This window comes from Megalobrama amblycephala, linkage group LG1 (assembly GCF_018812025.1).
Source record: "Megalobrama amblycephala isolate DHTTF-2021 linkage group LG1, ASM1881202v1, whole genome shotgun sequence".
Classification (NCBI taxonomy): domain Eukaryota; kingdom Metazoa; phylum Chordata; class Actinopteri; order Cypriniformes; family Xenocyprididae; genus Megalobrama; species Megalobrama amblycephala.
In genome coordinates, this window is record NC_063044.1 from 60,255,792 (window position 1) to 60,399,970 (window position 144,179).

The 144,179-nt window shown below is 37.8% G+C and overlaps 11 protein-coding genes and 1 long non-coding RNA gene across 23 annotated transcripts in view; 4 read left to right on the plus strand and 8 right to left on the minus strand.

Moving 5' to 3' along the window:
• The first annotated feature begins 6,561 nt into the window (after positions 1-6,561).
• On the plus strand, positions 6,562-7,392 carry hspb9 (heat shock protein, alpha-crystallin-related, 9). Its single transcript, XM_048206524.1, has one exon. It carries the CDS (start codon positions 6,630-6,632, stop codon positions 7,269-7,271), a length of 642 nt encoding a protein of 213 aa, XP_048062481.1. The 5' UTR covers positions 6,562-6,629; the 3' UTR covers positions 7,272-7,392.
• Positions 7,393-8,869: 1,477 nt separating this feature from the next.
• On the plus strand, positions 8,870-37,060 carry pyya (peptide YYa). Of its 3 annotated transcripts, XM_048206544.1 has the most exons (6): positions 32,600-32,801; positions 33,133-33,288; positions 33,798-33,960; positions 34,623-34,810; positions 36,119-36,199; positions 36,724-37,060. In XM_048206544.1, the coding sequence occupies exons 4-6, from the start codon at positions 34,623-34,625 to the stop codon at positions 36,746-36,748; spliced, it is 294 nt and encodes a 97-aa protein (XP_048062501.1). In that variant the 5' UTR covers positions 32,600-32,801; positions 33,133-33,288; positions 33,798-33,960; the 3' UTR covers positions 36,749-37,060. The 3 variants fall into 3 exon arrangements, with proteins under 3 accessions (XP_048062509.1, XP_048062501.1, XP_048062493.1); XM_048206536.1 differs by lacking the exon at positions 33,133-33,288; XM_048206552.1 differs by lacking the exons at positions 32,600-32,801; positions 33,133-33,288; positions 33,798-33,960 and adding an exon at positions 8,870-9,006.
• Positions 37,061-37,653: 593 nt separating this feature from the next.
• On the plus strand, positions 37,654-52,385 carry mpp2a (MAGUK p55 scaffold protein 2a). 2 transcript variants are annotated; one of them, XM_048206568.1, is made up of 13 exons: positions 37,654-37,753; positions 43,026-43,074; positions 44,325-44,425; positions 45,317-45,469; positions 45,562-45,717; positions 46,206-46,433; positions 47,740-47,871; positions 48,119-48,221; positions 48,934-49,002; positions 49,112-49,273; positions 50,937-51,139; positions 51,466-51,594; positions 51,677-52,385. In XM_048206568.1, exons 2-13 carry the CDS (start codon positions 43,044-43,046, stop codon positions 51,851-51,853), a joined length of 1,644 nt encoding a protein of 547 aa, XP_048062525.1. In that variant the 5' UTR covers positions 37,654-37,753; positions 43,026-43,043; the 3' UTR covers positions 51,854-52,385. The 2 variants fall into 2 exon arrangements, with proteins under 2 accessions (XP_048062525.1, XP_048062533.1); XM_048206576.1 differs by having other exon boundaries at positions 37,663-37,753; positions 44,328-44,425.
• A 3,873-nt stretch (positions 52,386-56,258) lies between these two features.
• LOC125277952 lies at positions 56,259-60,912 on the minus strand. Its single transcript, XR_007187019.1, has 4 exons — positions 59,443-60,912; positions 58,302-58,366; positions 56,886-57,117; positions 56,259-56,767 (listed from the first exon to the last, which is right to left on the minus strand). It is a non-coding gene; the product is annotated as an uncharacterized LOC125277952 (long non-coding RNA).
• A 13,416-nt stretch (positions 60,913-74,328) lies between these two features.
• si:dkey-283b1.6 lies at positions 74,329-75,683 on the minus strand. Its single transcript, XM_048206651.1, has 3 exons — positions 75,607-75,683; positions 74,582-74,813; positions 74,329-74,463 (listed from the first exon to the last, which is right to left on the minus strand). Exons 1-3 carry the CDS (start codon positions 75,636-75,638, stop codon positions 74,383-74,385), a joined length of 345 nt encoding a protein of 114 aa, XP_048062608.1. The 5' UTR covers positions 75,639-75,683; the 3' UTR covers positions 74,329-74,382.
• Positions 75,684-76,388: 705 nt separating this feature from the next.
• Positions 76,389-83,390, minus strand: LOC125277988 (abl interactor 2-like). The gene is made up of 2 exons (XM_048206662.1): positions 83,174-83,390; positions 76,389-77,348 (listed from the first exon to the last, which is right to left on the minus strand). The coding sequence occupies exons 1-2, from the start codon at positions 83,235-83,237 to the stop codon at positions 77,185-77,187; spliced, it is 228 nt and encodes a 75-aa protein (XP_048062619.1). The 5' UTR covers positions 83,238-83,390; the 3' UTR covers positions 76,389-77,184.
• Positions 83,391-98,023: 14,633 nt separating this feature from the next.
• abi3a (ABI family, member 3a) lies at positions 98,024-117,651 on the minus strand. Of its 6 annotated transcripts, XM_048206608.1 has the most exons (15): positions 117,279-117,640; positions 116,124-116,294; positions 113,570-113,749; positions 111,089-111,147; positions 109,582-109,677; positions 109,180-109,487; positions 107,347-107,466; positions 107,007-107,138; positions 106,676-106,771; positions 103,737-103,862; positions 100,781-102,209; positions 99,673-99,737; positions 99,467-99,554; positions 98,677-98,884; positions 98,024-98,558 (listed from the first exon to the last, which is right to left on the minus strand). In XM_048206608.1, exons 1-11 carry the CDS (start codon positions 117,408-117,410, stop codon positions 102,046-102,048), a joined length of 1,584 nt encoding a protein of 527 aa, XP_048062565.1. In that variant the 5' UTR covers positions 117,411-117,640; the 3' UTR covers positions 98,024-98,558; positions 98,677-98,884; positions 99,467-99,554; positions 99,673-99,737; positions 100,781-102,045. The 6 variants fall into 6 exon arrangements, with proteins under 6 accessions (XP_048062565.1, XP_048062555.1, XP_048062574.1 ...); XM_048206598.1 differs by lacking the exon at positions 99,467-99,554; XM_048206617.1 differs by lacking the exons at positions 99,467-99,554; positions 107,007-107,138 and having other exon boundaries at positions 117,279-117,628.
• Positions 117,652-118,929: 1,278 nt separating this feature from the next.
• Positions 118,930-120,742, minus strand: LOC125277995 (Ig-like V-type domain-containing protein FAM187A). The gene is given in 2 exon segments (XM_048206674.1): positions 118,930-120,556; positions 120,559-120,742. Coding segments are annotated over 2 exon segments (1,260 nt in total). The 3' UTR covers positions 118,930-119,480.
• Positions 120,743-120,811: 69 nt separating this feature from the next.
• On the minus strand, positions 120,812-123,031 carry ccdc103 (coiled-coil domain containing 103). The gene is made up of 3 exons (XM_048206699.1): positions 121,663-123,031; positions 121,404-121,533; positions 120,812-121,285 (listed from the first exon to the last, which is right to left on the minus strand). The coding sequence occupies exons 1-3, from the start codon at positions 121,818-121,820 to the stop codon at positions 120,812-120,814; spliced, it is 762 nt and encodes a 253-aa protein (XP_048062656.1). The 5' UTR covers positions 121,821-123,031.
• Positions 123,032-123,170: 139 nt separating this feature from the next.
• Positions 123,171-126,404, minus strand: rpl23 (ribosomal protein L23). Its single transcript, XM_048206713.1, has 5 exons — positions 126,255-126,404; positions 125,137-125,220; positions 123,753-123,881; positions 123,560-123,673; positions 123,171-123,295 (listed from the first exon to the last, which is right to left on the minus strand). Exons 1-5 carry the CDS (start codon positions 126,265-126,267, stop codon positions 123,213-123,215), a joined length of 423 nt encoding a protein of 140 aa, XP_048062670.1. The 5' UTR covers positions 126,268-126,404; the 3' UTR covers positions 123,171-123,212.
• Positions 126,405-126,994: 590 nt separating this feature from the next.
• Positions 126,995-132,272, minus strand: si:dkey-283b1.7 (von Willebrand factor C domain-containing protein 2-like). The gene is made up of 4 exons (XM_048206687.1): positions 131,988-132,272; positions 131,295-131,609; positions 130,828-130,957; positions 126,995-128,225 (listed from the first exon to the last, which is right to left on the minus strand). Exons 1-4 carry the CDS (start codon positions 132,141-132,143, stop codon positions 127,981-127,983), a joined length of 846 nt encoding a protein of 281 aa, XP_048062644.1. The 5' UTR covers positions 132,144-132,272; the 3' UTR covers positions 126,995-127,980.
• A 3,132-nt stretch (positions 132,273-135,404) lies between these two features.
• Positions 135,405-144,179, plus strand: part of gtpbp1 (GTP binding protein 1) — an 11,982-nt gene continuing 3,207 nt past the window's right edge. For 2 of the 4 annotated variants that reach the window (XM_048206727.1, XM_048206754.1), the window contains exons 1-8: positions 135,406-135,899; positions 137,803-137,914; positions 137,998-138,178; positions 139,982-140,330; positions 141,440-141,563; positions 141,669-141,783; positions 141,885-142,029; positions 142,106-142,288. In XM_048206727.1, coding sequence (XP_048062684.1) covers positions 135,711-135,899; positions 137,803-137,914; positions 137,998-138,178; positions 139,982-140,330; positions 141,440-141,563; positions 141,669-141,783; positions 141,885-142,029; positions 142,106-142,288 — 1,398 coding nt within the window. In that variant the 5' untranslated portion in view covers positions 135,406-135,710. Of the gene's footprint in view, positions 135,900-137,802; positions 137,915-137,997; positions 138,179-139,981; positions 140,331-141,439; positions 141,564-141,668; positions 141,784-141,884; positions 142,030-142,105; positions 142,289-144,179 lie in introns of all 4 variants that reach the window. The other 2 variants (XM_048206746.1, XM_048206738.1) reach the window with 2 other exon arrangements.

A 144,179-nucleotide genomic window follows, 5' to 3' on the forward strand; every position in this document is an offset into this window, starting at 1 on the left:
TGTGCCACCCACTTAGGTGTGGTAACTCAGGGTCATGATGTGAAAATACAGGATGTAGGTACTGAGACAGGAAGTGGCAGGCATCGAAGTTTCAGTCTTTGATGAGAACGTCAGTATACTCAAGGTCATGAGAAATTGTTGGTATGAATACACCTCTGAACTCTGACTGGCTTTAAGAATGGGATATGGAAAATGCAACCTAGTGGAGCGAAATACCTTGACAAAGGCTACTAGCCGAAACGTTGGTGAATAAATACTAAGCCTATGCTTCAGTGAGTGTGCAGTTGTTTCACTTTTACTATACGGAAAATACAAACAGGCTCATTTCACAATAACCTTCCCTTGTCAATATAAAGTTACTTTGTACAAACTGTAAAAAAACTAAACAAATTTACACAGTAAAATACCGTTTTCCATTGAAACAGTAATATACCATAAAAACAATGCATTCTGGGTAATGTAATTTGTCATTTTCGAGAAAGTAGCCTATAGGCCTATTTTCACGAAAACGACTAATAATATTACCCAGAATGCATTGTGATACACAGAAGTAATATACTGTAAAAACAATGCATTCTGGGTAATATTTGTCATTTTCGAGAAATTATCCTACAGGTTACTTTCTTGAAAACGACAAATAATATTACCAAGAATGCATTTTTAATGTTTTTACGGTATATTACTGTTTCAATGGAAAACGGTAGTTTACTGTGTAAAGTTTTTTTACAGTTATTTTTTAGAGTGTATTTAATTTTTTTTAAAGCAATTTGTTCTTCCTTGTAATGTAACAGTGGAATTGTGTACAAATCAAATTGGCAATTATATACTTGCTTGATTATAACATTTACATATACATTTTTGCTATCTGTTTTATTATAGACCAAGTGATGAGAAGTAACTAGACTACCTAAAATAGTGGGAAAGCAGCGATTTTAATTCCAGTTGGTGTAGTGTAATCAAACACACTCACCTAAACACTCCTCTTTCACACTCATGTAACAGTCTGATTCATTCTAGTCATTCAGTTTGTTCTTTTTTGTAGCTTGACTGTAGCCTAGTTTAACTGCTTAAATGAAAGTAGCTTTTAGCTTGGCAAGCTTTCAAAGTAGCTTCCCCAACACTGCTAATGACCATAAAAATCTCTTTTCACTCGCCCGTTTGACTTTGAGACTCCCAGAACTGCTCTTCTCCTCTATTCGTCTCTAAATCTCTTTCTTTTTTCTTTTCTGGTCTCTTGACTCTTTCAATATCTGCATTTACATGCACACAATTGTTTAGGGATCTGGGGTGTGTCTCGGCTGGTGCGTTGAATGCCTTCTATTTTTCTAACCGTGTAAGACGTACAGGATCTGTGTTAGACAGCAGCTGTTCTCAGGTCAAGGCAGGAATTCTTGAAATCTTGAGATCTGAGCAACTGTTCGTTTATTGGATACCACTCAGCTAATGGGCCTGTATCTGCAGCCACCAGACCAGATGTTACTCTGTATGTGTGTGTGTTTGTGTGTATAGGTAGTTTGAGGCCAGAACTATGAGAAATAGAAATAGTCTTCTTTGGAGATAAAACATAAATAAAATAAATAGTAGTAAATAATAGTTTTTTATTCAAAAATGTCAAAGTTTTGTTTTGCAGGTCAGGATTTTAACTCCAATACCCTTGCTCTCTAGTACAAAAACATAATAATTTTGTTGTCATTTTTTATTCAATTATATTTACACAATTGTATAGTACTACGAAAAAGATGTCGTTTTTTTTTTTTTGTTGCACCCCCACCAGTACCAGTATGCATTGCATAACATGCCCGATTATGAGTCAGAATTAAGAAAGACCAAAAAAAAAAAAAGCAGAAAAATGAAAACATGCTGTGAAATGATAAGAAAAAAAAAGAAATGTAAACCAAAAGGTTTGAGTACAGATAAAGGATGAATTACATGCAGCTCTTTCTGATCAGATACCTGGTTTACACAACATACGGCTGAACTTCAAAGCCTAGTGAAAAACTGAGAAGGTCTTCATGAAAAAGAGCTGACTGTCTTATCTCATGAGCCGAGAGTGAGGTTTGCGTGACAAGGCTGGCCACGAGAGGAAGTGAAATGTGTGAGAATGGCAGGCACCGCAGTCTCATCTCAGAACGCTCACCACCAGTTCATGCCTGCCCTCACTCTCAAACCTATTGCTCCTGCCTTCACCCCTTTCGCTTCCTGTCTCGTTTATAACACGTCTCTGACTGTTTTTTGTGCCACTTAAAACTTCAAAACACGGGTTACAAAAAAAGATGCTGTTGTTGAAATAAGCAACAATCTGCCCCTCTTTTAACTGCATTTTTGCATTTCATTAAAACATGATTTATGTTTACTAAGTCATTTTACTCATATGTTGTCTGATTTCAGACAAAACCTGCACACAGACATTTGATCAAAATGGGATTCTGTTGTTGAATTCTGTTGTCATGAAGCTTCGAAGCTTTACGAATCTTTTGTTTCGAATCAGTGGTTCAGAGCGTGTATCAAACTGCCAAAACCACATGATTTCAGTAAACGAGGCTTTGTTACGTCATAAGTGTTTCGAAATTATAATAGTTCACGTGACTTTGGCAGTTTGATACACGCTCCGAACCACTGATTCGAAACAAAAGATTCGTAAAGCTTTGAAGCTTCATGAAGCTGTGTTTTGAAATCGCCCATCACTAGATATTGTTGAATAAAGTGTTTATTTTTGTTTTTTTTGGCGCACAAAAAGTATTCTCGTCACTTCATGACATTAAGGTTGAACCACTGTAGTCACATGAACTGTTTTGAATATGTCTTTAGTAGCTTTCTGGGCATCTGAAAGTGTTAATTATCTTGCTGTCAATGCAGGCTCTCACCGAGCCATCGAATTTTATCAAAAATATCTTAATTTGTGTTCTGAAGATGAACGAAGGTCTTATGGGTGTAAAACGACATGAGGGTGAGTAATTAATGACATAATTTTTATTTTTGAGTGTATAGTTTTATGAAGAACCTTTAACATCCTCTAAAGGTTTTTTCTTTTAGTATTATTATAATTATTTATAGTTGAACAAGGTTCTTCCTGATTAGTAAAATGTCACACTAAGGAAAAATGGTTCTTTTAAAACTGTTCACTGAAAAGTTCTTTGGGGATCTTCTATGGCATTATTTTTGGAACATTTAAAAGAGTGTAGGTCCCATTTCCCTCTCATCCCAACATTCCTTTCTACACTCCAGCTGCTCGAAATGAGCGTGACGTCTCAGTTCATAATCATCCTGCATTCCCATCATATTGTGGTGTATTTTTGACAGAGTGTGTTGTTGCTACCTGCTTTGTATGCTAGTACTAACAGCGCAGTGTGACATATGACTTATGTGTACGTAGAGACAGCGTTACTGCCTCAGTCATATTTCATCTAGTGCTGCAAATGACAAAAAATCTCTCTCACTTTCTTCCCTCTCAGTCTCCCTCCCTTGTCTCTTTCTGCTCTCTTAGTATCAGTAAGCCCTTGCTCGTAGGCCTTGAAGGTTAAGCGCTAACTCCCCACAGTTCTGACCTTGCCTTACAATGAGCAGCATTAGTTCATTGCGCCGTCTCAGCACCATTACAGTGAGTGACTGTCAAGATGGAACACTTGCTGTCTTGTTTTAGTTTGGTGTCTAATCTGAACATGTTCAGGGAAAAAAAGCTAATTCAAAAGCTAATCTTCAAAGCTAATTGCAGCCTAATTCACCCCTCCACTCACTGCCACTTCCGCTTCGGTCTATCTCTCTCTTTTTCTCTGCCCATCACTACACTTGCTCCTCCCGCACGCCGTCAGTTAGAAGGTCTCAGGGGAGAAGCTGCGGCCAGGCTTTTTGGGGGAGCTGTCAGACTAATAGATTTCCTCTCTCGCTCTGATGTGAACAGAGGGAAAAACCTTCCCTGCTGGGACATACTAAAAGCAAAGTTTTTACAGGGCCGGTGGAAGACCCATATGATCTTTGTCTGATAGGTCTGAATGTTTTGAGTTTTAAGCTCTGATATTTACAGTATGCTTTTTAATGTGTTTGATTGGATGTAATGGTTTGCTTCTGTGTTTTGTGTTTATTCAGCTAAATTCTGTATATCATACAAAAGTTTATGTGAGCACTTCATGATTCATTTTACTCAAACATGTATATGATCATGAATCTGTCAATGACAGCATGTTCGTTTTTTTTTAAAGAATATATTAGGTGATTTCTAGTTTGGATGCAAGAAATACAGCAAGACAATCCTCAAACGCCCACTACAGGCCGACAGCTGCACAGCAGGCTTGAAGCGTGGTAATGCTTACATACTAAGCTAACAGCGCCACCTAATGTTTGTTTTTGCAATAGTTTTACAATGTGGGTACGTCCTGTGTTTTCACAATAGACATTTAATATACACATCTAAACATAAAATAACAAAATATTAAGCATACATGTTTGTGCAGGACAATTTTAGGGTTTTTTAAAAATTTTACATTAAAAATATATGGAATTTAAAAAGAATACTAGTGAACTAGTGTTAGGCCTACTAGTGAATTTTTCCACCTCAAAACTAGACCGTAACCAGCATGAACCGTGCACCATGACGAATGCATCATCACAATATTCACATTAATGGCCAACAAATATGAGTTTTCAGTAGTTCATTTTTGAATGATTATTCCTCCAACTATATACGTGGTTACAGCCTAGCAAACTGAAAAAGAAAAAATAATAAGCCATGACATTTTATGTTTTAAAACATTTTTGTGCCAGTCCTTTTACATTCAAAATGCTTCAGGTTTGAATATTTTTGGGTTGTTAATACCAAAACTAGCAAATATTGTACCATATTATTCACAGTCAATGTTTTTGTACTTTGTGATAAGAGAATAAAAATGAAACAGGAAAATACTGGGATTTTTTTTTTCCCATGAAGTTGAAACATTGAGATTGAAAGTGGTACTTTTAGTGTAACTACAAAGAATTAATGATAGAGACAAGAGAAAACAATGTGGTCAAATTCAGTATCCTGTTAATTATGTCAGTAGAAAGTCATGGGGACTCAAACGAGAGAAAAAAAAATCAGTCTATATGGTCCAGATTATATTATATTTAACTGTTGATGTTTATTTTGTTTTAATTTTTTGCTTCAAACTGATATGATCATTTCAATTTCAGGGTTAAAGGCTATTTTTGTAGCCTGTGGTTTCAAATAAATGTGTCATAAGTCTGAACTGTGTCATAGGGAGCATAAATATAACCCTGTGTTAAATATAGATTTGTGGTCATGGCTTCTCTTCCTTCTGGATGTTTAAGAAGCTTCTGTCCTGTGCTCAGCTGAATACTTTTTGTATTAGCTCACAGGGTAACTCCTCATTCGTGGGGAATGTGAGGGGGACACTTGACTCATATATGGAGAAGACAAACAAGGGCCATTATTTTTGTAATTGTGTCATATACTATTTGACACTTTAGTATTAGACAAAATTATTATTTTTAGAGGAACCAAAAAACATGTCAACTTTACTACATTCCTTTTCAAATACCATTACTGATACTGAGAAGAAAATAAAAACTTGTGGCCAAGATTATTATAAGATCATTAAATTTCTATATTTCTTAATTTTAAAAATATTAATGAAGAGGCCTAAAACATACAGGATATGATCTTTTCACCCAGCAAGTATGGTCATATTTTGTGTTTATGAAAAAAGTAATAGTTTTTCATATTCTTTCTTATATTATGTTCTTGTATTTTCCTTCATATAAATTTCTTGTAATGCTTATGCTTTTAATATGTATATATATATATATGTATTTATTTATTATACAGTCAAACCAAAGACATTTTTGGTATATTTTTACTAGTGGGTGCAGGACACTATAGTTCATTTATGTAAGTGAGGATAGCAAAATAAAGTAAACTGTGACATATTATACCCAAAAATTCTTCATACAGTGGACTACCAGTAAAACTGATAAAGATTTGGGACCAAAAATTATTCAGACACTTTAACCTGATCATGTTTTGCTCAAGTGTTATCTGACATAATTAAGATTAATATTTTCTGACACAGTTTAACTCTGACATCTTGTCATATTGTATTACCATTTTTTAAACTATAGTGAATAAACTGTATTAATGAATGAAATGTTCAAGGTGTCTGAATAAATTTTGGTTTGACTGAATATAAATATAAATATAAATTTGTTTAGGAAATGACATCATGACTGCACAGTTCTTGCATACGGTAAGCAGCTTCTGTTGAAGGTAAGGAGAGAACACACACACACACATAGGGTGTAAAATTAGCATGTGACTTCACTCTCTGTTCATGACTAAGGAGTCATTGGGCAATCCTAACTTGGGCAGCAGGACCATTGAAGGCTGTGGGACATTAAAAGTGACACCAACCCATTAATCAAATTACAACTGTAAACTTATTATAGCCTTCTGAACATCCTGAATGTTCTGTTTACTTGTAGCTTTGAATTCTTATTCATGACCTCAGTGGTGTAAAAAGACCAGTGGTGGGAGGTTCTAGACGCCTGTTGGAGAAATATATAAACTGAAGTGACCTGAAGCAGGCAGATCATTCTGAGAGGAATCAAGACAACACCTTCCAGACAAACAGGCGAGAGAAATGTCTTCTGCCGAGAGCCTCTTCATGGACGACCCTTTCTTTGCGAACTCCCACTTTTTGTGGCCCAGGCGCAGTATGGTTCTTTCCAGCTTCAGAGAGGATTTCCTCCAGCGAAGGGCCCAAATAATGCAGAACCTGAGGAACGAGATCAGAGACAGCTTGCTGAGTGAACTCAGTGAAGAGTTCTTCCAGAGTTTAAACGGTCAGAGGTCCCCTGTCTTCTCCAGGCTCTTCAGTACCAGCACAGATGAGAACAAGCGGCGAGACGTGTCTCTCACACTGGACACTCAAGGCTTCTCTCCAGAAGACGTCACTGTGACAGTATCTGGGAGGAGGCTGGAGGTGCTGGCCAGCAAGAAGGCAGAGAAAGACGCTTCCTCATCGTCTACCAGCACTGCTCATGTCGCAGAAGCCCAGCCACAAGGATTTGTTCAAGCTGTGCAGCTTCCTGATCACCTGGATCCAACCTCCTTGACCTGTTCACTTGGAGAAGATGGACTTCTGCATATTGAGTCACCAGATTCCAAAGATGAGTCCTCAGAGGAGCGTGTCATTCCCATCCGCTTCAGAACATCCCTGAATATCCCCATCAACAAGGACAGCACAAACAAAATGGAGGATGGGGCTGAGAAATCAAACTAGAACACAGACTGATGGCATACTATGCATTGTACAATTGTTTTCATGAATCCAGAGATGTGCTTCCTGTAACTGTCATTTTTTTCTAAAAAGGTTTTAATAAAGATGTTAATTGGTGACTTCATGCACAAACTGCTTCATGTCTTCTTCAGATATGCTATGAATGATTAAGGTTTTGAAATGCCTTTTACGATCATATACGTTAATATTATTGTCAATCTGGTAGAGGTAATTCACTAATTTTCCATTTTATAATAGTGTTTTCATTGATGTTTTTGATGATCACTTCAAAACCTGATGTGCAGAGCTGTTGTTATAATAGGTCTCCATTTTAAAACGTTTTGGCCATGTGGTTTGTGGGATTATGTAGATCATTTTAGTAAATCTGAGACTTCTGTATCACACTTATCACCGACATGCATAAAGTGAGAAAATAAAGCAACTTCCATAAAGGTGCAATCAAGATCCATCATGCAATTCCCGAAAGCATTTAATCTAATCAGATTTAAAGTTACTTAAATTTAATTTTAAAAGAAATATGTTTGTGAAGCAGAATGTAATGCAAGTATAAAATAACTTTCATTACAGTATAACGTGGGTTTTACAATTAGCCTTCCAATACAAATGATGGCGCTATAGACACATGATTGAAACTTCTTCTTCTTTTTTTTTATTGACACATATAAAAGCAAATGTTACAACTCAAAGAATTTAACAACAATGCTAGAATTATAAACAATACACAAAAAGCCAGTAAAGAAAATAAAAAAAAATAAAAATAAAAAAAACAATGATCCAGAGGTAACATATTACTTAATGTAAATTAAATTTGAAAGAAATAGAGAAAGGTCCCTTTTTCTTTTTTTTTTTTTTTCATCATAAAAAGGCATAAATGTTATACTTTGTGCACAACAAAAAGGACTTTAGAGCTTTGACATTGCTGGAAGAAGAGATAGTGCCCAATTAACATTTCAAGTGTTGACAAAAAACAATAAAAAGAGGTTTAACAGACAAAAAATTGTATTTATGTATTAAAAACCTTGGCCAGAAAAAAAAATAGATTTATAAGAAAATATTTGTCTTTTAGATTTTTATCAAAGTTATATAAACCAAATAAGACAGCCTTAATGCAGTATATTCAGACCAAACTCATCCACTCCATTTCTGCTTTGAAGCCCTAACTTTGGGGCGCAGTCTGCGTATACTGCTGACTAAAAAGAACCTATAAAAGATCATTTGTACCATTGGCAGTGATGGTTTTAAACCAGTTTTTTAATTGAGGTGTCATGAGGTATCTGTCTGGGTAGATGTGTGTGTACACATGTGTATGCATATGTGTGGGCATATATATTGTGACGAGCAGAGCAGTCTGGATGGAGGTACGCAATGGTTTCGCTCATTAAACTCATTATTGCTTTTTTTTGTTGTTGTTAAATTTGTTTTATCATTTATGTATGGTGATATATTAGAAGGTTATCATTGGTGGCTGGTGGTTAACGTAATCCACCAGCCATTATGGCGGTCAAACGTAACCTAATCACACCATAACATGACATTGCAATTATAGTTTGTAATTTATTCCTTCTCATTATACCTGACACAGGACTATTTTCTTTGAAACGAAGAATGGGGGGCATCCAAGATCTATTGACCATTCCAAAATCCTGTCGAGACGCCGGAGAGCAAAAGTTCAAGAGATGAAAAGCTTCCGGATGAAACAGTCAGCTGGCTATAAAAGGTATTCTTGAAATGGACAGCAGGGGAATTTGACACCAGAAAATCATGAGATGAAGAGGCCAAATGCTGCCATTACATTCAGTTCCCAGGAGGAGCTAAATAAGAGCCTGTAAAGGTTTCTCTGACATTTTCAGCCTGAGGGACACCATTTGTTGTGGCTTCAGTGCAAGTACAAAACACAGCAGTTAATATTTGATGTGTGCAACCTGAGGCAACAAGATGGAGGAAACGCACAAGGGAAACCACAAATGTCTCCTGACTAATTTAAATGTCAGCAGCATAGAGATTTTTGATCTGGTTCCCATTAATGAGAAATACTGTCTGACTGAGAGAGAAAGACAGTTACAAAATAAAGGCAATTGCTCAAGTCCTTTCTCAACACCTGCCATTACCTGAGAATGATCGCTGCTTTTACCAGATTTTGGCAAGAGTGTAAAATAGCCCAAAATTGTCTTCGAGCGGGCAAAACTGATATTGAGGTGAAGTGGAAATGGATTTTCCATCTTCACTAACAAGTTTGTCTGGCTCACAAAAAAAGTGAATAGAAACTGATTGCGTCATGAAAGTTTGTCGCAGTTTATACGTTTGGAAAATCTGTATATATAATCTTTTATATTGAAAAATTTTTTAAATATAAATGATTAAATATAATCAAATATCTCTAATATTTAACCTGTTATTTAAATCTACGTAACCATAAAAAATTTGTTACCAAATATGGTGTTTATGATGTTTCTGATATCATTGATAGGGGGTGTCTACATTCACCTCACACTTAAATAAAACTTTTTAATGGGTGCTTTCAGCGGGCGCACATCTCTGTCCAGTCCTCTTCACAAACATTAATGGTCTTGTTTGGCTTCCAGCACAATAGATGACTCAAACAGTGACAAACAATCCTTGTGGGCAATCACTTGGATAAGGAGACAGCCTGTGTAGACCCACACCAGCGGGTAAATATTGATCCCATTTCTACCCAGCGCTAATGATAGTCCACTGTCTTGTCGGGCAATTCAATGCCACTGGGAGAGAAGACCTGTTCCCTAGGCAGCCGGCGTCATCTGCACCACTGCACCAACAGAGCTGCTCCCCTGTGCCTTGGCATCAATCTTTTTCAAAACATGCTTTCTTTCCCTCTCTCAGTCATTTCTTCTTGATGGTGTGAAAAATCTGACATTTCAGCCCAGACTGTTTAACCTCTGTGAGCATTGGTACACCAGCTGTTGAAACCGGGTTCCTGTGATCCATGGCTAACGCTTTGAAGGGAAAAATTAGTTGCTCAGTAGCTCAGTGAAAATAGAGTGAGGTGATTTGTGATTTGAGTCTTTTGTTCCTAGACCACCTGTGAGCAAACAGCCAGCTATATTGGAATATGCGACTACACAAGATTGCAAATACATATACTACTACACCCATATCCAAATTAGTGTGTTTGCAACCTATTAAAATGAGTTATTTTTGATCATTTTGTTACAAAATATTAATCATTTTTCATTTTGACATTAAAGAGATAGTTTACCCCAAAATGAAAATTTAATCAACCTCATTTCAAAAGATGTTATTTTAGATCCCATTGACTTGTTGATATTGTGCAGACAAAAACAATTGAAAGATTCTTCAAATTATCTTTTTTGTTGTTATTGTTGTTAATCTGCAGAAGAAAGAAAGTCATACAGTTTTGGAATGACATGAGGGTAAGTACATTTTCATTTTTTAATGAAAACTATCCTGTTAAATTGGAGCACAGTTTGAGGGTGTTATTTGCTATCTGTCCTATGTGGCAGTTTGCAATTTTTGTGATGCTCTCAGTTAAGTTGTACTATATGGGCCAGACCGGAGGCTCTGCCATTGAAGGTGTTCAGCAAGAGAATTTGAGGCAGGCAGGTTAATTTGCCCCCATTGTACTGTCATCTTTAGAAAGCGTCTTTATTCTTTTAGGATAACTGTCTTTTCTGATTTCCTCAGGTAGACTGAACCTTCCTTATATTGAATGCAGCATGCTTTTACCAAGCAATCTTGGCTGGCAGAAGTAATATAGAAAGTTTTCAGTGTTCTAATTCTCCTAAACAATCTATATACTTCTTTAAAAAACACATGATTTCTGGGATTATGGGTCGTACTGTAATACGTTTTTTTTTTTTTTTTCAACCTTCTGAACCGAAATGTATATACCTCAAAGGCTTGTTTTCATTCAAATGAATGTCTTTTACCATAAGGTCCAAACCAGGTCTGTCACTGGGAATGTTATTGAAGTTTCAAAACACATATGACGTAACGGAGCCTTGTTTACTGAAATCCTGTGATTTTGGCGCACCGAACCACTGATTCAAAACAAATGATTCGTAAAGCTTCATGAAGCATCGTTTTGAAATCGCCCATCACTAGATATTGTGGAATAAAGTCGCTATTTTGTTATTTTTGGCACACAAAAAGTATTCTCATTGCTTTATAATATTAAGGTTAAACCACTGTAGTCACATGAACTGTTTTAAATATGTTTTTAGTAGCTTTCTGGGCATTGTTATTCCTGTCAATGGAGGCCTCACTGAGCCATCGGATTTCACCATGAAATCAAAAATATTACAGTGTTTATTATAAATGATTTATCTGTGCACATCAATACTTGTGCTTGCATAAGTTTAATTGAAAACATTAACTTCCCCACCCTCTCCCAGCGTCATCTCCTCTCTGATGACATGTGGGTTAGACAGTAATACATCCCCTCCAGCAACCTCTCAATCACATGACATCGAAATAATTCGAAAAAAGACAACGATCCAATTTATTACTGATGGACAATCAATTGTTGATAGACCCTACATTTTCTCTCATTTGACAAGCCGTTTCGCTTGGATATACATCACAAGAAAACACTAACACAATTTCATGCCGACTTTGTCACAGTAGCTTACTAACTGAAGAAAGGGAGTGACCAATTTTAGCTATATGATCTCATATGTAACGTGAAAAGACTACAAAATCACTACTGAAATTAACATGTTTTCATAATTAAGACTAAATACATGGTAAAGCAACACATTTTTAAGCTAGTTGGTTTGAGATTGTCCAGCTAAAAAGTGTAATGTTCAGTACAATGGACAGTTGGCTTATTTTAGTTGGACAGCAACAGAAACACATAATCTTAAAATGGTTTAAGTCATTAAAGGATCAAAGGTCATAGGCCCATTACTATATTCATGACTCTAAACATATTGGATTTTACAACAGTCACTAGCATGGACAGCTAAGAAGATGAAGCTAAGAAAATTGTTCTTTTGATTTATGGTTGACGCAAACGTCAAAAAATAATGGCGACATCAGTTGCAGGTTAGTAAATTGTTCCGATCCCCCCTGGAGTGTTTCACATTTTGGAAGGGGAAACAACATAATTGGGGCAATCAGCTGTGGTGAAGAGTCGTGTAGGTTTGAATTAGATCATTTTGCAGTTTAGTTTTTATGAGGGTCCGTGACAGTCTGAAGCAGTAGGTGTCACGGGGCGACAGTATAAAATGTGGTCCACAGCATCCAAACCCGAAAGGTCTCCACAGCGACAGATATGAACTAGTAATAAAGATGTATTCCCCTGGCAGTGGGTGCACTGATTTGATTTGTCCAGCGGATCAGTGAAGCGTTTGCCCAAGTCTTGACTCTACCTGCCCCTCACGGCACATCTGTGATGATTGTGATATCTCAGCGCAAGGATGCCTACTGCTCTGAGCGTCCACATTACCCTGCTTCAGTGTACTTCTGATGAATAGCAAACATTTGCTTCAGCCGGATGATATTGTGCTCTGGTATTACCTTATAGATGCCTCTTAATACGCCACCTTGAGTTATATTAACTTAGATTAGATGTCAGATGTCCAAACTGAAATGACAAACAGAATGAAGCAAAAAAATGTTTGGCATTTGCTTCACATCTCCCACGACATAAAATAAGATGTTTTTTGTTTGTTTTCTCAAATTATTACTCAGTCAAGTTCTGTGACTAACTTAAAAGTGTGATCATTATGTGTTTTACATTGAGAGCCTTATAAGGAGACAAGGACTAGTTTTTACTCCAGTGACTAATTCATTTTGTGACAGTATGACTCAATAACATTTTCTTACACTATAAGAATATAGTGTATTATTAATTAATTATTTTTTTTCTTAGGTTCCATTGGAATAAGTGAACCTCAGAAAAAAGCAGTAAATTGTTTTACTGTTACCGTTTCAATCTTTCTACTTCAAAATTTCATGTTTAATTAATTGGTACTTTTTGAAATACTAGCAATTTCTGAGTGAAAATTGTTTCAAAGTAAATCCTGCACCAATTTTTTTTCATCATACCTTTCAAAATATTGGAGTCAGTGAGATTTAAAAAAAAAAAAAAAAAAAAAAAATGTTATTGAAAGAAGTATCTTATGTTCACTGGTTATGGGTGGTTAGATACAAGTTGCAAAGACGAAGGGATCAGGAAACAGTCTTTAATATAACAACTCATGGAACAGGCAGGGAAAACACAGGGAAACAGATAACACACCTTAACATTAACATAGACTGGACCAAGACTGCAGGAACACAAGGAGTATAAATACTAATTAAACTAACCGAGGAACTACAGTAATGAGTTAATTAATAAACAAGAGGTGAACTGAATATAACAAATCAAACACGATGGGAAACTGGGTCACAGTGACACAGAAAACAGAACATAACCCTGACATCACCAAGGCTGTATTTATTTAATGGTGCCCTAGAATTAAAAATTGAATTTATCTTGGCATAGTTAAATAACAAGAGTTCAGTACATGGAAATTACATACAGTGAGTGTCAAACACCATTGTTTCCTCCTCCTTGTGTAAATCTCATTTGTTTAAAAGACCTCCGAAGAACAGGCGAATCTCAACATAACACAGACTGTTACGTAACAGTCAGGATCATTAATATGTATGACCCCAATATTTGCATATGCCAGCTCATGTTCAAGGCATTAGATAAGGGCAGAATGTCTGGATCTGTACACAGCTGAATCATCAGACTAGGTAAGCAAGAACAACAGCGAAAATGGCAGATGGAGCAATAATAACTGACATGATTCATGATAACATGATATTTTTAGTGATATTTGTAAATTGTCTTTCTAAATGTTTTGTTAGCATGTTGCTAATGTACTGTTAAATGTGGTTAAAGTTACCATTGTTTATTACTGTATTCACGGAGACAAGACTGTCATTATTTTCATTTTTAAACACTTGCAGTCTGTATAATTCATAAACACAACTTCATTCTTTATAAATCTCTCCAACAGTGTGTAATGTTAGCTTTAGCTACGGAGCACTATCAAACTCATTCAGAATCAAATGTAAACATCCAAATAAACACTGTACTCACATGATCCGATCCATGTATCCATGCATCTGATCTTGTAAAGATCCATTTTGAAGATTTATATTAAAAAACTGTTTATTTATATTTAAAAAAAACTGTTTTATATTTTAATATACTTTAAAATGTAATTTATTCCTGTGATGTCAAAGCTGTATTTTCAGCATCGTTACTCCAGTCTGTGTCACATGATCCTTCAGAAATCATTCTAACATGATGATTTGCTGCTCAAGAAACATTATCAAAGTTGAAAACAGTTGTGCTGCTTAATATTTTTGTGGGAACAAAAAAAAAAAGTTTTTTTAATGCATTTTTTTGATAGTGTATTATATAATCTATTCTAAAAAATAATAAGGAAATATTGTCCTTTTTATTTTGATGAATTTTTGAATGAATTTTCAAAACTGAAATAAGCATTTGGAATCAACTAGAGAAAATAAGCACTTGTTTAATTGGACTTTGGACTCAAAACTTTGACTCAAAAGTTACTGACATATGTGCCTGGTCTTTCACATATAACTACTGTGAGCTTTCATAATCAAACCACTATGTTTTCAAAAGCTTTTCATTGCACCTACCTATTCAACAATATTAATATAAAAAGAGATAGTGGTGAAATTGGAGTTGATCTCATTGGAGATCAACACACCACAGCTGACTTAGTAAATGTTTTATCCATTATTTATTTTATTTATTAGTAAACTTGATTGGTGTTCCTTGGCAGTGTTGAGTGCAATCAAGAGCACTGGAAAAACACCCAAAAATAAAAACATTGTGCACTCTAAAGCCTCAAAATAGGGCAATCAAACAGCAAACAACCTAATGTGAGAAGAACAAGAGAAAAATATATAATAGGATGTCCGCCCATTTGGAGGTTAAGAGGGACATAGACCACTGCAATCCTAGTTCGTCAGGCCTACAAAAGGGTAATTGTGATGCTTAAAGCTAATTTTATAAAATAAGATACTTGCCCTGATTACTAGTGCATCACAAATATATCTACATCCTCTTTCTGGTTCTTTGATGGTCACCAAACCCTGTAAAAGACTAAATTAATTCACAGAAAACATGTCGAAGACGCATAAAAAGCCTTTAAAAGAAACAGTCTCAGAGGACCAAAACATCAAACCTTAATCTGGATCTGGATGAGGGCTCCAGAGAACTAGAACAACAGCAGTCCAGATTTATCTATGTTGCATCACATTTGATCAGAATCCGGAGGGAGGATAATAAATTAACTCAACAGTAATGGTAGATGACATGGAATTTGAGGCAGGTGGTAGATGATTTGTAACTAGATAACCATGGTTGACGTGCAGCATCACACTTTCACTAAGTATGTCAAAACAAGCAGTTCTTTAAGTGGCAAGCTGTTACGTCTGTTCTTTTCGTTTTTGCGGCTGAAGAAAATATTTTCCTCTAAGAACGTCTCTGTCTCTTTTAAAGCATTGTGTAGCTGATCAATTTAATATCCCTGGACTGAATAATGCTTTTACAAAGCTTACACAAAGTAATGTGTTTTGTTTAACTTAAGGCCTGGCCTTGTCATCTTGCCAAGATAAATAGCTGTAATTAAAATGTTGCTGTAGGCCTGTTTATGCTGGAGGCAGGATAGTTTTGGCTCAATAGAAGTTAAATGTAAGTTGTTGTTGCAGGTGTCATCATTTACTCTCCCCTACAGGGAATAGTGTGCAATTGTATCAATATATCAAAAAAGAGCAAAAACTCCTATTGATATTAGACTAGAGCAGTACTATTTTACTATTAAGCACCCACACTGCCTTGTAAGAATATATTGAAAAGATTTGTAATTTAAAGCACAGTGTCATGTTGTGTTTAAATGACACATACAGCAGCATTTTAACACCGTATAACAGCTTGAGTAAACTGTGCAATCAGTCTCTAAAGATGCCAAAGGACATGTTTTTACGACTATGTGATAACATGTATTGAATAATAAGAGATAAAAATAATCTCTCATACACAAGTTGGCCAGAAAGGATTGGCCAGAATTTCACTATATCAAAGCTTGTGAGCATAATTTCAGTTCATTTAGTATTTATGTGTACAATTGTTTGTATAATTTTATGTATAACAAAGAACCACTGTCCCCAAAACCTTTGTCTATTAAGATGTCAAGGCATCAATAGAGCCCTTTAATTTAAGAATCACCCATTAAAGGGTTAGTTCACCCCAAAATGAAATTCTGTCAATTACTCACCCTCATGTCGTTCCACACCACAAGACTTTCGTTCATCTTCAGAACACAAGATCTTTTCGCCGATCAGTGTTTACATGCGAGTAAAAGCCTAAACGAAATCTGTTCATCATAACAAGCGATCGATTTTCTTCAGAAAATTTGGACTAAACCGCTCAGTTCATATGGATTAGTTTTCTGATCTCTTTATGAAGTTTTTGAAGCATCAAAGTGGTAGTTACAAAGGCAGTCAATGGAAGGAAATCTGACAGCATTCTGTCATCAAAAATATCTTACTTTGTTTTGTGAAGATGAACGAAGGTCTTACGGGTGTGGAACGACATGAGGGTGAGTAATTAATGACTGAATTTTCATTTTTGGGTGAACTAACCCTTTGACCTTCTTTACATTACCAATCCTTGAATAACATCTTACCTCCATCTGTATCAACTATTTTTAGTTGACATAATCTGCTTGTCTGAAATGTTGGCCGAGGTCAATAGTTCGCGATTTATTGGCAGACCAGGCAGGAATCCTTTCAAAATGGCCTCTAATATGGAAACCGTCTAACTCCATCTCACCTGAACAACAAACAAGGCAATAAAAATCGACAGTCTAGTATCAAGAGAGTTTAATGTTTGGCCTGGCTGTGGCGAACTCCTCAATTCTGTATCTCTGTAATGCTGACGAAGCCCTTTAAACCCCGTTCAAACATGTCTCATGGGACTCAAATGAGTCTCTTGTCCTTGGAAAAGCACCATTTGACTATTAAACCAAGTGCTGCAATTTGATCTAAATTCAGTCACACTAAAAAGACATTTCAAAGACACAAAGGTCCTCATGTTGCATATTGTACTTATTATTAGATTTTATATAACACTAGAACTCTTGTATACACCTTTGTGTAAAGATGAATGTCTGAAAGTTTTTTTTTTTTTTTTTTTCTATTGGGTATAGGACCAAACTTTCATATCTTAGTTGTAGACTTTGGCTGCAATGGTACATTATAAAAGTAGCCCCAATAAAACAAGTGTGGGATCTGCAGGTTGGAGTAATGGGGGTGACGAAATGTAGGGGCATGCCGAAAGGTCTTTACAATTGGTTGTGAATGCTGCTCATTGGGGTGTGTGGTGGAGTTAGGAGTTAGTTTCTGTTGTAGCAGTAGATTTTCAAAATCTAATTATGTGGGACAACTGCAACACTGGAAATGCTGCCTGTAGAACATGCAGCGACAAGTGGAGTGATGCACTCTCAGAAAAAGAAAATGGTACAAAACCAAGACGGTACTTTTTTAAAAGGTCCTAATATGTACCATTTAGGTACTAATATGTATGTACCTTTGAGGCACTAGTATGCACATGTTAGGTATAAACATACCTTTTGAAGGGGTACTGCCCCAGTTACAGCTTTTGTACCTTTTTTTCTGAGAGTGTACAAAATAGTCCCAGTGCTGATACTGGTGAAATATCAGCAATGCTGGAAGGCCTCTCATCCAATCAGATTCAAGGATGGAGCGAACTCTTGTAAAACATTAGCATTTATATATTTAGTGTTTCTTGCGTAAAGAATATCCTGTACTTATTCAGAACCAGTTTTTTGCCCTTACATTGCAAACAATCAGAGACTGTCCAAACTGCATGTGGCACTTCATTAACGATAGATATGAGTTATGAGGAGTTATGAGGATTTACAGACAGTTTGAGGATCCACTGGAGTTACAAAGTTTAGTCACAAGCTCTTCATTAGTTAAATATTTGCAAAACACACAGATGTAAAGGGTGACCAGTAGTGATTTTTGAAAAAAAAAAGAAAAAAAGGTGTGGCTCTGATGGACAGCTGTCCGCCTGTCAGCAACAATATTGTGTGTGTGTGTGTGTGTGTGTGTGTGTGTGTGTTTGTGTGTGCGTGTGTTTGTGACATATCAGGACACAAATTTGTATGGTTATAATTAGTATGACATGGGTATGTCATAGGTATTACAAGGAGAGGATGACTTATGAGGACTTATATGTCCCCATTTTTCAAAAGGCTTATAAATCATACAGAATGAGTTTTTTTGTTTTGTTTTTTTGTTTGTTTTTTTGAGAAAGTAAAAATGTGCCGTTTCCTGTGATGGGTAGGTTTAGGTGTAGGGTTGGTGTAGGGCCATAGAATATACTGTTTGAACAGTATAAAAACCATTACGCCTATGGAATGCCCCCACAATTCACAAAAACAAACGTGTGTGTGTGTGTGTAAATAAAATTCACATTTAGTTATTTAATGTGTTACTTGCCGTTTCTTTGTAATTATTTTTGAAGTGTACTTTGCAATTTCGGAGTGAACATTGTTTCAAAGTAAATCCTACACCAATTTTTTTAATGTAGGCCTATACATGGACTCAGTTTGGAATCTTATGATCACCAAGGCTGCGTTTATTTATTAAAAAATACAGTAAAAACAGTAATAATGTGAATTATTACGTTTTTAAAAAAATATATATTATAAAATACAATTGTATGTGATGGCTGTCGTGGAAAAACTCAATATAATCTGACTTCACCAACGACAATTCAAACTTTCAGTTGTCTATATAATATAATACAATAGAATACCTTCAGGGTAATTCCTGTCCTGAATATAATACAATATAATACTACAGGTACTGTAATTCCCTTCTCGAATACTTCTAATACAATTCAATACTTGGAAGTAATTCCACTGCCAAAGTATGGTGAAGGCATCCTGTCAAGAAGCTACTAACACTACCTCAAACCACACAGGTCTGAGCAGGATCATTAATGCTAACTGCCAGAATTACAGCCTCACCCAGAGGGCGGATCTAAAGTCTTCCAACACTATCACTCTCCCTGCTGTGGTCCTTTGAGCGTTGAATCTTTAGTACTTCTATCATTTCACTTACATTTCTATTTCACTTACATTTATATACACGTTTGTGTAAAGATAAGTGTCTGAATGTTCTTATAATCTTTTTTTTCCTGTTGGATATAGGGCCAAGCTTTCATATTTTGGCAGTAGACTCAAGCCATATGTTTTCTTCCATGGACAGATACAACAGCTGTGTAGTAGGCCTGGAAGCTCATCATCCATCAAATCTAGTGCTGGTTTGAGTCTTCTCTTGTGTTTTGCCAATTTATGGTGACAAGAACCTGATTTCATTGCAGTCTCTGTAGGTTTTTACACAAATGTAAAATTTGATTTCTAATAGTAATATTAATTTTGTGGTTTTATCTATCCCAATTATAACCATAAATATTTTACAATATGACAGACATTTTTTTTTCAAATGCCTTTTTGCCAATTATTGTGGAACAAAGATCTTCTGCAAAGTACAAAGTTAAGAGTTAAAAAACTTTTTTTTATTCTTTCATTTCTTAATGTACTTTTGTGAATCCTTGTGCTCAACAGATGTTTGTTAATTATGCGTGAAATTAAGGCTCCTGAATTTCATTTGTGTTTTCACCCAGCTTTATATTCAGAGTTGATCATGATTTATATTTTTTTATCACATTTGTATCTTCAGAACACATGGCTTGACAAACATTTCCATATGCTTATCTTCTCCTACTCATCAGAGATAACAGATTGTAAAATTAAGATGTGACAGATATTTAATTTATCCCCATATGCAGGAAAGATCACTGTCAATCTTCTGTGTTAACCTTTTCCCCTTGCATATATCAAAGGCACTCTACAACAATGAACAATGAGTCTGATTTCCTCCGTCATGATTTGCCGTTGATGTAAGATTTGCTACTGCTGTGATGGCAAGGAGAGATGCAGAAAAGATGATTACGTTATAAAAGCATTTGGCTTAAGTTTATTTAATCAACCCCAGCCATATAAAATGGGTTCAGCTTTTCTGCCCTTTTTTTCTCATCATCCTCTCATTATATTCCCAATAATTTCTGCTTCTACAGTGGCCTTAACCATAATCCCTCTTTAGCAATGACAAACTAACAGATCAGGTCTGCTTCACTGCTCTTATGCTGATTTTGCTTTTGAGCAGTTGTTTCTTGTATACATTGTACGTACTGGTGCGTCCACAGGGAGCTCCTTAAGCGTCACTAGTTTCACATGGCGTCAAAAATGGCATATGGCCTCACTTTACAGCTCAACATGTCCTCATATGATCTTGTGCTGTGTTCAGAAAGACAGATAGGTACTAATCAGGGTTGCTACAGAGTTAACTGAAGTGTGGAACTGGGAATAGTTGATGTATTTTTTTAAGTTGAATATTTGCATCCATTTTTTTTTCATAGTTTGTGTTTTTGGATGTTTTTGGACATTTAAGTCACTCTTAATGTGTAAATCTACAAACCAGTGATGCTAGAGAGTGCTAGAGATTTTCTCACAACTATTAATGCTACTACTGCTACTACTAATGTTACTACTAATGCTACTACTGCCAGCAGAGGTGCTAGTGAGGCCAGCAGGGGGTCTCACCCTGGGGTCTGTGTGGGTCCTAGCCCCGCAGTATAGTGATGGGGACACTATACTGTCAAAAAGCACCATCCTTCGATTGAGACGTTAAACCAAGGTCCTGACTCTCTCTGTGGTCATAAAAAATCCTAGGATGTCCTTCAAAAAGATAAAGAGTGTAACTCCGGCATTCTGGCGAAACTTGCCCATTGGCCTCTGTCCATCATCATGGCCTCCTAATCATCCCCATATATCATATTTGGCTTCATCACTCTTTGCCCTCTCCACCAATAATGTGGTGTGTGATGGGCGTTCTGGCGGACTATGGCTGCTGTTGCATCATCCAGGTGGATGCTCTGCGTTCAGCACTTCCAGGATCTATGTCAGAATGCCGACTCATTATTGGCTGGCTCCTGTCTCAGCATCACACGCATTTGTCGCGCTGCTCACGTGAACAGCGTTGGTCAATCTTGAGTTGGCGTTTTCTACCTTTCTGGGCCTTGAAAGTTTCACTGATGTTGCTGTCTATTTGTGGTTCAGATACCTCTGGGATTTCATCAAAAATATCTTAATTTGTGTTCTGAAGATAAACGAAGGTCTTACAAGTTTGGAACGACATGAGGGTGAGTAATTAACAACAGAAATTTCATTTTTGGGTGAACTAACCCTTTAAAGTGTGTTTTTTTTTTCAAATAAATGCCACTTGGTTTGATATTTTGTTACATAATACAAAGACTTTTTTTTGTCCAAATGGGGTCACAATAGATTTTCATCGTTTGCTTTATTTGTGCACTTGATATGTTTTTCAGGTTTAAAAAAGGTTTTCTTTTTCTGAAGCTATATTTAGATATTCTGGAACTCATTGACATACATAAAATCTCAGTAGTGTCGTAGTGGCCAGTGAGTGAAGTGTTGACCTTGCGTTCATGGTTCAGTGCATTGTTTGCTGGGATGGTTCTTTGAGGCTGGGGGATGGTTATGAACTCATGAGTGTGCTATTGAACAGGCCACAGGTGTTAAGGTTGCATGAGGCCTCCAGGGCTTCGGTTGGAGCTGTCAGCTTCGATCAGGTTCTCTATTTGAGATATAATGTTACAACCCCTGCACCAGAGGGCTGGAATTAAAACTGGAGTTGCCTCAGTTGTGGTCACCTCAACAGAGAGTTCAGAAGCAAACGTATCCTTACGGCCTTAAGTTTACTGAGCTGCTTTTTCTTCATAAACCCAATATAGCATGGTTAAGGCCCCAAAATACTTAAAGCAAAATAGAAGAATGAACTGGTGTAAGGTCATTTTGAACAAAATCACTCCAAAACAAAGCTTGTTTGGAGTTCATTTTAGGAGCTCTTAACAGCTTGCCAAAGAGAACTCTCTGGAAAAGTTGGCTGGTAAACACCCTAGAACTACCATTTGTCCGTGGCTGTTATGTAATAGGTGGGTGTGGCTCTGGGGCTCCGCCTTCTTTGACATGGTAATCTTCTCTGGTTCATTTTTTCTTTTCAGTTCATCTCTGAGGTCAGATGTGAGTAAAAAGATGAACACGCTGGAGAGATGCTTTATAGTAGAAATTAAAGTTGGCACTGGCACTGTTTTTCATGTTTAAAGGGGACCTATTATGCAAAATTCACTTTTACATGGTGTTTGAACATAAATGTGTGTTGGCAGTGTGTGTACACAATCACCCTATAATGATAAAAATCTACCCACTCCTTTTTTTAATCCCCATAAATCATAAGCAGTGTCTCAGAACAAGCCATTTTCATTTTCTGAGCTGTATGTCATACTACTCAGGCCCCGCCCACGACTGCTGACGGACTCTGCTGTAGTTTCCGCCATATAAGCCTATAAGGCTGAACACCGCTACTGACAGTTTCAGAGATTTTCAGTGCATGAGATTGTCCTGTTTTGTTGTTGCATGAGCACCTAACTCTGCCCTCTTCTTGAAAGGGGGCGGGAGCATCAGCTTATTTGCATTCAAAGGGACACACACAAAAATGTCGAGTTTTTGCACACACCCAAAAAGTGGCAATTTTAACATGAAATAAAAATGATCTGTGGGTTTTTTAAGCTAAATCTTCACAGACGCACTCTAGGGACATCAGAGACTTTTTTAATTTTACATCTTGTAAAAAGGGGCATAATAGTTCCCCTTTAACCCTTAAATGCATACCGTCATTCACTACCCTCCTCCTCATTCATTTTTTAAAGTTAGACATCAGCCTTCTTGGTATTCCTCAATCAATTCATTATAAAGAATATAACAAGAAAAAAATCATAAAATTATAAAAGAATGCCTATTTTTGTATTCATTTTTTGTAAAAATTGTATAGGGTCGCAAACGACCCGAGGTGTGTATGAGTGTACATATATTTATTCCACAAGGTGGCAATGTCTGATACACAATGCTGAAGTGACGACTCATTCAGACAGAAAACGAAATAATAAGAGAAACATGAAATGGCTCAGCGATTTACTGCAGAGCAAGTACTAAACGCAATCAAATATGACTCTAACTGTTACTGGATGAATCTGGTGAAGCTGTTAGCGATCAAAATATTGATTTTGAAGATGTTGAAAATTATATAGTTCTGAGAAAATGTTTGAGATCGCGAATAGGCTCATATTCGTGACCTCAAACATAAAACTAGCCCATTATTTGCTGAATTTACTGGGAAATGAGCTCTGACGAGGACTGTGATGATGGCATAAAACATCTGCTCAAACGGAGCCCTTTCAAGCTCCAAAAGGTAACAAAATACGATTTATTTTATTCTTCTGTAATTGTTACTCTAATATCAGAGGAGTTTTATATTATCACGACAGGTAGAGATCCTTCCGTGTTAGATATAGATCCGGGTCGATAAAGACCCGAATATGTAATAATGATTGGCGAAACAGTCATGCATTTAAGGGTTAATACTGTAAAGCTGCTTGTCTATATCTCTATATATATTGTATAGAGTTCTATATGAATGAATATGATGTGACTTAAGTGGAGCGGCGAATTGCAGAGCTGGTGCAAACATTTCAATGTCGCTATGATCGAATGCTTTCTTAACAGCTGTTTTCTCACAGCTGTCATTTTTGTAGTGTGTTTATTTTGTTTTTGAAAGGAAAGCATGCAGCACATTTTACATATCCGTCTAAATGCCGCTCTCAGCAGCGTCAGGATGTTTGCTAACAGTATAGCAGCAAAGGTATTTTAAACTTCTTTTTACCTGAGCAAAGAATGAAAAAGAACTTCGCCATGAGTATATTGGGGCCTTAAAGGTTGATTTTTATCAATCATTGGTCAGTGTTGCCAGAGTTTGTCAAGTGGCTGCAAGAGCAGCAATACCAGTACAACAATACCTCCTACTTCTTATTACCTTTGCGATACAATTTCCAGCCTAACGTAATAAAGCAACCCCAAGGAAAACTGCCACGAATCAAACCACATGATATGGACATTATGTGCTTTGTATCTACTGAGCCAGTTCCATATTATCATATCGCTGAGCTGCAGGTGAATGATGACGAATCGCTGTTAATATGGGGTCAGTCAATGTTATTGAGGTCTCACTTCCTCTTCATAACATGTTCTGCCATCGGCGCTTGGAGTGACTGTTCACTCATCCTGCCATTGCTCAGATTTCACCGGTGGTCCGCTGCCAGATAATTGTTCTCATAAAAACACACTTATGCCAGTTGCTATTGCAGTAAAGTGCAAACATTCAACAACACAAACTCCTCGTCATTGCCACGTTTGGTCATACGGATTGCATAATGATGCCACTTCTCTGTCCACTTCCTGCCACATGACAAATTTTATCAGAAGAAAGAATGAAAATAAGAGACTTCACAGATTCAAACTGTCAATGAGTCAATGAGCTGAATGAGGACCAGAACAGCAAGTAATGCAGGAGACACAAACACGTCCATTTCCTGTAAAAGTATCACAGTTCACAGGCTATTTCAATGGCTCAGAATTTGCATTCTTTTCTTAACCTTTTTGTACCACCACTTCAACAGATTAGATTAGAATTGATTATTCTTTCCTTTCAACCAGATGTTTATGCCATTTTTTGTTCACCTGAGATCTTTGCAGGAAATCTACAGTTGCCAAGACAGAAGGCTGTGTGACTGACAGTGTGCGTCTGCAGGGTGTGTTATGACGCAGAGTCTGCAAACCCCCTACACATGTTCTCCTACTCCCTCAACCGCAGGTGTAATGGCTGGATCCAGCACAGAAAAGTTCTTCTCCTTTTCCCCTTCAAAGAGGCTCCACTGCTACATTTATTTTCATTGTGTTCAGCTGCTTGATTTCTGTATAATTTTAAAGAAAACCTTTTATGATTTTTTTACATTTTCAACCTTCTTTAGTTGCTGTTTGAGCATGAAAAATGTCTGCAAAGTTACAAAGCACAAAGGGAGTTATTCTCTATATCAATAAGCACTGTTTCTGAACTCCCTCAGACGGCTTGATTGTAGTGTTGAGTTTTCTTCCGGGAATATACACATCAAAATATCTCTCATTTAAATAATTACCACCAAAGGTATTTGCAAAAAAGGGGCAAGGCCTGGCTGCCTTGCATAAGTAGTGTTGAAGCTTGTGGTTATGGTAAGAGGCGTGACATTTTTGAAACATGCTTGAAGCAGTTGACTAATCACAACACTGATCCAGCCAACCAATCAGAGCACAGTGTGTTTGTTAGTAGGAGGGGCTTCATAGAGACAGGGACTAAACAGAGTGTTACTGACAGACTGGGAAGAGAGGTGCTGCAATAATGTCAGTTTTTTGAAAATGAAGTTTTTATTGGTTTTCTTTATAACAAAACATACCAGTACAAAATTAAATAAATAAATACACTGTATACAAAATCAAACAAACAAAAGTAATTATAATAAATAATAATAATATTTATAGAAATGACACTTAAATGCAGAACAGGGTAAGCATGTCACTTCAAAAGAATTACTGATACTAGATCCATGCCTGAATTGACAATCTGAATAAACTTCTCCCACATGTCAACATCCATGTGATTTCCATTCACTTTAGCTAACATTTTTTCATATGATACATCCTCTATCATAGATTCAATCCACATTTTAAGTGAAGGACATTGAATATCTTTCCAAAGTCTAAGTTTCAGTCGTACTGTTGTGATTACACCCACAGTAACAAAGGGAAAACTCATTATTTTTAATCTGAGGAATCTCAGATTTATCTCCTAAGAGACAGATCCTTGATGAAAATGGAAGGTCAAATCCCAAACATCTTTCAAGAATTTTCAACACATTTTCCCAAGAGGGTTGAATCTTTGAACATTGCCAGAGAGCATGAATGTATGTGCCAAAATAATGTGTTTTTGAACATTCTTGCATGGAAACCTATTCTAGTAGACCCAAAAAAACTTTATTACTCCTGTTGAGAAATAAAAGAACAAATTGAACTTGTCATAATCTGTCTGAGAGGGTTCCTACCTGCGTAATAGGTGTTTGAATCCTATAAAATTCCCCAATAAATCAAAAGGACATTTGGGATTTGTGTAAATGGCAAGCAGACAGTTTTTGTTGCGCTAATAAAAGGCTAGTCGATTATGTGACACAGCCCTGAGAGGCGGACAGTGAAATAAACACTCAGTATTCCAACAGGCACAGACTGAGTCACAGTAGTTCATTCTGTAACACTTTTGTCACTTCAACATACAATGATATTTGTATGTGGTATTAAGTCAGAGCACTGATTTAATTTTGTATTATGAACTGATGAGTCTTAATCAGAGAGGGAAATCACACTTCTTTTTAAAGTTGTAATGTCTGTGTCCAGGAAATTGTATAAGCCACAGCTTGATGCTAAAACTTTGCAGATGATACAGTACAGTAATCCATGATGCATAGATGGGATGTCATGGTGCCCATTTCTTTTGTATTTGGCAAATGAGTGTACTGAAGAACAAATGTATTTAACCATATATGCTCATATCTATCATCTATGACCATGGGTCATGACTTACTGTCAGAACATGCAAATCTATAGTGAGGTGTATAACAATTGCTGTTATATTTCCTCCACCTTTAATGCTGTTATAATATTTCCAATGTCATACAATGGAAAATAGATCATACATCAAGTGTAGAGTGATTTTTTTCTTTTAGACAGATGAGCCATGGGTTTATCTAAGTCTGTCTCTCAGCCTGTTAGCTTTAACCTTATATTACCATGTCAAAGGAATTTATGACCTGTGGTTGTGTGTATTTTTCCAAATAGTCTTTTCCAAGAAATTTCCAAAATGTTATTTCTTTTTAAACCCACTCACACTGTAAAAAGTGGAAGCCTTCAACTGTTACCAGTTAAGGAGCTCTTTCTATACCTGATTTAATCTTACGTAGTTTTACTGGTGTAACCTAATGTATTTGGTTTGATTCAACGATGCTAAAAAAATTGAATAAAATAAATGAATATACAAACCCGATTCCAAAAAAGTTGGGACACTGTACAAATTGTGAATAAAAACAGAATGCAATAATGTGGAAGTTTCAAATTTCAATATTTTATGCAGAATACAACATAGATGACATATCAAATGCTTAAACTGAGAAAATTTATCATTTTAAGGGAAAAATAAGTTGATTTCAAATTTCATGGCATCAACACATCTCAAAAAAGTTGGGACAAGGCCATGTTTACCACTGTGTGGCATCCCCTCTTCTTTTATAACAGTCTGCAAACGTTGCTCAAGTTTAGGAATAGGAATGTTGTCCCATTCTTGTCTAATACAGGCTTCTAGTTGCTCAACTGTCTTAGGTCTTTGTCGCATCTTCCTCTTTATGATGCGCCAAATGTTTTCCAAGTTTTCCAAAAAGAACTTCAAATTTTGATTCGCCTGACCACAGAACAGTTTTCCACTTTGCCACAGTCCATTTTAAATGAGCCTTGGCCCAGAGAAAACACCTGCGCTTCTGGATCATGTTTAGATATGGCTTCTTTTTTGACCATCTTGACTTCTGAGAGACACTGCCACTCTGAGAGGCTCTTTTTATACCCAATCATGTTGCCAATTGACCTAATAAACTGCAAATTGGTCCTCCAGCTGTTCCTTATATGTACATTTAACTTTTCCGGCCTCTTATTGCTACCTGTCCCATCTTTTTTGGAATGTGTAGCTCTCATGAAATCCAAAATGAGCCAATATTTGGCATGACATTTCAAAATATCTCACTTTCAACATTTAATATGTTATCTATATTCTGTTGTGAATAAAATATAAGTTTATGAGATTTGTAAATTATTGCATTCCTTTTTTATTCACAATTTGTACAGTGTCCCAACTTTTTTGGAATCGGGTTGAAGAGACACCAAAAGAAGCTTTTCTACTTCATAGGAGTGTCATCAACCCTGGCTATAATGCTATTAACTTATCCCAAAATTATTCTCATTCTATTATTTGCTGTTGCCATATGAATTAATTAGCATTAATTAATGCAGATCGTGATATTTCACTCTAGTGAATCCTCTAGTGAAAACACTAAAAATAAAGTTTTATATTGAAGTGAATAAATTGTATTTCACTTTCAAGCCTTAAAGGATTAGTTCACTTTCAAATGAAAATTAGCCCAAGCTTTACTCACCCGCGAGTTATCCTAGGTTTATATGACTTTTTTCTTTCTGATGAACACAATCTGAGATATTTTAATAAATATCCTGACACGCAGCCGAGCTTTATGGCAGTGAACAGGGGTCATGAGTATGAGCTGAAGAAAGTGTCTCCATCCACATCCATCCATCATAAACATACTCCACATGCCTTCTGAAGTGAAGCGATATGTTTGTGTAAAAAAATATCCATATTTAACAAGTTATGAAGTAAAATATCTAGCTTCTGCCTGACCGTCTTCCATATTCAAGTTACAAAGAAAGTGTAAACTGGCGTCACGTCAGTTACACTTTTTCCGTAAGTTGAATAGGGAAGGCGTAGGACGTAGCGTAAGTGTTTTTAGCCGCAAGAGGTTTACACTTTCTTCATACATTGAATACAGAAGGCGGTCTGGCGGAAGCTAGATATTTTACTTCATAACTTGTTAAATATGTTTTTTTTTTTTTTTTTTACACAAACACATCGCTTCACTTCAGAAGGCCTTTATTAACCCCCACTCACTGTCATTATAAAGCTCTGGCAGCGTCAGGATATTTATTAAAATATCTAAGATTATGTTCATCAGAAAGAAGAAAGTCATATACACCTAGGATGGCTTGAGGGTGAGTAAAGCTTGGGCTAATTTTCATTTGAAAGTGAACTAATCCTTTAACTCTTAATAAAATAACTGGATTACTAAAATAGACTTAACCCTTTTTATCACTGACTATACTGAATATATATAATGAATATAAACCACCCAGCTTTGACATACTGTATAACTAATTCAAAGCCAGATGGGATATGTGACATCCTGTCATCACAACATGCAAATGCATTTAAATACAATTTGTACCTGGATGTTTAGTCAGATTGTTTGATGGTTCTTTGGCACTATATATCTTTTGATTAACTACAGGTTTCAAATGCTGAAAGATGACATTTTTCTCCTCACAAGGCAAGAAATAGGTTCAATTCGATTGTCACTGGCAAATTTAATAATGTCACTTACATTCATTAAAATCCTGTGTGACATTTTAAAATGTTAGACTGTTAAGATACTGAAGCTGAATTTTTAAAGGTAATGCTTTGACGTCTGGCCACACCTGTTAATTTTATCTCTGAAAACTTTATAGTTATTTGTTTGTTTTATAATGTTTTTTTTTTATGAGACTAAAAATCATAAAAAGGATGTATTTTTCATTTTATTTTTCCTGTTGTTTCTTATTTTGTTATTTATCTTATTACAGGAAAACAGTGAACACAGGAAATGATGGGAAAGATGATCAGGAAATTGCTTTTGAGTAATAACGTACATTTTATTATGAAATATCATTATTGAGGGCCTCTCTGCAGCAAATCCATCCATAATCTGTATTAGAAATGCTAAGACTATACAGAAACAAACAAGAAGTTGTCCTCATGACACACAACCTTTGCTAATCAGCTTTCGTGTGGGTGACTCCTCTTGAGTCAGTTTTTTTTGGGGGGGGGGTCTCAGAGTTGGTGCATCAGTTCGAGTGACTAGATCGCACCTCAAGGGGGTTGAACAAGCCTCCAAACTGTGATGTGGAGCTTATGAACAACAGCACCTATAAGTGAGGAGGAGCAGTTAGCATGAGCAAGCCCGATTGACGTCTCCTGCGCTGTGATAGGACGATTAGGATTCTTAAGGGTGGGGGCCTCCCTGTGAGGGCTCGTGTACAAGAGAGCAGCCCACGTCAGCCGCCCCGAGACTAAATTCAGTATGATGACGTAGTGCACATGAGCCAACAACAACTTGAAAGGACTGGAAGAAGTCATCACTGCCTGTTGTCACAATGAGTCAGATATTAGTTGACCTTTTTGATATTGCACGGCAATGAAGTTAATGACACATGTAGAGTTGAACTATTTGGATCATGACATTAGGTTTATTGTGTGGCACAAATGGATTAATACTGATGGAGGAAAGCTAAAATTTGACATTGCACGTGAATTCCAGCACATTTCACTAGTTCTAAATGAAGAATATATGTTAAAATTTGTAGCAGTTAGTTTATATTTGATTTAGCCAACTAGTAAGGAGCACTACAAAATATATTCACTATTGGCAAATATTAAACTTTACAAGTGTTATTCTTTAAAGCACACATTTATTGTTACTTAATGCACTTAAAGGGTTAGTTCACCCAAAAATGAAAATTCTGTCTTTAATTACTCACCCTCATGTTGTTCCTCTTCAGAACACAAATTAAGATATTTTTGATAAAATCTGATAAAAAGCCTCTATTGACAGCAAGATAATTAACACTTTCAATGCCCAGAAAGCTAAAAAAAATCAAAAAAAAATCATGTGACTACAGTGCTTCACATTTAACAACTATCTAAAACATTCTAAGACTGTGCTCAACATACAGCGATTGTTTCCTGCGACTGAAGCAGATTTATATACTCACACACGGAATTTGAACACCGACTGTAATCGCAGACTGAACGCAACTGGCTCTGACTGGACGCGTTTGAGCGCGATCAGTCATAAGTATCAATTTACATTCATAATCAGCCTTACAATCGTTAAGTGTGTGCGCGACTTTACTGAAATCACTCGACTTTGCCAGTTTGATACACACTCCGAATCACTGATTCGATACAAAAGATTCATAAAGCTTCGAAGCTTCATGAAGCAGTGTTTTGAAATCGCCCATCATATTGTTGAATAAAGTCGTTATTTAATTTTTTGGCGCACAAAAACTATTCTTGTCGCTTCATAACATTAAGGTTGAACCACTGTAGTCACATGAACTGTTTTAAATACGCCTTTAGTAGCTTTCTGGGCATTTGAAAGTGTTAATTATCTTGCTGTCAATGCAGGCCTCACTGAGCAATCGGATTTGATCAAAAATATCTTAATTTGTGTTCTGAAGATGAACGAAGGTCTTACGGGTGTGGAACAACATGAGGGTGAATAATTAATGACAGAATTTTCATTTTTGGGTGAACTAACCCTTTAAAATTAGCTATTAGTTTTATAATTGCTGCAATAAATTAAGAGACACTTTATAATGAGTTAATCAGAAATTATCAATGAAATTGCTTTAAAAGTTTTACCCAAGATTTTTACTGATTACAATTTCATGAGTGCAGTTTATAATCAATACCAGATTACACAGTAATCTACACGACACTGCCCACAACCATATGAGCCTTTCTGCATATCTTAAAGTAATTTAAAAGTCATTTGAGTCTCATTTTATTAATCATGACTTTTTTTTAATATTATTCTTTTGCCACGTAATGTAACTAAACTACAAGTAAAGACATAATTGAATTATCACAAAGCTCTCCGTGGGAGTATTAACTACCTGCAACATAATCTGTCTGTTGGGAACAAGTTTTATTATTTATGCCTCTAGGGATCTTGCAAATACACAGAAATCAGATGCAGCAGCCTATTAGCCTACCGAACTAGAGCGCATTCATTTCTTTTTACCCATATATCCTCTTACTGATTTAATTTCGACCTTATGCAAATGTGTCACTGCATCTTCTGTAAAAATCACAGATTCTTCATTTCCTATTTAAGAGCGATATCCACACAGACACGTTCATCTTTATTACTCCTGCGTGGAAATTAAGACTCAGATAGATGCAAATATGACTCAAAGTGACCTACTATTCCGCAAAATCATATTTCTTTAAAATCGGTTTCCATTTAGTTATCCAAGCTTCCAACCCCTACAAATAATCTTGTATACTATAAAATTGATATCTTTTTCTTTCTTTCTTTTTTATTTATTTATTTATTTATTTTTACAAAATAGACTTGAAACTCCTAAATGAGTGAACACACCCAGGTGTTTCAGTACAAAAAAAGTTATTTTTATATAGCCTAAATATATAGTTTCAACATGTTTTCGTCACTTTTTGGCTAAATAGACGCGAACAAACAGAGGTGGATTTCGTCAGAGGTGGTAACCATAGCAACAGTGTGTAGCTCGAGAGAGTTTCACTGCTGTCCGATAGGGATGATAGCCTGCTATTGTTATGTTTCATTTTGTTTTATATGTATAAAAAACGTTTATATTTTGTTTTAAAAGTCTTGATAAGTTTTAGCTTAGTCACGCCAAATGACAAACTGCGCTGCACGAGAAGAACCTCTACAGATTGCGCCACGGAAATTGCATTTACATTTAGGCCTGCTTTAAAGTAGGTAGCCATTTGCCCTCGGTTTCACAGACAAGGCTTAAGCTAGTCCTAGACCCTATACTAAACTGTATGTTTGAGCTGTTTTAACTAAATGCAGCTTGTACTGACACATCTTAAAACAGCCCTTTTTTTTTTCTAGCGAACATTTATACAAGCTACTTAAATGCTCCAATTGAACCAAGGCCTGGTCCTGGTTTAGGCTAAACCCTGTCTGTGAAACCGGACTTTATTTATTTTTTTTTTTAAATAAACCGAAATCCTTTTTAAATAGGCAATTAATTGAAAATCATTGTATAATTCCCACACTGAGTTCAATCTACTAATATCTTAGATTGACTACTAGACAATTAATAGCTATACAAAGCGAGCCATGAGAGTGAGACAGTCCAGTCTAGAAGATAATCTGAGTTGTTAACTTGATGAGAAGAGACGCACTGATTGCTCGATTGGTCGTGTTTGAGTTTTGATTGGCCGGTGCAATCAAAAGGTACGTCAATCTTTCATAGAGCGTCATCTGCTGTTTTTGTTGTATATTCAAGGCCACTCGAACTTGATTCCTTTCATCAGAAACTTCCTTCTGACGCAAAACACTCCGATTAACTTGATTAAAGTTCCTCTTGACAGACACTTGTTGCTATCTGTTCACAAAGAATAGGGTAACCTATATTTAATAAACTTTAATGAAAAAGCATGTAGGATATATATATATATATATATATATATATATATATATATATATATATATATATATATATATATATATATATATATGTATGTATGTATGTATGTATGTATGTAAATGTATAATTTGAAGTGTCATATTCATTAAAATTGATCTGCAACTGAACATCAACAATGATCTTAATGAAAATGTCTCGTGAGATGTGTTACAAATGTGTTTATGATTGACGTATGATGTAGAGTTGGGGGGGCAGAACTACTGTCATGTCCACCGCCCGTCTCGTGTTTACGCAAGACTCTGCTCTGTATATAAAGCACTTGAGATGCGGGCAGGACAGAACAGTTCCGTGAGTGGACAACTTCTTATTTCTGAAAGACCTCACAAAGATTCGGAAGACGCGAAAAGAACAGTGGAACAAGAAACTTCAGGCTTCCAGTCCAGAGAAATAACTGCACCTAAACTCTTTAACTGCTGAACGTAAGTTTTTATTGTGATTATCATTCTGCATGTGGAGGTGTCAAATCAGAATGCTAAATTTGCCTCGAAGTGCGGTGGGAAATCTAGGCATTATTGTTTTCATTATTGTTAAATTCTTTCTGAGTTTATTATTATTGTATTCCGGATACAAAAGATGTTTTCGGTAGGCTATATGCTATTTTGTCCGTACGAGCGCATTCAGCACCATGGACAGCAATCACAAACAATTAGCCGAAATTCATCTAGATTAACAGATTATTCATAATTATTCTAACGTTTCACAAAAAGTTTTAGCATGCTTTTAAACACCTACGCAAACTAGTGTTTCGTTGCTTTACGCAGTTCAAACCGTCTTGATCTCAGATGTTTTAGTCTGATTTTCGATTGATTCAGATGATAGTTCTGACAATTACTTATGAATTTCAGAGATATTTTGTAAGTTTTTGTTCACTGCAGTGTAACATGCACAGCTACTATCATGCAAAACTATTACAAAACTGTATTTTAAACAACTACTACATGCATATCAAAAACTGATTTACGCTTTCCCACCTGTTGTCGCTCGCTCCCTTTCCCGATCTATTCAGACGTTTTACAGAACGCAGTCCACGCTCGTGCATTAGTTTATGCAAATAAATAAAAACGCGAGTTTTATTTTCCAGATGGCTGTCATGCTGAAACCCTGGACCGTCATCGCTACTCTCCTCTTCTGCGTGCTCCTGTGTCTCGGGACCTTTGTGGACGCGTATCCGCCTAAACCAGAGAATCCTGGAGATGACGCTCCTCCGGAGGAACTCGCCAAATATTACACCGCGCTGAGACACTACATCAACCTCATCACGAGACAACGGTGAGAAAGACACGCTGTGTATCAGACAAACTATTCATGTTTGCTTAAAATGTTCTTATTATCAATATTCGACCAGGTGACCATGATAAAAATCATTTCCCGTTGGTGTCAGTGCACCGGCTCCCATTAATATATCAGGAAAAATGACCAAGTTCTGCAATAGGGTTCTGAAATTGCATTACGGTCCACTTTTCAGTGGCCAAAGGCTCTTCATATAACAAATCTGAGTGATAAAATCCAACAGATGCACCTCAGAGAAGCCTCCAGGATTGAATAGGCTACTCATCTGTCATAGATTGATGTTTCGCTCAGTCCTGCGCTATAGAGGACTACATTTATTTACATATTTATAGTCTCCTAACAGGCCTTTGACATTTAGGGCTCAGACAATGATCAACACATTCCAATAAAAACATTTACAGTAAATCATTTTTTTTTTTCTCCCTACAATACACCTTCATTCCAGGGCCTCTCTCCTATACCCTGTTAGTTTGCCAAATAACCTAAAGTCTTGCCTTTAAGAGGTCAAAATTAACATCTGTGATGAATTTCTGAGATAAAACAAACAGACGTGATGGTTCAAGCAGCTAAACTGTGTGTATGTCACAGCCGTGAATATGTTAAATGAATGTTGGCCACTTCACAAAGTATTCCGGACGTCGGTAATAGGGAGCAGGTGAGATTCTGCAGAGCCCGTTTCAGAAACAACTAAAACATTAGTTTAGTCTCAGGCTCATTGATGTTGCTCATAGGCATCTATTGAGGAAGAATCTGAGCATGAAATTGCTTTTTTATTCAAGTGCCAGACCACTGCCCTTTAGCTTGTTTTCAGTGTATGCCTATTCATCTTAAAGATGCTGTTCTGAGAGAAAGTAATACTCAGGTATGATTGTCTCAGGTCCATATCCAGACTCTTTTCTCCATTTCCACTAAATGTTCTCTAAAACTGACAATCGTGTTTTTTATAAAGATATAGAGCTTCATACATATCATCTGTGAGATAAAAGTCTTCTAGGTGACATGTCTCAAGCACATTCAGCTGTCAAGCAGTCAAAAAACATTTAACTGCTAAATTGGATTCATAACGTCTGGGGTGAAAAGACAGTTTGTATTTATATCGGTGATTGGTGTCTGACAGATAAAGTGGGCTGACTAGTTCTTTTCACTTTCTGACACTTTCACACACCACAATGAGCTCACTGTGTGAGCAATTTGAGATCATTATTTCAGTACTGAAATGTTCCCAACTAAGCTACATGGCTGGAATGAAGTAATGAGGGAATAAATTGTCATATTTCTTATATGCAGGTATGGAAAAAGGTCCACTTCGGAAGATGTGATGGCAGAGCTGCTGTTCGGAGACGATACAGAGCACAAACAGAGATCAAGGTGGGAGTCTTTTTTTACTTTAGCTGCAATTAATAGACTCATTAGTCTACTTTCAACAATAAAGCAGGAAAAAAGTAAGTTTCCTGATTTATATGGAATTCTAAAGGTATTTGAGGTAGTTTTTTAAATCCTCGAGGAACTCACTCAAAAAGATAGGTGTTAATGGGAAGGAGGAACAACTCATGAATTTTTCACACCTGTTGAGGAATCAGGGGACAGATGGGATCCCTGGCTTCTTTTCTCTCTGTCCTTCAGGAAGGGAGTGGGTTAGGGAACATGACGCACACTGAATATTTGAGAGGCCTTGACATTTAGCAGCCCTTATTAGGCCTAAAAAAAAAAAAAAAATCTCACTGTGCTTGCTAATTGAAAACTGTAACAAACTGAGTGAAATTGTAATATTAATGAGAAGATGGAAAGATTTAAAGGTGACAAAAAACATAATGAATAGAGAATTTGCTATATTGATGCCAGTAAAAAAAAATGTTAATTGTTTATTAATTCATGACATGCGTCTCTTTCAGATATGATGACTCTTTTATGTGGTGAAGTTCAGTGACCCCCGTGTTGCCTGTCCTGAGCTAAGATCACCTGTGCCTCCCACAGAAAACCTCCAGACAATTAAATGAGAACCAGTCAACATCAGACAACCTCATCCACCTCTTTATTATAAACATCATCTCTTTTTATTTTTGTGCGCACAGAACAAATCTCATTAACAACTGTACATAATATATTATAATAGGAACTATCAATGGAAGTGTAGCTATATGTGTATACTTCATTGTGTCATATGGAAATTATGCTTTTTTGTTTGTACCATGTAAATTATTCTATGTGATTAAAAGTTTATTGAATGAATCTGGCTATTTATTTTGCTCTGGTGCATTTTGACAAGGCTGTACCATACTGACAAATGACAAGTCAGTTTCTTTAACCATTATTTGTTAATATAATATAGTCTGATCGATTGTAGTACATTTTCAATATACTTGGTTGTTCTCTTTAAAAGGTTATTTCTAAATGACCAGCAGATGTCCCTCCTGTAACATAAAATAAATCTCTTTTAGATCACACACGACAATAACATTTAGGCAAAATACCTCAGTTTTATTAATTTCTTTGACTAGCCTACAGTCATTGCTAACATCTCATTCTACAAAACCAACTTCTCAAAAATGTTTGAACAGCAAAACATATATGATTAAAGATAACACTTAGCCTCACTATATTGCTAACTATTATTTATTTAATGATGTTACGGTCTTTTATTTACACATTTTTAACACATTAAGAAGATTAAATGCTGCAAATGCAAGCTACTGAACTGATTGGCACTGTTATGTAAATGAGTGGAGAACATTTAAAGCGGGCTGTCGAGAACATTCTATTGTTAAGACGGCCCTAAACATCAGCTGGTGGGTCCCACCTTCTGAGACGTTTGAGCGTTGCCCCTTTATGTCTACGCAATGGCTAGACTCTGATTTGATGCTTTGTAGCGGTTCAGACACCTCTCACATAATCAAAACAACGTAACGCAGCTATACGGGAAAGGTTAGTATCTTTTTTATGATACTTATTTTCAGAATTACGTATTTTGTGTGTTGTCGTAGCCCTCTAAACGTAAATATAGTATATATTCCATTCAGGGACGCAAACCCTAAAATCGTTTCATCTACTGTATAGTAGGCTATAGTGTTGTCGTCTTATTGTTGTTATACGGTTTGGAAATTATTAATTCATCTGTTGTTTAACGCGTCGGGGGTCATTGTTGTTCTCCATTGGCATGATATTCTTTTATTCATCAAGATGTGAATGCTAATTAGTGTAATTTGGGACTGCATCAGGTATTTGATGGTATCGTTCCGTCCATATTGTTGGCGGTGAGTGAAATTCTTGAATTCTTCTCTTTTTTTCGTTATCATCAGCACTTATTATTACAGTTTTCAGCCCATAACTGCAAGAGAACATGTGATCAGAATGTAGAAATACACTGTACCTTTTCTATATGAATTGAGCTATACTTTATTAAGGATGTAACAAATGCAATGTTATTATGAGAGCTCTAAAGTAGTATATGAGACATTATTATACATACATTAGTTCTGGTCCTCTTATGTGATTGGTCGAATTCAATGAAGTCGCATATTAATGTGTGTGTGTGTGTGTGTGTATATATATATATATATATATATATATATATATATATTATATATATGTATAAATGTTATATATATATATATATATATATATATATATATATATATATATATATATATACATTATAATGTATAGACTATATATATTAATATATGTATAATATATGTGTTTTGTGTCTGAAAACTTATTCATGATACTATTACAGCAGCAGATTTAAAGCGTCAATAACCTATTATTTATGTGCTGTCAAAACCAGGTGATTAAATGCAGGGAATATTCTGGCATAGTCTCAGCTTCTTGTTATGGTTCCTTAAACGGGACGCAGACCTATCTGTGTGTGTTGGAGACAGATGGGCCATGCCTTTTTCTGGCTCGAGGGAGCAGATGGAGAGCATGGTTGCTTGTGATGTGGGCTGGGCCAGACCAGGGTGTCATTAGCATGGGGGGCTCAGCGGGGTCTGCAGGAAGGATGGCAATGGAAGGAGGTGGGGGCCTCAGGAGTTGCTAATACATAATAAATTCACCATCGCTCCCTTTTATAACGGGCTAGAGGAAGACCCCCTTGTGCCTTCTCTCAGGAGATCTCACTCAGATGCTGAGTTTGCATTCACTCCTGGCCAAAACGCAGTGGAGCAGTCTGTTTGGTAATGAGATTGAACAGACTATATATCTATCAAAATCCTTCCCAGCTACCAGGAGCCACATCCCCCGAGACCCAAATACAGAACGGGAAATGTTCATACTTTCTTTTGAGCATATCCCATGTCTGGCTTTGGCTGACAGCTCTCCATGTCAGTTGACATCAAACATTAGTAGACCCTTCATCTAAAGCCAGTCTGAGAGAGTTTCGGCCAGCTGACAGAACTTTTTTATTTTATTTATTGCTGTTTTTTGCACAATTTCTGGATATTATTGCAAATATAATTAAATAATATTTTGGTGATTTTTGATTATTTTAAAATATATTTTAAATACTAAATACAGCATGTGGGGGGGAACATTTTTTATCCCTGTAGTTTGCTTTGTTTTTGAGGTGTGCTGTTTTTTAAATATTAATTTTAATCAATACATACACTAAATATAGTGGCCCCAAAAATTATTTGGGCCAGAGTTATTATAGTTAACTACAACTAAAACCTTAAACCTTTTTGTTACTTAAAATGAAAGAAAGGTTAACTGATATACAATAAAATATTTAAAAAAATGTTTTAAACAATTATTGAAATTATTTAAACAATTTTCATGTTTATTTAGTTTAACTTGATGTATTAAAATAACTAAAACTAAAACCGAAATTTAAAAAAAAGACATTTTTTAAACAACAACAACAACAAATTGACAACAAAATTACTAAAACTTTAATTAAAATAAAAATGAAAACAGAAAATATAAAAATAAAAAAATGATCCCAAATATTAGTAAAAACTATAATCTCAGTGATACTAAAATAACACTGATTTGGACACTTGAAAAGAACTAGCATCAATTGCATATTATTCAGACATTTTAAGTGATTTATGGGTTCAAATATTGGGGCTCTGTGTATTTTTTATTTTATTTATTTATAGGTTCTGACACAATTTGCTTTACTTAGTTTTTTTCTGAAACATTTTTGATAATATTTTGCTAACTGTGGTGTTCAATATTTAAAGTTTTAGAGGTGCAATTTATGTCCTGTTATGTTCAAGCTGTGTGCCTGTAGGTTAACAATAAATCTGTTTGTTTTGTGGGTTAATAAAAGCAAAGAAGATGGTGCCCTGAGGTGCCTTGTGATTAAAAATGCTGGAATAACTAGTGGACAATCAGACATCAGAGGTGCTTTAGGCGTTCACAACACCTATATATTCAAAGAAAGTACAGCCAACACCCATTTATAACGATCTGTTTTTAACACAAGAAAGGAATTGCTGGAAATGAGCTGAGTGAGGCACTGGACTCCATTTAAATGAATGTCTGTGTTTGCCTGAACTGAACCGAACTGAACTGAACTGAACTGAACTGACACTTCATCCCAGTATAGCAGCATCTCTCTGAGCCTTGTCATGCTTGTGAATAAACTAGAGTGTGAGAATGAAACTGAGGTGTGTGCGAAGTCTGACCTCTCCATCCCGCCGGGACTGATCTCAGCTACATAAACAACAGATTCACACTGGCATCACAAGACCACATGATCAAAGATCACATGTTTTATGTCTGTCTTATTCATTATTAAAATAATTATCATTAAAATAAATTAAAATATTTATTAAAATAATTAGACCATGCATACAGTTATATTTATGCAATAAATATATATATATTTATTGCATAAATATTGTTTATATATATATATATATATATATATATATATATATATATATATATATATATATATATATATATATATATATATATATATATATATATATATATATATATATATATATATATATATATATATATATATATATATATATATATATAAACAACTTGTAAGCAATTTAAAATAAGCAATTTGTCCTAGAGACAGCAACATTAATAGTGTGCAATGTCAGGTTTATTAGAAAGCTAGACTAGAGACAAACTATAGAGGTGAAATGCAAAGAAGAAGAGAATTTAACATCTTTTTTTTTCTTTTACATTTTTTTTTAATCCTAAACGCAGAGTATCAAAAGCAGGCTTTTTTGACCTTGTTTACCCTCTACCTCATTTAAACTGAGTACTGACTCAGCTAAACCGTCTAAAGTGATTTCAGGACTGTTCTGGTGTTTTTAAACTGTCATGTCATGTTCAAAGTATTCAAACTCTGTCCTCATTTTACTCGACCTCATGTCGTTCCAAACCTTTATGACAGTCTTTCTTCTTTGGAACACAAAAGGAATATTTTGAAGAATGTTGATATCCAAACAGTTTTGGTGCCAATTGACCTCCATTGTATAAGAAAAAAGAAAAAAAGAAACACTGAGACATTTCTCAAAATATCTTCTTTTTAAAAAAGAAAGAAAGTCTTACAGTTTTGGAATGGCATGAAATGTGATCAATTATGACAGTATTTTCATTGTTGGGTGAACTATCTGTATAATAAGCATTGAAATAGTCCTGATTCTTAAGTAAGACTTTCTGGCTTATTCAGCTTAAATTCTGGGCCGCTGGTATGTAAGGCAGCTACTTTCCCCTTTAGGGAAGTCACTCAGCTCAGAACCTACGTAACATGTGGGAGAAAAAGGATTGCTATAGCAACCACCTCCGTCATACAGTGTATGTGAAAATGGTTGCATGGGATTTTTGAGAAATCCCATAATTTGTTTGGAAAGCCTCATAATGTTAGTAGAGCGGTGCATTGTTAATGCTCCCATGGGAAGATCACTCTATGAGCTTAAGTAGCAAAGGCAGTGTAATCGTCTCTAGAGGAAACATGGCTAATTTATTGCCGTCTGTGTGCTGTATCAGTACATTCATTACATAGTACACCCTGTTGTATAAAATGATTGACAGTGCAGCTACTGTTCGTGAGAAATACAGCAGATGTCTACAACGAGAAAATACTTGTTTGCCTAATAGTTTTATCTCTCTCTCTCTCTCTCTCTCTCGGATGTCAATGCTTTTGTTTCTGTTATTAATTCTAATGTAAATGGAAATTTCTGTGTACAAAGGGAAATAGTGTTTCATTGTTTTTCAGAATGTAGCAGACTTTGTAATGTTTTTTTGCACTGTTACAATGACTGTTTATAATGTTTGAAGAAGTGTTTACTAAAGAGATGTTTCTTCTTGGATATAGATACAGTCAGAAATACCAACAGAGATGCCAGCTTTTTAATTTTGTTTTAGGCCAAGCAAAAACGGCTATTTATATTAGTAGGAGAAATAAGGTAGATGGGTCTCTTGATTGTGATGCAAGCATTTTGTTTGTCAGAATGATGAAAGCCAGATTGAAGGTTGATTTTGACTTTTATGTCTATAAATAATGTTGAGGAATTAATTTTAATTTTGGTGTTAAAGATGTGTTGTGCTTTATTGTTGACAATATGTTGTGCTTTGGAGATGTTTTGAGCTAAATGTTTTTTTTATGATATAACTCATAACTTTTTGTTATGGTTTTTAATTTAAATGTTATTTTGTAGAGAAATCTTGTTTGTATAAATAAAGAAGTTTTCAAATCCAAAACTTCAATTCCATCCATCCATCCATCCATCTACGAGACTTTGGAGTTAATCTATTGCCAGGAACAGCAGTCAGTTATACAGTTTAGTTCATTTAGTTCAAATATCTGACAGTAGAATGCATCGATTGACCAATCTGAATCAAGTATTCCAGAAATATATGCATATAAAACCTTTCAGTCTTACTCTCAGCACTTCTGTCGCTCCCAACGTCCATCTCCCCTCTCTCCTCCTGCGACTTGTGCACCTGCTCTCTGTCATTGTTTCATACGGAGGACACGGCTGAATCTAAGCACCCCCCTAAAAACAATTCATTCTCTCCCTCCCACCTCTCAAACACACACACAAAAGACTGCATGTTTCATTTTATTGTATATATCACTATAGCAACCACAGCTTACTAGTAAATCCCCCACTCTTTTACATTTATTCTTATTCACCATATTTTCTTTACTTATACTTCACCCTCTAGTCCTAATGATGGTGTAAAATATTAATGTTAAATCTCTCTCTCTCCGATGCTTTAGTTGCAGTTTTCAGACATCATGCCTGTGGCAGCCACCGGCACAGAGCATGGTAAGTATCATCATATAAGAGTGTTTTTGGCCCTGTGGACTTTTATAATATAACTCTTAAACTATTAAAACACACTTTTAACACTGTCACTAGTTTATTTGATGTGTCTAATAACAATGTCCAAAAGTGAACGTACATGCATCACAGGACATTTTTGTCACTTTTCATAAATAGTTCCACCATTGTCATTTCTATCACATTTCAAATTATGCAAATTATGTATTGTTTTCAACAGCATTATGTGATGCAAATAACAGTGATGAAATCACACTTTTTGTTTAGTGACATTTTGTGATAAAATGGCCAACTCCTTTGACTTGCTTATTTTAATGTTATAACTAGCATTTTGTTGATTCTAAATAGACACAAAATGTTTTGGGTTTTTTGGGGGTTTTTTGGTATTTGTCACGCAAAGGATGAATGCATGGTGAAATGTTGCCAAGAGTGTTTTATTGTGATCTTTATATAGCAAAATGGAAAAAGAAAATTTAATGTTTCATTAAAAATAAAGTTATTTTTAATGAAAATCAACCATTTATTATAAGCATTTATTTACAGCATATATTTTTTCTTTGGACCCTAATGCTGATGCTTAGCGTCAGCACAGAAAACTAGTGTTGCATTGTGCCTTTGGCGTAAACAAAGTTTGAAGTTAAGCCAAAACAGTACAAATCATAATAGATTAATTACATAACTGAAAGTCATTGAAGGTAGTTTGATCATTTGTGGTGAGGATTTTCCTGGCACTGTACTTATAAACATGGACACACTTGTGCCACAGATGGCTGGCACAGACACAGGGATACCCAGCTTTAGTGATATCATGCCCTGACATTTTCTTGCCCTGTAGTGTCAGCTAATACATAGTGTGTGATTCTGATGAAACTCATAGATTAAGGAGCTGTGATCTACCCTAAAAGGTCAGTCTTGTAGTTTAAACCCTCTACATCATATAACATACACTCCCAGTCAAATATGAATAGTTAAAGGCATAGTTCAAGAAATCTTTCTTACTGCCTTTACAAAAAATGTAGTGTTCTGGAAAAACTGTGGCAAATGTCCGGCAAAAACCAGATTCAAATATACTACAAATTCATATTTCATATACAGTTCAGCTGTACTTTTAAGAAAAGACCTAATGTCGTCCATGTGTGAAGATTTAAGTATAAAACAGATTGTGTGAGTTAATCAAAGAGCACAGTATCTCATAAGCAGCTGCATAATCAGGTGTCGCTGTCTTTTCCCTCCAGCAGTGCCGCAGGTGTTGGACACACTGAGTGACAGCGCCAGCTCCACCACTGCCAATGACCTGGACCTCATCTTCCTCAAGGGCATCATGGAGAGCCCAGTGGTCAGTTTTCTTTCTGCATACAGTAGGGTAATTTCAGACCTAAACATGCTGCAGTCAAAAAAAAAAAAAAGTACATTATCCCATTACATTACATAATCCTATCCTATCACAATTATTTTATAGTTTTACATGTATATTATCTTAATACTTCCACTAATAAATTTTAATACTTTCGATAATTGAGATGCAGATAATTGAGACTGATTTAGTGTCTTAAAGTTGTTGATATTATCCTATATGGGGATGGATCTTGGTAAATATTAGAACCTTTTTGTATAAGAAACACTGGGATACAAAAACAGACATAATTAAGTAAATGGTATATACATTATAAATGTGTATATATACATATATATATATGTACATGCATTGTCTTAGCAGTGCAGCACACTTCAGAAACCCTCCACCTTCCCCAGCTCCACCTGTATAGATCAGCTATGGGTAATTCATGTACGCTATATTGTACAGCAGCAGCATGACTTAGATGCTCACAGTAGCGTGTCATATATGCATTGGCAGCAGCAAGTCCTGTACTTGCTCTGCAGCAGCAGCAGCAGCAATAAGCAGCAGCGTAGCAGATCTATTCTACCAAGACCAAACATACAACATTGTCATACCCTCTTTACCATGCCAAACACTCCAAGAGTTGTCATGACAGAACTATACTTGTGAGGATATTCAGTCCCTATAACGTAGTGAAAACCAGGACCCCACCCCCGTATATGCAATTATTTCAAATATGCTGCAGGCTGTTAGTCATTCTGGATGTAAAGAATGTCATCTTAGATTTGTCAAAGTTGTCAAAAGCAACAGTAGCAAATTAGGCATTCATGGAAGACAAACTAATAAACAATGATTAATATGCCATTTAAAACCTGAATAATCTCCCAGAGTGCAGAGAGTCTGGAGGAGACACGACTGGAGGCCGTGAGGGACAATAATGTGGAGCTGGTGCAGGACATCCTGAGAGAGCTGAGCCCCTTTACACACCGCAGCAACACCGCTGCAGAGCTGTCACGCATTCTCAACCAGCCGCACTTCCAGGTACACAGCTGCAGCTCAACAAAACTGTGAAATGAAATGAGAAAAACACACAGTCTGATTAATGCCTGACACTCTATGCTTTTGATGATCAGTCTCTGTTGGAGACCCATGATTCTGTGGCCTCTCAGACGTGTGAGACTCCGCCCCCGAGCCCCTGCGCTTTCATGGAGCCGCCCATCAACAGCGTACCAGTGCCAGCTGATGCCATCCGCATGGTGGGCATCCGCAAAGTGGCTGGAGAGCACTTGGTGAGACTGCGTTCATTGCATACTTTGTATATAATAGTAATTAAATTATATACTAATAATGCTAATATTATATTAAACAAAAGGATTAAATTAAACGTATGGTCATGCTCTGCTCTAAAATATGAGATTAATATACATTGTATAGAAAATAGATTTAATATAAAAAAAATTCTATAGTAAATATGCATTTTATATTAACTTATATATTATTAAATATTTTTGCATTTAATAGTAAGTTTTATTAAATCATAATATATTTTAAATCAGAGCATAACAATAGGATTAAATGAAATTCATAGTTATGCTTGCTCTAAAAAATGAAATTACGTTAATATTTATTATATGAAATTCTACAGTGAATATATACAGTTTTTGTTGGTACGTTCTGCTCTGAAATAGTACATTAATATAAAAATGTCATGTGAATTCTTTGCTCAAAGAGTGTCTTGACCACTAGTTTCTGAGCTCGTGTCGTGTTGTTGTGTCAGGGTGTGACGTTCCGTATTGAGAACGGAGAGCTGGTGATTGCACGTATTCTCCACGGGGGGATGATCGACCAGCAGGGTCTGCTCCACGTGGGTGACATCATCAAAGAGGTGAATGGGAGAGAGGTGGGTGACGACCCTCGTGTGCTGCAGGAGATGCTGCAGGAGGCCAGCGGCAGTGTGGTGCTCAAAATCCTTCCCAGCTACCAGGAGCCACATCCCCCGAGACAGGTACCGTCCCCTCCACCTAAATACAGAACGGAAATGTTCAGAAGCTGCGTCTCATTTCGAAGGCTGCGTCCTCTGGAGGTTGCATTTGAAGGCTGCATATGTCATAGAGTCGGTCTCACTTAAGAAAAGTAACTGTTAGATTCAGTGTTGGGGAAAGTTACTTTTAAAAGTAATGCATTACAATATTGCGTTACTCCCTAAAAAAGTAACTAATTGCATTAGTTACTTTTTATGAAAGAGAATGCGTTACATTACTTTTGCGTTACTTTTTTTCACCTGGGCTGGGCTTGCCTGTTTTGTTTTTTTATAACGACAAAAAAAAAGTTATATTTTTGGCAACTGTAAAGACCCTTTCACACCAAAAGTGAATGAATAAGCCTCAGGCTGAAGGAAATGCATATTTACGCCTGTACAGTAGATGGTGCAGCTCAAACAAACCTTTCAGCTGTGCTGCCATTCTGGATTAAAGAAGAATAGGATACAGGAGAAGGAAGTTCAACACTCTTATTTCTGAATCTAATCTAGACATTGGTTGATAAAGTGAGATTAAATGCATAAAGTATAGTTAATTATTACAGGTTTGCATAAAAATCTGAGATTGCATTTCACTGTTTTAATTCATTTTGAGGAATATTGAATGTGTTTGTGTAAGTGAGATGAGTTTATGTATGTTCTCATTTAGTCTTGAACTACAATAACCATCATGTTTACACAGCGCACACAACGCCTCTGACCTTTATTTCTCTCATGGGGACAGGAGAGCTGTCAGTCAATAAGTGTGAAAAAGTAACTTGTGTTACTTATTTGAAAAAGTAACTTAGCACTCAGAGTCTCAGTGCCAGGGTTCTTACGTGTGTAGGGCATCAGCGACCCTGTTTACACCTGGTATTATGTCTCAGGTGACCAGTGATTTTGGTGGCTCCATATATGCACATCACTGCTGCCTGCTTTCCTCTTGTTTTTCTCTGCTGCTCTTTTATGGTTGTCATGGATACTGGAGTGAGGAGTGAGCGCAGCATCTCGCTCTCAGTTAAAGCCAGATGTGTTTACTGTGAGACCAGACAGGAAGGTTAGAAACATGTTGTAGACGGTTTCAGCAGACACTTCCAGCGTTGTACTATTCGCCTCCTGATCCTATCATCTGTCCAGACTACATTTATATTGTTGTTTGATGGGGTGTATCATTTTAACATTCAAATAGGCTGGGCATTTTAGCTCAAAGGCCTTAGAATAACTCCTTTGAAAACAGTGACTTTAAATGTAAACTATATTTCAGTCAGCATCACCCTCATCCTTGTCTCTACAGGTTTTTGTTAAGTGCCATTTTGATTATGACCCTGCCAATGACAACCTCATTCCTTGCAAGGAGGCGGGACTAATGTTCTCAAGTGGAGACGTTCTGCAGATTGTTAACCAGGAAGATGTGAACTGGTGGCAGGTTGGTTGGTCAACTTAGAAACACTAACGTTACAATATTTTTGTGCTAAAATGACATGCCAGATAGTTCATTTACCTTTTAAAGGACCTAAAGTTACATCTGCTTTTTATGTAAAATGTAAGATCTGTCTTTCAGTCTAGTGAATTTCTAACAAACACACACAAAAAATGTTTGTTTATGATATAGAACAATGTTATAACAATATTACCCTCTGAAAGCTGTACATTAGAGTCATGTATCTCTGCAGGCACGTCGTGTAGAGGGAGGCAGTGCTGGCCTGATTCCCAGTCAACTTCTGGAGGAGAAGAGGAAAGCTTTTGTGAAGAGAGATGTCGAGCTGTCACAAGCAGGTGCTCATATATAAATACATGGATTAATTAATCATATCTGAATGATTTCTGAAGGATCATGTGACACTGAAGACTGGAGTAATGCTAAAAATTCAGCTTTGCCATCACAGTAATAAATTACATTTGAAAATATATTACAATAGAAAAATTATAATAATGTTTCACAACATTACTGTTTGTTCTGTATTTCTGATTACTGGATTTTCGACCTGGTAGTCATAGAAAGTTCAAAAAACAGCATTTATTTGTACATTATAAACATCTTTTCTATCAATTTTGAAAATTTAATGCATCCTTGCTGAATAAAAATATTAATTTCTTTCAACTGTTTTTAAATCTACCCTACTGAATGGTTGATTTGTGTATACTGCCACCTGGTGGATTTAATGTGAACAATTGTCAAATCCTCTAAATCCAGTGGTTCTCAAAGTATGGAGCAGATCAGAAGAAATGTAAAAAAATTAAAATAAAACACAGAAAACAGCGTGGCAATGAGCATTCAGTGCATGAATGGTGGTTGGCTCTCTGCCTTTATAAAGCAGCACCGACCGCCAATTCCTCTGAATTTTTCTTCTCCAGACTGTTGATTTCACATCACGGCTCTAATCAAACATTCATACAGCAATGCAGACAGTTAAAGTGCAAACTTCTGTTAAGGTTCGATAATGCTGTAAATATTTTTGTCTAAAAATAATATCACTGTGTATTGCAGCCAATCTCTGCACTGGAATGGTTGGCAAGAAGAAGAAGAAAATGATGTATCTGACTACAAAAAATGCAGGTTAGGTTTTCTTTTTCTTCAAATGTATATCTTCTGTCTTTTGAAACTCAACACTCAACAAACTTGTTATTGTTATGTGTTTTATTATCTCTCTTTTATTCCCTGGCAGATTTTGACAGGCATGAGTTACTGATCTATGAGGAGGTTGCAAAAGTCCCCCCATTTCGCAGGAAGACCCTGATTCTGATTGGTGCTCCTGGAGTGGGCCGACGGAGTCTGAAGAATAAGATGCTAGTGTCAGACCCTCAGCACTACGGCACCACCATCCCCTGTGAGTCTTCTTTGGGTGTATCGGGCGTAATTCTCGGTTTTACGGGGGTTCAGACCATGGTTTTATAAATACAGAGTGGGGTTCAGAAAAAAATAGATAACAACAGCTTTAAAACCATGCAATGAATGATCACATATTCCAAACAAGAATGGCCTGGCGTTTGTGAATGGCAGTTGTGGCCTAACGGTTAGAGAGTTGGACTTAACCCGAAGGTTGTGGGTTCGAGTCTCAGTACCAGCAGGAAATGTAGGTGGGGGGAGTGAATGAACAGTGCTCTCTTCCACTCTCATTACCCACAAATGCAAGGCACCTAACCCCCAATTGCTCCCCTGGCGCCGCAGCTCCTGTGTTCCTGTGTTTGCTCTTGGATGGGTGAAATACAGAGCACAAATTCCGAGTATGGGACACCATACTTGGCTATACGTCTCTTTCACTTTCAAATAAGAAATGTTTCAATTCCTGCTCTTCCTCTTTCATCTCCAGCACCTTCTCTCTTTCTTTTTCTCTCAGTCTCCATTATGTTGAATCTTGTATCTACCCTGTATCTCCTCCCTTCTCAAAGCTGAGCTTTGTTTGATACAGTAAACATTTTTAAACATAAGGTCAACTGATATTTATATTCTTATAAATCATTTTCTTAGACAAGTAAATTTACTGAAGGCTACCAGGAAAGCTAGTTAACTAAGAGGCCGTTTACACAACATCGTTGTGGAAAACTTTTTATGCCATTCATTTACATAACAACTGCGTTTTTTTTTTGAGGACCTAAAAATGCAAACTTTTGAAAACTTGTTGCAAAGTGCAAGTTTTTGAAAACAATACAGTAATTGTCTCTGTGTAAACTACAAAAATGCAAATTTGTGAAAACTGTGACGTCATGCGCATGCATATTATGTGTTCAGTCTATAGGTGTAAGGGGTTTCTTTACAAAGTGACATTGCCAACTACTGGCCTGGCATGAATTATACAGCGTTTTTAGTCGGTTTCGCAGATCCTTGTGAACAGGGATCGTTTTGACGACATTGTCGTCCTTACGCGAAAAATGCTAAGGAAAAACTTCATGTAAATATACCCTGAGTTTAAATTAATTCACAATCCCCAGTTTCACAGACAAGGCTTAAGCTGGTCTTAGACTAAAATGTATGTTTGGGCTGTTTTAACTGAAAGTATCTTGTACTGATGTCTTAAAATATATCAGTGCAATTGTTTTGTCTGAAGATGCACACCAGTAATGTTTTTTTTTCTAGTGAACGTTTATAAAAGCTACTTAAAAGCCCTTATTGAAATAAGGCCCAATCCTGGTTTAGGCTAAGCCCTGTCTGTGAAACCGGGCCAATATGTGCACATTCATAAATAATCTTATGCCTAATGTGATGAAAATGGCTTCTTAATCTAAACCCAAACCGTACATTTTCAGGAAACGTTCATATAGGCATTATTCAAGTCGCTACTGTAAGTTGCTGTTTGAACAAGATATTTTGAGACTCAGACCTAAATGCGGTTGTCAATCCCAAAAAACTGACAGTGTGAACGTAATATTTCTTCCCTTTAATGTGAGATTTTTTTATTTTTTGGAGAAAATGTGCTGATAATCTATTAATTAACAGAAAAAAAAAAAAATTGTCTGATTTTCACTGGGCTGTTCTTGTATAAATGTCCACAGACACCTCCAGGAAGCCCAAATCAGCAGACAGAGAAAATATGATGTATGCCTTCACATCCCGGAGTAAGATGGAAGCTGATATTAAAGCTGGCCACTACCTTGAACATGGTGAATATGACGGTAACCTCTACGGCACCAAGATCGACTCCATCCATGAAGTAGTGGAAGCTGGACGCATCTGCATCCTGGACGTCAACCCACAGGTAAGGGTCCTGTGACTTTCTAACTACGGACAGGATAATACAACATCGATGAGATTCCATAAACGATTACAAATAAAAGTTCTTTATTGGCATCGATAGTTCCACGAAGAACCTTTAACATCCATGAAATCTTTCCATTGCACAAAAGGTTCTTTACAGTGGAGAAAAAGGTTCTTTGGATTATTAAAATGTTCTTCACTCTAAGAAAAAAATCTTTCTTTTAAGAAATGTTATTTTTAAGAGTCGAAGCATACTGTGATATGCTGTTTTGTAGTAGTTCATAAAAAAGTTTTTAAGATTTTTTATTTTTATTTTTTTTGCCATAGTCCCTAAAAGTCCTCAGGACTTCAGAGTTTTTGCCATATGTGGTGTTCATCAAAGCCCCTGAGTTTGAGACGCTTAAGGCCATGAACAGATCTGGGCTCGAGACAGGAGTGGCGACCAAACTACGAACAGTAAGTCCCACTCAGTGTCTGTTTACTAAACTTCTCATGAAAATCTGGTTTTGACCATCCTAAAAATGTTTCTTTTTATCAGGATGCAGAGCTAAAGAGGACAGTGGATGAGAGTGCCAAGATTGATAGAGTATACGGACACTACTTCGACCTCACCATAGTGAACGAAGATTTGGAACAGGCGTACAGGACCCTCAAATCCTCCCTAGAGCAGTTAAAGGGAGCTCAGCAGTGGGTTCCGGTTGGGTGGGTCTTTTAGAGCTCAGTATAGCAACTATTGGATGTTTCATGTGACACTTTAGATCAGTGCCACCTGGTTTGTACCAACAACCTCGTTCCAAGAGTGTACCCTGACCAGAGAGATCAGGTGTGAGTGTGACTGTGAAATCACCATCACGGCTACATCCTGATACAAACCTCAAAACCAGAATATCTTGTGTCAGAATTTAGCCCCATCTTTGTCTCAAAACCGTTTTGTTTACAGCATGAGCATTCACATTTCTGTTCAAATACATTTTGAAATTAAAGATTTTAGAACTTTACATACAAAAAGTTTAGTCTTAATTATATCTAAACATACTTCAGTGATTTAGATAAAAAGAATAATCCTTTAAAGAATAAGATAAATTTACTTCAGACACAACATTGTGTAAGATAAAACTATATTTTGTTAAATATATCTTTAGTTAATCATTAATCATTAATAATTTGATACAACAATTTGGAATTCAGACCATTTTTTGTTAGTTTAGGCATAAATTTAAAATTTTGTTAGATTTATGGTTAAACTAAAAAAATATATAAACTTCTGTTCAAAAGTTTGAGGTCAGTTTTTTTAACAAAATTAATCATTTTATTCATCAAGGATGCATTAAATTGATCAAAAGAGACAGTAAACACATTTATAATGTTACAAAAGATTTCTGTTTCAAATTTTGAATTCTATTCATCAAATAATGAAAAAATGTATCATGATTTCCACCAAAATATGAAGCAGCCCAACTCTTTTCAATATTGATAATAAATAAAGCATCAAATCAGCATATTTTTAAACTCTAACAATATTTCACAATATTACTCTTTGTACTGTATTTTTTATCAAATAAATTCACCCTTGATGAGCATACAGAACTACATTCAAAAATGAAATCTTCAAACTTTTGAACAAACAAACTTTGAACAAGTTTTTTTTTTTTTTTTTTGCAGTGTATTTGTTAATAGTTTGATCCACAGTTTAGTATACTGTAACTGTACTTTAATTCTGATGACATAGATGGTAGATGATTGGACAGTGTTTCATCTCTGAATTATATTTTTATTATAAGGCTCTATTTTGCTCCTGTTGTTGCGTCAGGCACATGACATTTGTACAGTTTGTTTCTTTTACATTCACATTACAGCATTTTTTTAAATTTAGGGCAGGAATACATGGAAATGTGATTTCGACACACTGATAGGGGCATCAGAAATAGAAACAGCAGGCAGATAATATTTTGCACACACAGTACTGTGCAGGTGTCACTGAATGCAGTCATGTTTTGATTTCAGATGGTTGTTTTTTGTAAATCACCATATCATTATCAGCCATAGTCAACTATGTATTTACATATACTACATACAAATATGTGGCAAAAAGTTGAAGGACCAAACGTGTTTACACCCTAATTAGAAACAAATCTATGAATTGAAAGCAAGAACAGTGCTAGAGCATGACATCAAGACTTTTATCTGTGAAGATCCTGTCGGTGTAAAATGTCATCATTGCATGTATCTGTGTATCTGCTCTTATTCGCTGAAAGCATCATGACATATTTATTATAATGCTGTATATGCTTATTGGATGAAAAAATGTCTTTTTCTTACAGACAAACCCTCTCTACTTTTTTATTATGGATATCATAATTCAAGTGCTAATTCAAATTCATAGATTACCATTCATGCCAATGGTATTTGGCTTGAAAACTGGCAGCTATTGTTTATTTATTGTTTTTTATTGTTTATACTAGGTGTAAGGTGTTTGAATTTGGATTTTAGTTTTGATATTGATATTACATTTTCTACATATCAGATGGTATAAGCTTGAAGCAGATACTGTATAGTAGTCATGTTTCACTTGCAAAATCAGTGTATGATTAGAAGAAAAATCTGTAAATTGGCTGATTTCTGAAATAAAATGTGTGGAAAAAATGAATGACTAATTGCATGATTTTAACAAAGTCCCAAAAAATATTGACAGCATTTTATAGACCTTTTGGCTTACAACTGACCCCTTATGATGTCACAAGTTTTTTGTTGCGCATTGAGGGATTTATGTGGTAAATGTGTTTTCATCATAGTTTATGCACGTCTTCTATCAAATAAAAACATTATCCGCCTCAACTGAACACATTTTTAGAATTTATGCACATCTTGGCATTTCAATACAGCGTTTTTTGTTGTTGTTGTTGTTGTTGTTGTTACATCAAAATTCACATAAAAATAGGTGGATGGCGACAGCAATACAGTACACAAACAAACACACGACAACTGTTTAGTGCTATAGCCTATTTAAAGTAATAAAAGTAATACAATACAATGTTTTTGGAACTTTAAATTATTCACTTTATTTTCAAACTGATTATTCTTACATAAATGAATTGACTAATCTAGCTTAAATTCTAATCAGCTCTTTTTTTTTTTCCAGTCACATTTCCTCATGACTTAGTTTTGATCAGTTTCACCACCAGAGGCCAGAGTTTCAAAACATTTCTTCAGGAAGCTTCGGAGCCCAGATGAATCAGTGTGTCGAATCTGCTGTTCGGAGCACCAAAGTCACGTGATTTCAGCCGTTGGCAGTTTGACACGCGATCTGAATCATGATTCGATACATTGATTCATTTAGGCCATCACAAAATAAGTCGTTATTTTGTTGTTTTTGGCGCTCCAAAAATATTCTCGTCGCTTTATAATATTAATATTGAACCACTGTACTCACATGAACCGATTTAAATATGTTTTTAGTACCTTTATGGATCTTGAGAGAGGAAGTGTCATTGCTCCCTATGGAAGCCTCACGGAGCTATCGGATTTCAACTAAAATATCTTAATTTGTGTTCTGAAGATTAACGAAGGTCTTACAGGTGTGGAACGGCACGAGGGTGAGTAATAAATGACAGAATTTTCATTTTTGGGTGAACAAACCCTTTAAGGACAACCAGGAATACCAACATGTGACGTTCTACACAGAGCTGTTCATGTCAAGCCAAAACGAATCTGATGTGAATGCTTTTTACAAGTCGGAATCTCGTAATTACGACATGGCGTGAACACACCTACAGTATTTTATGTGTTTATCATGGAAAACATGTGGCTACATTAGATCAGCACAGGGAAGACATCAAGCTAAATAAGAAAATTACAAATAACACAAATTAGTTTATTAGCTCTAAATCATCATAGCTAGCTCTCTAAAATATGAATGTGAAAAACGCTTCTCAATCGATTGGCCCTATGTGTGTTACACCTCATTGCAGAAGTGACGTACACTTCCCTCACTAACGTGCTTTATCTTCTCGCACGTTTGGAGATGACACAACACAATTCCGGTAAGGGGGTGAATTCTTATGTAACTTCTTATGAAAATCTCCTAACTCATTATTAAGAGAAGATTATTCATAGTCTGAAAGTAAGCCCTTCTTTTCAGCAGGCCAAGTTGTCAGTTGCCAAGTTTTCAGCCATTTACTTTTATTTTTATTTTACTTTTTTTGTTGGGTTTCTGTAGGTCATATACTGGATGTCTTACATGATTCCACACTTTATGGCAGAACAGTGTCATTTCTGAGAAAATTTTAGTCACAGGATGATGATATGACATGGGCGTATTTTATGTTTTTGTTTCCACTCACTTAAGACATGATGTACAAGGAGGACTAGCTATATTAATGTAGACCTTTGTACCAGTAAACATTACATTTCAACCCCAATTCCATTGCATTTACAACCCAGACACGGTAAAAGCTTTTTCTTTTACACTTCTTTTATAACATTATGACAATCATTAAAATACCCATAGATTACATGGCATGAGAAGTGATGACATAAAAGGATCTTTTAAGCACGTTTCTAGACAGTCCCTTTTGAATTTAAATATGAAACTGAAATTTTCTAAAATGATACAGATTGACTATCATCTTGTATTTTCTTAGGTCATAAAATATTTCTGAATTGTAAGTAGCCCATTTATATGATTGATTGGCATTATGTGATGGAAGATGTTTCAGGGTATGAATTTATTGATGTCATCATCACAGTAACATAAATTGACAAAGTAGCAATGTGGTTTTATACAATTATACATCTGACTGACATTAAAGTGACTGAAAACAATTCAATATTTGTGTGCTTAACTGTAAATGCACCTGTGAATTCACAACTTGTGATGTTGTAACTATTTCATTTGTTTATCTGGTTCATTTGGTTAATTTTGTGGTTCATTTTAAGATTAATAAATGTATTGTATGGAGATTAGATGCATAGTCTATGGCTTATGTCAGTGTAGGACAGTGAGGACAATGACTTCCTCTGTTGTAACAGCGCTGGACTTTGACCTGTGAGGGTGCAGCTCTGACCATGAAGAGCGAACTTCCAGACAGTAACATAGATTTTCAGGTATATATTGGGCATTATTTAAAGCCAGTGTTTTTACAACACTTTTTTTTTATTTAAACAGGTTTACCTATAGTTTTCACAATACAATTTACAGCAAGTCAACCATTTACAACATTTGTTATAAATTAACACATTTCATTTCACAAAGTTAACAAAAAGGGTTTAGCTAGCGTGTGCAAAATTTATAAATATTCACTAAAAACATATATACATTTTTACATTTTTTCCTGACCGTGTAAGACATGTTCAAAATCCCAGCAGAATCACAGATCATCACATCTGTGCCATTGTCTTCCTCACTATTTAAATTCCTCACTATCCTTTGCATAGGTAGAATGAATCATAGTCCTTAGAAAAAGTCACGAGAATCCCAATTTTCCCCTTCTTTTTTCCCTTTAACCAGTCCAAGTGCTTGAGATACTCTTATGTTTGGTGTGATCATGATTCATGAATGTGAAGGTGAGGCAGAGACAGATTCTGAATATGCAGGAGGGGATTCCAGAGGGATTTCTGTCTTCATATGTAACTGCAAAATAAATTTTGTATACTCATTACCTTAAAAACCATTAACAGTGAACTTAAACATTTGAGGACAAGATTCATTCAATGATGTTGAAGATAATCGACAATATCTCCACGGTTACCTCGTTATAAGCAGGAGGCGGTTCGTAGAACTGTACGGTGCTGTAGCGTGGCGGTCTGTGCAGGTCATCATCGGACAGAGAGATCGGAATGACGTAGACAGACTGTTGATCCCTGACTTGAGCTTGAGCCTGCAGGCGCTCTATGCGCTGATTACGGGCCCGACAGAACATTTTACAGAAGGCAGTACAGCAGATTGCCAAAAAAACAGAGGTTATCACAGGTGCGAGGATCCTGAAAGAACAACAATTTTGCTATGTTAAGATCCAGCTTTAGTGTGAGCATGTGTGCTGATGTGATTTTGTGGCCTATAGAAAATAGAAACTGAATGGACCATGCCCGGCTTGAGCTTTGAGATGTAAAGTGGGCCAAGTGACATTCCTGTTGGGCCAGAGCTTTAACATTATTTACAATATTTTAGTTTTTCCCCATAAATGATTTTGCAACTTTATTTTATAACAAAGGGGGCAGGTCTTAAATAAGAATGAATGAACAAATTACAAGAAATAGCACAAATAAATACTACAAAAGATACAAATGAAATAAACAGATTTCAGGTATAGGTGTAACAGGATTCAGGAACAAAATACTGTCATGTATAAATTAAAGGTGCTCTAAGCGATGTCATGCGTTTTTAGGCCAAAACATTTTTTGTCACATACAGCAAACCTCTCCTCACTATCCGCTAGCTGCCTGTTCCCTGAACACACTGTAAAAAAACACGGTCTCTGTAGTCGCCACAAGCTCCAAAAACGGCAACAAAAACAAACTGGTGCAGCCTGGACCACAAATCGTAATAAACACGCTCCAGCCAATAATCGACAAGAATGATTTTAAATGCGCGTTCATGACTGTTTCAGGAAGCACGGATGGGAGGGGGAGGAGGAGGAGGAGGGAGGGTCTAGCTAGCCTCTGTTTTGTTTGACAACACTAAGAACGTCAACAGGAAGTTACTCCACCCAGGATCGCTTAGAGAACCTTTAAATAGGCTATATATTAATCCTATTAAAGCTAAAGAAGTCAGACAAGAGCAGATATGATTTTAGTTGTTTTTTATTTTATATATCTTTAACGTTAATGACACAAGACATCAGCAAGTATATTAAGCTACTGTCACTTTAAATCAGATTTTCTATGTTCATTAAGACTTTTTATTTTAACACAGTTAAGACTGTGCTTGCGAGGATACTCATTAAAACGGGCATTTTTATGTAATTTTGTGTGTATTTGTCCGATTAAGCGTGGTAAGACGCAAAAGAGAACTCAGTTCAGAGCTGGCGCGCTGTCTGTCTGGCACAGCTGTAAAAAAAGGTGAGTGAGAGTGAGAAAAAGGATGTGAGCAGATGTCTAATGAATTTCGTAACAGAGCTTATGTGTGTTCAGTTTGGAAGAAGAGCATTGAAAGCATGTATACATACTTAAATAATAAAAATCGATCACTGTAGTCCATGGCAATGAAGAAATTCCCAATTCAAAAGCAACTCTGTAAGGAAATAAATAAATTACATTTGGTGATGACAGATTTAATTATTAGATGATCATTAATATAGGCTAGATACATTTGATATTGAATTCATTGTGGGTTTTTTGCAGACTGTAGTAACTCAGGCATTATCCTATGAAAGACTGGACATGTATGATAATGAAGCAAGAGCTTAATATTCATCAAATGCATCTGTCTGGAGAAATATACAAAAAAAAAAAAAAAATCACTTGCAATATGAGAGAATTCTATATCACTTAACGAGTAAATGTGAAGTAAATACAGAAATTTCCAGGTCCTATTAGACCTTTGAGAATTAATGTGTGAATATTTAACCATCTTTAACCATCATAATAAACTTTTGTAACCCAATCAAATGTCAAAATGATGCAAGATGATAAAATCCAAGTTCAGTATTGAGGACAGATGTAAACGATAACAATCCGCATTCCGCAGTTATAACTAATAAATCAAGTGTGCGGAGGTCGAATACATCTTCTGAAGTAACAACAATGGTTTTATTAAAGGACAAGCCTTACACACTGCGTATTCCCAATTTCCATTCATAATTTGACAATTACATGTAAGCCAGGGCCACCAAGGTCATCTATCTATGGCCTACTTATTGGTCCCAAGGAAGATAAAAAAATTATCCCAGCCCCCATAAAATTTAGTGAATTGTAGGCCTATAGAGCAGCTCATGAGGTTCCCGCTTTCATGCTACACACACCCCTTCAAGAACCCCTTCTACTGACACCATAAAGCAACAGCTGCCATGTTGGTTTCTCCTATTTTTTTCTTGTCTCACTGCCTGCAGTGTATTTAAGACCATACCTGTCATTTCCAGTGATCAAAGGAATCACAAAATAAAAGAAACTCTAGATAATAAGGAAAACTTCCGCCTTCAACATTAGGCTACAGATCAATATATTTACACAAGCCCAGTCACATGTCAAGTGATATTCTATTGGCAGGTGAACATCATACACACTTTATTTATGTAGTTATCGAATTTATTTCTTAAACCAATCAGGTTTTTAAGCGCCAGACTGAAAAACAAATAAATAAAGTCTTACCTCAAAGAATTCAGGCGATTACGTCAATAATGTAGACTCCGAGTGCACTGCTCTGATTTGAGACCAAGTCTTATCTGAGGGAGGGGTTGTAGTGCTGATAGTGAAGTCTGAACACTTTTATGGTGACTGTCGACTGTTTAAAGACACAGCACCTATATCACGTGTTTCCTGTTGCAGAACATTGTCTTTGCAGCACTTCATTCTTTTTAATCATCACACAGCAACAATGTGCTTCATTATTATTATTCTTTCACTTTATTACTTCAATTTATCATTAAAGAACAGTCATTATGTTATCTATATCATTATATTTCCCCTCCCTGTTGAAAATGAAAGCTTTGGGCCAGCAGACATTTTTAGTAGTTTTGGTTTCGGTACAACTGGTCCATGACCACAAGCATGACTTTTCTGTCCCCAAATGCACATAAATCCCTAGAATTTCCCCTTTTATTTATGTGAAATAAATAGAATAGGAGCACATTTAGTTTGAAGAAACTATGGAAGGTTTAATATCTTTCATGAACATGAGTAACAATCTAAAGGAGAACAAAAAATTTAAATAATAAGGCTACTGGTGCATATGAGTCAGATCATCATTAATAAACAGGTCAAAAGATCTTTGTATAATGAGTGGATAGTAATAATTAACATGAAACAAATTAAAAACTTTATTCCAAGACATCAATGTCAACAGTTTATTGATTGTATAGACTCTAAATGCCTACTTGGTATCATGAAATTGTGACTGAATTTTGTATATTAACAGATTTCAGTCACTTACTAGGGTGAAAAAAGTTTGGGAAAATACTGCTACTCATTTGCTAGGGAATCAATAAAATGTTATCAATTTATGAGTAATAAAGGTTTACAATTAGAAAACTAAATTATATTACACAAATATATTATTTCATTATTTGCTCAACATAATTTAAACAAACACCACCCACTATCTGCTTTGTGAACTTATCAAATACAGCTAAATGTACAAAAATGTTTCTTTATATATTGTACATTTAGATTATAACTTAAAGTCCTGAGAGATCCATTATCATTATCATTATCATTATTTAAGACCAAAATAAACTTTAAAATAAGAGCGGCTTTTCATGTCCACACAAACTCCTCTCTGCTGGAAACATCAGTCAGCATGTTAGTTGGAATGTTTTAAAACTTCAGCCAGTCATTTCACTGTTTCATTTTATAAAATGCGAATACAAAGTGCCTTCACTTTGGTGGTTTCAAATAGTTGGTTCACTGACATTCTGGATTCTTATGGCCAGTTAAGCAGTGGACTCCACATAGTTGCCAGGAAAATAACCCTTTACTCCATTCAGAACGCCCTCTCACCAGCCATCCTCATTCCTGCTGGTGAGGTAGATGATGTCCCCCTCCTGAAAGATCAGGTCACCTGGCTTGCCTGCCTCGTAGTTATATAGTGCCACCACTTGGTAGGAAAAGGAATTACAATGGAAAATCAGTACCTTTAGATATCTTTTAAGGTCTTACATTCTGAATGTCATTACCAGTGGTGGACAAAGTACACAAATCAAGTACTTGAGTAAAAGTACAGATACTAGACACATTGACAGAGCTTAAATAGGTTACAGATCAGTCTGACTTCATTATGAATTATTATCAACTGTCACAGTTAACATTTTAAGAAAAAACTATGCAAACAAACCATTTGAAACTGCTATGGCAGTGGGGAAGATGCATGGGAATTAATTTGCATTATTTTAACGTTATGTTTAGTTTACGTTTAGGATCTCCCATTCTTGGCTCATTTTGAGTCAGACTTGTCAGTGTATTGTTAACTGGAGGGAGACTCGCTCTGACCAGATCATGTGAATCATTGAGTTGCTAACTTGAGAACGGATGTGATCGAATCAGTCCAATTTACAAAGTGAATTGTTCAGTGCGATTTGCGATCCAATTTAACAGGTTAAGAATTAGCTTGTTCATGAATCGGACACTGTTTTCGCATCTCGGAGCGGGTGACAATTTCTTCATTTAAAAATAACAAGGAACAACATATTTTTATGAAATGTAGTGGAGTAAAAAGTATGATATTATGCTTTGGAATGTAGTTTTTACAGTTCAGCTCATAACTGCAACAAAAAAATGGGTGATCACAAAGAAATACATTGTAAAAGTATATTTTATTATAAATCTCTAGGGGAAGACATAACAAGGGAAAAAAATAGAAGAAACGTTCAAAAACTCAGACGGTTGCATCCAAGGCCACTAAATGAAAGGAATAGCGAGGATCTGCTGGCGTAGAATTCTTAAACCAAGGACACCTGCCACCTGTGCCCAATCCTGCAAGAGCAAGAACAAAAACAGAACTCCACACACACTGTTAGCAAACAGACAGCAATTTTTATACCTGCAGCCAGGTGTTCTTAATTACAAGTGGATGTCCACCAATGACGAATAAAACAAAAACAAAACTGTAACACCTCTCCTAATAAAGAAGGAGGACCTTACCTAAGGGCCTCATTCCTTAACCCATTTCAGGTCAAATTAAATCCCATCACCAGCACTTAATTTCAGCAACCCACTCAGCAGTCAGCCAAAACCACCTTTCCCATCTCACTCTTAGTATCTCCTCCAGCAATTCTTGGAGCGAAAAGCAATATTTAAGGTGAGAAAAACACAGAATGAAAAAGTCAAAAGTATTAATCTCCACACGGAGCACAGGACAGGGTGTCAGCCAGAATATTATCCACACCCCGTATATGGCAGATAATTAAAGAGTAGGGCTGTAGAAATAGAGACCATCGAACCAAACGTTACCAAAAAAAACACTATAGGAGCAGTACCACTTGTCAGATAGACATCAAAATGTTGTAATGCCCAAATCAATGCTAATGTCTCTTTCTCAATTGTTGAGTAATGTACTTGATGAGAATGAAATTTACGAGAAAAGTAACAGACCGGATGGTCTACACCACTTTCATCAGTCTGTAATAATACAGCTCCAGCACCAACTTGGCTTACATCCACCTGGACCTGGAAAGGTGAACCAATGCAGGGTGCAGCCAAGACTGGTGCTGTACTAAGCAACATTTTGACATTTTCAAAGGTCTGTTGACAAGATAATGACCACTCAAATTTTACTTTTGTTTTCAACAAATCAGTTAAAGGAGCCACTACAGATGAAAAATTTGGACAAAAGCTCCTGTAATATCCAACCATGCCTAAGAATCGCATTAACTCCCTTTTAGTACTTGGTGGAGGGAAATTGTCAATAGCCAGAACCTTAGCCCTCACAGGGCGCACCACACCCTGCCCAGCTACCTTACCCAAATAGGTTACCGTTTCCCTGGCGAACTCACACTTTGCCAAGTTAACGGTTAATTGAGCCTCAGCAAGACATTCAAATAGGGCTCAGATGCGGGAGAGATGTTGTTTCCAGGTCTGACTATAAACCACAATGTAGGGAAAACACCCTAGGAAGTAAAATTAGCTCAAATGAATAAAGAGTTGTTTAGATTACGACCGAGCAACTGATTCGTCCAGCGTTCATTTGCTCGAGCCGTAATAAGCTCTTACGGATATAAATATCCAACAATCGTGAAAACACTGATTAGAGCACGGTAACTAAATCGATAGTTTAAGACATCAAATTTTAGAATCACATAATACAAGACACTTTCTTTTTAAAATCTACAAGAGATTTTATTTATTCGAACACAAACTAATCTATCACAAAGACACGCACATACCCACACACATACATTCATACACGTTGCAGTAAGAAGGAAATGAGAGAGAAAGAGTTTTGAAGGAGAGAGAGAGAGAGAGAGAGAGTGATATGATTAACAGAATTCCTATCAATGCATTTCAAAGACCCGAACGAACCATGAATCATTAATTTAAATGCACCAGTTCAGTTTTCATCTGGAGGTACTTGCTTGCGTTGACTTAAAGGTGAATTTCCCTCGTCGTGCAGAGAAGGGTTTCTTAAGTCGATGATTGGTCCAGGTCAGGTCCGTGTGGAACAATGAAAGGAAGTCTCTTTGTCGCTGGAGTTGAACTTTGCGGCGAAACTTAGGACACAAGACTTTCAGCGGTAAAGGAAAATTAAGTAAAGAAAAGAAAAGTGAGTGAAGGTTGGATGGCTTGAATGAGCTGCTTGTCTGTTCTTCTTGTTACTCCATTGTTCTTGGTACTTGTCTTGGCTTCTTTTCCCAGAACTAACCAACTCCTAGTTCACTATCTTGCAATATGATAATTTAAACTTAGTTGTTTGTCACAACTCTGAGGAGTCTTGGCCAATCAGACATTGTCCTGTTTCAAGAGGGCCTTCCTCTGCCCCCAATAAAACATAAGTGTTACATCCCGGTCTGTCTCTGCTTTAGCAGAGTGCCATTTTAACATAATTTCTATTAACTGGAATATGATACATTTTAAACAGATTTCATTCAAACCATGATTTAAGAAAGATGAAAAGAAATGAATCAAGTCCAAATAAGGCATACTTTCAGTCATTCAGTCAAGAGTTAACATATTTACATGAATTGTGAGTGTTCTAAAGCTTAACTGTTTACAGGTAGTACTTGTGGACACATAATGCAAAATGTATGTAGTTAAAAGATGTTTGATAAGTCCATTAAAATTGTTGGAACAATTTTGAAGCAGTTTTATTTGTAGAACAGTCTCTTTGGCTTTCCTGTGAAGTAAGGAAACAAAAGGGGTCTGCATTGTCTCTCTGTTTCTTTGCTCTGGTGATCAAAAGATCTATCTTCTTGGGTGACCCTTTGGTATGTCACTTCTCCTGCTATCAGGAAGCATAGGGTGTCGTAAAAATAATCAGCCTCAGACCCAGTAACTCCTCAATAGATCGAATTTACTGACGTAGGTGGCAAAACCAATTTGGTCTATACAATCCTCCATGCGTGGTAGAGGGAAAGAATCAGGTTTTGTGATATTGTTTAATTTATGGTAATCTGTACAAAAACGGTATGTACCATCTGGTTTACCAACCAGTAAACAAGGAGATGCCCAGCTGGAAGAAGATGGCTTTGCAATATTATGTTCTAACATATACTTGATTTCAGATTGTATATAACGCTGCTTATCCAGTGATACACGATAGAAGCGATGACGTATAGGTTTGGCTTCTCCAACGTCTATGTCATGCTCTATTAGATGAGTCTGAGTCGGAGCATCTGAAAACAAAACCGAAAACTCAGAAATTAAGGACATCAGCTCAGCTCTTTGTTGATCAGGTAAATGTTTCACCATGCTCTCCAAATAAGTTAAAGTCTCAGAATTTTGAAAAAGACAATCGTCACGTGTCGTAATATCTTCAGGCAAAACTGTCAGTAGCGACTGCAACTGGAGTCACCTCAGCCACAACGGAACGATTATAAAACAGTTTTAATAGATTAACATGGCTCAACTGAGTCCGTCTTTTACGTTCAGGTGTAGAAATCAAGTAGTTCTGATCAGATACCTTGCGAACCACAGTATAAGGAAACTAAACTAAAAACTAAAGCAAACTAAAGCCCAAATTATCCTGCAAGACCTCCCGAGGCGCTAGCAACAACCATGGCAAACCCTCCTCCCAGTCACGATTGAGCTCCACACAATACGCCCGCAACAGAGATTTTAAGGTCTGGTGAAAGCATTCCAAAACCCCTTGACTCTGTGCATGGTAGGCAGTAGATCCATTATGCCTCACCCCAAGTTGTTTTAACACCTCCTGAAACATACCAGAGGTAAAGTTATTTCTTTGATCACTTTGAATGACCTTGGGAATACCAAAAATAGATATAAATTGAGTCAAGGCCTTCACTATAGAACGGGTCGTGATGGAACGGAGAGGATAAGCAGCTGGATATCTTGTACTTTGGCACATAACAGTAAGAAGATAGATGTTACCTGACTTTGACGGTGGTAATGGACCGACACAATCAATTATCAAGTGCTGGAAAGGTGCTTCCACAGCTGGAATAGGATACAGAGGAATTGGTTTAAGAGGCTGGTTGGGTTTACCGGTTAATTGACATGTTGGACAAGTTTTAATGTACTGTCTAACATCCTTTTTCATACGAGGCCAATAAAAGTAATGCAACAACTGTCCATACACCTTATTTACCCCGAAATGACCAGCTACATCTCCATGTGCCGTTTTCATGACTGTTTCCCTCAAAGACGTAGGGACAACAACCTGAAAAGATGCCTGACCCAACAATACATCCTTCCCAGACAGCCACTTCCTAACCAGTAAACCATCTTCAACAAAATAGCCACTTGCTACTTCTCCCTTCTTATTTAAAAGCAAAACAGAAGTAAACATTTCTTTTAAAGTGTCATCCTCCTGCTGAGCTTTAATCAACTCCCCACGTGAAATAAAAGAAGAAAGAACAGAGAGGCCGGTTACAGTCATCTTCAATGTATTTTCAGACTTGGGCTCCAAATCCTGCAAAACATCAGAATTATTCTTACTCATAGCACAAGTAACTGCACAGGACACGAACACATCAGGAAATTGTGATGCATCAGTTTGATCCTCCAAGAGGGATAAGCTGTTACAATTTGAGGTGGTGGAATGTCTCTCCACACATGACCACCAGCCAAGTTGTTACCTAAAATCACAGAAATTCCCTCAACAGGCAATGATGGTCGCACACCTACAATCACTGTGCCATTAATCAATTCCGATTAAATGACTATTGTGTGTAGTGGAACAGACAAACTTTGCAGTCCAATTCCCTTTATCAGTACCTCCTTACCAGTACTTGAATCAGCAGAAAAGGGTAAAGCAGACTGCAAAATAAAAGTCTCCAAGGTTCCTGTATCCCTTAAAATCTTGACAGGAACTTTATCTCTGCCCCCTACAAGAGACACAAAACCATCTGTAATGAATGGAGCATACATGTGATTTTCCTTTAATTTCCATTAATTTCCTCATAGTTGTCAAAGCCATCTACTGGTGGTGATGGGGGCGGTGCTGGAATCTCAAGGTCTAAATGTACATGGACACACAATGTTAACACATATAGACAACACTAGAGCAAATGCACCTTTAATGCACAAGCAAAGTGTGTGAGTTCTGTGCCACAAACTGCATAAAAAAAAAAAAAGAATTTCCACTTCAAACACATGGAAGACCACACCGGCAATTACATAAATAATAATAATAATAATAATAACAATGCATTCTCTCTGTGGGTGTTCATATGTTAAAAAAAAAAAACAACAACAAAAAAATTATGTTTGCAGTTCAATTTGTTGACAGCACAACTTACACACTTCACTTTTAAAGGAAAAGTTCATTAATGATAAAAACAAAAAGCCACCATTATGGCTTCAAATAACTTGGAATATAGTTGTAACGAAGCTGGACTCAGGCAGGGATCCATGTGCAAAGCCTTTATTAAAAGTGAGCGTGGTCGTACAGGCAGGGTCAAACGGGAACAAACAGGAACAGCAAGGGACAGGCAGAGTCATGGTCGGGATACAGGCAATGATCAGGACAGGCAGATATCACTCACAGGTCAGTATACAAAGCACAGGTCAGGGGTAGGCAGCAGAGGATCGTAGACGGTAGACAACAGGTTCAGCAACAGGCAGACGGATAGGATAATAACGCTCAGAAATGTTCACCAAGGCAAAACTAGACTTCACGATGAACTGGTGTGTGTGTGAAGCGTTCTTTAAGTTGCTGGAATGCATTAATGGCAGCGGGAGTCCATTTCAGTTGGTGCTGACCTTTCTTGACCATGCTGGTGAGTGGACAGGCTATGGTACTTAAGTTGCGGATACACCATCGATAGAAGTTAGAGAAACCCAGAAATCGCTGCATTTCCTTGAGGGTATTGGGTCGTGGTCAGTTGAGAATGGTGGTGACTTTTTTTTCATCCATGGCGATGCCCTCAGGACTGATGATGTATCCGAGGAATGAGGTAGATGTCTTGTGGAAATCACAATTCTCAGCTTTGGCATACATTTGGTACTGAATCAGTCTTTGGAGAACCTGTCTGACCTGTTGGATGTGTTCCTCCATGGTGTCAGAGTAAATCAGGATATCATCTATGTAAACAATGTCAAATCTGTTAAGCATGTCCCTGAACACATCGTTAATGAAAGCTTGGAAAACAGACGGACTATTGACTAGCCCGAAGGGCATAACAAGATATTCGTAGTGCCCAGTAGCAGTAGAGAAGGCGGTCTTCCACTCATCCCCCTCTCTGATGCGGATCAGATTATATGCACTGCAAAGTTAGAGCTTGGTGAAGAATCTGGCTGTGCGAAGCTGTTCCAATGCTGCAGGAACTAGGGGCAGAGGATAATGGAACTTGACAGTTATATCATTCAGACCACGGTAATCAATACAAGGGCGAAGACCTCTTTCTTACTCACGAAAAAGAAGCCTGCAGATGCTGGTGACGTAGATGGACGGATGAAGCCTTTGGCTAGTTCTTCCTCTATATACTTCTTCATGACCTCAGACTCAGGCTGTGATAGCAGGAATATACGACCCTTGGGAGGTGTCGCTCCTGGAATGAGACCGATGGCACAGTCATAAGAGCGATGAGGAGGTAGTTGCGAGGCACGTACCTTACTGAAAGCCAGGGACAGGTCTTGGTATTCGTCAGGTAGTTGGAGATCAGGAGTGGATTTGATGGTTTCTGGGGATTCGGCGGCTTGGATAGTTCTGATGAAGAGAGGTGTGGAGTGTGACAAACATTTAGCTATGCAGTTCTTATTCCATTGAATGATTTGTCCTTCTCTTCAGCAGATATGGGGATTGTGAGTCTGTAACCATGGCAAACCTAGTATGATGGAGGAGGTAGAGGTGGGTAATGCATGAAACTGGATAAGCTCGGTGTGAAATATACCAATCTGCATGGTGATTTGTTGTGTGATGGTGTTGACTCGTCCTGAGCCCAAGGGCCGACCGTCTATTGCTTCCACTGTGAGAGAAGAAGAGCATTCGATTAAAGGAATCTTGCATTGTTGGGCATAAGTTTGGGACATGAAGTTCCCCGCTGCCCCAGAGTCCAGTAAAACTCTCGTCTCTAAACGGACGTCGTTAATTATCAGAATAATGGGTACAGAAACACACGTCAGAGCTGTAATACGGGTTAGATTCACTCACCGACCGTGGGTTCTCTGGGCAAGTTCAGACTGGGCAGTTGTTTCGTACGTGACCAGGACTACCGCAGTATAGACACAGACGGTGGGTCATCCGGCGGTTTCTCTTCTCCTCGGATAAGTGGTAAGCGTTAATCTGCATGGGTTCTGGGTTATCTGAATTGGGAGGTTGTATGGAGCGCACACTGCGTTTTTGACCAGCTTTATGTGATCGTATAAGATTATCCACATGAATGGCTAGTTCGATGAATTGATCCAAGCTCTTGCCTTCGTCACGACTTGCTAATTCATTCTGCAACTTATGAGATAATCCCCTAACAAACTTTTAATGTGTCACTCACCCAGTTCGTCTGTGCAGCAAGCGTGCGGAAAGTGAGAGCGTATTCAGCCGCTGACTTACGTCCCTGTGTTAATTCCAGCAGGCGATCACCAGCTCCTTTCCTTCACAAGGGTGATCGAAAACCTCTTTGAACCTCTGCATGAAGTAATCATAAGTGGGAAAGGCAGCCCCATCATCTCTCCACACAGCCGTTATCCATTCAAGTACTTTCCCAACAGAGAACAAACTAGAGCAATCTTACTGGCATCGGTGGTGTACATGGCAGGTTGCTGACTAATGAACATAGAGCATTGGAGGGTGAAGCCCTTACATTTCGTGGGATCGGCGTCAAATTTTTCTGGCAGAGAGAGGCGGGGATTCACGTTCCTGCCGCGTGAGTAATGGCGGCTGCGGCGGGTGGTGGATGCTCCGCTGGAGCAGCTCTCTGAATCCCTTGCAGGGCTTTTACCAGCTCCACCGTGAGAGTGGTGAGGCAATTGAGCTGGTGTCGAGGCAACATAAATCCATATTTAAGAAGTTATGAAGTAAAATATCTAGCTTCCGCCAGACCACCTTCTGTAGTCAACGTACGAAGAAAGTGTAAAACTCTTGCAGTTCAAAAAGCTTACACTGCATCCTACACCTTCCCTATTCAGCTTATGGAAAAAGTGTAACTGATGCCAGTTTACACTTTCTTTGTAATTGAATACAGAAGGCAGTCTGGTGGAGGCTAGATATTTTACTTCATAACTTGTTAAATATAGATATTTTTTTTACACAAACATATCGCTTCACTTCAGAAGGCCTTTATTAACCCCCTGGAGCCATGTGGAGTATGTTTATGATGGATGGATGTGGATGGAGGCTCTTTCTTTAGCTCATACTCATGACTCCTGTTCACTGTCATTATAAAGCTTATATTATAATGCATCAGGATATTTATTAAAATATCTCAGATTGTGTTCATCAGAAAGAAGAAAGTCATATACACCTAGGATGGCTTGAGGGTGAGTAAAGCTTGGGCTAATTTTCATTTTGAAGTGAACTAATCCTTTAACACTAACAACAATGTAGTGCATAAATTGCATGGATTAATTCTATCATGCCCTTTTTAGTTTATTGTTTATGTCGACCTGCCAGGGGACTGCGGGTGAAAATTTACGTTTAGCTAAACCCAGTACAATGCATGGAATGGAAACATTTATGTTAAAAATTGTACATTGTCCCTTTATAAATAAAGTAAAGTAAACCCCTAAAACTGACAGTGTGAATGTAGTATTTCTTTCCTTTAGTGTGAGAATTTTTTTATTTTTTGGAGAAAATGTGCTGATAATCTGTTAATAAACAGAAAAAAAAAATTGTCTGATTTTCACTGGGCTGTTCTTGTATAAATGTCCACAAACACCTCTAGGAAGCCCAAATCAGCAGACAGAGAAAATATGATGTATGCCTTCACATCCTGGAGTAAGATGGAAGCTGATATTAAAGCTGATTAGAAGAACAATCTGCAAATTGCCTGATTTCTGAAATAAAATGTTTGGAGAAATAATGTGTGAAAAAATAAATGACTAATTGCATGATTTTAACAAAGTCCCAAAAAATATTGACAGCATTTTATAAATGTCTACCTATATGTACTTATGTCTACCTATAGGAATACAACACCTATTACGGCATCTATATATAAGCTCCTCAGTATTATCAGCAGCTATTGCATTTCTCACAGAACCATATTCGGGTCGGCCAGAACGGGGCTACTAATATGAGACGGACCCCGCCCCGACGAACCCTCTCCAGAACTCCTGGGAGCAGAGCAATCGGGGGAAATGCGTACAGACGCAGCCTCAGCCACGTCTGTACCATGGCATCCAACCCCAGCGGGGCTGGATGGGTTAGAGAATACCACAACGGGCAATGAGAGGTCTCTTTCGAGGCAAATAAGTCGACTTCTTCGCGACCGAAATTCTTCCAAACGAGCTCCACCACCTCGGGGTGAAGTATCCACTCCCCGGGCCTCGGCCCCTGCCTCGACAGGATGTCTGCCCCCACATTTTGATGCCCCGGGATATGAGCTGCTCTCAGGGAGAGGAGCTTCCCTTGGGACCACAGGAGGATCTGAATTGCTAACTTGCACAACTGGCGAGACCTCAGACCTCCCTGATGGTTGATATAGGAGACTACCGACATGTTGTCTGTGCCACGTGGTGGCCCCTCAGGTCTGGGAGGAAGTATTTGAGTGCTCGAAATACCGCCATAATTTCCAGCCGATTTATGTGCCAGGAACGATGATGGTCCTCCCAAAGACCCTGAGCCGAGCAACCACTTATGATCGCCCCCCAGCCTGTGAGAGACGCATCCGTCGTTAGCATTACGCGATGACAAGAAGCCCCCAACAAAGGTCCCTGGGAGAGGAACCAAGGCTTCTTCCACATAAATAAGGCACAAAGGCATCGCCACATGACCTTGATCATGCGGAAAGGATTTCCCCTCAGAGAAAACCCCCTGGTCCTGAACCACCACTGTAAGGGTCTCATGTGCAGCAGGCCAAAAGGTATCACGTTGGACGTAGCTGCCATCAGACCCAACAGTCTCTGAAACTGTTTTACAGTGCGTGACTGGCCTAATTTCACCCCATTCACGGCTGAGAGAATGGAATTCACCCGAGCAGGAGACAGACATGCCTGCATCATGGTGGAATCCCAGACTACCCCTAGATAGCTGGTAGTTTGAGCTGGAAGAAGCACACTCTTCTTGGCATTGAGTCTCAGCCCTAACCTTCTCATATGTGACAGAACTACATCTCAATGTTGAACTGCCTGTTGCTAGGATTGAGCTAGAATCAAACATTCGCCAATATAATTTAGTACGCGGATGCCCTGGAGTCTCAGGGGAGCCAGAGCTGCATCCACGCACTTTGTGAAGGTGCGGGGTGAAAGAGATAGGCCGAACGGAAGAACCTTGTATTTGTAAACTTCACCCCCAAAAGCAAACCTGAGGAATTTCCAATGTGAAGGATGGATTGATACATGAAAGTAAGCGTCTTTCAGATCTATTGTCACAAACCAGTCCTCGGACCTGATCTGTGTGGTGATCTGAGTGTAAGCATCTTGAACTTGAGCTTTTGTACTGAACGATTTAACATGCGTAAATCTAGAATGGGACGCAACCCTCCATCCTTCTTCGGAACGATGAAGTATCGGCTGTAAAACCCTGACTGTTTGCTGGGAGGAGGAACCCTCTCTATAGCTCCTTTTTGCAAAAGTGTCATAACTTCTTGTTCCATTACCAGAGACTGCTCGGGGCCCACCACTGTAGGGAGGACCCCATTGAATTGGGACGGGAGAAACCCGAACTGTATTTTGTAACCCTTTTCTATCATGAGCAGCACCCATCGAGAAATATTGGGAAGACGTTTCCATTCTTCTAGAAATTCTACTAAGGGAACCAGTCTCTCGAGACTGGCCTCTGGTGTTTTTTGGGCATTTGACTCAGAGCCCTGAAGCGGCGCACCGACAGGGAACAACTGAATCAAATCCTGGCCGGCCCTCCTCAGAGGGGACCACTGCGCCCTGAAGCACACAAGGTGGCAGGGTTGGCAGAACGGCCCCCTGATGGCACCGAAGAGGGGTTAGAACTACAGATTTTAATACAGGACCCTCTCCGGAGGGGGCTGCCCTCAGAAGTCCTGTGCCACTGGCGTCAGGACTTCTTCGAAGCCTTACTCGCGATAATGACAGTCCGCACATCTGTCTTACCTTTGGAAGGCTTCGATTGTGTCGCCGGTCCCGGTCCCCAAGCTATTTTCGTGGGAGCACGGGTGGTGACACTCTGTTTTTGTTGCGCTCTATGTGCGGATGGCTTGAACCCCAGAAATGAAGCCGCCGTGCCTCGGCAGCATCGGGACCAAATCCCTGGGGAACACTAGCCGCGGCGCCCTCTTTATCTTTTTCAAAGAACGGCAGGCGTGAACGGAGTGTACGGAGCATTAACTTTTCGCAGTGCACACAGACAGCTCCCTCGAGAGCTGCCTGGGCATGCTCCACTCCCAAACAAGCAACGCACATCTCGTGTGTATCCCCGCCCGTGATGAAGCGAGGGCAGGGAGGAACACACTTGACAAATTGCTGCTTGCTTGTCACCATAATATGTGTCTTTTCTACAATAATAATAATATATATATGCTTGGTGGAAAACAGAATATACTCTTGCTCTCGGACTGAGAGATATTTTCGAGCTGTATTTGTAACAGACAGACAACACCAAATAAGACACAAGAAGAGCGCTGCTTAAAACACAGAAGCTGGCGTTCTTTGTTCTCAGGAGTGCTTTATAGTTTCCTGGTCCGTGACGTCACCCGCTCTGACGTCCCGTCACACTATTGGTTCGATTTCACAAGTACTTCAAGACATAATCACGCAGAGGTGATCCCAATGCGATTCAACGCAGCGTCGATGTTCCTATGAAAGGGAACTGAAATTTTCTAAAATGATACAGATTGACTATCATCTTGTATTTTCTTAGGTCATAAAATATTTCTGAATTGTAAGTATCCCATTTATATGATTGATTGGCATTATTTAATGTGGTGGAAGATGTTTCAGGGTATGAATTTATTGATGTCATCATCACAGTAACATAAATTGACAAAGTAGCAATGTGGTTTTATACAATTATACATCTGACTGACATTAAAGTGACTGAAAACAATTCAATATTTGTGTGCTTAACTGTAAATGCACCTTAAAGCTGTGAATTCACTACTCGTGATGTTGTAACTATTTCATTTGTTTATCTGGTTCATTTGGTTAATTTTGTGATTCATTTTAAGATTAATAAATGCATTGTATGCCTATGGAGATTAGATGCATAGTCTATGGCTTACGTCAGTGTAGGACAGTGAGGACAATGACTTCCTCTGTTGTAACAGCGCTGGACTTTGACCTGTGAGAGTGCAGCTCTGACCATGAAGAGCGAACTTCCAGACAATAACAAAGATGGCTTATAAGACATCATTTTTATCTCTCGTTAACATATTTTCAGGTATATATATATATGGGCATTATTTAAAGCCAGTGTTTTTACAACACTTTTTTTTATTTAAACAGGTTTACCTATAGTTTTCACAATACAATTTACAGCAAATCAACCATTTACAACATTTATTATAAATTAACACATTTCATTTCACAAAGTTAACAAAAAGGGTTAAGCTAGCGTGTACAAAATTTATAAATATTCACTAAAAACATATATACATTATTAAACCTTTTCCTTCTGCTCATAGTGTGAAATAGTTCATGACCGTGTAAGACATGTTCAAAATCCCAGCAGAATCACAGATCATCACATCTGTGCCATGGTCTTCCTCACTATTTAAATTCCTCACTATCCTTTGCATAGGTAGATTTAATCATAGTCCTTAGAAAAAGTCACGAGAATCCCAATTTTCCTTCTTTTTCCCCTTTAACCAGTCCAAGTGCTTGAGATACTCTTATGTTTGGTGTGATCATGATTCATGAATGTGAAGGTGAGGCAGAGACAGATTCTGAATATGCAGGAGGGGATTCCAGAGGGATTTCTGTCTTCATATGTAACTGCAAAATAAATTTTGTATACTCATTACCTTAAAAACCATTAACAGTGAACTTAAACATTTGAGGACAAGATTCATTCAATGATGTTGAAGATAATCGACAATATCTCCACGGTTACCTCGTTATAAGCAGGAGGCGGTTCGTAGAACTGTACGGTGCTGTAGCGTGGCGGTCTGTGCAGGTCATCATCGGACAGAGAGATCGGAATGACGTAGACAGACTGTTGATCCCTGACTTGAGCTTGAGCCTGCAGGCACTCTATGCACTCCTTACGGGCCCAATAGAACATTTTACAGAAGGCAATACAGCAGATTGCCAAAAAAACTAAGATTAGGATAGGTGTGAAGATCCTGAAAAAACAACAGTTTTGCTATGTTAAGATCCAGCTTTAGTGTGAGCATGTGTGCTGATGTGATTTTGTGGCCTATAGAAAATAGAAACTGAATGGACCATGCCCGGCTCCAGCTTTGAGATGTAAAGTGGGCCAAGTGACATTCCAGGTGGGCCAGAGCTTTAACATTATTTACAATATTTTAGTTTTTTCCCCATAAATGATTTTGCAACTTTATTTTATAACAAAAGGGGCAGGTCTTAAATAAGAATGAATGAACAAATTACAAGAAATAGCACAAATAAATACTACAAAAGATACACCTATCTGAAATCTGTTTATTTCATTTGTAACAGAATTCAGGTACAAAATACTGTCATGTATAAATTAAATAGGCTATATATTAATCCTATTAAAGCTAAAGAAGTCAGACAAGAGCAGATATGATTTTAGTTGTTTTTTTATTTTATATATCTTTAACGTTAATGACACAAGACATCAACAAGTATATTAAGCTACTAGATTTTCTATGTTCATTAAGACGTTTTATTTTAACACAGTTAAGACTGTGCTTGCGAGGATACTCGCTAAAACGGGCATTTTTACGTAATTTTGTGTGTATTTGTCCGATTAAGCGTGGTAAGACGCAAAAGAGAACTCAGTTCAGAGCTGGCGCGCTGTCTGTCTGGCACAGCTGTAAAAAAGGTGAGTGAGAGTGAGAAAAAGGATGTGAGCAGATGTCTAATGGATTTCGTAACAGAGCTTATGTGTGTACAGTTTGGAAGAAGAGCATTGAAAGCATGTATACATACGTAAATAATAAAAATCGATCACTGTAGTCCATTGCAATGAAGAAATTCCCAATTCAAAAGCAACTCTGTAAGGAAATAAATAAATTACATTTGGTGATGACAGATTTAATTATTCGAAAACTTCTGCCTTCAACATTAGGCTACAGATCAATATATTTACACAAGCCCAGTCACATGTCAAGTGATATTCTATTGGCAGGTGAACATCATACACACTTTATTTATGTAGTTATCGAATTTATTTCTTAAACCAATCAGGTTTTTAAGCGCCAGACTGAAAAACAAATAAATAAAGTCTTACCTCAAATAATTCAGGCATTTACGTCAATAATGTAGACTCTGAGTGCACTGCTCTGATTTGAGACCAAGTCTTATCTGAGGGAGGGGTTGTAGTGCTGATAGTGAAGTCTGAACACTTTTATGGTGACTGTCGGGTGTTTAAAGACACAGCACCTATATCACGTGTTTCCTGTTGCAGGACATTGTCTTTGCAGCACTTCATTCTTTTTAATCATCACACAGCAAGTGTGCTTCATTATTATTATTTTTTCACTTTATTACTTCAATTTATCATTAAAGAACAGTCATTATGTTATCTATATCATTATATTTCCCCTCCCTGTTGAAAATGAAAGCTTTGGGCCAGCAGACATTTTTAGTAGTTTTTGTTTCGGCACAACTGGTCCTTGACCACTACATGCATAACCTTTCTGTTCCCAAATGCACATAAATCCCTAGAATTTCCCCTTTTATTTATGTGAAATAAATAGAATAGGAAGACATTTAGTTTAAAGAAACTATGGATGGTTTAATATCTTTCATGAACATGAGTAACAGTCTAAAGGAGAACAAAAAATTTAAATAATAAGGCTACTGGTGCATATGAGTCAGATCATCATCATTAATGAACATATCAAAAGATCTTTGTATAATGAGTGGATAGTAATAATTGACATGAAACAAATAAAAACTTTATTCCCAGACATCAATGTCAACAGTTTATTACTTCTATAGACTCTAAATGCCTACTTGGAATCAAGAAATTGTGACTGAATTTTGTATATTAACAGATTTCAGTCACTTACTAGGGTGAAAAAAGTTTGGGAAAATACTGCTACTCATTTGCTAGGGAATCAATAAAATGTTATCAATTTATGAGTAATAAAGGTTTACAATTAGAAAACTATATTATATTACACAAATATATTATTTCATTATTTGCTCAACATAATTTAAACAAATACCACCCACTATCTGCTTTGTGAACTTATCAAATACAGCTAAATGTACAAAAATGTTTCTTTATATATTGTACATTTAGATTATAACTTAAAGTCCTGAGAGATCCATTATCATTATCATTATTTAAGACCAAAATAAACTTTAAAATAAGAGTGGCTTTTCATGTCCACACAAACTCCTCTCTGCTGGAAACATCAGTCAGCATGTTAGTTGGAATGTTTTAAAACTTCAGCCAGTCGTTGCACTGTTTCATTTTATAAAATGCGAATACAAAGTGCCTTCACTTTGGTGGTTTCAAATAGTTGGTTCACTGACATTCTGGATTCTTATGGCCAGTTAAGCAGTGGACTCCACATAGTTGCCAGGAAAATAACCCTTTACTCCATTCAGAACGCCCTCACACCAGCCATCTTTATTCCTGCTGGTGAGGTAGATGATGTCCCCCTCCTGAAAGATCAGGTCACCTGGCTTGCCTGCCTCGTAGTTATATAGTGCCACCACTTGGTAGGAAAAAGAATTACAATGGAAAATCAGTACCTTTAGATATCTTTTAAGGTCTTACATTCTGAATGTCATTACCAGTGGTGGACAAAGTACACAAATCAAGTACTTGAGTAAAAGTACAGATACTAGACACATTGACAGAGCTTAAATAGGTTACAGATCAGTCTCACTTCATTATGAATTATTATCAACTGTCACAGTGAAATATCTGTTAACATTTTAAGAAAAAAACTATGCAAACAAACCATTTGAAACTGCTACGGCAGTGGGGAAGATGCATGGGAATTAATTTGCATTATTTTAACGTTATGTTTAGTTTACGTTTAGGATCTCCCGTTCTTGACTCATTTTGAGTCAGACTTGTCAGTGTATTGTTAACTGGAGGGAGACTCGCTCTGACCAGATCATGCGAATCAGTGAGTTGCTGACTAGAGAACGGATGTGATCGAATCAGTCCAATTTACAAAGTGAATTGTTCAGTGCGATTTGCGATCCGATTCAACAGGTTAATAGGCTAAGAATTAGCTCGATCATGAATCGGACACTGTTATCGCATCTTGGAGCGGGTGACAATTTCTTCATTTCAAAATAATGAGGAACGACATGTTTTTATGAAATGTAGTGGAGTAAAAAGTATGATATTATGCTTTGGAATGTAGTTGTTACAGTTCGGCTCATAACTGCGACAAAAAATGGGTGATCACAAAGAAATACATTGTAAAAGTATATTTTATTATAAATCTCTGGGGAAGACTAGACTGGGTAAACCCTGCCTGATCTGCCGGCGATATGATTTCGCCCAGCAACTCAGTCTGGAAACCCGTACATTCATTTCTACTGCTTCTGTTACACTTTTGCGGGAACAAATCACAGACTGGCTTATCCACCTTGCTCGCTATTGGCGGGTATAACACGATGACGTCTACCCGTCTCTCGCACGAACGTCAATGCTATTCCTTTTAACCTCTCGACGAAGCTGAATGACTTCTTTAGTTAAGCAAACAAATCGCTCGAGTGGGTGTAAATACCACACACTTTCATATTTTTTTTTTGCACAACCTGCAAAAATCGCTCGATGCCATTGCTGCTTCTGCAAACCGCTGATCAATGCTACAAACCAATACAAACTAAACCTGTCTGGAGTTTTCGCGTCGCTCTGCAAAGTACATCATCCGGATCGTTGATCTGATTGGTTGAAGGACTATCCAGTTGCGTGAATAATGCTCATTGATCACGCCTCTTGTGCAGTAGAAAATACATACAGACTCCCCAGACCAATGTTCAATTTTAAATTGAGCTTGGTCTGGTGATAGCCAGACAAGGGGAAGACATAACAAGGGAAAAAATAGAAGAAATCAGTTAAAGGAGCCACTACAGATAAAAAATATGGACAAAAGCTCCTGTAATATCCAACCATGCTTAAGAATCGCATTAACTCCCTTAGTACTTGGTGGAGGGAAATTGTCAATAGCCAAACCTTAGCCCTCACAGGGCGCACCACACCCTGCCCAACTACCTTACCCAAATAGGTTACCGTTGCCCTGGCGAACTCACACTTCGCCAAGTTAACGGTTAATTGAGCCTCAGCAAGACGTTCAAATAGGGCTCGGATGTGGGAGAGATGTTGTTTCCATGTCTGACTATAAACCACAACATCATCCAAGTATACAGCACAACCCTCTAAACCAGATGTCTCCTGGTTCATTAGGTGCTGAAATGTAGCAGGTGCATTTCTAAGGCCATAACTCATCACAGAGTAAGAATATAGGCCAAATGAGGTGATGAATGCAGAAATTTCTTGAGCATGAGGAGTAAGTGGTACTTGCCAGTAACCCTTCAATAGATCAAATTTACTGACGTAGGTGGCAGAACCTATTTGGTCTATACAATCCTCCATGCGTGGTAGAGGGAAAGAATCAGGTTTTGTGATATTGCTTAATTTACGATAATCTGTACAAAAACGGTATATACTATCTGGTTTACCAACCAGTAAACAAGGAGATGCCCAGCTGGAAGAAGATGGCTTTGCGATATTATGTTCTAACATATACTTGATTTCAGATTGTATATAACGCTGCTTATCCAGTGATACACGATAGAAGCGCTGACGTATAGGTTTGGCTTCTCCAACGTCTATGTCTGTGCTATATTAGTTGAGTCTGAGTCGGAGCATCTGAAAACAAAACCGAAAACTCAGAAATTAAGGACATCAGCTCAGCTCTTTGTTGATCAGGTAAATGTTTCACCAAGCTCTCCAAATTAGTTAAAGTCTCAGAATTTTGAAAAACACAATCGTCAGACCATCTCTCCAGCTAAAACCAACCGTCTTCAGAAACCATTTACATACTGTAACAAACTCACTGGTGGTTCATGCTCCTTTACCCCATCATGAAGCCAGTGGTCCACGCACTTTGTGCCCAAAAAAGTCATTTGGACTAAAGCCCAAACTATCCTACAAGACCTCCCGAGGCGCTAGCAACAACCATGGCAAACCCTCCTCCCAGTCACGATTGAGCTCCACACAATACGCCCGCAACAGAGATTTTAAGGTCTGGTGAAAGCGTTCCAAAACGCCTTGACTCTGTGCATGGTAGGGAGTAGTTCGATTATGCCTCACCCCTAATTGTTTTAACACCTCCTGAAACATACCAGAGGTAAAGTTAGTTCCTTGATCAATACCAAAAATAGATATAAATTGAGTCAAGGCCTTCACTATAGAACGAGTCGTGATGGAACGGTGGTAACGGACCAACACAATCAATTATCAAGTGCTGGAAAGGTGCTTCCACAGCTGGAATAGGATACAGAGGAATTGGTTTAAGAGGCTGGTTGGGTTTACCGGTTAATTGACATGTTGGACAAGTTTTAATGTACTGTCTAACATCCTTTTTCATACGAGGCCAATAAAAGTAATGCAACAACTGTCCATACACCTTATTTACCCCGAAATGACCAGCTACATCTCCATGTGCTGTTTTCATGACTGTTTCCCTCAAAGACGTAGGGACAACAACCTGAAAAGATGCCTGACCCAACAATACATCCTTCCCAGACAGCCACTTCCTAACCAGTAAACCATCTTCAACAAAATAGCCACTTGCTACTTCTCCCTTCTTATTTAAAGGCAAAACAGAAGTAAACATTTCTTTTAAAGTGTCATCCTCCTGCTGAGCTTTAATCAACTCCCCGCGTGAAATGAAAGAAGAAAGAACAGAGAGGCCGGTTACAGTCATCTTCAATGTATCTTCAGACTTGGGCTCCAAATCCTGCAAAACATCAGAATTATTCTTACTCATAGCACGAGTAACTGCACAGGACACGAACACATCAGGAAATTGTGATGCATCAGTTTGATCCTCCAAAGAGGGATAAGCTGTTACAATTTGAGGTGGTGGAATGTCTCTCCACACATGACCACCAGCCAAGTTGTTACCTAAAATCACAGAAATTCCCTCAACAGGCAATGATGATCGCACACCTACAACCACTGTACCATTAATCAATTCCGATTGAAAGACTATCGTGTGTAGTGGAACAGACAAACTTTGCAGTCCAATTCCCTTTATCAGTACCTCCTTACCAGTACTTGAATCAGCAGAAAAGGGTAAAGCAGACTGCAAAATAAAAGTCTCAGAGGCTCCTGTATCCTTTAAAATCTTGACAGGAACGTTATCTCTGCCCACTACAAGAGACACAAAACCATCTGTAATGAATGGAGCATACATTTGATTTTCATTACACAAAACTGCTTTTTCTTGTTCCAACATGCACTCGCCATCATTAACAGGAAGTTGGAAAAATTCAGGCACTACTGAAGACATCAACAGAGCTGATTTTGGTTCAGGCTTGACACAACTTAATTTCACTTTTAGAGTAGGACAGTCTTTTTTCCAATGACCTCTTTTAAGACAGTAAGCACACTGATCATCTCTCTCAACAGAGGACTTTAGTTTTCTCACAGGCTTACCACCACCAAATGAAAAGGACTCAACATTCTCTAAAGAATTGTCTGTACGATGCCAACGATTTTTCCTAACCTCACCTTTGTGTGTCAGAACATATTCATCAGCGAGAACGGAAGCCTCCTCTACAGTTTTAACTTTTCGTTCTGTTATAAAAAGAGCCACCTCTTCAGATAAAGTATTCTTAAATTGTTCCAGTAACATCAACTTATACAGAGCCTCAAAGGTATCTGCATGAGATAAGGAACACCATCGATCAAATTGAATACGCAGATCTCTTGCAAACTCAGAAAAAGATTGGTGTGCTCCTTTACGCAAAGCTCTAAACTTTTGTCTATATGCTTCAGGGACTAGCTCATATGCTTTTAAGACTACTTCCTTTACTTTTGAATAGACTTGACTATCCGCTACACTAAGTGTAGAATATGCTTTTTGAGCCTTACCCTGGAACACACACTGTAACAGTACTGTTCGTTTGCAATCTTTCCATCCCATCAAATTTGCTAAATGCTCAAATAAATTAAAGAAAGTGTCCAAATCATTCTCATTGAACTTGGGCATGAGACTAAGACTGCTTGCAACATCAAAGCCTTGTACAAATAAATTACCCATCTGAGACTGCACAACATTAGGTTGACTCTCCAGCCTACCTTCTCTAATCAGTTGCAGTCTTTATGCTTCAATATCCAGTCTACGAATTCAACGTCTTGCTTTCTTTTATTACTCTCCATTTCTAAGAGCAACAACTCTCTCTGCTGTTCATAAGTCAACGAAGAAAAACTTGGAGGATCAACGTGTTCTACAGGATCTTGAACTTGAGACGCAGCTGATATCTCAGTCCTAGTTGTAAGCACACCCAAGTCTGCTAAAGCTGACTTTACAATAAGTCCTACACCCTCTTTTAGACGTTTTTCCTTAGTTGTAAGTCCAACCTCAAAATGTGCAGCCACCTCTAATAATTCATCTTTAGACATTTTGTCCAACTTCTCCTCAGTAGGATTTTTAAAAAACTCCCCCAAAGCCATTTAATTCAATAAATTCTAATTTCTCATAATCAGAATCTTTTCCCACTACCAAAAAAAAAAAAAAATTCTAACTCAACTCTAAACTTCGTGCTTCAACCAAGAGCTGAGTTCCTTTAAGCCCTTATATACCGACAGCACTGATCCCGGACGAGCCCCCAATTTTGTACAGTTCGGCTCATAACTGCAACAAAAAATGGGCGATCAAAAAGAAATACATTGTAAAAGTATATTTTAATTCAAATCTCTAGGGGAAGACATAACAAGGGAAAAAATAAAAGAAAGGTTCAAAAACTCAGACGATCGCATCCAAGGCCACTAAACGAAAGGAATAGCGAGGATCTGCTGGCGTAGAATTCTTAAACCTTTAAGACACCTGCCACCTGTGCCCAATCCTGCAAGAGCAAGAACAAAAACAGAACTCCACACACACTCCTGTTAGCAAACAGACAGCCATTTTTATACCTGCAGCCAGGTGTTCTTAATTACAAGTGGATGTCCACCAATGACGAATAAAACAAAAACAAGACCATAACAGTAGTGAAGTAAAAGTCAAATTTTTACCAAAATAAAAATACTTTGATTGAGTACAGATTCTTGAAAAATTTACTTAAGTACAGTAACAAAGTAAAAATACTTTGTTACTGTCCACCACTGGTCATTACAAAATTATCTTGAAAATCTAAAATGTCAGTACAGTCATTTTGTAAACACCCATTTACAAAACATCTATTACGAAATACCAAAGTCTCGCTATTATGATCCTGATTCACAATGCAAATTCTTCACCTCTCTTCAAAAATGAGTTTGATTAAAATGAGCAAACATTGAGCCTACCTTTCTCCAAATAGTCAACTGGTGCAGATATGTCGTAATCAATAGGGGGAGGTAAAGGGGGCATTTCCTCATAGTTGTCAAAGCCATCTACTGGTGGTGATGGGGGCGGTGCTGGAATCTCAAGGTCTAAATGTACATGGACACACAATGTTAACACATATAGACAACACTAGAGCAAATGCACCTTTAATGCACAAGCAAAGTGTGTGAGTTCTGAGCCACAAACTGCATACACATGGAAGACCACACCGGCAATCAAATAAATAATAATAATAATAATAATAACAATGCATTATCTCTGCGGGTGTTCATATGTTAAAAAAAAAAAAAAAACAATTATGTTTGCAGTTCAATTTGTTGACAGCACAACTTGAAATTTGTAATCATTTTAGTTAAAGGATTAGTTCACTTTCAAATGAAAATTAGCCCAAGCTTTACTCACCCTTAAGCCATCCTAGGTGTATATGACTTACTTCTTTGTGACGATTTGCACAGTTATTAATCAATTTATGGGTGGAATATGAATATAATAATTCATAAGGTTTTATGAATTATTATTATGCACATACCGACCCAAGGGGGAATTAACCATATATGGTGAATTAACTACAACGAATTATAATCAATCACATATATGGTTAGTTCTGTTTTAATAATTATGTAAAGAACTACCGGTCCGTCCAGCACACCGATAAGTTCACAGACTATTACGACAGAAATATTACCCTGTGGCCACAAGGATCAATTTCTAGAATAGCATCCAAACGTAAAGCAAGGATATTAGAATCAGAACGTTAAAGTGACTCGGTTGTGGTTGAAGGAGCAAGTGAATAAAAGCGTGGATATGATATGTTTAATATACAGAATGGGTAATACAAAGGTTATACGGATAAATGTACACAAGTAGATACAGATACATACAAGTGAAAGTAAAGGCAGAAACGAAAGAGATAATCAAAGCAGGGCAAATTGCAACAGTTCACCTTTAAGAGCCAGCAAGGAAACTCAGCATTTAAAATCGTAAAAACGTTATACTTGCATAGGTTCGTTGGGGTGCTTAGAGTTTCGGAGCGCTCGGGTTGATAGTTGTTTCTTCTTCCGGAGGTTGTTTCGGCGAAGTTTCAAACGAAGGTTTAACTGTTGTAATATGACCGGAAAATAAAGAAGAGAGTCCGTCTTGACGGCAGGAACTCGTGCAGAAAACTTGCGCATCGAAAAGACGTGTGTCATGGTATTTTAAGGACAACAGGCCAAAACACCTTCTTGATAACGTCCTCCAATGATAGCGTTGCAATTTGGCGGTTTTCCACATCCCTTTGTCCTGTCCAACGAGTTAATTTATGGTATGTTGAATCAGTGCATTTTCTTCATAGTATTATTAAACATTGAACGATGCATTTGACAGAAATGTAACGTACATGAGTGAATAGCTCGGATTCACAGCTTTACAGAGAGATCAAACTCGACAGGTGTCTCTCGTCATATAAAGAAGATACACTTTCTACTCTAATACTTTTCTAATCGTTTAACATGAAAACTAACCTACTACAGTCAATTCTACGATTCTACATTAGCAACACATACATGCAACAAGCACCATAGTGGCAGATACATTCATATTTGCAGGTATAATATTTGTGTATACAGTCTTTATGTAGGGCTTTCTATGTGTGTGTGTGTCTGTGGGTGCGTGCGTGTATTTTCTTTTTATGACCATTTGGAATTCGGCCCTGTCTCCTCGAAACCCGATCCGTGGTGTTCGCATCTCCTTTGAAGTCACAGAGGAGAGTTTTGGGACTTATCGAAATAGTCATAAAAAGAGTCTCGTGATCCATTAGTGTCTGCCGGGCCGGATGAGATGTAAGATTTACAAACCGAAGTTCCGTGAATTGGGACTTAAACACAGTTTATGGTGGGACCTGCTCATCTTTGAGACTGTGCAGACCCTACATCTTTCTGATGAACACAATCTGAGATATTTTAATAAATATCCTGATGCATCCGTGCTTTATAATGACAGTGAACAGGGGTCATGAGTATGAGCTGAAGAAAGTGCATCCATCCACATCCATCCATCATAAACATACTCCACACAGCTCCGGGGGGTTAATAAAGGCCTTCTGAAGTGAAGCGATGCGTTTGTGTAAAAAACATATTTAAGAAGTTATTAAGTAAAATATCTAGCTTCCACCAGACCACCTTCTGTAGTCAACATACGAAGAAAGTGTAAAACTTTTGCAGTTCAAAAAGCTTACACTGCGTCCTACACCTTCCCTATTCAACTTATGGAAAACGTGTAACTGATGCCAGTTTACACTTCCTTTTGTAACTTGAATACAGAAGGCAGTCTGGTGGAAGCTAGATATTTTACTTCTTAACTGGTAAATATAGATATTTTTTTACACAAACGCATCGCTGTAACAGAATTAACACAAAATAGCCAGTCATTCAGAATTACGGTGATTTTGTGGAACACTTCAAAGAAGTATTCGGAAAACCTTCCTGGGATTCATCCATCGGTGAGAGACTTTATCATTTAAAACAAGGAAAGATGTCTGTTAACGAATATGCTCTTCAATTCAGAACCCTTGCTGCCAGGAGTGGCTGGAATGAACAAGCGCTACTCACAACTTATCGTCAGGGATTGGATCCTCGTGTGCGGTTGCATCTCGCTGCATACAAGGACACCATCGGCCTAGAACAATTCATCCAGCTGTCAATCCATTTCGCCACTCGTATGCAGTCGTGTCTCGAAGAGCACCAGGGTCAGTTGCAGCTCACCGACGTCCTCTGCCGGCCAGAATCCGTCAGCACCCCATAACCAGCCAACGAACCCATGCAAGTGGATTTTACATGGCTCTCACCCGCCGAACAGCAGAGGAGGATGACCCAACACTTATGCTTGTATTGCGGATCTCCTGGGCATGTACTCTCCTCATGCCCAACCCATCCACCACGTTCCTTGGTGAGTGTCTTCGTCTCTAGCCACCCTACCTGTAAACCATTCACCACTAATGTAACACTTACTGCTGCTGATGTTTCCATTCCAGCGTCCGCCCTCCTTGACTCTGGTTCAGCGGTGCCCTCTGCCGTCAGCTCGGACTCAAAACCAAGAACACGCCGTCAACCTTCCAGATCCACTCAATAATCGGGAAACCTGTGAGTAGAAGACATGTCAGCCGTAAGACTGAAGTACTGCAACTTCAAGTTGGATTACTGCATGTCGAAGACATCCAATTGCTGGTTCTGGAGGGTTCCACTGCTGACGTGATACTGGGGCGCCCGTGGTTAGAGCAGCATAATCCCATCCTCTCATGGAAGACTGGGGAAGTCCTGAAGTGGGGTGACACCTGTTTTCCTCAATGTTTCTCTACGTTATCTGTTCCAAGATCTTCAAGTTCCAAGTCTCTTCCTGTCTGTGCCACTTCCATTGAAAGCCCCTTAGAGAAACGCTCCGTGGATATCCCACAATGTTACGCCCCCTTCAGTGACGTCTTCTGCCCAAAGATAGCCTCCAAGCTGCCACCACACCGGCCATGGGATTGTGCCATCGACCTGCTTCTGGGTGCGTCAGTGCCATCCCGGAGGAGAAGGCCACGGTGGAGTACATCGAGGAGGCTTTGGCTCAAGGATACATCAGACCTTCTACTTCCCCTGCTGCTTCCAGCTTCTTTTTTGTGGCAAAGAAAGATGGAGGCTTGCGACCATGTATTGATTATAGAGCTCTCAACTCCGTCACTGTCAAGTTCAGGTACCCCCTTCCTCTCGTCCCAGCGGCCCTGGAACATCTCCGTAGTGCCACTGTGTTCACCAAGTTGGACCTCCGCAGTGCGTACAACCTCATATATCTTGTAATGCAGTATGGCCTGGTCAACGCCCCCTCCGTATTCCAGGATTTCATCCATGAGGTGCTCCGGGAGTTTCTCCACAAGTTTGTGCTGGTCTACATCGACGACATCTTGATCTACTCCTGGAGCATGGCCGACCATCGCCGTCACGTTGCGGAGGTCCTGCAACACCTGAGAGACTTCCAGCTCTACCTCAAAGCCGAGAAATGTTCCTTCCATCAAGCCTCAGTGCAGTTCCTTGGATATCACATCAATCACAGTGGCATCCGGATGGACGAGGGGAAGGTGGCAGCCATCAGAGACTGGCCAACACCCTCAACAGTGAAGGAACTCCAAAGATTCCTCGGCTTTGCCAATTTCTATCGACGTTTCATCCAGAACTACAGTGCCATTACCTGCCCTCTAACAAGCCTCCTCCGAAACAAACCCAAGTCTCTATCCTGGACGCCTGCTGCCACAGAAGCTTTCAACTCACTCAAGACTGCCTTCACCACCGCTCCACTCCTGGTTCATCCTGACCCTGAGAAACCGTTTACCATAGAGGTGGACGTTTCCATAACCGGAGTTGGAGTGTTCCTGTCACAGCAGCAGGTGAATCCGAGCCGACTCCATCCATGTGCCTTCTTCTCCCGCAAGCTCAACCCGGCGGAGGTGAACTACGACATCGGCAATCGTGAACTCCTCACCGTCAAGTGGAGGCATTGGCTAGAGGGAGCCAGACAGCCATTTATAGTACTCACTGACCATAAAAATCTCGAGTACCTCCGAGCAGCCAAGAGACTAAATCCCAGACAGGCCCACTGGGCTCTCTTTTTCACTCGCTTTAACTTCACTATTTCCTATCGACCAGGCTCCAAAAATGTCAAGGCAGACGCCCTCTCAAGACTCCATGCTCCCGAAGAAAATCCTGAAGAACCTGAAATCATTCTCCCTGAGAAATTATTCGTCAACCCGATCACCTGGTCTAACGAGACCCTTCCCTCTTCCAATGCCTCCACCGCCACTCCGCCGGGTTGTCCACCGGGCTTGCAATACCAGTGTTGTAGTCGAGACCAGCTCATTTGAGTCCGAGTCAAGACCGAGTCCAGAGAGGGTCGAGTCCCAGTCGAGACCGAGACCAAAGAGGGTCGAGTCCGAGTTGAGACCGAGACCAAAGAGGGTCGAGTCCGAGTCGAGACTGAGACCAAGTTCAAGTTCACATAGGTTGGGTCAATAGGTTGGGTCTGAGACAAGACCTAACAAAATCTAAAGACCTAAAAGAATATGTAAATGTTTGGTGGAAACAATAAAATTGGCACCAAACTCATCAAATATACCATGCCATGTACATTGTAATTTATTTACTTAGTGTGATATTGGTTTAAAAATAATTTTCAGTTAAGAGTAAAAAGGCCGCATAGTAGGTGGTGTAAAGGTAATTTGTTAGAAAAGATTTCTATTTTGAATAAATGCTGTTATTAGTTATTTTTAACATTTTTAAATAAAAGATTTTTAATTCAATCCACTAAAGGATCACAGCATGTTATAGAAAATATTAAGCAGCACAACTCTTTCCACTTTCCAACTTTGAAAATTAATCATCATATTAGAATGATTTCTGAAGAATCATGTGACACTGAAGACTGGAGTAATGATGCTGAAAATTCAGCTTTGCATCAGAAATAAATTATATATAATATATATAAGTTCATTCAAATAGATTATTTTAAATTGTAATAATATTTTTAAAATATATATTGCTGTTTTTGATTAGATAAATGCAGGTTTGATGAGCACAAGAGACTTTCATAATACCACATAAGCTAATAATTATCAAAAATGGTAATATTCATGTCACCCTTTCACCAGCCTACACATAATAATAGGCCTGTAGGTGGCATTTTGGCTTCATTAACTATGATAGTTTCATCAAATAATAAACAGTGTATAAACAATAGCCTATGAATTGAACACTACTTACCATTAATGCGACTTCTTGCTTTGTGGTCAGTTAACATCTTGTCATAACATTTTGTCAGCGATGCAATTGAATTAATAAAATGAGACAAACAGCAGAAATCGCTCATCTGTCCATGTAATTTCCACTTCACGTTGTCTAATGAAATTCGAACTTGTTGTGCCAGCCAGATCACGATTGGTTGGGGTGTTATAGGCTACATGACTAACCGGCATTGGTGATTTATGTAATATTTTAAAATATATAATAAATAGATTTTTAATTAAATCGACACAAGCTTCCGTCGAGGCATAGGCACTCAGTGAAGGAACCATATATGGCTCGAGAGAAGTTTCGAACAGACTGTGGAAAATCAGCCAGTCTCACACGCACGCAGCTCATAGCAACGCGTCATGGCAACGTAGACAGATTCTCCAAATCCTGTCGTCTCATCCCTCTGAAAGGACTTCCCACAGCTATGGAAACAGCTGAAATAATGTTCAACAATGTGTTTCGATACTACGGTATCCCCGAAGACGTCGTATCTGACAGAGGTCCACAGTTCATCTCCCGTGTGTGAAAAGCCTTCTTCTCACTCCTAGGTGTGACCATCAGCCTTCGTCGGGATACCATCCGCAGTCGAACGGGCAGACGGAACGGAAGATCCAGGAGATCGGTCGCTTCCTCCGTACCTTCTGTCACGGCCACCAGGACTTTTGGAACCAGTACCTGGGTTTGGCCGAGTACGCTCAAAAGTCCTTGCGTCAACCGACCACTGGACTCACACCCTTCCAGTGCGTACTCGGCTACCAACCCCCACTGTTCCCCTGGACCGGGGAACCATCTGACGTACCATCGGTGGATTACTGGTTCCGAGAGAGCGAGAGGGTCTGGGACTCAGCCCACCATCAGCTACAACGTGCTCTTCGGAGGCGCAGGATTACTGCAGACCGTCGTCGCTCCGAAGCTCCCATCTACCAGCCAGGACAGAAGGTTTGGCTGTCCACCAGAGATATCCGCATGCACCTCCCATGCCGTAAGCTGAGTCCCAGGTTCATTGGCCCATTCTCCATCCTCGAGCAGGTCAACCTGGTCACCTACAAACTCCAATTACCACCTGAGTACCGCATTCACCCCACATTCCATGTGTCACTGTTAAAACCTCACCACCCTTCTGTTTCCTTCACAGAGCCTGGTGTGACCGAGGACGAGCCCCCCCTTCCACTCATACTGGAGGATGGAGCTGCCTACGAGGTGCGAGAGATCTTGGACTCCCGGCACCGTGGTGGTCAGCTCTAATATCTCATGGACTGGGAGGGCTATGGTCCTGAGGAACGTTCCTGGGTTCCACGTAACAACATTCTCGATCCCAACCTGCTAGACATATTCCACGTTGCTCATCCCAACAAACCTGCCCCTCGTGGAAGAAGAAGACCACCACGACGTCGGGGTCCTCAGGAGCGGGCCATGGAGGGGGGGGGGGTACTGTAACAGACACGCCAGGCTCCAGCATCCACCAATGACAACGAGCACCTTCCCCTGAGTACTAATCACCGCCACCTGCACCTCATCAGCACGATCATCACCAGCACTACAAGAGACACTCACACACACAGTCACATTGTCCGGTCTCGTTCGCATTACAGGAACTTACCTCTATGCTTACCTCAAGGACTCCAGTCGTTACCTACCTGTCTCCAGTGTCTCCGTGTTCCCTCCTGTGTTCCAAGTCTGTGTGTGAGTGTCATCCGCCAGCGTCATCTCCAGCCAGCTTCTATGATCTTCCTGCAAACACAAAGGACAGTATTATCATCTACTCACTCTACTATCACTTCAACCATTGCTATTCACTTACCTGTCATCTGGTTTACCTCTGCTTGTGTCCAATAAACACCTTAAACTTTTACCTGCTGTCTCCGTCTGGCATATATTGTCGCTTCACTTCAGAAGGCCTTTATTAACCCCCTGGAGCCGTGTGGAGTATGTTTATGATGGATGGATGTGGATGGAGGCTCTTTCTTTAGCTCATACTCATGACTCCTGTTCACTGTCATTATAAAGCTCAGATGCATCAGGATATTTATTAAAATATCTCAGATTGTGTTCATCAGAAAGAAGAAAGTCATATATACCTAGGATGGCTTGAGGGTGAGTAAAGCTTGGGGTAATTTTCATTTTGAAGTGAACTAATCCTTTAACACTAACAACACTGTAGTGCATAAATTGCATGGATTAATTCTATTATGCCCTTTTTGGTTTATTGTTTATGTCGACCTGCCAGGGGACTTCAGGTGAAAATTAGCTTTTAGCTAAATCCGGTACAATGCATGGAATGGAAACATTTATGTTAAAAATTGTACATGGTCCCTTTATAAATAAAGTAAAGTAAATCCCAAAAACTGGCAGTGTGAATGTAGTATTTCTTCCCTTTAGTGTGTGATTTTTTTTTTTTTTTTTTTTGGAGAAAATGTGCTCATAATCTGTTAATAAACAGAAAATAAAGAATTGTCTGATTTTCACTGGGCTGTTCTTGTATAAATGTCCACAGACACCTCCAGGAAGCCCAAATCAGCAGACAGAGAAAATATGATGATGCCTTCACATCCTGGAGTAAGATGGAGGCTGATATTAAAGCTGATTAGAAGAACAATCTGTAAATTGCCTGATTTCTGAAATAAAATGTTTGGAGAAATAATGTGTGAAAAAATGAATGACTAATTGCATGATTTTAACAATCAAAGTCCCAAAAAATATTGACAGCATTTTATAGACCTTTTGGCTTACAACTAACCCCTTATGATGTCACAAGTACACACACAGACACACGACAATTGTTTAGTGCTAAATTTAAAGTAATAAAAGTAATACAATACAATGTTTTTGGCACTTTAAATTATTCACTTTATTTTCAAACTGATTATTCTTCTATAAATTAACTGACTAATCTAGCTTAAATTCTAATCAGCTCATTAATTGTTTTATCACAGTCACATTTTCTCATGACTTAGTTTTGATCAGTTTCACCACCAGAGGCCAGAGTTTGTCCCACAATTACAGGCCTATCACTTCAGCTGCTGTATGCCAAATTGCTCAGACTAGAGCAGCACAACGATGAACATCTGCCATGAAGGTATTACATGAACATTTGCTTAATATCTCTGTCTACCAACCACCAAGTGCCTCAAATATGATCTTTGCTGACATTAGTGACTTTTTCCTTAAGAGAGCATTAAAAGTTTATTGTTTAGAGAGAATCTTGATCAAAAGTTTGTTTATAGCTGTTTGAAGGGGAATTGCTTGTTTTTCCCAAAACAAAAGACGGAATACGTCAAAAGACGACAACTGCACCCTTGCCTATACTCATTATGCAGCATCTCGAATGCCTTTCATATAAAACACTAACTAAATATTAAGTGCACAAGAACATTCAAACGTAGGCCTATTTTAAAAATCAAATGGCATCCTTCACCCCATGTTGTTTATATGCACAGAGCGTTCTTTAGAACTTCCGCAATAATATAAGCCAGCTGGAAAACTTCCGGTGAAATGTCACTTGCTGGTTTGTTGAGCATCAATAGTGTAATACTTAGTTTATAATCAGAATATAGTCACTTAAATAGTCAGGCATAGTATTAATTTTATTATTCAAATGTAAGACGACAAATAAATAAATAAATAAATAAATAAATAAAGATGTACCTCAGTGTTCCTCCTCAGCTAAATTCAATTCGACCATCAGTTTTCACATCAAAATTAAATATTTATTGTGCACTTTAGTTAGATTTAAGTGTACCAAAATCACTGAGCTTGTGCTGCACTGTCAGCTGTTTACAAAGGGAAAGCGCTTTGCTCGCTTTCTGTGTCATTCATTCACAAGAAAAGTTATTGTTTTTCATGAGATTTTGTGAGTACATCATACTTCACATTTACAAAATGTATTTTTAAACCTATAGTTTAATATTTATTCAAAAGCGAAAAAACATTTTGAATCGATCAGTTTTACAAATTTAGACAATCTCAAAAGGATGAACAAATAATGTTTATGGTCATCACATTAACAATAACATTTGAAGTGCTGGAAAACAATGCGTGTGTGTCTAATTACAGACATGGTATTTTTAAACGGTCCCAATAGCTTCATCTTTATTGCAATCAATAAAACTGGTTTATTGGCAAATTAGGTAAATGTGATAACTGCATTAAAATATGAATACAACATTAAAAAGTCAACCACTGATGGTTTTGTGTCAATGTACAGTGAGTACAGAATGAACAGCTAACAGTTCCTCGGAAATGCCCAAGCTGGCTTAAGGACAACCAGGAAATAACCGTGCATATAGTCAATTACCAACGTGACGTTCTACACAGAGCTGTTCATGTCAAGCCAAAACGAATCTGATGTGAATGCTTTTTACAAGTCGGAATCTCATAATTACGACATGGCGTGAACACACCTACAGTATGCTTATCATGGAAAACATGTCGCTACATGAAATCAGCACAGGGAAGACATCAAGCTAAATAAGAAAATTACAAACAACACAAATTAGTTTATTAGCTCTAAATCATCATAGCTAGCTCTCTAAAATATGAATGTGAAAAACGCTTCTCACTTCTCACTTGATTGGCCCTATGTGAGTTTACACCTCATTACCTGTTACCAGAAGTTGCGTACACTCCCCTCACTAACGTGCTTTATCTTCTCGCACGTTTGGAGATGACACAACACAATTCCGGTAAGGGGTTGAATTCTTATATAACTTCTTATGAAACGGTTAAAATTGCCTAACTCATTATTAAGAGAAGATTATTCATAGTCTGAAAGTAAGCCCTTGTTTTCAGCAGGCCAAGTTGTCAGTTGCCAAGTTTTCAGCCATTTACTTTTATTTTTATTTTACTTTTTTATTGGGTTTCTGTAGGTCATATACTGGATGTCTTACATGATTCCACACTTTATGGCAGAACAGAAAATTTTAGTCACAGGATGATGATATAACATGGGCGTGTTTTATGTTTTTGTTTCCACTCACTTAAGACATGATGTACAAGGAGGACTAGCTATAGTAATGTAGACCTTTGTACCAGTAAACATTACATTTCAACCCCATTTCCATTGCATTTACAACCCAGACATGGTAAACGCATTTTTTCTTTTACACTTCTTTTATAACATTATGACAATCATTAAAATACCCATAGATTACATGGCATGAGAAGTGATGACATAAAAGGATCTTTTAAGCACATTTCTAGACAGTCCCTTTTGAATTTAAATATGAAACGTCTCAGGTTATGTCTGTAACCCTGGTTCCCTGAATAGGGAACGAGACCTAAGAAAATACAAGATGATAGTCAATCTCTATCATTTTAGAAAATTTCAGTTCCCTTTCATGGGAACATCGACGCTGCGTTGAATCGCATTGGGATCACCTCTGCGTGATTACGTCTTGAAGCACTTGTGAAATCGAACCAATAGTGTGACGGGGCGTCAGAGCGGGTGACGTCACAGACCATGAAACTATAAAGCACTCCTGAGAACAAAGAATGCCAGCTTCTGATATGGATGAAGCAGATGCTCACAGGTGTGCAGGGAGTATGGTTAAGCAACGCAGCATCTTGTTTCCTATTCAGGGAACCAGGGTTACCGACATAACCCGAGATGTTCCCTTTCATGGGAACATCGACGCTGCGTTGAATCACATTGGGAACCCTATCCCAACTAGGCCATAATACCGAGTGCCTGTCTGTTCTCTGAGACGAGAGCACCGAGGACATTGGAGTGGATCCCAAATCAAGGTTATAAAACCTAATGAAGGTATGATGGGAGGACCACCCAGCCGCATCACATATCTCGTTGATGGGAACCCCCGTGATCAAAGCTTTTGAGGCAGCCATACCCTCTAGTAGAGTGTGCCCGGACAGCCAAAGGTGAAGGCTGCCCGGATGACTCATAAGCAAGAGAGATGGCCTCGACCACCCACTTGCTCATTCTCTGCTTAGACGCTGGGCCTCCTTACTTAAGAGACCCGTAACAGACAAATAACTGATCAGTTTTTCGCCACAGGGCAGCTCTGTGGATGTAAGTGTCTAAAGCCCTAACTAGGCAAAGCAGATTGAGTTTCTCCTGATCCGGATTTGTAAAAGGCGGATGACAAAAGGTCTGCAATACGATGGGCCCTGGGACATTGGTAGGGACCTTGGGTATATACCCATGTCTATGATGCAGGAAAGCCTTGACCATTCCAGGTGCAAATTCCAGACATGAGGGAGCAACAGAAAGTGTTTGTAGATCTCCAATTCTTTTGAGAAATGATATAGCCAACAGAAATATGGTTTTCAGAGTGAGGAACTTTTTAGATAGTTCCTCTAAAGGCTCGAAGGGAGCCTCAGCTAACCCTTCCAACACAATAGCCAAGTCCCAGGACGGAGTTCTTGTATGCACAGCAGGCCTCAGACTCTGGGTACTATGAAGAAAACGTATAACTAGGGGGTACCACCCACAGGAGCATGATAAGCAGAAATAGCTGCAATATAAACCTTCAGTGTAGAAGGAGATAGACCATCCGAGAACTTTCCTTGGAGAAATTGCAGTACATGACTGATAGATGAGTGGAACGGGTCCACCTGAGATTGACTACACCAAGCAAACAGCTTCCACTTATATACATAAAGTTTCCTCGTGGACGGAGCTCTGGAGTCGAGCGGAGTACTTATTCTATGAGCTCGGCCCCCTCAAAGGCCAAGCCCACAGTTTCCATAACTCCGGGCAGGGGTGAGTTATCATGCCGCCCGCTTGAAGGTCCTGCCTGATTGGGATCTCCATGGGGGAGCCGTCCAAGAGAGACACTAGGTCTGTAAACCATATTCGGGTCGGCCAGAACGGGGCTATTAATATGAGATGGACCCCATCCCAACGAACCCTCTCCAGAACTCCTGGGAGCAGAGCAATCGAGGAAAATGTGTACAGACGCAGCCTCGGCCACGTCTGTACCATGGCATCCAACCCCAGCGGGGCTGGATGGGTTAGTGAATACCACAACGGGCAATGAGAGGTCTCTTTCGAGGCAAATAGGTCGACTTTTGCGCAACCGAAATTCTTCCAAACGAGCTCCACCACCTCGGGGTGGAGTCTTCACTCCCCGGGCCTCGGCCCCTGTCTCGACAGGATGTCTGCCCCCACATTTTGATGCCCCAGGATATGAGCTGCTCTCAGGAAGAGGAGCTTCCCTTGGGACCACAGGAGGATCTGATACTGGCAAGACCTCAGACCCCCTGATGGTTGATATAGGAGACTGTGCGAACTAACACGTGGTGGCCCCTCAGGTCTGGGAAGAAGTATTTGAGTGCTCGAAATACCGCCATCATTTCCAGCTGATTTATGTGCCAGGAATGATGATGGTCCTCCCAAAGACCCTGAGCCAAGCGACCACTCAATGATTCCCCCCCCCAGCCTGTGAGAGACGCATCCGTCGTTAGCATTACGTGATGACAAGAAGCCCCCAACACAGGTCCCTGGGACAGGAACCAAGGCTTCTTCCACATGACTAAGGCACGACGGCATCACCGCGTGACCTTGATTATGCAGAAGGGAAAACTCCCTGGTCCTGAGCCACCACTGTAAGGGTCTCATGTGCAGCAGGCCAAAATGTATCACATTGGACGCAGCTGCCATCAGACCCAACAGTCTCTGAAACTGTTTTACAGTGCCTGACTGGCCTAATTTCACCTCATTCACGGCTGAGAGAATGGAATTCACCCGAGCAGGAGACAGACGTGCCTGCATCGTGGTGGAATCCCAGACTACCCCTAGATAGCTGGTAGTTTGAGCTGGAAGAAGCACACTCTTCTTGGCATTGAGTCTCAGCCCTAACCTTTTCATATGTGACAGAACTACATCTCAATGTTGAACTGCCTGTTGCTCGGATTGAGCTAGAATCAAACAATCGCTGATATAATTTAGTACGCGGATGCCCTGGAGTCTCAGGGGAGCCAGAGCTGCATCCACGCACTTCGCGAAGGTGCGGGGTGAAAGAGATAGGCCGAACGGAAGAACCTTGTATTGGTAAGCTTCGCCCCCGAAAACAAACCTGAGGAACTTCCAATGTGAATGATGGCCAGGCATGAACGGAGTGTACGGAGCGTTAACTTTTCACAATGCACACAGACAGCTCCCTTGGCAGGGAGGAGCACACTTGACAAACTGCTGCTTGCTTGTCACCATAATACATGTCTTTTCTACAATATATGCTTGGTGGAAAACAGAAAATACTCTTGCCCTCGGACTAAGAGATATTTTCGAGCTGTATTTGTAATGGACAGACAACACCAAAAAAAGACACACGATAACACAAAGCGCTGCTGAAAACACAGAAGCTGGCGTTCTTTGTTCTCAGGAGTGCTTTAGAGTTTCCTGGTCCGTGACGTCACCCGCTCTGACGTTCCGTCACACTATTGTGCTTCAAGACATAATCACGCAGAGGTGATCCCAATGCGATTCAACGCAGCGTCGATGTTCCCATGAAAGGGAACTGAAATTTTCTAAAATGATACAGATTGACTATCATCTTGTATTTTCTTAGGTCATAAAATATTTCTGAATTGTAAGTAGCCCATTTATATGATTGATTGGCATTATGTGATGGAAGATGTTTCAGGGTATGAATTTATTGATGTCATCATCACAGTAACATATATTGACAAAGTAGCAATGTGGTTTTATACAATTATACATCTGACTGACATTAAAGTGTCTGAAAACAATTCAATATTTGTGTGCTTAACTGTAAATGCACCTTAAAGCTGTGAATTCACAACTCGTGATGTTGTAACTATTTCATTTGTTTATCTGGTTCATTTGGTTAATTTTGTGGTTCATTTTAAGATTAATAAATGTATTGTATGGAGATTAGATGCATAGTCTATGGCTTATGTCAGTGTAGGACAGTGAGGACAATGACTTCCTCTGTTGTAACAGCGCTGGACTTTGACCTGTGAGGGTGCAGCTCTGACCATGAAGAGCGAACTTCCAGACAGTAACATAGATTTTCAGGTATATATTGGGCATTATTTAAAGTCAGTGTTTTTACAACACTTTTATTTTATTTAAACAGGTTTACCTATAGTTTTCACAATACAATTTACAGCAAGTCAACCATTTACAACATTTGTTATAAATTAACACATTTCATTTCACAAAGTTAACAAAAAGGGTTTAGCTAGCGTGTGCAAAATTTATAAATATTCACTAAAAACATATATACATTATTAAACCTTTTCCTTCTGCTCATAGTGTGAAATAGTTCATGACCGTGTAAGACATGTTCAAAATCCCAGCAGAATCACAGATCATCACATCTGTGCCATTGTCTTCCTCACTATTTAAATTCCTCACTATCCTTTGCATAGGTAGAATGAATCATAGTCCTTAGAAAAAGTCACGAGAATCCCAATTTTCCCCTTCTTTTTTCCCTTTAACCAGTCCAAGTGCTTGAGATACTCTTATGTTTGGTGTGATCATGATTCATGAATGTGAAGGTGAGGCAGAGACAGATTCTGAATATGCAGGAGGGGATTCCAGAGGGATTTCTGTCTTCATATGTAACTGCAAAATAAATTTTGTATACTCATTACCTTAAAAACCATTAACAGTGAACTTAAACATTTGAGGACAAGATTCATTCAATGATGTTGAAGATAATCGACAATATCTCCACGGTTACCTCGTTATAAGCAGGAGGCGGTTCGTAGAACTGTACGGTGCTGTAGCGTGGCGGTCTGTGCAGGTCATCATCGGACAGAGAGATCGGAATGACGTAGACAGACTGTTGATCCCTGACTTGAGCTTGATTACGGGCCCGATAGGACATTTTACAGAAGGCAGTACAGCAGATTGCCAAAAAAACAAAGATTATGACAGGTGCGAGGATCCTGAAAGAACAACAGTTTTGCTATGTTAAGATCCAGCTTTAGTGTGAGCATGTGTGCTGATGTGATTTTGTGGCCTATAGAAAATAGAAACTGAATGGACCATGCCCGGCTCCAGCTTTGAGATGTAAAGTGGGCCAAGTGACATTCCTGGTGGGCCAGAGCTTTAACATTATTTACAATATTTTAGTTTTTCCCCATAAATGATTTTGCAACTTTATTTTATAACAAAGGGGGCAGGTCTTAAATAAGAATGAATGAACAAATTACAAGAAATAGCACAAATAAATACTACAAAAGATACAAATGAAATAAACAGATTTCAGGTATAGGTGTAACAGTATTCAGGTACAAAATACTGTATTGTATAAATTAAATAGGCTATATATTAATCCTATTAAAGCTAAAGAAGCTAGTCAGATATGATTTTAGTTGTTTTTTTATTTTATATATCTTTAACGTTAATGACACAAGACATCAACAAGTATATTAAGCTACTAGATTTTCTATGTTCATTAAGACGTTTTATTTTAACACAGTTAAGACTGTGCTTGCGAGGATACTCATTAAAACGGGCATTTTTACGTAATTTTGTGTGTATTTGTCCGATTAAGCGTGGTAAGACGCAAAAGAGAACTCAGTTCAGAGCTGGCGCGCTGTCTGTCTGGCACAGCTGTAAAAAAGGTGAGTGACAGTGAGAAAAAGGATGTGAGCAGATGTCTAATGAATTTCGTAACAGAGCTTATGTGTGTTCAGTTTGGAAGAAGAGCATTGAAAGCATGTATACATACGTAAATAATAAAAATCGATCACTGCTGTCCATGGCAATGAAGAAATTCCCAATTCAAAAGCAACTCTGTAAGGAAATAAATAAATTACATTTGGTGATTAATAATTTGGTTCATTAATATAGGCTAGATACATTTGATATTGAATTCATTGTGTTTTTTTTGCAGACTGTAGTAACTCGGGCATTATCCTATGAAAGACTGGACATGTATGATAATGAAGCAAGAGCTTAATATTCATCAAATGCATCTGTCTGGAGAAATATACAAAAAAAAAAAAAAAAAAATCAATATGAGAGGATTCTATATTACTTAAGGAGTAAATGTGAAGTAAATACAGAAATTTCCAGGTCCTATTAGACCTTTGAGAATTAATGTGTGAATATTTAACCATCTTTAACCATCATAATAAACTTTTGTAACCCAGTGAGTCAAGATGATGCAAGACGGAAATATCCGAGTTCAGTATTGGGGACAGATGTAAACGATAACAATCCGCAGTTATACCTCAAAATAAATCAAGCGTGTGGAGGTCGAATACATCTTCTGAAGTAACAACATACTGTGTATTCCCAATTTCCATTCATAATTTGACAATTACATGTAAGCCAGGGCCACCAAGGTCATCTATCTATGGCCTACTTATTGGTCCCAAGGAAGATAAAAAAATTATCCCAGCCCCCATAAAATTTAGTGAATTGTAGGCCTATAGAGCAGCCCATGAGGTTCCCGCTTTCATGCTACACACACCCCTTCAAGAACCCCTTCTACTGACACCATAAAGCAACAGCTGCCATGTTGGTTTCTCCTATTTTTTTCTTGTCTCACTGCCTGCAGTGTATTTAAGATCATACCTGTCATTTCCAGTGATCAAAGGAATCACAAAATAAAAGAAACTCTAGATAATATGGAAAGGTCTAAACTATCGAAAACTTCCGCCTTCAAAATTATTACAGATCAATATATTTACACAAGCCCAGTCACATGTCAAGTGATATTCTTTTGGCAGGTGAACATCATACACACTTTATTTATGTAGTTATTGAATTTATTTCTTAAACCAATCAGGTTTTTAAGCGCCAGACTGAAAAACAAATAAATAAAGTCTTACCTCAAAGAATTCAGGCGATTACGTCAATAATGTAGACTCCGAGTGCACTGCTCTGATTTGAGACCAAGTCTTATCTGAGGGAGGGGTTGTAGTGCTGATAGTGAAGTCTGAACACTTTTATGGTGACTGTCGACTGTTTAAAGACACAGCACCTATATCACGTGTTTCCTGTTGCAGAACATTGTATTTGCAGCACTTCATTCTTTTTAATCATCACACAGCAACAATGTGCTTCATTATTATTATTCTTTCACTTTATTACTTCAATTTATCATTAAAGAACAGTCATTATGTTATCTATATCATTATATTTCCCCTCCCTGTTGAAAATGAAAGCTTTGGGCCAGCAGACATTTTTAGTAGTTTTGGTTTCGGTACAACTGGTCCATGACCACAAGCATGACTTTTCTGTCCCCAAATGCACATAAATCCCTAGAATTTCTCCTTTTATTTATGTGAAATAAATAGAATAGGAGCACATTTAGTTTGAAGAAACTGTGGAAGGTTTAATATCTTTCATGAACATGAGTAACAGTCTAAAGGAGAACAAAAAATTTAAATAATAAGGCTACTGGTGCATATGAGTCAGATCATCATTAATGAACATATCAAAAGATCTTTGTATAATGAGTGGATAGTAATAATTAACATGAAACAAATAAAAACTTTATTCCCAGACATCAATGTCAACAGTTTATTGATTCTATAGACTCTAAATGCCTACTAGGTATCATGAAATTGTGACTGAATTTTGTATATTAACAGATTTCAGTCACTTACTAGGGTGAAAAAAGTTTGGGAAAATACTGCTACTCATTTGCTAGGGAATCAATAAAATGTTATCAATTTATGAGTAATAAAGGTTTACAATTAGAAAACTAAATTATATTACACAAATATATTATTTAATTATTTGCTCAACATAATTTAAACAAACACCACCCACTATCTGCTTTGTGAACTTATCAAATACAGCTAAATGTACAAAAATGTTTCTTTATACATTGTACATTTAGATTATAACTTAAAGTCCTGAGAAATCCATTATCATTATCATTATTTAAGACCAAAATAAACTTTAAAATAAGAGCGGCTTTTCATGTCCACACAAACTCCTCTCTGCTGGAAACATCAGTCAGCATGTTAGTTGGAATGTTAAAACTTCAGCCAGTCGTTTCACTGTTTCATTTTATAAAATGCGAATACAAAGTGCCTTATATGTTTCAAATAGTTGGTTCACTGACATTCTGGATTCTTATGGCCAGTTAAGCAGTGGACTCCACATAGTTGCCAGGAAAATAACCCTTTACTCCATTCAGAACGCCCTCACACCAGCCATCCTCATTCCTGCTGGTGAGGTAGATGATGTCCCCCTCCTGAAAGATCAGGTCACCTGGCTTGCCTGCCTCGTAGTTATATAGTGCCACCACTTGGTAGGAAAAAGAATTACAATGGAAAATCAGTACCTTTAGATATCTTTTAAGGTCTTACATTCTGAATGTCATTACCAGTGGTGGACAAAGTACACAAATCAAGTACTTGAGTAAAAGTAGATACTAGACACATTGACAGAGCTTAAATAGGTTACAGATCAGTCTGACTTCATTATGAATTATTATCAACTGTCACAGTGAAATATCTGTTAACATTTTAAGAAAAAAACTATGCAAACAAACCATTTGAAACTGCTATGGCAGTGGGGAAGATGCATGGGAATTAATTTGCATTATTTTAACGTTATGTTTAGTTTACGTTTAGGATCTCCCGTTCTTGACTCATTTTGAGTAAGACTTGTCAGTGTATTGTTAACTGGAGGGAGACTCGCTCTGACCAGATCATGTGAATCAGTGAGTTGCTGACTCGAAAACAGATGCGATCGGATCGGTCCAATTCACAAGTGAATTGTTCAGTGTGATTTGCGATCCGATTCAACAGGTTAAGAATTAGCTCGTTCATGAATCAGACACTGTTATCGCATCTCGAAGGTTCTGGCTATTGACAATTTACCTCCACCAAGTACTAAGGGAGTTAATGCAATTCTTAGGCATGGTTGGATATTACAGGAGCTTTTGTCCAAATTTTTCATCTGTAGTGGCTCCTTTAACTGATTTCTTCTATTTTTTCCCTTGTTATGTCTTCCCCTTGTCTGGCTATCACCAGACCAAGCTCAATTTAAAATTGAACATTGGTCTGGGGAGTCTGTATGTATTTTCTACTGCACAAGAGGCGTGATCAATGAGCCTTATTCACGCAACTGGATAGTCCTTCAACCAATCAGATCAACAATCCGGGTGATGTACTTTGCAGAGCGACGCGAAAACTCCAGACAGGTTTAGTTTGTATTGGTTTGTAGCATTGATCAGCGGTTTGCAGAAGCAGCAATGGCATCGAGCGATTTTTGCAGGTTGTGCAAAAAAACATGAAAGTGAGTGGTATTTACACCCACTCGAGCGATTTGTTTGCTTAACTAAAGAAGTCATTCAGCTTCGTCGAGAGGTTAAAAGGAATTGGATTGACGGTTGTGAGAGAGACGTTATCGTGTTATACCCACCCAGAGCCATAGAAAGAGCTCTGTAACCGGCAATAGCGAGCAAGGTGGATAAGTCAGTCTTTGATTGGTTCCCGCAAAAGTGTAACAGATGCAGCAGAAATGAATGTACGGGTTTCCAGACTGAGTTGCCGGTCGAAATCAAATCGCCGGCAGATCAGGCTGGGTTTACCCAGTCTACTTAAGTACAGTAACAAAGTAAAAATACTTTGTTACTCTCCACCACTGATCATTACAAAATTATCTTGAAAATCTAAAATGTCAGTGCAGTCATTTTGTAAACACCCATTTACAAAACATCTATTACGAAATACCAAAGTCTTGCTATTATGATCCTGATTCACAATGCAAATTCTTCACCTCTCTTCAAAAATGAGTTTGACTAAAATGAGCAAACATTGAGCCTACCTTTCTCCAAATAGTCAACTGGTGCAGATATGTCGTAATCAATAGGGGGAGGTAAAGGGGGCATTTCCTCATAGTTGTCAAAGCCATCTACTGGTGGTGATGGGGGCGGTGCTGGAATCTCAAGGTCTAAATGTACATGGACACACAATGTTAACACATATAGACAACACTAGTGCAAATGCACCTTTAATGCACCAAAAACTGCATCAAAAAAAAAAAAAAGATTTTTTTTTCCACTTCAAACACATGAAAGACCACACCGGCAATCAAATAAATAATAATAATAATAATAATAATAATAATAATAATAACAATGTGTTATCTCTGCAGGTGTTCATATATTAAAAAAATTATGTTTGCAGTTCAATTTGTTGACGGCACAACTTACACACTTCACTTTTAAAGGAATAGTTCATTAATGATAAAAACAAAAAGCCACCATTATGGCTTCAGATAACTTGGAATATACCAGTACCAGTGTTATTAACATTTATTAATTATTTTTAGTTATCTTTTATTTTTACATTTCAGTTTTCGTTTTATTTTTAATATTTATATTTGGCTTTATTTCAGTTTTAGTGATTTCAGTTCTCCAAAATTAATACGTTTAAGTTTTTCAAGTAATATTTATATTTTATTTTAGCTTTATTTCAATTACTGAAAACTGAAATTTGTAAGAAGAAAGTCATATACACCTAGGATGGCTTGAGGGTGAGTAAAGCTTGGGCTAATTTTCATTTTAAAATGAACTAATCCTTTAACACTAACAACACTGTAGTGCATAAATTGCATGGATTACTTTTATCATGCCCTTTTTGGTTCTTTTTTTTTTGTCCATTTTGGAGCTAAAAGTCATACAGACTTGGATTAACATGGTGAGTAAATGATGACAGAATGTTCATTTTTGGCTGAACTATCCCTTTAAATCACTGGACTCATTTCAGTTTTCAAAAGAGAGATCTAACTTCATTGAGGATGTAGATTGAGTGTCCTCTTGTTTGCAGGAATGTTGTGATACAAGGTCAAATTATATGCTGGTTTATAGGAGTGTAACAATATATCGTGTCACTATATATCGCAATACAAAAATGCAACAATATTGTATCGTGGATAGTGACAATATGTGTTGTGCATAGTTAACCCAAAATGAAAATTACTGTGTGAGAAAAATTTAAGTTTACAGAGTTTTAGTGACAGTATTACATTAAACTACTACTGATGTACTGATGTTGAAAATGTATAATAATGCAATTGGGGAATGTTTGTGGGTCCTGATAACGCCAAATGTCTGTTACCAGTTGGTTGTCACAGTTCCCTCGTGTCCCGGGCTCCATTTCCCAATATCCTCCACACCTGCACTCACTTCCCTCGTCATCTCCCCATCATCACAAATCACCTGCACTTGTTCCTGATCATCTGCACTCCCTATATAATGGACTCGCTCCCTTCACTCCTTGTCTGTTCTTAATGTTGTTAGTATAGCGTGTATTGTGTGTGCATCTCTCCTTCGTGTTATTAAATACCTAGTTTTGTGGATTTCTGTGTATGCCTCATCTCTACCACACCAGCACCGTAACATAGGTGGCTAACATTATTTTAAATATATCTAGTCAGTGACAGAGTGAAAACATATATTTATCTAAAATAAATCTATGTTTCAGCATTAGAATCATGAATATTTTCATTCTGGTTTCACGATTGTCCTGTGTATTCTCCTATTCATATCCACCCTCAATGTAATACCAAATTTAGCATTTTAATCAACAGTACATTTTTTTTTGTTATCCTTTTACCATATGTCTTGGAGTATTGCAATAATATCGTATCGTGATATGTATCGAATTGTGACATGAGGGTATCGTTACACCCCTACTGGTTTAGCTTGCTTAAAGGTGCCCAAGAATGCTTTTTCCAAAGATGTGATAGAAGTCTAAGGTGTCCCCTGAATGTGTCTGTGAAGTTTCAGCTCAAAATACCCCCATAGATTTTTTTTAATTAATTTTTTTAACTGCCTATTTTGGGGCATCATTAACTATGCACTGATTTTTTCAGTGCGCCGCCCCTTTAATTCACGTGCTCCCTGCCACACGAGCTCTCGATTATATTACAGCACATTTACAAAGTTCACACAGCTAATATAACCCTCAAATGGATCTTTACAAGATGTTCGTCATGCATGCTGTATGCATGCTTCGAATTATGTGAGTAAAGTATTTATTTTGATGTTTATATTTGATTCTCTGTGACTTTGAGGCTATGCTCCGTGGCTTACGGCTAATGCTACACTGTTGGAGAGATTTATAAAGAATGAAGTTGTGTTTATGAATTATACAGACTGCAAGGGTTTAAAAATGAAAACAGCGACGGCTCTTGTCTCTGTGAATACAGTAAGAAACGATGGTAACTTTAACCTCATTTAACAGTACATTAGCAACATGCTAATGAAACATTTAGAAAGACAATTTACAAATATCACTAAAAATATCATGTTATCATGGATCATGTCAGTTATTATTGCTCCATCTGCCATTTTCGCTGTTCTTGCTTGCCTACCTAGTCTGATGATTCACCTGTGCAGATCCAGACGTTACTGGCTGCCCTTGTGTAATGCCTTTCATAATGTTGGGAACATGGGCTGGCATATGCAAATATTGGGGCGTACACCCCGACTGTTACGTAACAGTCGGTGTTATGTTGAGATCCGCGTGTTTTCTGGAAGTCTTTTAAACAAATGAGATTTACATAAGAAAGAGGAAGCAATGGAGTTTGAAACTCAATGTATGTCTTTTCCATGTACTGAACTCTTGTTATTCAACTATGCCGAGGTAAATTCAAATTTTGAATCTAGGGCACCTTTAAGTGCATACTGGGGAAGTGCCAAATATTAAGGAAGAGAAGATCGTCAGACAGCAATGCACAAAGACACTTTGCACACTTACCCAGGTGCGCTAGGCGAGCAGGGATCCTGCACAATGGGCTGAATGAAGCGGGCGGAGCCAGAGGAGGCGGGTATGGAGGGGGTGGGGGTATCATGACTGACAGATGTTCATAAAGAGAAGTGTGATGAAATGTTCAAATGATATGAACAGATTAGAGATGTTTTCAAGTGCCAGATAATAAGGGTGCCAAATTAGATTTTGACTAAATGGCCTTTGAAATGCCTGAATGCAAATATTTTTTTGCTATGAAGTATCAATATTTTTGGCATCAAAAGTAGGAACTACCAATGAACTGTAATGAATCAGGTCTTAGGAATGAGCGGGGCCTTACGTGATTGAGCAGAGGGCAGAAAAAGCGAGCGTGTGTACAGCGAGCGAGCGCTGGGGCCCATGCGGACCCTCAGAGAGAGAGAGCGAGAGCTAGGAGGATGACGTCGCACTCGTGACCGGCGAGAACGCGGAGCTGAGTGAGAAGAGAGAGACAAGTGTGAAAATAAGAGCATAGAGTATAAAAGCTCACAGAAACAAATAACAGCAACGGCAAGATAAAGAGAATAGGCTGGCTGTAACAGAAAGCAAACATTGAATCATTCAAACTGAAGAAAGACAGAAAGAAAGAAAAAAAAACCATGTTTGAACAAACATATGCTTTGATTTGGGCATGTTAGTACCATCATAGTTCTCATCGCCAGGCAGAGGCGGTGGGGTTGGAAGATCAAGGCCATCAGGGGCTGGTGGAGGAGGCATGTCACAGGGAGCTTCTGGTAGAGGAAATCCATTCTCTTCGGCCACTAGACAAAACATTTCTTTATTCAATTCTATTACACTATAGAACTTTCTATTTTAAACTTTGTCACTGGATTATTCATCCATATTTGGACAGTAAAAGATTATTCGTCCATATTTGGACATTAAAAATACTATCCAAATACTACCAGATAGTATTTTTACAACACACATGCATGCTTATAGACTATACCATTATTTATTTATTTTTTTGTGTATAATTTATATATTTTTTTCTTGTACTATTTAATAATATGTAGGATAGGCTAGTAAATCACAAGTTTTGAAGTGTAAGTTCTTCATCAAAAACACAATTTCAGATGCTGTTCAAGTCCTAACCAGTCTGTCTACACTGAACATGAAACAGCTGTGCAACATGACACAAATAAAACCCTCAGATCATATTTAATGTTTAATGCATAGTTACACTAGCATTCAAAAGTTTGGGATCAGTAAGATATTTTGAAAGAAACTTTTATTCAACAAGGACACATTAAACTGATGAAAAAGTGACAGTAAAGACATTTATAATGTTACAAAAGTTTTCAGTAACACTTTACAATAAGTTTTAATTAGTTAACATGGACTAAATATGAACAATACTTGTACAGCATTTAGTAATCTTAGTTAACGTTAATTTCAACATTTACTAATACATTATTAAATACATTATCATTATTAGATACATTATCAATTGTTATATTTGTTAACATTAGTTAATGCACTGTGAGGTCACATGAACAAACTATAAACAGTTGTACTTTTTATTAACTATTAACTAATGTTAACAAAGATTAATAAATGCTGTTACAAATGTATTGCTCATTGTTAGTTTATGTTAGTTAAAGCTTTAACTAATGTTAACAAATGAGACCTTATTGTAAAGTGTTACCAAAATTTCTATTTTTTAAAAAAATTGTTCTTTTGCATTTTCTTTCTATTCATCACACAATCCTGAAAAATGAAAAATCCTTTGGTTTCCACAAAAATATTAAGCAGCACAAACGTTTTTCAACATTGATAATAATAAGAAATGTTTCTTGAGCAGCAAATCAGTATATTAGAATGATTTCTGAAGGATCATGTGACACTGAAGACTACTAGAAAATTCAGCTTTGCCATCACAGGAATAAGATGTCTAAGATGTCAAGACAATAAGATATATTAAAATAGAAAACATTTAAAACTGTAATAATATTTCACAATATTACTGTTTTCACTGAATTTTGATCAAGTAAATGGAGCATTGGTGAGCAGAAGAATCTTCCCATTAGTTCCTGTTAGTTGAAGCATTAACTGACCTTAACAATGAGCCAATTATTATAGTATTTATTAATCTTTGTTATTGTTAATAAAATTACGGTTCATTGTTAGTTTGTGTAAACTCATGTCCGTTAAATGATATTAACATATACAATTTTTAATTTTAATAATGTATTAGTAAATGTTGAAATTAACTAAGATTATTAAATGCCTTAGAAGTATTTTTCATTGTTAGTTCATTTTAACTAATATACTTAACTAGTAGTGTTAACAAATTGAACCTTATTGTAAAGTGTTATCAAAAAATCCTACTGACCCAAAACTTTTGAAAAATGTATTGCTCCTTGCTTTATCATATCACATCTAGGTGGTATTTGGTGTAACCTCCTGAAACCTTTGAATGACCTGTCATGTTGACTGATGGACCTGAAAACTGTCAATCAGCACAAACTAACCTGTTTCAAGAGGTGGGGCTGGTGGAGGAGGTGGCATGTTTATTAGGCTGCTGGGATCAGATGTACTGATTGAAACAGGCATGGGAGGAGGTGGCGGGATGTCGGTGCAGTCAAGGGGAGGAGGTGGAGGTGGAGATGGAGGTGGAGGTGGACCGGTCTTCTGTCCATGATCCTCTTCACCCTCTGCCTCCATCAGTGGGGGTGGAGGAGGTGGCGCTTCATCCAGCAGTGTGCTGATGATGTCACTATCAGGGGTGGTGGGCCAGCTGGGCACTACCGGGGGCGGCACGGCTTTACCAAAGCTCGAACTGCAGTGACAAGAGAAATATAGTTATGAAAACTGATACAGATGTGACGTTAGGATTATAATCAGGAATGATAAAACACCTTATGTGCTCTTACGCAATAGACTTGTCATTAAGTGAGGTGAGGGACGCTCCATGAGACAGAGTGGGCGCCACGGGACACTGGACAGGCTCTGGAGGGCGGCCGCCTCGACTTGATGAACATACATATACAGAAATACATATATTGAGTTGTCAAGTAGTTAATATTGGTCATGTACTTCTGTATTTTATGCATAAAGCCACTTAGGACACTTTACTTTAAAAGACACGTGCATGTCTCATGTGCTGGTGCTGAGAAACTAAAGTCACCACAATGCAAACAGTGTTGCTTTCAGGCAGTGCAAAGAGGGGAAGTGGGTAGAACAAAACTAAAATCACTTCCTGGAGAAAGGCCCTTTAACTGAGAAAGAAGAGGAACAAAGGCCTGAGACGTACGGGGTTAGTATATCTGAGTATATCCGATTTCATCTGTTTTTTTTTTTTATGAACAACAGAGGCATTTTTTTGGATGATCTAAACTAGAATAAAAGGAGATTTGATGACTAGCATGATAGTTTGTATTAGTGTAGCTGCAGTCATGTGGGCATCAGGAGATCAAGAAGAGAATGAAAAAATTTAAATTCTCACACCTTCTCAAACAGGATGCATAATGGTGATCAAAAACAGAATGAAAATGTGCAGCTGCCTTGAGACATGTTTTTAAAAGTAATCAGCATCACAGCACTCATGGCACAGGATGCTGAAAAAATAGCATGACACTTTGCAATGGTCACAGAATCCCTCAAACCACTTATAAAAACAATTTTAAAAACAGAGCAGATAGCTGCAAGAATGCATCCAGTGCAGTGGTGTTATTTTTAACGACAATTATTAAGAATTATTTTCATTAATTAAAATAAAGCTAAAATAAAATATAAATATTAAATGAAAGCTTAAAAAAACTGAGAAATGTTTCCCTGGCAACTAACTGAAATAAATATAGTTGAAGTACTAAAATTACTAAAACCGAAAAAAGATGGGAAAAAACCCATAACAGATAGGTAATAGGGACCCACTTTAAATTAAGTGGCCTTAACTACTATGTACTTACATTTAAATTAATCATTTGATACAATGCACTTATTGTGTACATACATGTTTTTACATTGTACTTATATTTTAAAAACACCTGCATGTAATTACATCTGTAATTAATTTCTGTTATTACATTTATAATTACACTGTTGACCCATCCCTTACACTTTACCCCTACCCTTAAACCTACCCATACCATCAAAGCTTTCCCTAACCTTAATCGTATCTCTCCTCAATAGCAGCAAAAGTGTTTTGCCATTCAATATGAACCCAATAAGTACAATGTACTTATTTTTTGATGTAAGTACATAGTAGTTAAGGCCACTTAATATAAAGTGGGACCGGTAACAGAAATATATATATATACATATATATAATTACTAAAAATATTAAAATAAAAGCAAATTAAAAATATAAATAAATTCTATAATAGTATTTAAATAATACGTAATACAATGGGATTTAGTAATGGGGAGCACTGGATGTACCTCAGCGTACTGCCGCTCCGTGTCATGGTAGCTGTTTTTAACTGCGGCTGGCCAGAATCCTGAAAACAACAAATCTGTCGATTAGCAGTTTCTAGATGGAACTAAATTATAATATCAAAACAAAATAAATTCACTGACCAACTAAAGTCTGACCACCCTGACTTTAGATAGCATTATCTATCGGTTTCCCTAAAGACTCCAATGGAGAATCTTTAGGGAAACCTTTTTAAAAACATTTTCATTTCATATTGTTGTACATCATTTTGATGATGCTAGTAGCACAGAAATCACACACTTCAGCTTTAAAAGTGAAATATGAGGTAAATAAATATATATTTACACTACTGTTCAAAAGTTTGGGTCAATTTTGTCTTTTGAAAGAAGCCTCTTATGCTCACGAAGGATACAAATTAATTTGTATTCACCAAGAATACATTTATTTGATCAAAAATAGAGTAAAACAGTAATATTGTGAAATATTATTACAATTTAAAATAACTGTTTTCTAATTTATTATATTTTAAAATGTATTTTATTTCTGTGTTGGCAAAGCTGAATTTTCAGCATCATTACTCCAGTCTTCAGAGTCACATGATCCTTCAGAAATCATTATAATGTGCTGATTTGCTGCTCAGAAAGAAACATTTCACAAGAAACAGTTGTGCTGCATAATATTTTTGTGAAAACTTTGATTCACCATAAAAGTCTTTATTTTGAACAATTAGTACTCCTGCTGAAAACAAAACTAAAACCAAAACAAAACAAAACTTACTGATCCCAAACTTAGTGTTTATAATAAATAATCTCAAATGAAAAACTACATTCTGCTAGTATATCAATATGTAAAAAAATATGTATTTGTGCATATGATATCGTTTCTCTACATCGTTATCGTTATAGCAGTGAACATTTTTCAGAACTATATCTCTATTGTTATCGTTCTTGGTGTGAACGCACCTTAAGACTTGGTTTGTGTGTGTGCTAATGTGATAGACTTTCTGACTATGAATGTGCTTCAACAGTCTTCTGTGGTTTTGTGCCAATGTATCTGCAGGCCTGACAAGTGCATTCCTGTGAAATTCTTGTAGCTTTGTGTCTGTTTGTCTGCTCACTGCTATACAGACCTAGCAGGGTATCAAGCTAGCTTAGCATGAGTAGCACCAATTAAAGACTGTAGCTGCTTTTCCCACGCTGCTTAGTGGCTGGTAGCCAGCCAAATGTGTGTTTGTGTTTGCGGGAAAGAGGAGTCTGAGGAGGTAGGAAAAGAGAGATTTGAATGTGCCGTTGCTCTGAGTGTGTGTGCACTGTTAATTGATGTCAGACTAACTGCTTTATAACAGGATGTGGTCAAGTGTAACAAAAGCTAAACTAACATCGAAGAGATACTCAACTTATTGCCATTTTGTTTTTTGTTTCTAATTTTTATGATGGGATGAAATGAAAACTTATATGCTGAAACAGCTAAAATGTTAAGATTCTTGAAATCATTAATCATTGTAACACTTCGTAAATGTAATCCTGGCATATGCTGTTCCTTGTTTCACACTATTTGTACTTTAAATAATCCTGGATAGACACGTGTTGATACTTCACACTGTACAAATGTAAACCCGGGGTTAACAATGATATTTGGACATTGATTGGGGAAGTACAGCACACAACAAGTACTTTTCATTCTAGTTAACATATTTGCCTTTACATTCCATAATTGTTTCCTCTCAAACACTGAAACTATACAAGAAAAATGAATATTTAAGCACTAAGGCAGATTCTGGTTGGTTGTCTTGCTAATTAAAGGTGCCCTAGATTCAAAAATTGAATTTACCTCGGCATAGTTAAATAACAAGAGTTCAGTACATGGAAATGACATACAGTGAGTCTCAAACTCCATTGTTTCCTCCTTCTTATATAAATCTCATTTGTTTAAAAGACCTCCGAAGAACATGCGAATCTCAACATAACACCGACGGTATAATGCATAAACACAACTTCATTCTTTATAAATCTCTCCAACAGTGTGTAATGTTAGCTTTAGCCACGGAGCACTATCAAACTCATTCAGAATCAAATGTAAACATCAAAATAAACACTGTACTTACGAGATTAGACATGCTGCATGATGAACACTTTGTAAAGATCCATTTTGAGGGTTATATTAGCTGTGTGAACTTTTTTTATGTTGTTTAAGGCAAGCGCGAGCTCTTGGGGTGGGGAGCACCAGATTTAAAGGGCCACGCACCCTGAATCGGCTCATTTCTAATTATGCCCCAAAATAGGCAGTTAAAAAAATGAATTAAAAAAAATCTATGGGGTATTTTGAGCTGAAACTTCACAGACACATTCAGGGGACACCTTAGACTTATATTACATCTTTTAAAAATAAGTTCTAGGGCACCTTTAACTCTCTGCAACACGCTGTATACTTTTGAGAGGTTAACCATGATCTGTATCAAATTAATGAGAGTGTGTTTGTGTGCTCACCTTCACGCCATGGCCAACAGAGTCCAGGCTGGAGAAAGAGATGGGTGTGCGGGAGTACTTGATCTTGGCTTCTTTATTTTTTGCTGGGGGGATAATCTTATGACTGCGTGAAACCCTCTTGGCAACCGTGAAAGCGCCAATCTCTCTGCGGGCGACCTTCTCCCTGTGCATGTCCACTGTCTGTATGAGATATTGGGAAAAACGACACCTGGAAATCTCCTCTAAGACAACGTTTTGGTATTTAAATTTAGAAATTCCTTCCAATCCACATGCCACACTATCACTCAATAAACAGCTCTCTGGAAATCTTTTTAATAGTGACTGATAAATGAATTATATAACTAAAATGTTGCTGATACACTTAATGATTAATATTAAACATGAAAAAAATTTAAAACACTATGTATTCCCATTTATTTTTTTTATTAATTTATTAACTAATATTGAAAGGGTTGGTATTAAAGTGGTTCAGCCTTAATGTTATGAAGCGACAAGAATACTTTTTGTGCGCCAAAAAAAACGAAATAACGACTTTATTCAACAATATCTAGGAGACTGTCCTCCAAAAAAAACCGACCCTATAGGTCGTTTTTCAAGCACCTTATTACAACCTATATTTACGTTTTGAAGTCATGCGCCCTCTAGTGGGCGTAAAAATAATGACAGTGTCGCGTTACGTCTGTCGTCATGAAATGACGTATTACTGTCATTACCAATCAAAATGCGTGTTCATTTAAATGCAATATGTGGACTTTTTACACCATTTATCCTATTTCCATTTACCAAAACTATTTTTTTATTAAAGACTACACCCACCCCCACCCCTAAACCTAACCTTAGTGACTTATAGTGCATACACATTTTATGAGCACATGTGATACTCACTCCGAACCACTGATTCGAAACAAAAGATTCGTAAAGCTTCAAAGCTTCATGAAGCAGTGCTTTGAAATCACCCATCACTAGATATTGTTGAATAAAGTCGTTATTTTGTTTGTTTTTTTGTGCACAAAAAGTATTCTCGTCGCTTCATAACATTAAGGTTGAACCATTGTAGTCACATGAACTGTTTTAAACATGTCTTTAGTACCTTTACGGGGAATCTGAAAGTGTAAATTATCTTGCTGTCAATGGAGGCCTCACTGAGCCATCAGATTTTATCAAAAAATATCTTGTGTTCTGAAGATGAACGAAGGTCTTACGGGTGTGGAACGACATGAGGGTGAGTAATTAATGACAGAATTTTCATTTTTGGGTGAACTAACCTTTTTAATATTTTAATAACAATAATTGTAATAATATTTTTATTAACCATGTATTAATTCAATCCACTTAATCCCCTGTGATGTAGGAGGAACTGGTGTTGTTACTAACAGGAAGCCTTGCTAAGACATTATATACTTCCTGAAAAACGCCAATCTGGGTCGCCTCTGTGGGCCCTCAGATAGGGTGAGAACGAAGGATCACCATTACTCCAGGCCTGCTTGTTACAGCTCTTCTTGGGCACAGGGCAGACAATGGAGAACATCAATCAGCGTTCAAACTTTGCTTCTGAGTGAGAGAACAGTGGCCCTTTTATTCCAAGTCTGGGATCTGGCTTACCCCCTCTCTGCTCTGCCTCAGGTGACCTGGTTAGGCAGGCTGGGCACGGAGCGCACTGGAATGCTGTGCCACAGTGAGAGGAGCCAAGGGAATCGAGGGGGAAGGGGGTCCTGGTGGCATGGAGTATTATCACCCGGGTGACAGGGGGCCCCAAACAGTGACTACCTACACTGAGCTTTGGGACAGTCCTTAGCGCTTAACAGCAGGAAATCCTTCACCAAGACCAAGAGTGATTTTGCATCAAGCATTTTTTTACTCAAATGTTATTTACATTTTTGTAAAGCAGTAGTAATAGAGAAACCCTTTTTGAAACCTTTCACAGATTCATGTTCAGTAAAAATATGACAAAACTAAAGGCCATAACAATCATAATCATTTAAAAGTCTTATCAGCAGGATTGTGGATCACTGAATTTTGAGTGCGTTTTTTGAATTCAATTCAATTACTGAATTTAAATTGAGATCAAAAACATGATGCAGAACTGCAATGTGAAACTGAAACTGTTTAGAGAAATGTGTCTAACCAAAAGAAAAAGTATTCTAGATATCAGGAAACAAATAGGCATCAGAATTGATGTTAATATTGAACTGATGAATTGTGAGAATTTCTATACATTTCAGTACAGTAATTTACACTCCTAAATTGAAAGTGAGCTGCTGAGTAGGTAAGGTTATCATAGTTTAGAGACCAACCCTTCTACCAGTATTTAATTACTAAGAGAAATAAGGAACAAGCACATGAACAACTTCCATATTTTATGAAATGAAAGGCGACACTGTGAAGCTGACAAAGTTCATAAAATCTGCATGACAGGACTGAACTGCTTCACACTGCTTTACACTGACTGTATCGTGATCAGTTGTTCAAAATAACAAACATGTTCTGAAGCATCTCAGAACGTTTGACTGTATATTCCAGTCTCCCTAAAAAGCAGAGAGGAAGGGGCCGATACCTGTCCGATCTGGTTGACGGAGGACTCTATCTTGCGGAGCTGCAGGGTCTGTGCATCCAGAAGCTTGAGCACATTGGTGGCCAGAGAGCTGATCTGATAGGCCACACTAGCCAAAGACTGAGCAGTGAAGGCCTTGGTCTCCTCCAGAGCTTTGCTCGTATCATTTCCAGACTGCAGAGGTAGAAACATCCGTTAAACAGACATGACATGCTTAAACCAGGTTCATTTTTACTTCATCTTAATGTATTACTAGCTGTCATTGTGTTGCATGCAATACATGGCCTAATTTAACATCCTGCTGCAAAAAGAAAAGGGAACAATTTTTTTTGTATACAAGTACACAAACGCAGTTACTTTCATTTGTTGTTCTTCTTTTTCTATCAGCTTCTATTGATTTTATACCGTGCCAATGATATTAACTATACTTTAAGGTTTAATCCTACAACTCACACAAACCTTTTTTAGACATTATTAGTTTACTAAGTCTTTGAGACTGTTGACAGGTTCTTTGTTAGGAGCAAATGTAAAGTTAAAACACTGACCACACACAAGGGTCGAGTCAGATATTGTCTCTACTGTAAGGAAGACAGTCTTGGTTTATCTTCTCACTTGCGTGTGTTCCTTCCTTCCTGAATTATGTACAAGAGTGCATTTATTTTGAACAACGAGTGTCAGATCAAACTGTGAAAATTCCATCTGCTTCAATCTGTTATCAGTTTTACAAAGTGGGAAAGTCAGTATAAGTGTACTAAGGGACTCTCCTCAGTGAATACAATAAATACACCACCAACTCATTTGATTAGGCTACTGTTTGAATACTGATGGTTGAAACCTGGATTCTGTATAAACGCACAGAGGCTATTCACAAAGACTGGCAGCATCCAGAGGAATTGGGGAAAAGCGCAAAGTTTAGAGAGGCGTTTTTAAAGTTGAACTTCTTTTAACTTGAGCGCCACGATACGCGTTTACACAACAAACACAATGGAAGTGCAGAAACGCATTATACGTCCCTATGAGTAAGTAGGCTATTAAATTGTTAAGTTACATTAAATGATGTTTTTGTTTTGTAAATGACACGTCTCGTCATTTTTAACAGCCACAGATTGAATCTGTATGTGTTAAGTTACGCGGCTGGAGCGCGTGTCAGCATCTTACCTGCAGGTAGTTGTTCTCGCAATACTTCGCTACATCGTGTAAGTTGTTGTAGTTGTCTAAAAGTGCTTTGCGAGCAGAGGGGGCCTCCTCTAGAATTTTTGTAATTTCTTCGCCGTAGTTTTGGTCCTTCATTGCGCTGTGGAATGAGAGACCGTTGATGAACAACTCCGGAAACCTCCGTGCGACAGCAGCCTACTGATGTCTGTCAGTCAGAGCCCATCCGCCACTGCCTTCCTCTGTCATCAGAAGTTCTCCTATGATGCTGCAAGCACATATCTGCTCATGGGGCGTGCATTGTGCAAACATGTGGAAACAAGGAGCTTTAAGTGCCATATTAGGCTACATTTAAATGCATTTACATTTAATCCAGCAATAATTTTTAGCAGCTAAAGTGACTTAGTTAAAGAAACATAATGTGTAGCATACTACACACATACTAATAAAACTGCGGTTTTACTACTGCTTCTACTTTTATGGTGAAAAAACGCCCTCTAGCGATTATATCGATTGTGACCATGTTTATATCATCCTGGGACCCGGGAATAGACTTCTGTCCTCTGTAGTGGACATTATATTTTAGTGATTTTCTCTGACGTCATACATGTCATATATGGTTGTATGTCTGGCTGTCCTGTAAAGAGCACATTCAGGGCTTTGCAGAGAAACCAAATTTTTAGAGGTTTCCCTATGACAACAACAACTCCTTGGTCTTTAAATATGACTGAAAATCAAATTTAGCATTCTTATGGAAATCATCGGATTAATTTTCAAAATGTTTTTTATGAATCAACATCTCAGGAAAATGTTATGGGGTTTCTAATCAAAATATGACTTTCTGTTACGAAACAGGGCATTGATTTCATACATGACCAGTGTAGAGGACAGGACTTAAATCATGTTTATCAGGCTATTATAGGCATTTATCTATTATGAAAATGCTGCCAATTATTACTCCCATTATTACACTTCTTTTTTCATTACATGTTGCTCCAAGAACACATTAATATGCAAATTAGATACAGTGTATAGATACATTGTATTGAATGGAAAAACCCATGTATGACTATTTACCACATACTGCATAAAGTAAAATGGTATATCGATTGATTCTGTTCTATCTTTGATAACATAGTTGAGAATCAAAGTTTGGTTAAAAAAAATCCTGAAGCCTAAAAATTGATTGTTGAATAAAAAAAAATCCCATTGTTTTTTTCCTATACATGTCATTTCATGCCATGTTATTTTTTAAACAACTTAGTCCTGGTGTCCACTACAGAGGACATAGCATAACATATGAATAAAATATATATTTATCAAAATTTTTTCATTTTTTTCTTATCCTCTAAACAATATAATGACCTGAAAAAAATACTAAATGCAAAAAACTTTTTTTTTCTGGATCTCAGGAGGATATAAAAGTAAACTATGAGAATAGACTGCATTGAATATCTAAGACTTTTTATTTAAACCAGAAAATAAAACAAACCTTTAAATAATAATAATAATAAAAATGTTATATTGTAAAATGAAGAATTACTTACATTTCTAGGTCACAAATCATTGGAACATTTAAAAAGCCCCTTTTGACCGTGCAAAACAGTAGATTTTTAGACCTTGAAAAGTAATGTGAAAAAAAAAAATTAATCACCATAGGCATTTTAATAATAAATATTTTATTCCTAGTTATGCTGAGCTTTAAAATATTTATTGTGTAGAAATTGAGCAAAAAAATATATTTTTTAAAATTCTTACCCAGTAAATCATGAATGACTGGAAAAGTCATGTGAATTAATTTGTTTAATAAAGAATATTTAGCTTTTAAAACTTCTGGAATTCTAAAATTAAATTTAAAGAAACCATTTGTGTCCATAGATTAAAATATATATATATGCAAAAACATTATATCCATGCATTTTATATTAACATTATATATAATTTTTCGTTGTACAGTATGTAATGTTTCTCTCTTTTTACTACATTTCTGTATTTCAAGCTAATAATAAAACAATGTAATATAACAGGTAATTTAAACATTTACACAATAAAAGAAAAGTACATTGTGATTTAGTTATCCTCCATCTCAGTCTGTTAAAGAACAGAAACATTTCTTAAAGACTCTTCAGAAAATTCATTAAGCAGCATATTTATTCAGTTTCACGTTGCACTTCACAGTAAACATACGTCAGTATAATTGCTGCACATTCAAGATCTGTTAATATCTGCAAATATATCTTCCTTGCTTATCTGCCAAATAAACCTAACTAACACAGTCAAGAGAAACATAGCTGTAATGCCAATGTAGCAAGCAAGTATAACTTGTAGTGCATAGACAGACTCCGGGTCAGAGATTTGACGCAGACGTCCCAAGCGCAGATACACCCCCAGTCTGATCTCTGCAGCCAGCTCTCCTTGGAGCCAGCAGAAATAGGAGCCTTTATCTTCCAGATGCACAGGCCTGAAGTGCAGGTGGTGACCGGTGTCAATGAAGACACGAGAAGTTTTATTAAAACCCTCCAAATACTGAGAGCGATAAAGAGGTGCTGAGCCTTTATCCCAGGCCACAGCGTACTGAGGTTTGGCGCCAGGACAGGTCAAGACCAGATCAGAGTCTGCGGGGTGGTTGTGGAAGTGGATGGTGACACCTCGATCATCATACTCGAGGAACTTCAGCAGAGCTCGTCTCTCTGGAGATGTTGTAGGTTTCGGAGGGCAGTTGGTGTAGCAGTTCCTCACCTCAAGCTCGGCTCCGTAGCCACTGCCTGAAAGTCCAAACTGTTGGGGAACGGCTGAGGAACCACAGGAAGCCGCTGCACCCGATTCATGCTGATAACGTACATGGAGGTAAATACTTTTGACATAACAAAGTCCCATACGCGTCTGCTCCCCCTGGATGTCACAGCGGTCACATTTAGACCATGACCAGTAGCTGGTGAACACTTGAAACATTTCCGTTTTCATACTGACGGGCTCTGCTTCTTGTACTTGAGTTCTCTGTTTGACGTTCCGGGGAAATAAAACTTGACGGACCTCCTGGATATCAACGTCGTAGCCGTAGAAGAATTCACCAGAGGCCGTGCCACAGATATAGTGCCCCGAGTCAGCTTTCTGGACCCTGAAGATGAGAAGGCTAAACAAACGGATGGAAAAGCGACTGTGCAGATCTGACCCTCTGCCAACTTTGGATGATTCCACCACTGTTGTGCCTTCAAAGTCTGTGAGGACCTTGGTGTTCATGGAGCCAATTTGTTTTTGATAGTACCATACCACTGAATGAGTCTCTCCGGTTTGCAGTGACAAGGAAGTTCAATGGTCATGTCGGCTATGAAGGCAGCGGTGTCAAAGACGAGAAATGCAGGACAGGGCCTGCTGGCAAAAATGTCCTCCTTATCCTCAGGAGCCTCATAGGCTGAAAGTAACAATGGGAAGATGGCTGAAAAACAAATGACCAGCACTTCTCTTAACATATTTCTGCTGGCGTAAAGTACCAAAAACTACGAAAACAAAACAAAAAACAAAGGAGTTTTCAATATAAACTATTTTTGGATGCCATATTTCCCCATTAACCCTTTAAGTTTTATTGTAATGTCAGTCTCATCATCCTCCACATGTGTCAGACTGGCCTCACAAACTATTGAAGTGTCAGAAGAATTATCTTTAGAAGTATGATATTCTCCTCCTGCAACTTGTAGCTTGTTGAAAAGCTCCTCACAGGCTTTTTGTTCCGCCTGACTAAGAAGAGACTGGTTGAGGCCGAAACGGCCAGTTCTGGATAGGCCGTCCAGCACTCCAATTACTTTTTCCTCGTCCCCTGACTTAAGACACTGTGACAGAATCAGAAAGAACTCGCCTAGAAGACCGAAGCCAACCTCAGTGCTGAAGATTTCCTGCAGAGCTTTGCCTCCCAGACTTACAAGGAGGCTGTACTTTTCAGAAGAGCTCCCTGCAAATCTGCGCCAGTCACGAATGAATTCTGATGCACTTCTTGGCTGGATCTCAGATACCTGAGGCTAAAGACAATAATGTTAGTCATACATTTCATTGTTGAGACAGATCTAGCCATCCAGATTATCCATTTATTCGTATGTAAGAGAACATATAGGTCAAAGGCTTCATAAAATGTCTCACCTGGACCTCATCAGCTGAAGCACTTTCATGCTTTGTCCCAAAAGCAATTGGATTCCACGGCTGCTTTCTTGGTGCACCAGAGATGTCCTTTCTATCAAGAGGCTTTAAGTGAGATGCAAGTACTATGTCCCTGAAATTAAAACATATTTAATCTTCACAACGGTTACGAGAGAGAAAAAATAATAAATAAAGTTTCAGAATTAGTAATCGTTTTGGGTCACAAATGTGAATTACACAGTACAATAAACCAGAAACGTACCTGAATTCTTCATAGCTGGCAACATTTTGGCTCAAAGCACGAAATTTGGCATCGTTTTCCCTCTGATATTTCCTGTCCGCTTCCAGCGCCGCTTGTAGCTCTTTTTCAAGACAGCTGAAATTTATTATATCAGATTTCTCCATACCTGCTCTTGACATTTACCGACAAATATGGTCGTAACAAGTCGCCAAATGTACTTTTAGGAGTTGATAACTTTATTTACCTCTATAGATAGAAATGCAGCAACTTCTTCGGTTAATCTAATAAAAGAGCAGCTGACTTGCTAGCTCACGCCACCTTACAAACAAACTGGTCTCCATGACAACCACACAACGTATTTACACCGGCAGAAACAGCTAGTTTTATTTTTTTTAGGGCAAATTAGACTGTGTAAACACTGCTAAAACATATAAATTACAACGTAACAGCTACTTTGAGGATTAGTTTTATATCAAAGTGCAACTCTCATTGTATTCACTAACTCAATTTAACGATATTTGTATTTTCTAAGCTTTAATTAGTTGGGAAAAACATTTCTGGCGTTTGTAACAAATGTATTCCAAATGTTTAGGAACCTCAGTTAGTCTTTTAAAAAATGTAAATACATAAATTCTAACCATTAACTTATTTCAAGCCAATTAAAAACATGTCATCAAGGTTCATAATGCATTACTGAAGAAATCTAGCTTTAAAGTACTTAGATGTGAGTCCTCAAGATGTAATATTTGCCATACAACTGCATTTACCACATGTACTGCAGTCAAATAAAACTTGATATGCCCAAGAAAGTCTATCAAACCTTGGTGTCCCAAATGACGCATTATACGCTATGTACTCATCCATGTAGAGTATGACCTGTTAGGTCACCATGATTTGGTCAAGTGAGACATATTCCTGGATCAACATTCCAATCAGATTTGAGGGACAAGTCAACCGTTTGTGTCAAGTTTAGGCTAACATCCAGGGTTAGGTGCTTCTACATCAACATTATTCACCTATCTTTTCTCTCTGATTTTAGGGATGAGTTATGGGTAGAATTAGGTTTAGTGGTAGGAACAGGGTTAAGACTAAATTTTCAGACTGTAATGTTGTTCCAGGATCAACAAAATGTGTTGATCCAGGAACATGTCTTACTTGGCAAAATCATGGTGACCATGAAGGTCATACGGTTATTTTGCCATTCAACATTGCAGTCTAATAGACCCTACATTTTTAGACTTTACATAATTAAAGCTGCGACAGTTGAGTGCATGAAGTGTCCAACATTCCACTTTGTTTTTCCGTGAATTTAGTGCATCCGTGTATTTAAAGTGCACTTTTTCTTTTTGGAATTTTCTGTATGAACACACTACTCATACTTAATGTCAGAATAATGCATATGTACGCAAATTGGGATGCATCTCTTGACTTCTGCATTTAATAAAATGTGAAATCAAATCAAAACATTGCAGTTTTAATTGTATAGTTTCAAGACAATTCCCTGCAATCAACAGACAGTGACACAAGTGTAAACTTTGAGTTTTATTGAAAACGACAAGCCACATTTGCGCTCAGGCAATGCTACCGGCATTGGAAGCAATCCTGGGCCACAGGTCTGCGCATTCCTTGGCTACGGGTCCTGTGATAGCTGAGCCTAAAATAAAAAAATAAAAAAAAAGAGAAAAAAATTTAGCACTGCACCTGGACTAAATCTTGAACTAAAATTAAAGTGACAGGTGTCAAGAAGAGAAGTTGAATGTTCCATCACGGATTGAGATTGTACAGCACATGGCGACTGCCATCTCACCCAAGAGCAATGGGATTTGCTATTTCCTTCTACGACGACTCACCCAGCCACTGATCAGACAAAGCAAGTGCTTTAAGAAGGATATTGAAAGATCTGAAATTCACAACTCACCTTTCATTTCTCCTTTGTTATTTACTATGACCCCTGCATTGTCTTCGAAGTAAAGAAACACGCCATCTTTTCGCCGATACGACTTCCGCTGTCGTATCACCACCGCAGGATGCACTAGATTAAAAGGGGACAGCTGTATAAGCACATATGCTTCTCATAGAGTGCAGTAGCAGCAGGCTCTGAAAACACTCACCCTTTTTCCTGAGCTCTGGCTTGCCTTTCTTCACTGTGGCCATAACCATGTCGCCCACACCAGCGGCAGGGAGCCTGTTCAGACGACCCTTGATGCCTTTGACGGATATGATGTACAGGTTCTTGGCACCTAAGCAAGGGAAAAAAGACAGAACAGTTGAACTAAACTGCGAAATGACCAAATTACTTGCCTACAGCAGAGGTCTGCAACCCTGATCCTGGGGACCCACTGTCCTGCAAAATGCATTTCCAACCTGCTTCAGCACACCTGCCTGTGATTTTCAAGCGAGCTTGATTAGCAGGTTCAGGTGTGTTTGATTAGGGTTGGAGCTAAACTCTGCAGGACAATGGGTCCCCAGGAGCAGGACTGAAGACCTCTGGCCTATAGTTAAAAGGGTTAGTTCACCCAAAAATGAAAACGTCATTTATTACTCGCTCTCATGTTCTACACCCGTAACATCTTTGTTCATCTTCAGAACACAAATTTATGTTTTTAATTAAATCTGATGGCTCAGTGAGGCCTGCATTGACAGCAATGACATTTCCTCTCTCAAGATCCATAAAGGTATTAAAAACATTTAAAACAGTTCATGTGAGTACGGTGGTTCTACCTTATTATAAAAATGACAAGGATACTTTTGTGCACCAAAAAAAAAAACAATGACTTTAACAATATAGTGATGGGCAGATTTCAAAACACTGCTTCAGAGCTTTACAAATCTAATCAGTGATTCGGAGTGCCAAAGTCACGTGATTTCAGCAGTTTAGCCGTTTGATAGGAGATCCGAGTCACTGATTCGATTCGTAAAGCTCCGAAGCAGTGTTTTGAAATCAGCCCATCACTATATTGTTGAAGAGTCATTTTGTATTCTCGTCGCTTTATAATATTAAAAGGTAGAAACACTGAACTCGCATGAACTGTTTTAAATATGTTTTTAGCAGCTTTCTAGGCATCTGAAAGTGTAAATTATCTTGCTGGCAATGGAGGCCTCACTGAGCCATCGGATTTCATCAAAAATATCTTAATTTATGTTCTGAAGATGAACAAAGGTCTTACGGGTGTGGAACGACATGAGGGTGAGTAATTAATGACAGAATTTTCATTTTTGGGTGAATTAACCCTTTAACTTATATTCTCATGCTGCAAGTTAGTGTATTGGATTCAAGTCTGCTAACCCTTAGCCAAGAAAAAGCATGTGACAAACCACAAACATTTGTTCCATCACGGATTGAGATTGTACAGCACATGGCGACTGCCATCTCACCCAACAGCAATGGGATTTACTTTTCCTTCAATGACGACTCACCCAGCCACCGATCAGACAAAGCAAGTGCTTTTGTGAAGGACAACAAGCCTATGTGCCAAATGTTGTTAAATCTCATACCTGTGTTGTCAGCGCAGTTGATGACCGCTCCCACTGGGAGACCCAGTGAAATACGGAACTTGGCTCCCGATGACCCACCACGTCCTGAACAGAAAGACAAAAACATTATGATTTAACAGCCACCAAAATATGCCAATCACATTTGCTTTCCATTTAGCAAGCCGGTATGACTTTTTTTTTTTTTTTTTTTTTTAAGCGATCAACTCTGCAGCCACAAGAAATCTAGAGACTTTAATTCTAACTACAACTAACAATAAGGCTGACAGCTGTACATACTAACTTTTTTTAGCCAATAACACTGCAAAAACAAATCATTAACAATTAAAACCATTTCCACCTCATTACAATGGAACAAAATTAAAAATCTGATGCAATTTCTGTAAGTGATAAAGGCTTTTGGTACATAAAAAAAGACACCTAATGAAAATGAATGGTGATAGAGGTTATCTTTCTACATGAATTCCAGTGTTTTCAACAAAAGAAATCAAGTTAAACTGGTTTGGAACTACTAATGCAAGTTAAAAGAAAAGACGTTTGCTTTAATATTAACTATACAAGTCTTCAAATGTCTAAATGTTACTGCTGTAAGTTTAGAGTAGACGTTTGCTCTCTGACACGTCTTATTTCACTTCACAAACAATATTTCAGAAGCTAGTAAATAAACAGTTCCTATACATCTCAAACATATCATTTCTCTAACAAGCCAACGTGTGATTCAACTCGCCCCATCCAGCCGAGAGTCTGCCTGCTTCGCTGCATGTTTTTGGTCCAGTAAGTTACTCGAGTCGCACCTCCAGTTCTTTAATTGTTCATTTCACATGACAGTTTTCATGAAACTGTGTTCCAGAACTTGCTTTCGCACAACAAAGTTTGCGTTTGAAGCGTTCAATCATCACACTACTGGCTCCACGAGCTTGGCTCTGCGTACTTAGCAAACATGGCTTCTCCGGCTAGCTGCAGAGGTACATAACTATCTTTATCAAAATATACTTGGGAACTGACATCAATATATAGAAAATATAATTCCTCTATGATCAGTTAAACCCATTTATTCCGTTTGGGGGCTTCCGAGTCTGTCATTTCAAGGATGATTATGGATTTTCATGTGTGTTTCTTACCTCTCTTAGACATTGTCGCCGAAAGGGAAAGAGGAAGAGACAGAAAGGAATGATGGGATATATTCGTGCGCGCACCACAGCTCTGACTGCTTCCGGCGCAAACTTCACCGTCTTTGTCTGCGCGTCGCCACCTAGCGTGGCGTATGTAGCCTTTATCTCGCTATAATGCATTTCAGTATTAAGTATATGCGAGATTCAAACTGAGCAAATACATTGTCATTAATGTAAAAATGAGCGACGACATATTGAATATGATCATTAATTTTTGCAGCTTGTGGAGTTCATTAAACATCACTGCTGCTCACATCAAAGACATACCACCAAATACTGAAATCCATGTTGGTTTTTCACTTAAACTTTTTACTCATATTGTTATGTGTATAATATTATCTGTGAATGAAAAAATGATTGAAATTAGAAAAAGAAAAAAAAAATGAAATTATGGGCTAACTTTTGGAGCCCACTGTCTATTAGCTGAAAAAACTACAATAAATTTCACTCAGATATTGCTAGTAAATTTCACAGAGAAATGGCAAGTAACATAATGAATTAAACGTGAAACTTTAAAGACTGAAATAGTATTTTCTTGTAAAATGTAATCCAATAATCTTTGTTTTATTTACAATTTTGAAAAATTATTTTTTTACAGTGTATATATTAATTATGCATGTGCGATGTAAAATTACAGCTTAAGAATCCTGACTCACAGTTTCAGATAGGCTATAAATACACTGTCATAATTTAAACTGAAAGAAATTGTCATGTTTTTAATTCATAAATACAATGTTGTCATTATGTTTACATGCATTTTGTAAATTAGTGAGGTAAAATCAACAAAACATCAAAGATGCAATGATTCAGATGTTCAAACAAGCAGAAAATACTCAAACCTGAGGTGTTTTAATACATAAATTATATGTTTCCATTTGACCAGCCCTTTGAAAATGGGTGTTTCAATTGCATGCTCCACTTCCCATCTAAACAAATCGTCTTTATGGAGAACAACATTTTACTGGTTATATCTAATACAGCAAGACTTTTTGTAAAATCTGTTAGAATGAACACTGAAATTATTACTTAAACTCATCATACTGGCCATAGAATAAAACATTTAGAAGTCAACCAAAAATTCAACAACATGAACGAGATGGAAAAATGGGAGATCGTTTTTAAAAATACAATGCTATATTTAAATGTAATGCTGTATAACTGCGTCTTAATAAGTAGTCAAAATGATATACAGTAATATACACACATTTACACTACCGGTCAAAAGTATGGGGCAGGCAGGACTTTTTAATGTTTTTGAAAGTCTTACCATTTGATCACAAATACAGTAAAAACTGTAATGTTGTGAAATATTATTACAATTTACAATAACTGTTTTCTATTTTAAAATGTATTTTTAAAAGCTGAATTTTCAGCATCATTCAGTGTCACATGATCCTTCAGAAATCATTCTAACATCTTGAATTGGTGCTCATGAAATATTTCGTATTATCATCAAAGTTGAAAACAGTTGTGCTTGCTTGTGGAAACCCAATCTTTGGAATGGTAGTGTACATATATAGAGTTATGGAACACTGTGATATTGCTATTGCATGGGGGGTGGTGAGGTTGGCTGTAGAGGTCAGCATTGGCCGTTATCCCAGTGCAGGTTGTGTTTACCCTGGGCACTCCATCCCCTCCTGCCTGTCAGGAGAGCTGGTGCCAGGCACACTTCCCTTCACGGGATGACATCCAGCCTGGGCGAGAACACTCTCTCTTTCTCCTTCTCCTGCTCCTCCATCTGTTTGGATGTGTTGTCGGAGTTAGTGGCTTCATTGTCTGTTTGCTGGCGCTCCTCACAGGTAGCGTGAGGGTGCGTCTGCCACGTTCCGTCCTGGTAGGTGCAGAAACACACCGTCTGCTCATCAATCTCCACACGTTCTCCAGCTGAGATCACGCGATTTCCAGCAAAGCAGTTTGGCCCTTTCAATAGGAGACAGGAGTGTTAAGCTCAGCATTTGGGTGGAATTATAACTGCGCTTATAATAGTTCACCTAAAAATTAAAATTCTGTCAGCATTTAGGCTACTCATGTCGTTCTAAACCTGCATGACACAAAATGAACTGTTTTTATTCAGTTAACCACTTTTTAAGTTGGTGACTTTTGTGGCACTTGTTATGTGCTCACAAAAAAAAGGGGGCATGATTGGAAAACACTAAGTGGTCGTAAAAAGAACAGTCACGTGACCAAGGTCTTCACTGCCTAAAATCACCATAGGAAATGAATGGAGAATAAGGGGGAAAAAACGAAAATGCAGAGTTAAATCTATAAATCTGCCAAAATGCAGGAAAAAGCATATAGTCCAAAACAATGTTGTTGTTTTGATTTGTGTTTTATTGGTAACACTTTATTTTAATGTGTCCTTGTTACACATATTACATGTATTTACTATTTGTCTGGCTATCACCAGACCAAGCTCAATTTAAAATTGAACATTGGCCTGGGGAGTCTGTATGTATTTTCTACTGCACAAGAGGCGTGATCAACGAACATTATTCATGCAATTGGACAGTCCTTCAACCAATCAGATCAACGATCCGGGTGACGTACTTTGCTAAACTAAAGAAGTCATTCAGCATCATCGAGAGGTTAAAAGGAATTGGATTGACGTTCGTGCTTGCCGTCGCTTCTCTGTCGTCATCGTGTTATACCCGCCAATAGCGAGCAAGGTGGATAAGCCAGTCTGTGATTGGTTCCCGCAAAAGTGTAACAGAAGTAGTAGAAATGAATGTAAGGGTTTCCAGACTGAGTTGCCGGGCGAAATCAAATCGCCGGCAGATCAGGCTGGGTTTACCCAGTCTAATTTACTATAGTAATAACCATAAATTAGGCATAATTACATGCAACTAACCTAAACCAAACCCTAATCCTACCCTAAAGTAAGTACATGTACTAAATTAAAAGTGCAATATGTAATATTTTCTGTCCGCTAGAGGCCTATCCAAAAACAAAGGAGTAGCTCAATGACAGCAAGTTTGAGCGCAGAATCTTGGGACATGTGGTCTCCATCTCAGCAGACGGTGCAAAAGAACTGGGATAGGACTCGGGAAGAAATCATGTTCATAGATGCGATTATTAACGTTACTGTAGTATGAAGCAGAGCAGGAGTGAGTGTTGTGGGAGCTGAACGAGCAGCAGAACTTTTATTATGACACAGTCGCCGGTCATGAGTATGAGGTAACGCAGCTCTGTTTATCATATTAGATACATTTGAGTGTGTTGAAAATGTAATAACGTTACTCTGTGCGTTCGCTCGGCGGCTGCTGTGAGACACTGTTGCACACTGCAGTAAGATAGATCAATATTAGAATATCATATTGAATGCTAGATGGCTTGTGTTGATAAATGGCATGCAATTTTAAAATGTATTGTATGATGGAGATAATACTGTATAACTGTTACTAAAAATAAAGCTATATCTGATTATGCTATGTTAGCTACTTCACAGTATAGTGTTTTTCTCTGAGGCATGGAAAAGTATGGTACTCGCAAAAAATTAGATTTAAACAATAAGACTAAACATGTTGAGCTATATAACAATAATAAGGTTTCTGTCTATAAATATATCAAAACAGTTGTTCCCTTGTCTATTAAAACATGTAATATATTAAAGCGTCTTTGGTGTTTCCATAGTTTCTACAAAATAAAACCAGAAACCTAGGGTAACATGGGTATGACGCAATTGACCAGCGACTCCTCACACATCCCGGAGCTTTGGTTAAAATTGCAATTTTCTCACGATTTACAAATAGTTGCAAACATTTGGGATATTGTAAGTACTCAAGTGAACAAAATATATAACACTGACCTAGTGGTTTTTGGATATTTTACTGCAAAATTCTTACATATTGCACCTTTAATATTACTCAGTAGTACTTATATGTATAATTACACAGTAATAGGGACACATTAAAATAAAGTGTAACCGTTTTATTTTTATGTTCCACAGAAGAAATAAAGTCATGCAGGTTTGGAACAACATTAGTGTGAGTAAATGATAACAGAATTTTCATTTTTATGAAACTATCCCACTATTGCTCACGAATAGAACTTACCAGGCAGACGCCCACAAATGCATTACATTTATACACAATGTCATACATACTTTCATATATACGTGTGTTAAAATTGATACATATTACTACCTATTTCTACATAAACATTATACACACAATCTGTCCACCTCTTCTTGCCTTCTGTTGTCAGGAATGGCCTAATGCCCCATAGTGCCTGTGCCATCCCAGCACGCGGTGAACTAGTTCCTATTTATAGACGCCATGTTGGTAGTAAACAATCTATCGAACAATTCCATTGCATCATTCTTTTTCCATGACATCACTGCGAACTATGCAGTAATCAAGAACAAATCGATCGAAAACAAGAGGTGAGGGCTCCACATCACCAGTGTAACTTCCTCATTGATCCTTGAGTTGCACAACACAACCTACATGTCTCTCAAAACACTAGATGCATGTGATGGAGTTTATAAAAACATTACGTTGGATGCATGTGTAAGGACTCTCACCGCTTCTGCACACAGGACAGCAATGGTTGGGCTCATATACAGGATTTACACAATGTAAGGCAGGACAGCCGGATATGGTGCAGTAAACTTCTCTGTTGACTTCACACCGGCAACGCTCACAGGGTGACAACTGTTTTAAACAGGAATGTGTAGTAAAATATATTGCCATAAAAGAGAATTTAAACGGTCACAAACATAATACATCATGGAGTCTAACAATTATCATGCAATTAATAATATGTCCCAACCTACATTTCCTGAAAATTGTGTAGTGTTGTGATGAAAAAACAATGAAAAAGGTTGTTATTCTATATTATAATTTATATTGTTGTGATAAACCTAAGAACATCAGTAAGAAAGAAAGAAAGAAAGAAAGAAAGAAAGAAAGAAAGAAAGAACAGGTCATTATCCATTTAGACCAATACAGTGAAACGTATTTTCTAGCCTAAGAACTTACGCTGACTCACCCTAAATTCCTCCAGCATTCTGTAAGTTTTTCCTTCATACACGCAAACTTTACTGACGGCTTCACACACGGGACAGCACGACTTGTATTTGATGCGCGTGCATCTCGGGTGTATCCGCGGGCACTTGGGTTTGACACACACGGGTCCATCCTCTGTGCAGGTGCAGGGACACGCTGTGGAGCTCGGATAATAAACTTCTCCGATGCCATAAACAAAACCTTGATCGTCCATACAGAACTTGCCACGATAGTCACCAAATTCGTATTCCAGCTCGGATTTTGAAGAGTACTCTGATGCGCTTTGGAGAACGAAGCACTGGAGCGCAAACGAGAAGCACAGGGCGAGAGAGCGCATCGTTACTGGCAGTAAGCTGTGGACTGGTGTGTCTTCATGCGCGTGGGTCAGTGCGTGAACATTTGCCCAGTGACATACACGAGAGAAATGAGCCACCTCTAAATGCCGCTATCGCTACTGTACAGGCTTGAGGGCAACTTTACTTCAGTAAAAAACAAACTTCCACGTTAGGCACATTTATTTATTTTTACATTATAGCATGTGATTGCGTTATCATTTCTGAATCATTCTAATCTTTTAAAATATTTTATAATATTTAAAGACTTTTCCCAATAATATGGGACCGATGGAAGGATGGACAGCTGGTCTGGGAGCTTCACAGAAAAGGTGGATACGTACCGATCCAAGCGGTGCCAATTGACGTCCAGCTCTCCCTCTCTGGACGTCTTGGTTTGAGCTTGACCAAGTCCATCTCCACCTCTGTGGATCTAATGGGTGGAGGGATAGAGTTATGGGTAGGGTTAGGGTGTGGTTGGACCTTCTAGCTCTACCCATTACGCCCAAATTACATCTAGAGAAGGGGCTGGACGTCCAGAGACTTCACGCTCCACCCATGGCTCTGCAGTGAGCAGCCTCTATGATCTTCATCGTAGATTGTTTTCATCATGAAATTAGACGACTACTTTTACTCCTTTTCTGCCATCTGCTGGTCAAATAGCAGTGGAATGCTTATTGTGTGAAATAAACAAAACTGTCCCAGACTTGGAACCACACAATTAGTGGTCTCTGCATTGATTCTGGTCTATGCAGGACTTCTTAAATTAATCTAATTCGTTTAAAATTTTGTCAGCTACAAAAAATGCTGGGTTAAAAACAACCCAATTTGGGTTATTTGGCAACCCAGTGCTGAGTGAATACTGGACGAAACACATGATGGGTTATTTTTTACCCAAAAAATAGCTGGGTTTACATTAACCCATTTGCTGTTTTTTTTTTTTTTTTTTAATCAGTGCTGTCAGTCAATTTGATTTAGTTTTTTTTTTTTTTTTTTTTTTTTAATAATAAAAAATGCACTCTAGAATTTTTCTATACTATAAGACAGGAACAGTTATCATATACAATAAGTTTTATTCAATGGCAAGATAGCCTTTTACAATCATAAAACACTCCAAAACATTGGGAGATACAGCTGAGATACAGAAAAACTACCAAACACCTGGGTGAAATCTTAAAAATAACCCAATAAAATTACCCAGCAGGCTAAACCCAGCATTTGGGGTGGAAATTTTTTTTTTTTTATGAGTGACCCAGCAGCACATGAGTAAAAAAATAAATAAAATAAAATAACCCAATTATAATAAATAAATAAATAAATAAAACAGCATTTTTTATAACAAACATTTCTTGCTTGGTTGATCACAGTAATTTCTGGTACCATGTCACATATTTCACATGTGCTAAAACATTTCCTTTTTCACTTGATTAGGAAAAGCTAAATGATAAGTTCAGGACAGGGCTCCACCAAAAAGTCGCCTATAACCTATGCTTACAGAGCACTTTTACTATCTGTGTCAGACATTATATTGTTCTGTCCATTGTTCTGGTCAGTTGCTTGCTTTTTGTTTGTTTTTGTTTTGTTTTTTTCTTTGGAGAACCTCATCAGCCTGTTCATTTTTTCAGGTTCAAACTACTTGCATCTGCTGCAGTGGTTCATGAGTTGATGAAAAGCTAATGAGTTTTATTTAAAGGTGAATGTAAATACATTTAACTAAAGTACTGAGTAATATCAATTAACGTTAATTGATATTACTCAGTAATTTGGTTAAATGTTCTTACAGGGTTTGGATTAGGTTTGGTAGTTATACATAATATATATTATTATAAATTATTAAATTATAAGTTATTACTAAATACATGTTACATGTGTAACAAGGACATTGTAAAATAAAGTGTTACCATTTTATTTGTTTACCAGTAATACTCAAGACTGCAGTCTAGACCATTTTTTTTGTAGGTCTTGGTCTTGTCTTGGTCTCAGACTAAAAGGACTTGGGATTTTGTTTCAAGACTGGTCAAGACCACAACTGCAGGGATATTACTAAATTGCCGGTGCATTGTCTGATTTATTTATTAACATCTTTAATGTGACTGGATGTAAAACTTACTGCTTCAGACGCAATCAATAGTGAATTTTTTTTTTTGATGTTGGTGATGTTAGAGTGATTAGAACGATTAATTGACTGATTGTATATTTAACTGGGATTAATTGTATGCACCTGTAAATGATTGTCTATTTATGCTCTCTTTACTCTGAGTGAAATTATACCTTGACAAAGGCTTTGTGCCAAAACGTTGGTCAATAAAAACTTTCTGCAAGTGAGTGTGCATTCATATATACCAAAATGAATACAACAATGCTCACAAAATTCAAGATATTGTTGCAAAAAACTTGTATGAGATCTGGATTTTTATATTATAACGTGATATAATAATGCAATATCACAAGAGCAAGAGAGCTGTCTTCACAAATTTGAGCATGACTGCAAACATGATATTGCTTTTATACAAACATTCAATAAAAAATATTTTTAAATCATTATTCTCAACATTATTTATGCATTTGTAATTTACCAATTCAGATGCATCTTCTGTTCCACCTCTACAGTGCAAAGAGTAATTTTGTTGTTAATGATTTGGTAACAGCTCTTATTCAAATTATATTTAAAAAAAGTAATTTCTAAGGCAGTAATGTGGATCTTTTAGATGAATTTAAGGAGTGCTGGGCTGGTCTTGGTCTTGATCTTGTGTTGGTCTCAATTCCTCAAAGTCTTGATCTTGTCTTGGTCTGGACACACACTGGTCTTGGTCTTGGATTTGGTGGTATTACAACACATGTCATGTGATCATAATGTACACTAAAGAAGCGTAACACTTGTGATTGTGTTGTTAAATTATTTAAATATTAACTTTAAAAAACTTTAGTTAAAAGGGATTCAGCTGACAAAAAAAGTTTGGAAATCCCTGTGTTAGAGTATGTGACCTCGATTACATTCCAATCGCTACTCCCTGACTATGATTTCAAGCTCAAGAAATTTGACATTTGTGCTTTTGTTCCTTTGACTTTGTGTTACTCCAAAAGTGCAACTGTTGTCCAGAATGATGCAACATAATGCAACCATTTAACACTCATTTATATTGCCTATTGTAGTATGTATATGGTAGTATTTTTATTTTTTGCAGTGCTTAAACCTTGCCTTTAAAGATCCAGAAACATTATTCATTTTTTAAAATATTGTCAGCTTTGCTTATCTATAAAGTGATTTTAATGATCCTTATAGTAACTTACATTCATACAATAAGAGGAACAAATAGCCTAGACTTAGGCCTAATTTAATTAGTCAGATTCTGGGCTGAAGAATTTAGTAATTTAGTCATATACGATTACACATAAACACGATAATCTGGTGACACTTTATTTGTAATATTCTCGATACACGTTTTGTCGTAGCACATGATTTCAGAGTTACACAGTTACACGTGATAGAAACAATTGTCTGTTGTTCTGTTCTCAGGTTTTAAGTACAAATGATGTACTGATATTCATGATTTGGGTCTCTTCTTTTTTCCTAATTAATTGTTGTTTTTTCCTGTCATCCCAAGCTTGTTGTACCAAAACAAACCATGCCAGTTTACAAATAAATGTTGCATCATTTGCAATATAATTACAGTAAAGATATGCACCGCCCACGAACTTTCATTGGATAACAACACACGTGATTCGGGTTCTAAAGAAAACAATTGGTCAGGACAGCTGTTGAATAATTCATGAGGAAAAGAAAAACACACATGACTCATTTTCTTAACATTTTTAAACTAACACTTAAACGTGCGTAGTCACGGGAGTGTCAGATTTTAGTGTGCTTTATTGTCAGCTTAGCATGTTATTGTGATACCAGTAATATGTAGCAATACTTGTTTATCTCGACACAGCAGGTTTTAGCCTAGTGGTGAGCGGCGTCACGGTCTGAATGTGTTTGTGCTGCATCAGCTTGCAATTGTTCCCCCAAAAGCTGTATTGTTTTATAGTTTTTTAGCTTAATTTTAAAAACTGCTGCCCGAGAGATGGCATCGTTAACGACGACGGATCCAGTTTTTAACCCCGGGGCCATAGGGTTGCCAGAGTCTGTGGTCCCTGCTTGCATGTTTGCTCCTGGCCGGGGATGCGGCGATGAAGACGGGGCAGAGTGCTTCGAGGACGGGGAGATTTTCAACGGCGAGACCGTGGATCTCGGCATTGACTTCTCCAGCAAGGTAGGCCTCAAACACAGTCCGCTTAGTCGGAGTGAATTAGTGTGTTTACAAAAAAATGTCTTATTAATAACATGACTACATGTTGACATTTTGTGGTGACTTTTAATCACGTTATTTGATTTGCATGACTTTTTGAGATTTTCTCGGTTTTACGAGCTGACCACTGAGTGCTTGAAACTGTAAATCCAAGCTAACCCGGCTATGTTCAGCGATATTTTTAAACATATTTGTTATAGTCTGTATCATATGCACCCGTCGTGGTGCAGTATTATAATATGGCTTTTTGATTTATCCATCTGTGTGGGGTTTCTGTAAAGCAAGCTGATTTTGGACTGTAAATCTGCGTTAAATCCAATGAATGAAAGACGGACATCAGTGAGCGAAGACATGACAACCTGACAACACAATACCTGATGAAATATCAACGCAACACAGAGGGATTTACCTTCAACAGGAGGGAGATAAACAGATCAGAGAATGAGGAAGTACATTTTAGACGAATCGAAACATTTTAAGTTACTTATGGTCCTAAAGTTTTAACACCATGTAGAAATAGAGCCATGATCAGGGTTATTGTAGTCAACTAAAACCATTAAAAATATTCCTAACCTGAAATAAAATATCAACTTATTTAATTTCAGCTAGTTTCCAAGGCATAATTTCTCGTTTCTATTTTGTTTAACTTGGTGTACTAAAATATCAAAGTAAAACTGAAATAAAATTCATAAAAACTATATAGACACATTTTTAAAAAGAGGGAAAAACTAATACAAGTAACAGAAAACTACAAGTATTCAATATAAATACAAGTATTAAACTACAATTAAAATGTAAAATCTAAAAATAGAAACCCCTTCATAAAAACCTTTTATTAGATACAAGTAATTACTACATTATTACAGGTAATAACACATTTTCCATCTAGTTCTATAGGTACTGTGGTTAAAATATCAACGATTTATTCCAAATAGTATATTTGATTGTTTTAACCCCTTTCCAGTTTTACTAGTAACTGTTAAATAGTTTAGTACTTGTTACTACCAACTATTAAAATAGTTATAAAAATATATAAAATGTATATATTACAGTTTCTCTTGTTTTAGACACTAGTGTACATTCCAGTTGATACTAGCAACAATTTTAATCTTGATAGTAATATTTTTAATTGAACTATGATGTACCCGTTCTGACTAATAATGACACATGGCAAATGGCTAATGAGATGAGAAATGGTACTAGTATGAATTTTAATAGATATTAACTTCTCATAAATGGGTAGAAACAGTAGAAACACACACGCACTCACCAAGAAATTAGTACCTAATGAGAAGTTCAATTATTTAATGTACTCTCTCAAATACTGTGATTAATTAAATTGTCTTGCATTATAATTATCCAATAATTAGAAAAATGTTGTCAAAAATAGTTTTGGAAGATGTAAAGCATGTCACCACATGGCACAGCTTGACACGTCGGCTTCTAATTTAGGTCTAGAAAGCCACCGGTGCTTAACCTTGATGAATGTGGGAACCAGGGCAGATGAGTGTTCATGTTTTCTGCTGTGGCAGCTGCCTCCTTATCATTCATCAGACCGTTTCAGACTGAGGGGAGGATCTGTTTTCATATGGCTGGAGCTGAGCTCTGTTTCTGCTATAGAGTGTTTTGCATGAAGCTTTGTCACCTTGTGCAACATTACTCCTCATAACATCTGATGTAACATGCAGTAAAGTCAGGAAACTATTCTCCAAGTCCATTGATCACTGACTCTGTTCCTTTTTTACACTGACGTTAAGTCAGATTGAGCCTTTGTACTATGTTTATGGCAATAATAAAACAAACAGGATGAATGTTTTTCCACAACCATTCTGTGTTTAATAAGACTCTTTTTTTTTTTGCATCATAGCTAGCCCTGGTCAGTCCCAATGGAGAACAGTATGACTTGTTACTACGGCAGCTACGTGAAAGGATGGACGAGGGCTGCGGGGAGACCATCTATGTCTTGGGGGTGGGTTCAGGTAAGACACTGAAATGAACCCCACGAGGCTCAGTTTAGATTTTGTTTTATGAATACACACCAGCTTGTCTCTCTCTCTTTCAGATGGAGGAGACTATGGTTTGAATGAGAGTGATATGCAGGCGTCTGTGGCGACAGTAAGGTCCATGTGTGAGCAGATCGAGGCAGACCTCATCCTGTTGAGGGAGCGAACTGAGGCCGGTGGCCAGGTCAGGGATTACCTTATTCGCCGCCAGGTGGGAGAAGCCGACTTCTTGGAGGTTAGGTGAGTGATGTCAATGGAGATAGTGGCCTTTTCTTGCAGTTTTAAGGGACTCATCTGAATTCGTCGCAGAATTAATTACATTGCTGCGAGATCTTGTGAGAAGCATTCAAATTCGGTGCAGAGTTCTCGTTATTAATCGCAGATATAAGACTAAACGGCGCTGACGTGGAAACCAGGAGAAATATTGTGCCATGAATGAAGAAGTTATAGAGGGCTTTCAGTCCACAAATTAACAACATTCGCCATGGATTTAATGTAGCATTTAATGTATGATTTAATGCACTTTTATTCACATTAAAGACATAATGTTACAAAAGATTTCTATTTCAAATAAATGCTGTTGTTTTGAACTTTATATTCATCAAAGAAAAAGCATCATGGTTCCCACAAATATGTTAAAGGATTAGTTCACTTTCAAATAAAAATTTCCTGATAATTTACTCACCCCCATGTCATCCAAGGTGTTTATGTCCTTCTTTCTTCAGTCGAAAAGAAAGAAGGGATTTTTGATGAAAACATTACAGGATTTTTCTCCTTATAGTGGACTTCAGTGGGCACCAAACGGTTGAAGGTCAAAATTACAGTTTCAGTGCAGCTTCAAAGTAGGGCTAGGTGATATATCGCATGCAATTGTCACGCGCATTTCATGAGTAAAGCCGGTTCCCTGATTACCGCTAAATCGCCATCACCTGCTTTCAAATGGAGCGGCATTTAATAAACAGAGCCGTAGATCACTGATAAGCTACGCAATATCGCGTTCATTATCGAAGGCGATTCATCTGCAATAATGAACGCGATATATCGCCCAGCCCTACTTCAAAGCCTTCTACATGATCCCAGATGAGAAATAATGTCTTATCTAGAGAAACCATCACTCATTTTCTAAAAAGTTTTTAAAATTTTATACATTTTAACCATAAATGCTCATCTTGAACTATCTCTCTTCTCTATTTGAATTCCAGCAGTGTAGACGCTGCTAAGTGTATTACTGCCCTCCACAGGTCAAAGTTTGAATTAATTGTCATATACAATATGCTAGTGCAAGTATATAACAATTAGTTCAAACTTTGACCTGTGGAGGGCAGTAATACACTTAGCAGCTTCTACACTGCTGGAATTCAAATAGAGAAGAAGAAGAAGACAAGAGCTAGTTTATTTTTATTTTTTTTTAGAAAATGAGCGATGGTTTCTCTAGATAAGACCCTTATTCCTCGTCTGAGATCGTGTATAACACTTTGAAGCTGCACTGAAACTGTAATTTTGACCTTCAACCATTTGGGCTCCATTGAAGTCCACTATAAGGAGAAAAAATCCTGGAATGTTTTCATCAAAAACCTTAATTTCTTTTCGACTGAAGAAAGAAAGACATGAACATCTTGGATGACATGGGGGTGAGTAAATTATCAGGAAAATTTTATTTGAAAGTGAACTAATCCTTTAAGCAGCACACCTGCTTTCAACATTGATAATAATAAATGTTTCTTGAGTATCTAATCATCATATTAGAATGATTTCCGAAGGATCGTGTGACACTGAAGACTGGAGTAATGATGCTGAAAATTCAGCTTTGCATCACAGGAATAAATTACATCTTAAAATGTATTAAAATAGAAAAGTCATTTTAAATTGTAATAATATTTCACAAAATTACTGTTTGTACTTTACCATATCAATGACCCATATGACTTGTGCTCTGTATAAGGGGCATCTTTAATGTGTCTTCCCAGTTCTATAAGAACTTTTACTTTTATTGAGTGTAGTCATTTTGGATTTCTAACTCAGTCATGATGGTGTTCTCCTCAGGGTGGCTGTTGTGGGGAATGTGGATGCCGGTAAAAGCACTCTGCTAGGGGTGCTGACTCATGGAGAGTTGGATAATGGCCGTGGCTTTGCACGACAGAAGCTCTTCAGGCACAAGCACGAAATGGAGAGTGGGCGAACCAGCAGCGTGGGTAACGACATCCTGGGATTTGATCAAGAGGGCCAGGTAGTCAACAAACCTGACAGTCACGGAGGCAGCCTGGATTGGACCAAGATCTGTGAGAAGTCTTCTAAAGTCATTACCTTTATTGACCTTGCTGGCCATGAGAAGTACCTGAAGACAACTGTGTTTGGAATGACCGGTCATCTGCCTGATTTCTGCATGCTGATGGTAAGGAGGGAAGAGAAAGAGACAGGTTTCAAAAACCTATTGATGTTTTGATAGACAGCTACAGTTTCTCCAATGGCAGCATGCTAACCAAAGAAGAACTTCATAAATAATTCATTTGAAATGTTCTTCATGGGCAGCAACACTGTCAACAGTCACTCACGTGCATTACATAAATAGTATGAGTGAGCTACATAAGAACTGCCTCAACTCACTATTGCTCACAATTGATTTTAGTAGTCTGATATCAGCATGTTCATAAGCTAAGGACTTGATACTACAACAAGCACAGCGAATACATAGCTTACACAAATATTGGTAACATATTTTAAATAGCTATTCTATTACCTTTTTTATGCAGTAAAACATTTTAGTGCTGATTGAAATATTTGTATATTTGACATTTTTCAACTGTGTTTGCAATCTTGGATTTTGGCTAAAAGGTAATATAAAGGTGCGGTCACATTAACAAAATTCAAGCAAAATCTGCAGGCAAAAAAAGTTTGTCGATAGTGTAGCAATGTATGAAGAACACAGAAATCATTCTCAAACCGAGCAGCTGTTTGTTGGTCAATGCAGCATTCCCTGTGTGGGGAAATCTTTTGCTCTCATGCGAAACGTCTAATCGCATAGATTTCTATTGCAGTGACTGGATTTCTCCTGCAAAAATTTGCTGAAAATGGTAAATGTGACTGTACCTTAAGGCAACATCATTTTGTAAGGAACTATTTGGACCAAACTTAATGTTAGGAGTACACTTAAGGCCAATTCACACCACATAGACAAACGCTAACAAACATGTTTGTTGGGTTTTGTCGGATCAGTGCGTTACCCCTGCTGGCGTTTGTCGCCGTTGGTCAGGGTTTGTTTTCACCAGACTGAACATGTTCAATCAGTGTTTGTCTGTGTCTGCTGGGGCAGTGTGAACATGACAGTTATTTTCATAAAATTATAAATCCAACAGCCAACTTGTGTTTGTTGGTTTGGTGTGAATTAGCCTTTACAACGCCTAAAAAAAGAGCTGCCAAAGTGGGGGTCACTAGGGTTTGGAATAAAGTGAACTGATGATCGTTGACATCTTAAAATTGACTCCTTTTCACTCTCTGTCACAGATTGGAAGTAATGCAGGAATTGTTGGCATGACCAAAGAGCACCTGGGTTTGGCATTAGCTCTCAATGTTCCCGTATTTGTGGTGGTTACTAAGATTGACATGTGTCCAGCTAATATTCTTCAAGGTGAACCATGAGTCCACAAATAATGCCATTGTTTAATTGACTGTAAATTATGGAAAGCTGTAGGTAGTGCCATACTAATGAATTTAACACACTTTGTCTTTTCAGAGACCTTGAAGCTCCTGCAGAAGATATTAAAGTCTCCAGGCTGCAGGAAGATCCCTGTCTTAGTCCAGAACAAAGATGATGTCATTGTCACAGCATCCAACTTCAGTTCTGAGAGGTAGTGCCTCGCAATACACACTTTTTTTTTTTTTTTTGGCTTACCGGACAACTTTTAACCCAGTTATTCTCCAGACTTACCTAAATTTGTTTGTTTTGTAGAATATGTCCCATCTTCCAGATCTCTAACGTCACAGGAGAGAACATGGACCTATTGAAGATGTTCCTGAACCTGCTCTCCTCCAGAAGCTCATTCAAAGACCACGAGCCTGCCGAGTTCCAGATAGATGACACCTATTCAGTACCAGTAAGCACGCTTTCTGTCTCTGTTTATATATTTATGTCTCCCCTCTCTCAACAGTCTGATTCTTTTTGGGGGGAAGGGTGTAGGAACGGTAGTATCTGGGACCACGTTACGAGGGCTGATTCGACTCAATGACACTTTGCTTCTTGGACCAGACCCCTTGGGCGCTTTCCTCTCCATCACTGTCAAATCCATTCACCGCAAGAGGATGCCAGTGAAAGAGGTCCGCGGTGGACAAACAGCCTCTTTTGCTCTGAAAAAGGTATGTGGTGTGGGTTCCAGACTAAATAAATAAGCATTTAGGTCAAATTACTTTAGTTTACACATTACAGAATCGCTCAAAGATGGTTGTTCAGAAGCGGTTTAGTTCCCTATTGACGCTATCTCTCAAGTGACCTTTTTCACAGACTGCAATGAAGCATTTCCACAGTTATCAACATCGTGAATCTAGTAAAGTTTTTATATTTTCATAAAAAAAACATACATTTACAACTCTATACTTTGTGTTATATTACCTGGGTAGTAAATTACAAAATGCAAATTAACGCTGTTTCGAGGGTGTTTCTAATACAACGGCTGAGGGAGTTACGTCAGATTTCACATTATTCTTTCTTCTGACTGCTGTAATCAATCTCTCTGTATTTTTCCTCTCTTTTGGAAATGTGTGGAAATGCGATCATGGATTTTTTTTTCTTTTGGTATTGGAGCAAATGGGAATACAAAAATTATATTTGCCGTCATCTCCCATTCACCTCTACAGAAGTTTACCCAACTATGACGACTTCAGCTTCTGAGAACCCTGAAAAATGTAAAAAAGGGATCATTGTATTTGTGACACATGACTCTGTTTTGTAAGAATATTTCTTCTAAGTCAAATACTTTTGTGATTTATTGATCCATCATGTTCCATCACCACCTTACAGTTTAAGATTCAGCATTACAACTGATGATCAAAATTATGTTGAGAATATGTATTTCTAATTATAAGTTAGTTTTGAATTGGACAAAGCAGTTTAGTAAAGGCCGGGACACACCAACCCAAGAGTCAGTCGTCGGCTAAAGGCGAGCGTCCGCCAGGTTAGTTTTTGAGGTGTTCTCCACACGTCGGCTCTTGCTGGGCTCACATCAGTGGCAGTTTTCCCGATTCAGCATGTTGAATCTGTGTCGGGATTATCAATGAGAGTGGGAACTCTGATTGGATGTTCAGTTTAGTGAATGAGAGTTAAAGTGAAAATGTTGAAGGAGAGCAAGTAAGTCAAGACGGCACAGACAGAAGGCTGGTCTAATATTATGTTATTGAGCATTCCAACGCGCAAATATTTTCATAACAACTTGAGCCGCTTAAATGAAGTGAGTTATCAACATAACTGATATTAAAGGTGCCCTAGAACTTTTAAAAAAAATATGTAATATAAGTCTAAGGTGTCCCCTGAATGTGTCTGTGAAGTTTCAGCTCAAAATACCCCATAGATTTTTTTAAATTCATTTTTTTAACTGCCTATTTTGGGGCATCATTAGAAATGAGCCGATTCAGGGCTACTGGCCCTTTAATTCTCGTGCTCCCCGCCCACGGAGCTCGCGCTTGCCTTGAACAGTGCATAAACAAAGTTCACACAGCTAATATAACCCTCAAATGGATCTTTACAAAGTGTTCGTCATGCATGCGCATGCATGCGTCGGATTATGTGAGTATTGTATACTGTTATATTGTTTACTTCTGATTTTGAATGAGTTTGAGGCTGTGCTCCGTGGCTAACGGCTAATGCTACACTGTTGGAGAGATTTATAAAGGATGAAGTTGTGTTTATGAATTATACAGACTGCAAGTGTTTAAAAATGAAAATAGCGACGACTCTTGTCTCCGTGAATACAGTAAGAAACGATGGTAACTTTAACCACATTTAACAGTACATTAGCAACATGCTAAAGAAACATTTAGAAAGACAATTTACAAAACTCACTAAAAATATCATGATATCATGGATCTTGTCAGTTATTATTGCTCCATCTGCCTCATCAGTGAGGTGATAACGCCATTGGTTTTCGTCGCAACTAGTTCTTTGAAGACGGCTTGGTGTGTCCCAGGCTTAAGAGAATCAGTTGCAAATGTTTTACTCTGAATCAGCCTCACTCCTCAATTGTTCAAATCACTA

Excerpts from the sequence above, each read along its gene's own strand:
- rpl23 (XM_048206713.1), bottom strand. Across the intron at positions 123,674-123,752 it reads GCCAGAGCTCAGGAAAAAGG|TGCATCCTGCGGTGGTGATA; the intron begins GTGAGTGTTTTC and ends CTTTTAATCTAG. Across the intron at positions 123,296-123,559 it reads TAACAAAGGAGAAATGAAAG|GCTCAGCTATCACAGGACCC; the intron begins GTGAGTTGTGAA and ends TTTTTATTTTAG.
- si:dkey-283b1.7 (XM_048206687.1), bottom strand. The coding sequence starts at position 132,143 with ATGGGTAGAGCTAGAAGGTCCAACCACACCCTAACCCTACCCATAACT. Across the intron at positions 130,958-131,294 it reads GAATGCTGGAGGAATTTAGG|TTGTCACCCTGTGAGCGTTG; the intron begins GTGAGTCAGCGT and ends TGTTTAAAACAG. Across the intron at positions 128,226-130,827 it reads CTGTCCTGTGTGCAGAAGCG|GGCCAAACTGCTTTGCTGGA; the intron begins GTGAGAGTCCTT and ends TCCTATTGAAAG.
- pyya (XM_048206552.1), top strand. The coding sequence starts at position 34,623 with ATGGCTGTCATGCTGAAACCCTGGACCGTCATCGCTACTCTCCTCTTC. Across the intron at positions 34,811-36,118 it reads AACCTCATCACGAGACAACG|GTATGGAAAAAGGTCCACTT; the intron begins GTGAGAAAGACA and ends TCTTATATGCAG. Across the intron at positions 36,200-36,723 it reads GAGCACAAACAGAGATCAAG|ATATGATGACTCTTTTATGT; the intron begins GTGGGAGTCTTT and ends CGTCTCTTTCAG.
- hspb9 (XM_048206524.1), top strand. The coding sequence starts at position 6,630 with ATGTCTTCTGCCGAGAGCCTCTTCATGGACGACCCTTTCTTTGCGAAC.
- LOC125277988 (XM_048206662.1), bottom strand. The coding sequence starts at position 83,237 with ATGCCCCCTTTACCTCCCCCTATTGATTACGACATATCTGCACCAGTT. Across the intron at positions 77,349-83,173 it reads AGTTGACTATTTGGAGAAAG|TGGTGGCACTATATAACTAC; the intron begins GTAGGCTCAATG and ends TTTCCTACCAAG.
- abi3a (XM_048206598.1), bottom strand. The coding sequence starts at position 117,410 with ATGAAGGACCAAAACTACGGCGAAGAAATTACAAAAATTCTAGAGGAG. Across the intron at positions 109,488-109,581 it reads CTTAATGACAAGTCTATTGC|TTCGAGCTTTGGTAAAGCCG; the intron begins GTAAGAGCACAT and ends TTGTCACTGCAG. Across the intron at positions 107,467-109,179 it reads AGCCCCACCTCTTGAAACAG|TGGCCGAAGAGAATGGATTT; the intron begins GTTAGTTTGTGC and ends TGTTTTGTCTAG.
- mpp2a (XM_048206568.1), top strand. The coding sequence starts at position 43,044 with ATGCCTGTGGCAGCCACCGGCACAGAGCATG. Across the intron at positions 47,872-48,118 it reads AAGATGTGAACTGGTGGCAG|GCACGTCGTGTAGAGGGAGG; the intron begins GTTGGTTGGTCA and ends GTATCTCTGCAG. Across the intron at positions 51,595-51,676 it reads TGGCGACCAAACTACGAACA|GATGCAGAGCTAAAGAGGAC; the intron begins GTAAGTCCCACT and ends TCTTTTTATCAG.
- ccdc103 (XM_048206699.1), bottom strand. The coding sequence starts at position 121,820 with ATGTCAAGAGCAGGTATGGAGAAATCTGATATAATAAATTTCAGCTGT. Across the intron at positions 121,534-121,662 it reads GCCAGCTATGAAGAATTCAG|GGACATAGTACTTGCATCTC; the intron begins GTACGTTTCTGG and ends TTTTAATTTCAG. Across the intron at positions 121,286-121,403 it reads CTTCAGCTGATGAGGTCCAG|CCTCAGGTATCTGAGATCCA; the intron begins GTGAGACATTTT and ends TATTGTCTTTAG.
- si:dkey-283b1.6 (XM_048206651.1), bottom strand. The coding sequence starts at position 75,638 with ATGGACTACAGTGATCGATTTTTATTATTTAC. Across the intron at positions 74,814-75,606 it reads GATCGATTTTTATTATTTAC|GATCTTCACACCTATCCTAA; the intron begins GTATGTATACAT and ends TTGTTTTTTCAG. Across the intron at positions 74,464-74,581 it reads CGCCTCCTGCTTATAACGAG|TTACATATGAAGACAGAAAT; the intron begins GTAACCGTGGAG and ends TTTATTTTGCAG.